The 136,183-nt window shown below is 46.2% G+C and overlaps 1 protein-coding gene across 2 annotated transcripts; it reads right to left on the reverse strand.

The window, feature by feature from the left end:
- Positions 1-12,753: 12,753 nt before the first annotated feature.
- On the reverse strand, positions 12,754-106,780 carry LOC143927207 (ecto-ADP-ribosyltransferase 5-like). 2 transcript variants are annotated; one of them, XM_077451198.1, is made up of 7 exons: positions 106,687-106,780; positions 100,007-100,069; positions 59,504-60,188; positions 34,301-34,333; positions 25,118-25,150; positions 18,940-18,999; positions 12,754-13,991 (listed from the first exon to the last, which is right to left on the reverse strand). In XM_077451198.1, exons 2-7 carry the CDS (start codon positions 100,061-100,063, stop codon positions 13,897-13,899), a joined length of 963 nt encoding a protein of 320 aa, XP_077307324.1. In that variant the 5' UTR covers positions 100,064-100,069; positions 106,687-106,780; the 3' UTR covers positions 12,754-13,896. The 2 variants fall into 2 exon arrangements, with proteins under 2 accessions (XP_077307324.1, XP_077307325.1); XM_077451199.1 differs by lacking the exon at positions 18,940-18,999 and having other exon boundaries at positions 106,687-106,778.
- Between the last annotated feature and the right edge of the window lie 29,403 nt (positions 106,781-136,183).

Raw genomic sequence — 136,183 nt, forward strand, 5'->3', positions numbered from 1 at the left:
TTGCCAGGTATTGTGCTCAGCTTACCACCCCAAACTGATGTTCCTCCCTCAGCTCACCTCTCTCCCTGCATGTCCTGTGAGCAGAATAGCTGTGCTCCTCCTCTGGGTTCTCTCATCATATGGCACTGAAGATAGAGGAGGGGGGGATTCAGCGGGACACACAGAGCAAGTATGAAGGAGACTGGGGGGGGGGGGTGAGGAGACAGAAAATCAGGAGGGGCCGGCAAGGAGGAGCGCATCACAAGAGGTCTGACTAATTACAATCTCTTAGCAGCAGGGACCTGATCTACCCATCAGCTAACTGTGATTGACAGGTAGATCAAAGAGGAAGCTGTCATGGGGCCCCCTACTGGCAATGCCTGAATGGTCAGGTGTGTGGCACTTACTATTGCGAGCTGTGTCGGCGGCTGCTGGTGTAGCACCTGCCACACAGCTCCTATACTTCAAAGTCTTGCAGGACGCGGCTGCTAATGGGAACCGAGTTCCTGTTGTGGAAAAAGTACAGGAACTCCGTTCCCATGCGTTCCCGCAGGACTTGAGCCCTGATGAGCAGGGTTAGCACTATGCAAGGTCGGACCCCACTACTACTCTGAGGGCCTCTAGTGGTGTCAGGGCAGCAATATTAGCAGCTCACTTCTCCGTGCTCAGGCTTCTCAGCTGCCAGATAATTGTTAGCTATCATTGATCCTCCAGTGGCTCACCTGGTTGTCATTACTTGTTCATCAGTCCCATCTACAGCCAGCCCCTTCTGGCTATTTAAACTGCCTTGTTCATTCCTTTCCTGCCATTGCCATGGTCAAACATATCTGGAGATTCTTTGCTGCATTTCTGTTGAAGACTTTGCCCCTCTGATGTCCCTTTTGGTTCCTTATCCTGTTCTGCTGCCTCTGACTATGCTGATCTCTGGTTTCCTGATTTACTGGCTTGTCTGACTATCCACTTTGGGTTCCGATCCCTGGCTATGTTTTGACTACGTTTACGATTCTGTAACATTTTTACCATTTTACCATTTATCTATCTATTTATCTATCTATCTATCTATCTATCTATCTATCTATCTATCTATCTATCTATCTATCTATCTATCTATCTATCTATCTATCTATCTCACAACAGTGAGTACATATTTTCTTCTAACTTTTCATGTGACAACACTGAAGAAATTACACTTTGCTACAATGTAAAGTAGTGAGTGTACAGCTTGTATAACAGTGTAAATTTTCTGTCCCCTCAAAATAACTCAACACACAGCTATTAATGTCTAAACCACTGGCAACAAAAGTGAGTACACCCCTAAGTGAAAATGTCCAAATTGGGCCCAATTATCCATTTTCCCTCCCCGGTGTCATGTGACTCATTAGTGTTACAAGGTCTCAGGTGTGAATGGGGAGCAGGTGTGTTAAATTTGGTGTTATCGCTCTCACTCTCTCATACTGGTCACTGGAAGTTCAACATGGCACCTCATGGCAAAAAACTATCTGAGGATCTGAAAAAAAGAATTGTTGCTCTACATAAAGATGACCTAGGCTATAAGAAGATTGCTAAGACCCTGAAACTGAGCTGCAGCATGGTGGCCAAGACCATACAGTGGTTTAACAGGTCAGGTTCCACTCAGAACAGGCCTCGCCGTGGTCAACCAAAGAAGTTGAGTGCACGTGTTCAGCGTCATATCCAAAGGCTGTCTTTGGGATATAGACGTATGAGTGCTGCCAGCATTGCTGCAGAGGTTGAAGGGGTGAGGGGGGTCAGCCTGTTAGTGCTCAGACCATACATCACACACTGCATCAAATTGGTCTGCTTGGCTGCCATCCCAGAAGGAAGCCTCTTATAAAGATGATGCACAAGAAAGCCCACAAACAGTTTGCTAAAGACAAGCAAACTAAGGACAGGGATTACTGGAATCATGTCCTTTGACATGATTCTGTCTGGTGACCTGTGTGGCGGAAACCAGGTGAGGAGTACAAATTTGCCTACAGTCATGCATGGTGGTGGGAGTGTCATGAGTGTTTCCGGCACTGGGGAGCTCCAGTTCATTGAGGGGACCATGAATACCAACACGTACTGTGACATAATAAAGCAGAGCATGATCCCCTCCCTTGGGAGACTGGCCCGCAGGGCAGTATTCCAACATGATAACGACCCCAAACACACCTCCAAGAAGACCACTGCCTTGCTAAAGAAGCTGAGGGTAAAGGTGATGGACTGGCCAAGCATGTCTCCAGATCTAAACCCTATTGAGCATCTGTGGCAGTGGCATTGTGGGCGCATGGGCGCCGATCCCCCCCGTCCCTGCTGCCGCCTCCTTGTCCATGCACCCGACCCCTTCCAGGATGCATGGACTCCTATGGCATGAGGCTCTAATAGGCTTCAAAAAAGGCTTAAAAAAAGGATGGGCTTGGGCCACAGAGAGTGCGCCCTGATCCCACCCAATTGTGTGACCACAGCGAATGAATATTCGCTATTTTCATACCTCATTGCCTCCCCGCCAATCTGGAGGCAGGTCATTGAGACCTGTTTCCTGATTGGCCAAAGCGTGAGGTGTCCCTATTGGATGCTCAGTGCTTTGGTGGAGTGGGGCAGAGAGGAGGAAGCTTACTGGAAAGGAGACGTCAGAGAAGAGGACATCCGGTAAGCACTGGTCCTCCTGCGGGGGGGGGGGGGGGGACTGTGAGCAGGGTGTCCTGCGATTCATCCGTGGGGGGAGTGTGGTGTCAGGGGTGTCCTGCGATCCATCCTCGGGTGGTGGGGTGTAAGCGTGCACACTGGCATCATATGATGAGCAAACTGGCCGCGTTTGATGCACAGTGGCAACATTTAACCTCTTCCCACCCGCCGGCCATCATATGACATCCTTGAATTTGAACAGGGATATCTGAATGATGGGTGAAGCTACAGGCATCATTCAGATATTGGCTTTTCCATCCGGCGATTCCCGTTACCATAAGAATGATCAAAGTGGCTGTTCCACCACTTGATTGTTCTTATAGGCGGTGAATGCTTCTACCGACCGACACCTCTTCCATCGGTAAGTCGGAGACAGGATCCGCCAGCCCTGTATGTTTACCATAGAGATTTCTGGGGGATCAGATAGTCGCCGGACTCTCTATGATCGTTCAGAGGCCGGGCGCGATGTTATGACTTCACGCCTCTGCATTCAAACAAATGGCGCTGGGGAGCCAAGATTTTTTTTTTTTTTTTAGTTCAGGCTTCCCAGCCTAGAGGTGAGATGTGGGATCTTATTGACCTCCATATCTCACTAAAAAGAGGACCAATTGTGCCATATTTATATTACAAGGGATGTTTGCATTCCTTGTAATGGAAATAAAATTGATAAAAAAAAAAAATAAAAAAATATATATATATATATATATATATATATATATATATATATATATGCACACACAGATTCCCAGCCTAGAGGTGAGATGTGGGATCTTATTGACCCCATATCTCACTATAAAGAGGACCAATTGTGCCATATTTATATTACAAGGGATGTTTGCATTCCTTGTAATGGAAATAAAAGTGATAAAAAATAAATAAATAAAAAAAAAATATATATATATATATATATATATATATATATATATATATATATATAGAAATAAAAGTGATAAAAAAAAAAAAATATATATATATATATATATATATATATATATATATATATATATATATAATATTTTATTTTTATTTTTTATCACTTTTATTTCCATTACAAGGAATGCAAACATCCCTTGTAATATAAATATGGCACAATTGGTCCTCTTTATAGTGAGATATGGGGTCAATAAGATCCCACATCTCACCTCTAGGCTGGGAATCTGTGTGTGTGTGTATATATATATATATATATTTATGGTCTAGAGCCCTCTGACCGATACGTATAAGGATGACAAACAAGGTTAACATAAACTCCCTTCCTAGAAATGGACCTGAAAGTGTGCCCTGGTCCAACGTAGGGTATACCAAAATAAGGGGGCATACCCTAGATAGAGAAATGGGTATAAATGAGATGAATATGAAATGGAGTGAAATGAGTACTCTCATGAGGAGTATAATGCCTGAGAAATGCCCTAAAAAGGGGATGGGTGGGTGGGTATCGCGCACCGGAACCGACGAGGAAGGCAGGCGAACGGGCTAGTTATATACCCCACCGGGCTCCTCCCATAATTCCAGGCCACCATACTGGCCTTTCTATTTATGGTCTAGAGCCCTCTGACCGATACGTATAAGGATGACAAACAAGGTTAACATAAACTCCCTTCCTAGAAATGGACCTGAAAGTGTGCCCTGGTCCAACGTACGGTATACCAAAATAAGGGGGCAAAAACATTCAGGTAGGGGTTGTATTTTATTGTTTCCAGTTTGACACCATCGGTTGTTGGTCTTATAGAAATGTATGTCAGTACCCGAGCCAAGCTGCTGCGTCTTGGAGACTGCTAAGTGTAGAATATAATGATCTTCGTATCGGACCAGGTGGTGCTTGCACGGCATGCGTGCTGAGGGGCCATTACAAGTAAACTCGCCTGGCCGTAAGAAGCCGTAGAAGGCCATGTGTATGGCTGCTTGCAAGACGATACTTATGCGGAGACCAAAAGGTGAAGTGGCCAGAATATCTGACTGAATATCTCTAAAAACGTCTCCTGTAATAGGCAGCCGTTTGGTGCGGGCCACTGGCTGGCGCTTCTGGATGCCGCGCATAAGAGCCCGTACGGCGTGATAAGAAAATAAGGAAGGTTCGGTAGGGTCCTGGAGGGACGAGAAATGTTGTACACCGGCCAGATATAGCCGGATTGTATTAAAGGACAACGCCAACTCCGAGTGGCAGTGGGAAATGAAGCCTAGGACTTGCTTGACACGGGACGTCTCTGTGCTGTGACACGTCATGAAGCGGTTAAAGGCCCTCCAGGCCGATTGATAGGCCTTGAGGGTATTGCGTGAGAGGGAGTGCTCGATGAGTTGGGTCGCCGCTAGGAGGTGTGGTGCTAATCCAGGGTCAGCTGAGACCAGTCCGGGATAGCTGCTGATGTTGGTCCAGCTCCGGGTACCTGATCAAAAAAGAGACAAAGTTAAAGCGGGAGAGGGCGTCCGCTGCCTGATTGAATTTACCGGGGATGAAGGAACAATGGATATTGAACTGAAATGATAAAGAAAGCTGGACCAGTCGACGAAGGAAGGACATAATTGCTAGAGAGTTGGATCTGCCTTTATTAATGATCTCCGCAGTGGCTAAATTATCTGTAGAAAAGGTCACCGTTTGCCCCGACCAACTGCGGCCCCATGTGTGAGCTGCAGCTACGATGGGGTACAACTCAAAGAGGGAGGACGTCTCGGCGAAGCCAGGAATAGCCAGTATCTGGGGAGGCCAGGGAGCTGCGAGCCACAGATGGCCAAAAATAGCCGCAAAGCCTGTGGAGGCCGCTGCGTCGGTCACCACCTGGGGTGAAAGGGAAGACACAGAGGGAATGAACAGGGACACGCCATTCCAAGAGGATAGGAACTCCTCCCACATAGCAAGGTCTGCTATCGCCGCGGGATCCAGGCTGAGGACTTGCTCCGGGTCCTGTGAGAGGGACAGTAAGACTAATAGGCGTGACACGAATGCGCGACCCTGAGGGGTGATGCGCATGGCGAAATTCAGCATGCCGAGTAGGGACTGTAGCTGTCTCTTGGTGCAAGTTCTGGCACGGGTGAAGTCCCTCAGGACCGTCCTGATGCGGGCCAGTTTGTCCAGGGGGAGGCTAGCCTGCATGGTGTTGGTGTCTAGGTTGACCCCGAGAAAGGTGATGGTCTGCGTTGGACCATCCACCTTGTGCTCGGCAATGGGGACGTTGAGGTTACTGAAGACCGCCCTTAACTTATCCAGATCTCCTGGAGGTGAGCCGGGTGGCTCGATCAGCAGGAAGTCATCCAGATAATGTATGACTCCCCGACACTGGGCTATGTGCAGCAGGATCCACGTGAGAGTCTGTGCGAAAGTATCGAAGAGCCAGGGGCTGCTCTTGGACCCGAATGTTAGTTTGGTGGCAAAATAGTACCGCTCCTTCCACTTGATGCCATGCCAGCACCAGAGAGATGGGTGGATGGGAAGGAGCTTGAAGGCGTCCGAGATGTCGGCCTTGGAGAGCCAGGTTCCTGTGCCTGTTTTGAGAATGGCCTGGATGGCCGTGTCTACAGATGTATGCTTGAGGGAGAACCCCTCTGAGGGGATAAGGGAATTAAGACTGGGGACAGATCTGACTGTAGTAGTTGGTCAATGGCTCGTTCATCCATAGCTGCTGACCGCAGGTTCTGGCATTCGTGCGTGAGGTGAGGGAGAGAAATAAGTCCAGTGTGAAAGCCCTGAGTGAAAGCCCTGGACAAGGTAGACGGATAGTGAGGGGGTAGGATGATTGGTAAGGTAGATGCTGAGCCACGAGACGTTGACCCGGCTTAGTCAAGATTCTTAATCTGTTTGACCTCACACATAATCCTGGGATGAGCCCTATGACACTGCGTGCATACGTGGAGCAGCCTGCACTGACTGAAATTGCATGAGTCGCTATTATAATTGTTGCAGATTGCTGCACCCCCCATGGTCTTGACCTGGCGCCCAAATTTATCCGTCTGCGGCAGGCGTGCCGGCGCCTGTGGGCCCTGAGCGGTACCTGAGGTAGAAGGGCCGTCTGAGGGCGGGGCTGCCACTGAGCTAGCGCACCAAGTCGTGGTGTGAGTAGCCGATTGGAAAATCGCATAAAGAGGAGACCGTAGCCCCGCGAAGTGGCGGCAGAATAGCTCTGTATCCATGACGCTCCAATCAGTAGGCGTCTGGAACTGGGCGAGCCTGGCGGCCGCCTTAGCGGTGAAGGAGCGGTGGAAGTCGTAAAATGAAAAACCGCCGTATTTATAACCTAGATCTACTACCACATGGAGGTAGCGATCCAGCTCCTCCCTCCTGCCAGGGGAGACTGAGCAGATGATGTCCCTCATCATGCCGAAGGCCAATGTAAATTCGGTGACAGAAAGCTTCCTGTCCAGCCTGGGGTCTTTGGTCTTGAGGACCACCGACACGTCCCCCCATGTATAAGCCTTGTTTTCTGCCAGTTCATGAATGGAGATGAGAAGCGAAGCCAGATTGACGTCCTTGCCCTCTAGGATGTCCTTCCTGATGCTAGCTGATACCAGATGAGAAGGGTACACCACCGATGTACACCCGGTGGTACCTGCGAGAGGGTTAGTCACTGCCTGGGATGCTGGTACTGGTGGAGACACGGGCGGGCGGGTCTCGAGGAGGGCTACCCGATACTGGACCTCTGACATTGAGGTCGACAGGGAAGACACCAAGGTATGGAGCTGTGAAATAGAAGAAGCGATAGAGCCCAGTGAGGCCTGCTGGGTACTAGCCTCAGCCGCTGCTGGGGGAGGAAAGAGGAGCCTGAAAAGCTCGGCCTTTCTGGCTGTTGCCGGAAAGGGTACGCCTCTGCGCCTAAGCTCAGCTGTCAGCTTAGGAATAGTCCATGCTCTGGGAGACCGTTGGCTGCCACTCTCTGAGACTAGAGACGGAGATAATGGGGCAGTGAGGTCCTCGCTGCCAGCCTGAGACATGGTGGCGTAATCCAGACCTGGCGAGCCTATTAGTCCTTGGGTTCGGGTTTTCTCCTACGCGGAACCTAAGGAGGGACCGTCCCACCAGGTGCAGGGTGGACCTACTGAAAACTCGACTGATCTGAGGAGATGAAGGTGAAGTTTGAGAGTTCTATACCTGAACAGAAATGCTAGCCAAAATAGTGACTTCATGGAGGTGAGATTTTAGAAATGAAATGAAACAAAATAAAAGAAATAAAACAAACAACAAAATGAAATGTAGCTTCCTTTTTTTTTATTTTTTTTTTTTTTTTTTTAGCAGGTATGAAACTTAGAAGCAACTTATAGTGAAATGTGGTCGATGAGCCAAGCCCCCGGTAGGAATCCAAAGTTTGAAAAATCAACTGGACTTGAACCGGGAAGCGATATGACAGTGAAATGAGTGAATCCGCCATGACAGATGTCCGGATCGCCATGTCACCATCTTGCGACCGAGTACGAAACGGATTCTGGAGCATGTACTGAAAATGAGGCCTGTCCTAGGGCACGCCGAGACGAATTTGGTGCACGGATGTGACTATTCGTACCGGAGCGTGATAGGTGAGATGAAATGATACCCATGACAAAGACAAGAATCAGAGGATGTGCCCATGAATGAAACAAACGAATCCTGTCTTTGGAGCATGTACTGAAATGAGGCGTGACAGCTGGGCACACCGGAACAAATCGGTGCATCAATAAATGCAACAGGATTCGAATCGGAGCGTGATAAGTGACAGAAAATGATATGCCATGACAGAGACAAGAATCAACGACTGGACAGATGGTTACCACAAAGAATCCTTCTCTGGAGCATGTACTGAAATGAGGCGTAACAGCTGGGCACACCGGAACGAATCGGTGCATTTAATGCATGCGACGGGATTCGAATCGGAGCGTAATAAGTGACAGAAAATGATATGCCATGACAGAGACAAGAATCAACGACTGGACAGATGGTTACCACAAAGAATCCTTCTCTGGAGCATGTACTGAAATGAGGCGTAACAGCTGGGCACACCGGAACGAATCGGTGCATTTAATGCATGCGACGGGATTCGAATCGGAGCGTAATAAGTGACAGAAATGGTATGCCATGACAAAGACTAGAATCAGGGATTGTGCCTGAACCTGCGAGTGACTCAGTCTCTGGAGCATGTACAGAAATGAGGCCGAAGAACTAGGGCACTCCGAAGTGAATCGGTGCATGGGGGATGCGACAGGATTCGCACCGGAGCGCGGTGAGTGACAGAAATGAAATGATTCGATCTGATATAAAAAGATTGAAATGGTGCGAAGTGACATGAAATGATCGAAATAATTTGAACGGAATGAAATGACCGAAATGACTCAAATATATGAAATGAATCGTATTTGGAACGGTCGGACTGGTTTACCGTTTGAAAGGACACGACATTCAAAATGATCCGGACTGCTAGCATTAACGTAACGAGCAGTCGGCTGTGGTATCGAAGTGATTCGACCGATTCGAATATTTAAGAAATGATTGGGGAGTCGTTCGGCTCGACCTGACGTGCCTACGAAATGAAGTGCCCGATGTGGCACGACCGACGCGTCTCGAAAGGAAATAACAACTTTCCTTCGCAAGAAAAAGGAGTAGTGACATGAAGTAACGAGTACGAGTGACACGGTTTAAAACGTCCGTGAAATGAAAGGTGAGAGGTTCGTGAGTTCAGGATATCGTGTTTAAGTGACATTGTAACACATGAAATGAAAATGGGTGCCGAAGCCCTACCTGCGACAGCCGGCCCAGACGCGTTGTACGACAACGGCAATTTCGTTGAGTATTGCGACACTCGGACGGAAAACACACGAACGCCAACGACGACAAGACAACTGACAACACGGACACGATCAAGACAAACACGGGGACTCACGAACACAACTCGCTACGTTTGGTCTCAAACAGTCGGCCCTTGATTTCTGACGTATCAGATATCGCGCACCGGAACCGACGAGGAAGGCAGGCGAACGGGCTAGTTATATACCCCACCGGGCTCCTTACATAATTCCAGGCCACCATACTGGCCTTTCTATATATATATATATATATATATATATATATATATATATATATATATATACTCATAAGTTTACATACCCTGGCAGGATTTATGATTTTTTTGGCCATTTTTCAGAGAGTATGAATGATAACACAAAAGCTATTCTTCCACTCATGATCAGTGTTTGGCTGAAGCCATTTATTATCAATCAACTGTGTTTACTCTTTTTAAATCATAATGACAACAGAAACTACCCAAATGACCCCGATCAAAGGAAATTAAAGGGTAATTTCCCACATTTACATAACTCCTCCCCAAAACAAGCCCCCTGCTTTCATCAGCACTGAGGGCTCCCGAGTGCAGAACTGAGGCCAGGAGCTGTGATGATGTACAGCACCCTGCTGGCCCCTCCCACCAGCCATGATTTGTCGCCATTGCAGATAGAAGCACAGAAACCCAGTAAGGATGTCATTGGGTGTAAAAATAAACTATGTAATGAAAAGAGAAAAGTTTTAGGCCCCTTTCACACCGACGTCCCGTTCAGGCCCGCCTGTCAGTTTTTTAGGCGGACCTGAACGGGTGCTCCATAGAGGTCTATGGAGCGTCGGATGTCAGCGGTGACATGTCCGCTGACATCCGACCCGCTCTGATCCGAAAAAGTGTAACGGAGGAAAAAGCTATTTTTCCATCCGTCTGCAGATCGGATCGGGTGACGACGGGCACTGCGGTCCGTCGTCATCCGATCTCCCATAGGGGAGAGCGGCGCTGTGACAGGTCCGTCCCTGCGCAGTGTGCAGAGACGGACCTGTCATCTCCCTGCTCAGCGGGGATCGGCGGAGTGATCCCCGCTGAGCAAACGGACATCCACGGGGCGGATCAGAACTGATCCGCCCCGTGTGAAAGGACCCTTATTTAAAAACGTCATGAGAATTTTGGTGAGGGGAGGGAGTAACCAGCAAAAGCAAAATTTTTAAACTTTAGCTTTAATATGCCCCCTCCTTTATAATTACACTAAAGCACTTCCAATGATTCCAAACAAAAACAGCAATATTATAATACAAATAAATTCTAAAACAAATAAATATCTCACCCGGGTCCTGTGCTCCCGATCTCTATCTGTCGATACAAATGTATTCTTCCTGCTAGGGAAATGTTATTCTGGACACAATGTATGCATAGCAATGTTACCATCAAACGCTCCATTGTTTTATGAAGGTTAAATAAAATGGGAGATTGTCAGACACAGATTGTCTCTGTCCGCTCACAGCTATGTGAAAAATGTGATACAATACACTCATTCTCCGACACCAAAATTGTGCGTTCATTTGATGCAATATTTCAGCTGCTGCCATAAGGGGGCGCAATTTACAAGCCATTAAAAATCTACCTAAAGACAAACATGTATTTTTGTTTCGGATGGGGTAGAGATGGGTTAGTACGCAACAGATTTTTCTTTCATTAAAACCCTTTCTATTTGTCCTGGTGGTCACTGTCACTGGGAGGACAGGAAGTAATGGAAAATTCAAAATGTCACCAGAATAGGAGGTGAGGTTGAATCATTCAATGTGGGCACCTGTTCTGTTCTCACTTTGGAGAGATTTCCTCTAACTTCCTGTTGTATTTGCTAGGCAAGAGGTGAAGGGAAACCTTCTCAAGGGGACACTAAATATAAACTGAGAGGTTTTACAGTTCCTTACTCTACCCAAAAAAACAAGGTTTTGGAGTATTGGCTTTATATATATACCGCATTTATCAGCGTATAACACACACCCCAAGTTTAGAATACCCCAATAGAACCTTCAGGGCCTCGATGCAAGAAACCATGAAGGGCCCCCCTGAACCCCAGCCAGGGCCCTTCCCTCCAAGTCCGGCGGTGGAACTCCAGGGCGTGGTCACAGGTATGACATTTGTGAGCCCTGTAGTTCCACCACTGGTATCAGTAGTTTTTTTTTATTATTTTTTTTTTAATTTTTAGGTGCCCCATTGGGGGACTGTCCCTAGGCAGGATGGGGTCCCCGTCCCCAGAAGAAATGGGGTCCTTTTCTCCAGGGCAGATGAAGTTACTGCCCCAGGTGAGAAGGGGTCCCTGTCCCCAGGGGAGGTGGGGGTCCCTGTCCCCACGTGAGAAGGGGTCCCTGTCCCCAGGGGGAGATGGAGGGGGTATGTAATGGTGTGTGGGGGATGGGGTCCTCTCACTCACCATGACCAAGCTGTATGCCGTGCACTCATCCATGTTGGCCTGGGCTCCATCCAGTGTGCTGGACGGGTGATCAGCATATCTCCCAGAAAGACCTTTCATCATCTGTGTATGACGGGGGTGGAGGGGGGCTGGCAGACAAGCCTGCAGTGTCCTCCGGGGGGCTCTCATAGGGCTGCACTGCATCTGTGTGCTTAAAGTTTGTTTACCCAGGAGAAGAATGCAGTGCAGTTTGGGCCGGACTCGGGGGGGGGGGGGCGGGACTCTGGCTGGGGAGAACAGACATCGGACTGAGTGGCAATGCATGGAGCAGGAGAGGGGTACTCTGAGGAGCCGGCCGAGGACACAGGTCATGCGGGGAATGCACAACTAAAGAGCAGCCAGTGCGATAGTCGAGCATGGAGCTCTGCTAGTCACCCTCCAGCCACCCGTGTGCATGATGCACTGATACCCCTAGCTGCCTATGCTGCTGCTGGCCATATGTAGAAGGGGCTGCATGGGCCCCCTGCATCCCAGGGCCCGGTTGCGGTCGCAACTGCTGCACCCCCTATAGTTACGCCCCTGGTGAAGGGTGTTTGGTTTGGCTCACGCTCCAACCTGGTTTATCTTTAACTTGGGACTCTTTATTAATTATTCCCTTTTGACTTTTTGCGTTATTAATTTTACACTTTGGACTCTGCTTATATTTTGATAGTTATATCTAGCACAACACATTGATTATTACTTCTGTATTTATGGCAACTTTATGGTGAACGTCATTGGGGGATTTTCTCAAAATCTTCCTGAAAGGTGAAGTTACACTGTATAGCCCAAATCAAATTCAATCAAAATTTGTATTTGTTTATTTATTTGGTAGAGTGTGATAAGTTCAAACCTCTACTGGCGGTTTTATTGCTGAACAAACCTTGGAATGATGACCACACCATAGTATTCAAGTCCAGGTACAAGTTTATTCCAAAGATAGATTTACAAAGTCAATGCCTTTTGGAGGCCGTAGCTCTGCCCCCTTCATGAAGGCTAGTATACTACACAAAAAAATAGATAACAGGAAAAAAAAAGTAAAAATTCTCACATACTTTAATAAAAAATTATAAAAATGAAGGAACAAAATCAAATACCAGTAGGGTCATATTAGCAATAAAAATATATTACATTGGAAATATTATTGATGGTAAAAATGGAAAGCATTATGTTAATAATCATATCCAATGACACTGTTGATAACAATTAAACTGATCATACAATAATGATAAGGTTAGTAATGAGGATAGAGTATAAAATTTATGTTAGTGACAATAATATTGGCCATTAAGGTAAAATAATGTTAACAGGTATAATGTACGAAATAATGAATAATAAGCATACAATAATAATAAATTTAATGTTTTAAATGTAATTAAATGTATTTTTTTATTGAGTTAATAATGTATGAAATGGAAAGTATAAAATCACATTTCTAATAATATAATATAGACTATGGATGAATATAAATGACAAGTAAAAACTTTGTATGCTGGTCATGATCACAAGTAATTAAGATTAAATAATACAAAATAAAATCACTGTATAAGAGAAGTGTGGGGGTTGGGGGGGGGGGGGGGGGGGAGTCACAGGGAGGGGAAGACATACAATCCACAATCTAATAACAAAGGGGTTGATTTAAACCCGTAGAGTGCAAAATCTGGTGCAGCTGTGAATAAAATTCAATCAGCTTGTTCAATTAAGCTTTGACAAAAAAAAAAAAAAAAAAAAAAGAACTGGTAGCTGATTGGTTTCTGCACCAGATTTTGCACCTTCCAGTTTTTGTAAATCAATTCCAAAGTGTTTTTTTTTTTTTTCCCCTCTTGTATTTGTCTGATTCCTATACCTCTGACCCCCTGTTGCCAAAGTAGAAAGTTTGGGAAAACATCAACAAAAACCCAACAGAGGTCATAACCCTTCCCAGCTCCATACAAAACCAGAACTGAGATTTTGAATGGAGTTTTACAATGGCACCATATGAGCGTATTTATCAAGATGGGACGATGAGAGTGGAGTTCACACAGTACTGAGACACATTAGCACGAGGTGATCTTAGAAAAAGATGACAAACTTTAGATAAAGTATAATAGGCAATCCGGTAATGACGAGGGGATTCCCGGGCCCGGAATACAGAAATCCTGATGAACCTGAAGGAGAGATATGATAATTCCAGAGATCAGTATTCCACCTGTTTATTTAGTTAAAGTGTATATATATATAAAATACATTGCAGCTAACTGAATAACCTGCCTGCTCAATCTAAATGACACTCACTCTCTTTCTATATATATATATATATATATATATATATATCATAATAATTAATTAATTTATATGAAGGTGTTCATTTAGTTAAACACTATTATTATTAAAATACTGTGATATAGCTCTGACATATACTGCAGTGCTGTACAGAGAACACTGGGCCAGTAACATCAGTCTCTGTACCAGAGGAGCTTACACTCTAATGTCCCCCCACAGTCACACATGTAGCAGGATTCCAGGCCTCCTTTAGTCTAATGAGAACCTCCAGAGCTAGGGGCAGCTGACATCCTTCTCTATAGAGTGGGTTGCAAGGCATAGTGGGTGTAATGCAAGATAGATTCATGGGTGGCAGACACTTCTTGAATGCAAAGAGATTTATTTTCTCTTTGAACAGAACTGTGGGTGAGAGGGTTTAGGGCCAAGACACCCTTAGGCGGTTGCAATGCTAATTAGCCGACTCTGAGACTTCTATAGGTAGACAGCCATGCAGTGAAAGGCATCCAGCAGGATGCCACATCTGCTTGTGTAGGAGCGCTGTCTCCTATGGCAACAATCTTATAACAGTTTCTAACACAAGTTAGGACGAACTCCTTTGGTTCTTTGACTTTTACTCCTTGTGGGTCTTCACTCCACTGAGCTCCCTCCCAGTATCTCTCTAGACTGACTGATTCACTGCCACTGGATCTCCCGAGCTCCTCCAAACTTCACTCTTGGTATCTTCCTCAAGTGTCACCCTTGCTTCTCTGCTGGGTCCCTGGTTTGGCACTCCAGATACTTCTCAAGCTTCCCCCCACTGACCTGCCCTGGCTTGGCACACAAGGATGCTCTGCAAGGGTCACATCCACTGACTGGGTCCCTGGCTTAAAGAGGAGTACCACCCAAAAGTGGACCTTCCGCTCGTTGTACTCCCCCCCCCCCCCTCCAGTGCTACATTTGGCACCTTTCATGGGGAGGGGGAATAGGATATCTGTCTTTCACAGGTATAGTGTCACCACTTTCAGGTATTTGCGTCATCGCTTGGGGCTCCCTCCTCCTTCCTCCTCCTTCCCTGGCTGCCAGGCCAGTAGGAGAGAGGACCAGAGCCTTGCACATGAGCAGTAGGGTTCCTGCCGTGAAACTGTAAGGCTACACTGCCAGGTTCCCTTACTCGCAATGGAGGTGACATGAAGGCACCTACAGCTGATGGAAACATCAGCTGTGGTGCCAAAATCAATGGACTCCAGGACAGGTAAGTGTCCGATTATTAAAAGTCAGCAGCTGCAGTATGAGCAGTATGTGGCTTTTCATTTTTGCAGCGGTGGGCGGACCTCCGCTTTAACATGTGCTGAAGTTTCCCAATTCTTCATTGTCCCCGGTTGGTGAGAATACTGCTCTGGTACTTGCTTCAGCCACTCACAATGGTCCCTGGTATTAAGGTAGATGGTCCCTTAGTGGCGACAGCTTCCCCTCCACCTCCGACTATGACAGGTTCTCAGGCTGACAGAACCGTCACTTCTGGTTGGACTGCAAGCCACAATCCCAACCCTGCACTGCTCTCTTGCTTCTGGATAGGCCCTCACACCAGGGGTGGATCCAGAGTCTAGTCTCCGTAGGGGCACTGCCAGAAAATACCTGTACGCAATTTCGTGCAATGGCCAGCAAAAGTACGCATGCTGATTGGCCAGAGGGGGAGCCAATCAGCGTGTCCGACGGAAGCAATGTCCACCGACCACCCGTCATCGCTCCCCACAGAGATAGAATATCGGTCTGCCGATGTACACAAGGCAGGCCGCCATCTGTCAGAGATGAACGGAGTGATATTGTGTTCCTGTTAACCAGAACCAGAACCAGAACAGAAGTTCTCTTTGTGTCAGGAACTGGGGTATCTGGCAAGGGACTATAACATCATTAAATGTAACCTATGTGATAAGGTTGGTCTTCCTTATAGCAAGTGCCCTGAGGCTTTGCACAATAAGCCAGAGTTACATAGTTAGTGGAGGAATTCTTCTGTCTGAATAGAGAAGAGTCTGAGTTGGCAGAGGTTGTACCAGGGAATCCTAGAGTCTCTGTCCCGTCAGAATCTGTGTCTGTGAGGTCAGTTGGGTGTCAGTGTCCCCCCAGTCTGTGGTTACCCAGTCAGTGTCAAAAAGTGTGGTTGTCAAGTCTGTGTCTGCATCTATTGTTTCTTCTAGTGTAGTGAAGGCAGTAGAGGGTGTTTGACCAGCATGTATGTTGGTGCCAACCCCTCCTCCTTGGCATGGCAGAAGTGCAGCTGGAGGTTGGCAGACATCGAGGGGTGGAGTGAGTGATGGATTGGATGATGGTGTGGGGGTGGGGGGGGGTGGTAAGGGAATGAGAGTGGCTGGTGCAGAATGCAAGGTGAATGATGTGGAAGCCCAGGTGAATTATGTGGAAGTTGGGGTGAATAATGAGAGGAGAGGGGTTAATGGGGGGGGGGGGGGTTGGAATCGGTGAGGGTGGAGGCATCAAATAAGTTTGAGGTGTTTTCTGGGGTAGAGGGTGAGGGTTCATCTGTGGTGACTTCTATGGAGGAGAAATTGCAGAGAATATTAAAAAGTGTAGGCTAGGGGTGCTGAAATGAATCGCAGCATCAATGCATCATGATTTGGGTGTCCCCGATCGCGGCATCAATGCTGTGACCGACAAAATCGATTGGCGAGTGACATCATCCTGACTTTCTCCACCCCTTCTGGGAGAGTGATCCGAGCGTACGCTATAGGTGTTAAAATAATTTTGTCTTAATAAATCCCGTCTTATAGTACATTGGGTGCTTTACTGTATGTGCTTTTTAAAAATATATGTATCTACATACTTCATTTTTCAGAGTGACCACGCCGCTCATGTGACTACCCGGCCTTCCTCTCTCCTCTCACGTCTCTTGTCCCGGCTGGCTTCAGGAGGCATTCTCAGCCCCACTCGCTGACTGTAGCTATCAGATCAGAAGAGAGGTGGGCCGGGCAGTCACATGAGAGGCGTGGACAATCTGAAATGCGATATATAGCAATATATTCTTTAAAAAGCACATACAGTAAAGCACCCAATGTACAGTGGGGCACTTAATGGATTGTAACCCAGGAATTATTTAGACAAAGTTATTTTAACAGCAGTAAATAGAGTACATATGAGTTTGTACTCTACATACACCTCGTACACGCTCCGTGCGGACAGTTTCCCTGCGCTTCCCCTTTGTGCATTCCACTGTGTTATCTCCTAGTGTACTGGAAGCCCAGGGGAGCTCTCAGCATAGGGCCAGCAAAATTAACTTCACAGGGCTGTTTGTCAGCTGTGATTCTATCCCTCCAGATCTCCCAGCAGCAGTGAGTGTGTTTTCCTCCTATGTGAAGCCTGTACCCTGTAGTGCACTGGATTTTTAATTCAAGGTGGAGTTCCACTTGTTTTTTTGTTTATTATGGGCACTTTCACACTGAGCCGTGGGCAGGATTAGTGGTAAAGCATTGCTAGCTTTAGTGGTGCTTTACCTCTGTTTTAGTTGTGCTGCTCGGCCGCTAGAGGAGCGCTTTTAACTTTGCAAGTGCTTCGGCAGTGGTGCCCATTCATTTCAATGGACAGGAGCGGTGGAGGGAAGATGCTGCTTGCAGGATGTTTTTTTTTTTAACATTCTGCCAGCACAGCACCCCAGTATGAAAGCATGTGGGCTTTCACATTAGGGTGGCAGGGAAGGCATTTTTCAGGCGCTTTACAGGTGCTATTTTTAGCCCTCTAGCTCCTGAAAAACGCCTCAGTGAGAAAGGGGTCTAAAAGTCAGCAGGTACAAAAAAGTGTAACTGCTGACTTTTAATAAAAAGACACTCACCTGTTCCAGGATCCAGAGATGTGGTCGCCCACACCCTACATTCTGTCCCCTGCCACAGCTGCAACCCTGCCATGTACCCTGCAGGACTCCATGATGACCATCTTAACATTCCGCCCTTTGATACTTCCATTCTTCAGTCACCCTCTCGCACACCACCATTTGTATCTTTGAACTCTTCCATCCTTCTGTTTTTATCCATGGATTCCTCCATCTCCATTCCCAGACTTTTCCATCCTTCCGTTCCTATCCATGGATTCCTCCATTTCCATCCCCAGACTCTTCCATCCTTCTGTTCCTATCTATGGATTCATCTCCATCCCCAATCTCTTCCATCCTTCTGTTCCTATCCATGGATTCCATCTCCATCCCCATCCTTTTCCATCCTCCAGTTCCTATCTCCAGATGCCTCCAGCCTTCAATTCTCTATTCATGGATTCCTCCACCTTCATCCCCAGTCTCTTCCATCCTTCTGTTCCTATCTATGGATTCCATCTCCATCCCCATCTTTTTCCATCCTCCAGTTCCTATCTCCAGACGCCTCCAGCCTTCAATTCTCTATCCATGGATTCCTCCCTCCCCAAACTCTTCCATCCTTTCTTATTCATGGATTCTTTCATCCTTCAGTTCCTACCCCTACCTCCTATCCTGGACTCTTCTATGTTCTTGCCCTGCTATATGCAGGGAGTGTCTTTTTTTAATTATTATTTTAAAGCAGATAAAATAATACAAATGGAGTTCTTCTAAATGCTTGAATTTTTTTTTGATGGAAACCATTGTCAGTAATCGTGATGCATTGCGGAATCAAATCGTATCAAATAATTGACCAGATAGTCGTAATCAAATCATGAGACCAGTGAAGATGCGGACCTCTAGTGTAGGGTCACTGAGTAGAGAGGGGGTGAGCAAGCTAAGAATCATGTATCTTAAAATATTTCTTAGCCTGGATTGTGTTTAAGTTGAGGTTTGGGGTTTGTAGTCTCTTTTTTGTTGTCATTAAAATGACCTGTTACACTTACCAGTAAAGGTGTTTATGGGAAGCCTTCCAAGACGGCACCCTGAGAGATGACTGATCCCACCTGACAGGAAACACAATCAACAAAGAGGTTAAAACTCCCTCCCCTCCCTGTGCTCCTCAGTTCTGAAAAAATTATTGACCCACACCAGTGCACGAAAGTGAAACACCTTAAATCTCTATACAAAACCAACATACCAAAAGAACGGGCGGGAAGTAGGCCTGCCGTCCTGGAAGACTTCCCAGAAACACCGTTACTGGTAAGTGTAACTGGTCATTTTGTCAAGTCGTCTACCAGGGCGGCACCCTGAGAGAAGAGCAAGTAGATCAGGCCTACCTTAGGGCGGGACAGCAAGTTGTAGGACCTTCCTATCAAAACGCCAGATCCTGAGGTGACGGCAACTCCACCCTGTAGTGTCTCAGGAAGGTGCTCTGGCTTGTCCATGTGGCTGCTCTGCATATCTGCTCCACCGATACTCCGGCCCTTTCTTCCCAAAAGGTTGCCAGAGAACGAGTGGAATGTGACTTAAGATTATTCAGGACTGCCCTATCAGCTTGCTTATAGGCTAAGGTAATGGTCTGTTTGAACCATCTTGCTATGGCTGCTTTAGATGCTTGCTGGCCAGAAAAAATAACTAATAAGTGAGTGGACCTTCTAAACTCCTTTACTCTATCCAAATAAGCCAACAGACATTGTCTGACATCGAAAAAATGAAAGGAACTTTCTCTCTCGATCTGAGGATCGGTAACAAATGAAGTAAGGACAATTTCTTGAGTTCTCTGGTACCTTGAGGCTACCTTTGGGAGGTAGAGGGGATCCTGCCCGAGTACAACCCTGTCATCAAATAATAGAAAAAAGGGCTCTTTTTTTGACAGAGCCAGGATGTCGCTTATCTACCTGGCCGTTGTAACTGCCAACAGGAAGGCTGTCTTTAGGGTGAGTAACTTAAGAGGGATATGAGCTAACGGCTCAAATGGTGCCCTGGTTAGGGCTTCCAAGACTAGCGTTAGGTCCTAGGGCAGAAATTGGCTCATCTGCACCGGGACAACCTATCTCTGGCTAACAAAAACCTTTTAATCAGGGGGTCCACAGCCAACCTCCTATCCAAAAAACAGGACAAGGCTGCGACCTGGACCCTAAGGGACTTAGTTGCTAACCCCTGATCTGGGCCATCCTGGAGAAAGTCCAGGATCGAAAGGATCTCTTGTTGGGAAGTCCCCTTCACCTGGCACCAGTGCAAGAAGACTCCCCAGACCTTGGCGTAAATACGCCTGGTAACCGGCTTCCTACTCAAAAGAAGGGTGTCCATTACTCTCTCAGAACACCCCCTTTTTCTCAGGCTCTCCCTTTCAAGAGCCAAGCCGTCAGCCTGAATAATCCAGGATCTGAGTGGCAGACTGGGCCCTGAAGGAGAAAGTCCTGTTGCTCTAGGAGGCGCTGAGGAGGAGATACGGACCAATATCCCAGGGAAGGGAACCAGGTCCTCTTTGGCCACCATGGGGCAATCAGAATCAGTCTGCCCTCTGAGAGACTCAGCTTCTGCAGTATCCTCGGGATCAGATATAAGGGGAGAAAGGCATATGCCAAGTGGAAGTCCCAAAGTCCCAAACTTGGCCAGAGCGTCCACCCCCTCTGAACCCTAAGAGAGAGAGAGTGAGAATAATCTTTTCAATATTCTGTTCCCTCTGTGGGCAAAGAGATTGATCTCTGGCCTGCCAAAGTGCTGGCATATGAGGGTTTTTAAAGACGATCCTGTCAGGGGCGGATCCAGGGGGGGGGGGCAACGGGTCAATTGCCCCCTCCGAGAATACCGCCAGCTTGGCCGGTTCCGCGGGTCCAATCGCGGCCGGTTCCGCGGGTACCCGCGGGCCGGTTCCGCGGGTCCAATCGCGGCCGGTTCCGCGGGTACCCGCGGGCCGGTTCCGCGGGTCCAATCGCGGGCGGTTCCGCGGGTACCCGCGGCCGGTTCCGCGGGTCCAATCGCGGTCGGTTCCGCGGGTACCCGCGCGGCCGGTTCCGCGGGTACCCGCGCTTAGTGGACGAGTGAGGGGGGGGCAGCTGGGCGGCTTAGGAGGGCTGCTGGCCAATCAGGAAGCCAGCAGGCAGGGGAGCAGGGAGATGACATCATCTCTCACTGCCCTGCATCCCTCCAGTTCCACCCTCACTGTGTAGGAAGCTGTGTGCAGCAGAGAGATTGCATCATCTCTCTGCTGCCTATCTTCACTCTGGGACCCAACAAAAGACCACCAGTAGGTGACAATCCACAATGTGTGGCAGGCTACGTGGCAAGTGGCAATCCGCAATGTGTGGCAGGCTACGTGGCAAGTGGCAATCCGCAATGTGTGGCAGACTACGTGGCAAGTGGCAATCCACAATGTGTGGCAGACTACGTGGCAAGTGGCAATCCGCAATGTGTGGCAGGTGACGTGGCAAGTGACAATCCGCAATGTGTGGCAGGTGACGTGGCAAGTGACAATCCGCAATGTGTGGCAGGTGACGTGGCAAGTGACAATCCGCAATGTGTGGCAGACTACGTGGCAAGTGGCAATCCACAATGTGTGGCAGACTACGTGGCAAGTGGCAATCCGCAATGTGTGGCAGGTGACGTGGCAAGTGACAATCCGCAATGTGTGGCAGGCTACGTGGCAAGTGGCAATCCGCAATGTGTGGCAGGCAACGTGGCAAGTGACAATCCGCAATGTGTGGCAGGTGACGTGGCAAGTGACAATCCCCAATGTGTGGCAGGTGACGTGGCAAGTGGCAATCCGCAATGTGGGTCAGGCAACGTGGCAAGTGACAATCCGCAATGTGTGGCAGGTGACGTGGCAAGTGGCAATCCGCAATGTGAGGCAGGCTACGTTGCAATCCGCATCTGGTGGCAGGCGACGTGGCAAGTGACAATCCGCAATATGTGGCAGGTGACGTGGCAAGTCACAATCCGCAATGTGTGGCAGGTGACGTGGCAAGTGACAATCCGCAATGTGTGGCAGGTGACGTGGCAAGTAACAATCCGCATTTGGTGACAAGTGACAATCCACATTTGGTGGCAGGCGACATGGCAAGTGACATCCTCAGGGCTCCCACTGATTCTGCAATATGGTGAGTTGAACCATTTAATTTTATATTACAATGTATTAATAGAAATAATGCGCTTCAATCATCCTGACACCATAACAACCATGGTGCCGTAATGATTGAAGCGCCAATACCAGCCATTTCCCATATAAATTGCCCCCCAAAAAACATATTTTATAGCAGTGCCCCTCCCGAGATTAGACTCTGGATCCGCCCCTGGATCCTGTTTGCCCTGTTAGAGAAGGGGCCCTCCTGGGAAGAATAACCCTCTCTGCTAGTATGGGGTTCAGGGTCTCCAGCTTTAAGGGTTGCTTGGAAAGCTTTAAGGGTTAACAACATCTCTGTACGAAGAGAAAGTCTTTTATAAATTGAGAGGTTTCTTTCCCCCCTAGTTTGTGGATACACTTATAACAAAAAAGGGTGAGTGATCCTGTGGCAATTTCTCATTACAATATCCACATCTCTTAGAGCAGGAAGGAGCTTTAGGAAGGCTGGCGACCACCTGGTCAGTAACATCCTCCCCTATAAGAGACAAATATGCAAGTTAGCAAAGTAATGCCCCTTGCTATGTCCCGCAGGAGTAAGAGTCCTGGTGACCCCCCCCCCCCCCACCATTACCCCTGCCAGCAAGGCCGACTCACACCCTGTGGTCTCCTCGAATGCTGTGGCCACTAAGGGCCTGTCCTCTCTTTCCATCTTGTCACCCTGCCACCATTTTACTGGAGCCTCGCGACCGGAAGTGACCCAGGGAGGCGTGGCGACGTCATTTCTGGCGCTAGGGAGAAAGCCGTGTCATTCCTCTTCCTATCACCGGCAAGATGGTGCTGAGTCCTCTCAGCTTAGCCGATCGGCAGGGAAATGGTCTTTTGGGTACCCCACTGTACCCAGGGTCCTTCAGCTCTCAGGGGGCTCTTCCAGAATCTGCTGCCCCCCTGAGACAATGGGGAGACCCCCCCAGGAAGGGCAAGGCCCTACCGGACCCAAGAGACTTCACAAGCATGCGGTCTGGCTCCCAGGGGGAGACCATCAGCCCATGGCTTCAGGTCTTTAAGAAAAAAAAAACGGTTTTGCTGTGGGGAAACACAATCAAAACACTGAAAAGCACAGGGAGGGGCGGGGGTTTTTAACCTCTTTGTTTATTGTGTTTCCTGTCAGGTGGGACCAGTCATCTCTTAGGGTGCCGTCCTGGAAGATGACTTGAGAAAATATGTTATTTTGTCAGAAAGCTGCTGATGTAAGCACCATACCTCCCAACATTTTGAGATGGGAATGAGGGACACCTACTTGCAAACGTATGTAGGCATAAGACACGCCCCCTGTCACACCCCCTTAAAGGAGAGTTAACCAAAAAAGGTTAATTAAATCCACAAGGACTTATTTTTATCACTCCTATTCCTTTATATTGGCTTTTAAATTTACAAATGCAGCAATTTAGAAATTGGATAAAAGGTTTAGCATTGGTAAACAATTCTGAAAGATAAAAAGTGCATTTTAGATACAACTATATGGATCAGACCAAAATGAGAGGCAAAGAGGGACAGAGAGACATTGCTCCAAATCAGGGACAGCACGCTTGTTTTTGTTTAGTTGTTTATTTTTATGTATTTTTTTTTTAAATATTATTAATAAGCTGTATGTTTGTATGTTTTTTTTTTTTTTTTTTTTTTTAATAAGCAAACTTTACACTCTAACATCCCCCCACAGTCACACACTATTATTATTTTACAATTTTACATTTATATAGCTCTGACATATTCCGCAGTGCTGTACACTGAGCTATTTCCATATGCAAAGTTCATATAGAACACTTTTAGAACACCTCTCTGCTTGCTGTAACAATGATCATGATAATAATACATTCATCTCTAGTACGTTCTCATATTGTATATAATTGTGTGGGGAAAGAAAAGTGCAATATTCAGAGTTTTTGGATGTATGGCTCAGCAAGTCTTATGCCTAATGCCGCGTACACACGACCGGACTTTTCGAAGGACTAGGTCCGACTGACTTTCGGCGGAGTTCCGACAGAGTTCTGACGGACTTTCCGAATGAACGGACTTGGCCACACACAATCACACCAAAGTCCGACGGATTCGAACGTGATGACGTACGACCGGACTAGAATAAGGAAGTTCATAGCCAGTAGCCAATAGCTGCCCTCGCGTCGGTTTTTGTCCGTCGGACTAGCACACACACGAGCGGATTTCTCGGTAGGAACTGGGTCCGGCGGAGTTCCGGCGGAAAAATTTGAAACATGTTCCATTTCTAAAGTCTGTCAGATTTTTGCAAATCAAAAGTCAGCTGCAGCCCACACACGATCGAATGGTCCGCCGGAATCGTTCCGTCGGACCTTTGATGTCGAAAAGTCCGGTCGTGTGTACGCGGCATTACACACAACCGGACTTTCCGTCAGAATAAACTCTGATGGTCTTTCCGAAGGAGTCTCCAGTGGAGTTCCGACCGAATGGACTTGCCTACACACGATCACACCAAATTCCGTTCATTTCGAACACGATGATGTACAACGAGACTAGAAAAGGAAGTTCAATGGCCAGTAGCCAATAGCTGCCCTTGCGTTGTATTTGGTCCATCGGACCAGCATGCAGAGGAACGGTTTTCCCAATAGGAATTAATTCCGTCGGAAAGATTTAAAACATGTTCTATTTCTAGGTTTGTCAGACTTTTTGAAAAAAAAGTTTGCTGAAGCCCACACACGATCGGAATATCCAATGAAATGATTCCATCTGACCTTTTCTGCTGGTAAGTCCAGTCGTGTGTATGCGGCATTATTCATGCTGGTTGGTATCCTCGAGGTCCACTCAAAACAGTGGAGTTGATTTATTAAAACTGGAGAATGCAAAATCTGGTGCAGCTCTGCATAGAAACCAATCAGCTTCCATTTTTTTTTTTTCGTCAAAGCTTAATTGAACAAACTGAAGTTTTAGTAAACCAACCCCACAGTGTCCTAATGTGAATGTGCCCTTAATGCCTAGGCATCTGGTCACATGATCCTTTCTGAAGGGAAGGATTGGCCAGCCTGGACACAGATTTTCCTCCTAAGCACATAACCCTATATATCTCAATGAATACATTTCAGTTCTCTTACCAGCATTGGGCACAGGGCTGTCAATGTTCTCACCTGTATAAATATGAAATAGGAAACAAATTAAACAGAATAATAAAAAAAAACACCATAACCAAACCCACACATTGTAGTTTTTAAACCCTCCAAAATGTAAAACTGGGTTGACTTAGAACCCTGCCCCCCATGTACTGAAATCCCACCCTCAGACAAAAAAAAAAAATCACCCTTGTATGTTTGCAGATTCCTGACCATTTTGTACAAGTGTAACTCCTGCCGACCCAAACTCCTTCCCGATATATGCAAAAACATCTACATGCTGTTAAATTACAAGGATAAATACAGCATAATACAACCATGCCACAGTTTGGTGAAATTGTCAGTGGCATCACTAGGCTTGGTGTCGCCTGGTGCTGTCACCCCCCAATATTTTTTTCCCCATATAACAGTGCATATAATGTCAATATTAGTGACGTTAACAACTACCAAGCAACTAGCATATTTGAATAACAATATAATATACAAATAACAGAACTCAAATGTTAAATTTGCTTATTTTCCATACCCATCCTGCATTGCTGGTCAAGGCATTGGCATCTTAACCCACCAACCTCCTCATCTGCATTTGTGATCATACAGTGAAAGTTAACCCACCTCCCGCCAGCCATGGTGGTCATGGGGGGGAGGGGGGTTCAATTTTAATGCCATTCAATCCTAGCCTCCTCCACTGCCCAGTTGTTGATCACTTACCTGATCAGAGGTTCCCATGCTGCTCTCTCTCCCTCCAGGCTGCAACTTTGCTTGTGCTGTGGGCAAAGATATCTCCTCTCACAGTACAGTGTTCCTTTCACTGCTGTGCGCTGGAATGCAGAGATCGTTCCAGTGCCCGGCATCTGGCTGCATGCTCGGCATGTTCTGGGCACAAGAGATGTTGGTAGACATGGTAGGCTGCTGTCTCCATGGCTCAGATCCAAGGACGTAGCTGCGGGACAGCTGGCAAAGTGGAAGGTATGCTCTCTCACTGCAGTGCATATCAGTGCATGGAGGAGACAGACTGCAGCACTGTGGATTGTCGTACTGGAGGTATTTGAACCCTCCTGACCACCCATTATCTACGCCCCTGTACGGGATGTTGTCACCCGTCTGGCGGGTGTAATCTGGGTGCGCACTCCCATAGCCACGCCACTGAAATTTGTTCAATATTCAAATGCGGTCTTTCTTAACGCTAGGGTTCCACCAGAGGTTGCTAGGGGATCCTTGAACATGAAACAACTTCTGGCACCAATTATCTTTTTAGCTATATATAAGGGGGATTCTTTCCAATGCCTGAAAACTGTAATGCTGCATACGCACAACCGTTTTTTCCATCAGAATAAACTCTGGCGGTCTTTCTGACGGATTTCCGCTGAAACGGATTCGCCTACACATGATCACACCAAAGTTTGTTCGTTTAGAACGTGATGACGTATGATGGGACTAGGAAAAGGAAGTTCAATAGCCAGTAGCCAATAGCTGCCCTTGCATCATTTTTGGTCCGTCAGAATACCATATAGACAAACAGTTTTCCCGATAGGAATTGATTCCGTCGGAGAGATTTAAAACATATTCTATTTCTAGGTCCGTCAGAATTTTTGAAAAAAAAAAGTCAGATGAAGCCCACACATGATCCTAATATCCGATGAAATGATTCTGTCTGACCTTTTCTGCCAGAAGGTCCAGTCGTGTATACGCGGCATAAGAAGCGGTATTCACGCTGACCATCACATTAACATACTGTGAGCTATATTCATTATTAATAGGGATGGCCTTGCGGTTCACCCGGTGGTCGGTTCGTGGCAAATTTTGCGTGTTTGCGATTCGCCAAACCGGCGGACTTCTGGCAGACTTCTGGCGCTGTTCGGGCGCTGTTCGCGCGGCGGACATATGCGTTTACATTGTGAAAGAACTTTGACTCACGATGACACATCCATCATGGGGTACAGGACAGCCAATTGAAACATTTCAGCACATGGACAATTGGACATTCCCCCTACCTTATAAATAGACCTGATCTGGCGGCCATTTTACATTCTGTCTTTTGTCAGTGTAGGGAGAGGTTGCTGTTTGGAGCAGGGACAGACTGTAGTGACAAAAATCATTAGCTATTAGGTCCACAAAAGTCCTTTTAAGGACTGGTATAGGTGTACACTAGTATATAGGGTTCTCGTGCACTGCTGCTGACTGCTGTGCTGGTGATTGCTGAGTGCACTGCTGACCGATTCTGCAGCTGTCTTTTGTCAGTGTAGGGACAGGATGCTGTGTGGAGCAGAGACAGTCAGTTTAATCACTAGCTATTACTATTAGGTCCACAAAGGTCCTTTTAAGGACTGGTATAGGTGTACAGTATATAGGGTTATACACGTATAATATACTTTCTTTCAAATATAGAAAGCCTATTATACTTGACTGCTGAGCTGAGTGCTGACTGATTCTGCAGCTGTCTTTTATCAGTGTAGGGAATGAGGGACAGTCTGCAAATCACTAGCTACTAGGTCCACAAAGGTCCTTTTAAGGACTGGTATAGGTGTACTATTTGGTGTGCAGTATATAGGGGTGTAATACACGTATAAAATACTTGCACATAAAGAAAGCATAGTATAGTGCATTTCCACTGTAAAGCATTGTGACTGCTGAGCGGTTCTGCAGCAATACTACAAAGAGTGACAAACGCAATTTAAAAAAAAGTATTATAACTGGTGTGATAGACCAGTGGCCCCCAAAAACGACAGATTGAAGCGGGGTGTTATATACCTTCTTCCACATACATACTGCACTTCTCTAGAGACTTTTGTCACAGGGTCATTTAAAAAATGACAGGTAGAGAAAGAGGCAGGCCCTTCCTCAGGGGTGGTAGAGGTAGGGCAGGAGCAACAGACTTGAGCCAAAGTGGCAAATTGCAGAAGGTGCGTGCAATTACGTCAAAGGATGCACCATACTTGGTTGAGTGGCTCACTCAGCCTTACTCTTCTGTACCCTCCTCATGCTCTCAATCTGCACCCTCTTCACTCTCTGCTGTGTGCACCCCCAAAGACACTACCACCAACACCACCACCTCCACCATATACCTTCCACTTGAGTCACAGGAATTATTTTCCGATCCATCACAAGACTTTTCCGATGCACAGCCACTCTTGGTATTGGATCAGGAAGAGGAAGTAGCAACAACCGCCACTCAGCAGTCTGTCGACAGTACCCAGATTAGCCCAAGGAGTTTGGTCCCCGCTGTTGCCGCCTACTCCAAGATCTCTAATTATAGCAGTGGGGAAGGTGACATCGATGATGACGTGTCTAGTGATGTCACGTGGGTGCCCACAAGAGAGGAAGAGGAGGGGAGTTCAGAGGGAGATATGGACCAGAAGATATGGAGGAGAAGCAGGCGGAACTTAGATTGCACAGGCGGGACAAAGCAGACTGCTAATGTATCAAGAGCGAGGCATCAACCATGTACGGTCACATCTGGCGCTCCCAGGACGCCGACACATGGCTCCGCAGTGTGGGCTTTTTTTAACGTGTCCGCTAATGACAATAGTGTTGCCATCTGCAATCTTTGCAGTCAACGCATAAGTCGCGGTAAGCCCAACACTCACCTAGGGACGACCGCCTTAAGAAGGCACATGAGCTGCCATCACCGAGCCCAGTGGGAGCAACGGAACCCACAAAGCCACACTCCAGGCTCTCACCGTCCAGCCTCATCTTCTACTTCTCCTCTCTCCTCACAATTGTCCTCCACTCCACCTTCCATCATGCCATCCTCACATTTTTCTGCAAAAAGGCAGGCTTCCGTGGGCCAAATGTTCGAGCGTAAAAAAATGATGACGCCGGATAACCCTCTTGCCCAACAGTTGATGGCTGGCTTGTCAGAACTGATAGCCCGCCAACTACTGCCATATAAACTGGTGGACTCGGAGGCCTTTCGAAAATTTGTGGCCATTGGAACACCACAATGGAAGGTCCCAGGAAGGAAGTATTTCTCACAGAAGGGCATCCCAGAGCTATATGGCCATGTTCAGCGGCAAGTGAATGTATCTCTGGCACACAGTGTCGGTGCCAAGATACATCTGACCACAGACACGTGGTCTAGCAAACACGGGCAGGGAAGGTATATAACTTTTACTGCCCACTGGGTGAACCTTCTGACGGCCATCAAGCATGTAACCTGTGGCACCCGTGTAGATTTGGTTTTGCCGCCACAGATTGCATGCAGGCCTGCCTCTTCTTCTCCTCCTCCTCCTACTCCATCCTCCTCCCTCTCCTCCTCGGCTGACTCCTCCTTTTCCGCTGCTAGCGTCTCTTACGCTGCGCCGCCCAAGATCCCCAGAACCTATTCGACATGCCAGGTGTGACATTGCCATGCTGTGCTGCGTCTTTTGTGCCTGGAAGCCAAGAGCCACACTGGCCCTGCACTCCTTTCAGCTTTGCGTTCACAGGCAGATCAGTGGCTAACACTGCTCAATTTGACAGTTGGTAAAGTGGTGTGTGACAACGGTGCCAATCTGCTTAGCACATTGAAACAGGGCAAAATTACACACGTGCCATGCATGGCACACGTCTTAAAACTTGGTCGTGTAGCGATTCGTTGTCCAATACCCTGGGGTCCAGGACATCTTGCGGCAGGCAAGGAATATCTCGGCCCATTTCAGAAGATCTTACACGGCTCGCCTTGCTGACATTCAGCGGCGACACAATCTGCCGGTCAGGCGTCTTATTTGCGATTGCCCGACGCGATGGAACTCAACCTTCTATATGCTTGATAGGCTGCTCCAGCAGAAACGTGCATTTAACGACTACCTGTACGAACTCTGTGGCAGAACAGGTTCTGGGGAGCTTGTTTTTTTTTTTCACCACGCCAGTGGCTGCTCATGCGCGACGCATGCAGACTTCTGCGGCCATTTTATGAGATCACCAAACTGGTCAGTCGCAGCCATGGCACCATCAGTGACATCGTACCTTATGCCTTCTTTATGGAGCGTGCATTACGTCGTGTCATTGATCAAGCCATGGAGGAGCAGGAAGATGAGGAAGTCGCAATGCTGGAGGAATTCCCAGGGGGGCTACTCTATCTGAGACAAGTCAACAACAGGAGTCTGAAGAGGAGTCAGAGGAGGATTGTGCTGGGGCAGATAAGGAGGAGCAAGAAGAGCTTGCTTTAAACTTTTCTGGGATCCCTGTTGTTGTGCATGGATGGGGAGAGGAGAACGAGGAGGATGACATTATCCTGGATAATGAGCAGGAGCTAGGTGACCACACCGCTTCCAGTTTAGTGCAAAATGGGGCCTTCATGCTCCAGTGTTTTAACAGGGACCCCTGTATAAAAAGCATAAAGGTCAAGGACCAGTACTGGATGGCAACGTACTTATACCCCCGGTACAAACACAAAATGGTGGAAATGTTACCACCGTCACAGAGTGCTGTCAGAATGGAGCACTTCCAGACCTTGCTTCGAGAAATGCTGCATTCTGCTTTTGCGTGCGCTGGCAGAGGAGGAATTCCCACTCCCAGAGAAAGAGTTGTGGGTACCAATCCAACAGCACCTGCAAGAAGAGGGCGGTTTGAAGATGTGTTGGCGACTTCTGATATGAGGTCATTCTTTCAGCCGACCCAACAACAGGTCTCATCCAGATCCAGCATCAGGGAACGCCTAGACCAACAGGTGTCCGACTACATCGGGTTAACGGCCGATGTGGACGCTCTGAGGAGTGATGAACCCCTTGACTACTGGGTGGGCAGGCTTGACCTCTGGCCAGAGCTTGCCCAATTTGCAATGGAACTGTTGGCTTGCCCCTCGACAAGTGTCCTGTCCAAAAGGACGTTCAGTGCAGCAGGGAGGATCGTGACCGATAAGCGCACTCGCCTAGCTCACGACAGTGTTGACTACCTCACATTTATAAAAATGAATGAGGCATGGATCTCGGAGGAATTCAGCACATGTGACCACTAGACCATGTATATGCATAACTCTATAAACAATTTATTTAATCGAGCACACAGACCTTTTTTCTACCTTTGGCTCACTTCCTTGTACAAAAAAAGCACACCGTACTATATGCCCGTACCCTCCTGTTTGAAGAGGTTGAGCGGTGTCATATTTTTGGGTCCCGCAGCGAGTTGCTGGTATCAGTGCTGGTGTCAGTGCTCTCTATCTCGGTGCTGGTGTCAGCGCTCTCTATCTCGGTGCTGGTGTCAGTGCTCTCTCTCTATCTCGGTGCTGGTGTGGTCTCAGTGCTCTCTATCTCGGTGCTGGTGTGGTCTTAGTGCTCTCTATCTTGGTGCTGGTGTGGTCTCAGTGCTCTCTATCACGGTGCTGGTGTCAGTGTCTCTATCACGGTGCTGGTGTGGTGTCAGTGCTCTCTATCTCGGTGCTGGTGTCAGTGCTCTCTATCACGGTGCTGGTGTCAGTGCGCTCTATCACGGTGCTGGTGTCAGTGCTCTCTATTACGGTGCTAGTGTCAGTGCTCTCTATCTCGGTGCTGGTGTCAGTGCTCTCTATCTCGGTGCTGGTGTCAGTGCTCTCTCTCTATCTCAGTGCTGGTGTGGTGTCTTTGCTCTCTATCTTGGTGCTGGTGTCAGTGCTCTCTATCTCAGTGCTGGTGTCAGTGCTCTCTATCACGGTTCTGGTGTCAGTGCTCTCTATCACGGTGCTGGTGTCAGTGCTCTCTCTCTCGGTGCTGGTGTCAGTGCTCTCTATCATGGTGCTGGTGTGAGTGCTCTCTATATCGCTGCTGGTGTCAGTGCTCAGTCTCTATCACAGTGCTGGTGTCAATGCTCAGTCTCTATCGCAGGGCTGGTTTCAGACATTGAGTGAGATAGCAGCAGAGAAGCCAATCAGCAGGCAGTGCCAGCACCATGGCTGAGGATCAGCACTGGACTGGCACCTCCGGACCACCACAGTGGAGCCCTGCCCTGCCCTGGAGACCTGGGGGTAAGGGCCGGGCAGAGAGAGGGGCTCAAGCACAGGTTGGCACACTGGGACACTGGCACAGGACTGTGCTGCCCTGACTGTGGCACTGATAATCTCTTGCACCCCCTTCATATCCTGCCCTGACCTTGCCTCTCCTCCATGGCCTTCATGCGCTCCTGAATTGTCAAAATTTCACAGATAAAAAAAGAATGCTTTTCGTTGTCGTTCCCAGATTCACTTAATACTTTTGTTATGTCAGTGTCCATGTTGTGGGACTATGTGTGCACAGCTAGTAAGTATTTTGTGGCTGAAAATATGACCTGGAGGTTTTTAAGATTTGCCTGCCTTTAAGTCAATGGGGTCCGCCGCAAACTTTGCGGTTCGCAAACTTTTGGCCGCGTTTGCGGTTCGCGTACGCGAAACATCCCGTTGGAAGTTCATCCATCACTAATTATTAACAAGGGTTCCATTAAACCAAAATGTTATTTCAAGAGTTACTTTATGTTAAAAGGGTTGAGAAAGGCTGTTCTAATGGAAATGCATTTAAAGCTAAACACAACGGGATAAGAGGACTGACAGGAAATCTCCCAAAAATGATGCGAAATACAGATTTTTACAGGTATCCCCACTGGAAGATGTTCACTATTTTCCTTCCCTGGTGATATAGGCCAAGGTGGCTGTCTTGGGCACTTCAACAGGAGAGGGGGTGCAAAAAAGGCAGGGCCTTCAACCTGTGGTGTGGAGGATGTTCTCAGTCCATGGGGGGGAGTGCATTTTGGCATTTTTGCGTTGGGTGCTACAGGACCTTGTCCTAGCATTGCTGGTGAAAATTTCCCATCACTTTCTGTCTTGGTGACAATGATCACTAAAACAGATAAGCTGAATCTTGTCTTTGTAGAGATACACCAATAAAAAACTTGGCAGGGGTAGGGCAAAGGATGATCCAAACACAATTTAGTTTGGCAGTGTGGAGTAAAATCGATGATGTAGAGTGCAATGACCTTGCTTTGGCAAACCTCATACAGTACATGAAAGGACATCAAAAGGGTAACTTGAAGTTGAGGTTAGGGGATGTAGGAGAAGAACACACAAATGGTGCACAAACCAGCTAAAGCATTTTTATGAATATGAAAAAATGCTAGCAGCACATTACAATGCAGCATAGGTCACTTTACTTTTTCTGAGAAACATAAAGCTCTATAAATAAAACAAAAGGGTGTAGAGGCCTAGTGCATTGCCGACAACATTTTATTAAAGAATGAAAACCAGGCAAGTGCATACTCACAATAGCTGCAGGCTAGAACAGCAATGCCCCTAACTGTATCCCGCAGGTGTAAGAGTCGGGGCCCCCCTCCCCCATCATTACCCCTGCCAGCAAGGCCGACTCACCCCCTGTGGTCTCCTTAAATGATGTGATCACTGTGGGCCTGTCCTTTTCTTTTCATCTTGTCACCCCGCCGCCATTTTACTGGAGCCTCTTGCCCGGAGGCGACCCAGTGAGACCCGGCAACGTCATTCCCGGCGCTAGGGAGGAAGCCGTGTCATTCCTCTTCCTGTCACATGCAAGAAGGCGCGGAGTCCTCTAAACTTAGCCAATTGAATGCTAATCAAAATATGTATCTCACACAGAGTGGTGCTGTGGATACATTGAGGTGTATCACGTGCCACGTCCCAAATTAGTATACACAGAAAAAACAAAAAGTGGGGCTTCTGGACTTTTAGGCACCATATGCAAAATAATAATCATGGAATAAAGATAAAAATCAACATTTTATTAAGAACATATTTTCCATTGTACTAAACAACAGAGATTCTAAAAAAAATCCATCTAATCACAACAGAACTCGTATACTCCATAATATACAATCTAAACCGCCATTCTACATTTTCACTTTTGAAAATAGATAATAAACATTTAATACATAATTTTCAAAATATAATTATTTATTAATTAATTTATTATTATTTATTATTAATATGTTCTTAATAAAATGTTGATTTTTATCTTTATTCCATGATTATTCTTTTGCATATGGTGCCTAAAAAGTCCAGAAGCCCCACTTTTTGTTTTTTCTGTGTAAACTTAGCCGATTGGTGCCATCTCTCACTGCTAGCCTCCACAGTGTCATAATGTGAATGTGCCCTTAATGCCTAGGCATCTGGTCACATGATCCCTTCTGAAGGGAAGGATTGGCCAGCCTGGACACTGATCTGCCTCCTAAGCACATATTCCTATATACCTCAATGAATACATTTTTCAGTTCTCTTACCAGAATTGCACACGGGGTAGGCTCTCTTCTCAGCTGTATAAATATGAAATAGGAAACTGATTAGACAGAATAATAAAAAAAACACCATAAACAAACCCACACACTGTAGTTTTTAAACCCTCCAAAATGTAAAACTGGGTTAACTTAGAACCCTGCCCCCCATGTACTAAATTCCCACCCTCAGACAAAAAAAATCACCTTTGTATGTTTGCAGATTCCTGACCATTTTGTACAAGTGTAACTCCTGCCGACCCAAACTCCTTCCCAATATATGCAAAAACATCTACATGCTGTTAAATTACAAAGATAAATACAGCATAATACAACCATGCCATAGTTTGGTGGAATTGTCAGTGACGTCACTAGGCTTGGTGTCACCTGGTGCTGTCACCCCCCAATATTTTTCCCCCATATAACAGTGCATATAATGTCAATAGAAGCGCCGTTAACAACTACCAAGCAACTAGTATATTTGAATAACAATATCATATACAAATAAGAGAATTCAAAGTTTAAACTCGCTTATTTCCCATCCCGCATTGCTGGTCAAGGCATTGGCATCTTAACCCACCAACCTCCCCATCTGCATTTGTGATCATACAGTGAAAGTTAACCCACCTCCCGCCAGCCTTGGTGGTCATGGGGGGGAGGGGGGGTTCAATTTTAATGCCATTCAATCCTAGCCTCCTCCACTGCCCAGTTGTTGATCACTTACCTGATCAGAGGTTCCTGTGCTGCTCTCTCTCCTTCCAGACTGCAACTTTGCTTGTACTGTGGGCAGAGATATCTCCTCTCACAGTACAGTGTTCCTTTCATTGCTGTGAGCTGGAATGCAGAGATCGTTCCAGTGCCCAGCATCTGGCGGCATTGTTCGGCATATTCTGGGCACAAGAGATGTTGGTAGACATCACTGCTGCTGTCCCCACAGCTCAGATCCAAGGACATAGCTGTGGGACAGCTGGCAAAGTGGAAGGTATGCTCTCTCACTGCAGTGCATATCAGTGCATGGAGGAGACAGACTGCGGCACTGTGGATGGTTGCACTGGAGGGGTTTGAACCCTCCTGACCACCCATTATCTACGTCCCTGTACATGATGGTGTCACCCCTCTGGCGGGTGTCACCTGGGTGCGCACCTCCATAGCTGCACCACTGAAATTTGTTCAATATTCTAATGCGGTCTTTCTTAACCCTAGGGTTACACCAGAGGTTGCTAGGGGATCCTTGAACATGAAACAACTTCTGGCACCAATTATCTTTTTAGCTATATATAAGGGGGATTCTTTCCAATGCCTGAAAACTGTAATTCCGCATACACACGACCGTTTTTTCCGCCAGAATAAACTCTGACAGTCTTTCTGAGTTCTGACGGAGTTCCGCTGAAATGGACTTGCCTACACATGATCACACCAAAGTCTGTTTGTTTAGAACATGATGACGTACAACGGGACTAGAAAAGGAAGTTCAATAGCAAATAGCCAATAGCTGCCCTTGCATCGTTTTTGGTCCGTCGGAATACAGACGAAGGGTTTTTCCAATAGAAATTGATTCCATCTGAGAGATTTAAAACATGTTCTATTTCTAGGTCCATCAGAATTTTTGAAAAAAAAAAAAAATGTCTGATGAAGCCCACACACGATCGGAATATCTGATGAAATTATTCCGTCTGACCTTTTCTGCCAGAAAGTCCGGTCGTGAGTACGCGGCATAAGAAGCAGTATTCCCACTGACCATCACACTAATATACTGTGAGCTATATTGACTATTAACAAGGGTTCCATTAAACCAAAATTTTACTTCAAGAGTTACTTTATGTTAAAGGGTTGAGAAAGGCTGTTCTAATGGAAATTCATTTAAAACTAAACACAACAGGACAACAGGACTGACAGGAAATCTCCCAAAAATGATGTGAAATACAGATTTTTACAGGTATCCCCACTGGAAGATGTTCACTATTTTCCTTCCCTGGTGATATAGGCCAGGGCGAGGGGATGACACAAAAGGTGGCTTCCTTGGGCACTTCAACAGGAGAGGGGGTGCAAAAAAGGCAGGACTTTCAACCTGCGGTGTTGAGGATGATTTCAGTCCATGACATTTTTGCGTTGGGTGCTAAAGGACCTTGTCCTAGCAGTGCTGGTAAAAACTGTAAAGTGTTGGATTTCCCATCACTTTCTGTCTTGGTGACAATGGTCACTAAAACAGATAAGCTGAATCTTTCTTTGTAGAGATACACCAATAAAAACCTTGGGAGGAGTAGGGCAAAGGTAGATCCAAACACAATTAAGTGTGGCAGTGTGGAGTAAAATCGGTGCTGTAGAGTGCAATGAAGTTGCTTTGGCAAACCTCATACAGTACATGAAAAGGCATCAAAAGGGTCACTTTAAGTTGAGATTGGGTGATGTAGGAGAAGAACACACTAATTGTAAGCCATGCTGAGACCACTGTCTAAGCACTTTTTTACTGCATAAACATGAGTGTATTTCCTCTGTTTTTATACATTAAATTGTCTCAAACAGAATTACGCTATATGCCTTCCTTCTTCTTTTAAAGGTGGGGCTGATTGCCCGATTCCACTGAAACTACCTGAATCCCATATTTATCTGGAGGTCATATCTGGATTGTGAATCTGATACTTATTGGGTAAGGATGAGCCGAACACCCCCCTGTTCGGTTCGCACCAGAACCTAGGAACAGACCTAAACTTCGTGTGAACTTTAGAACCCTATTAAAGTCTATGGGACTCGAACGTTTAAAATCTAAAGTGCTAATTTTAAAGGCTAATATGCAAGTTATTGTCCTAAAAAGTGTTTGGGGACCTGGGTCCTGCCCCAGGGGACATGTATCAATGCAAAAAAAAGTTTTAAAAACGTCTGTTTTTTCGGGAGCAGTCATTTTAATAATGATTAAAGTGAAACAATAAAAGTGTAATATTCCTTTAAATTTCATACCTGGGGGGTGTCTATAGTATGCCTGTGAAGGGGCGCATGTTTCCCGTGCTTAGAACTGTCCCTGCACAAAGTGTCATTTCTGCAGAAAAAAAATTCATTTAAAATCACTCGCGACTATAATGAATTGTCGGCTCCCGTAATACAGAGAACATTCAATGAGTGTTCTCTGTATTACGGGAGCCAACAATTCATTCATTGATAAAAAAAAAATAAAAAATAAAAAAAAAGCGTGGGGTCCCCCAAATTCAATTACCAGGCCCTTCAGGTCTGGTATGTATATTAAAGGGAACCCCGGGTCAAATGAAAAAAAAATATTGACATGGGGTTCCCCCTAAATATCCATACCAGACCTGAACCCTGCATCAAATTTTAAAAAAAATTGACGTGGGGGTCCCCCTAAAAATCCATACCAGACTCTTTATCCGAGCACGCAACCTGACAGGCCGCAGGAAAAGATGGGGGGGGGGGGCGAGAGAGCGCCCCTCCTGAACCGTACCAGGCCACATGCCCTCAACATTGGGAGGATGCTTTGGGGGTCTGTGACCCCTCAAAGCACCATGTCCCCATGTTGATGGGGACAAGGGCCTCATCCCCACAACCCTGACCGGTGGTTGCGGGGGTCTGCGGGCGGGGGGCTTATCAGAATCTGGAAGCCCCCTTTAACAAGGGGACCCCCAGATCCAAGCCCCCCCCTGCTTGAAATGGTAAGGGGGTACACACGTACCCCTACCATTTCACAAAGAAAGTGTAAAAAGTAGTTAAATAAGACAAACACACTTTTGAAAAATTCCTTTATTAAAAAAAAGATTCCAGCGGTGGTAATCCACTCTTGCTATCCAGCGACGGATGATCATCTCTCTGGGGTCCAGTGATGGCTGATCTGATCTAGTGACGGGTGATTTCTCAGTCCAGCGCAGGGAATCCATCCATCCATCTTCTGTCTCCACTGAGGAGACACTGCGGGATGCCGGTGCCTGACGTTTCTTATATTAGGAGGGTGGGGCCACCCATCACCTGACCCCGCCCCCTCTGAAGCTAGTGAGGAAAGCCAGGGCTTCCCCAATAACGTATGGGTGACCCCGCCCCCCTCTGATGTAATGCAGGTTTCCGTTACATCAGAGGGGCGGGTCACCCATACGTTATTGGGGAAGCCCGGCTTTCCTCACTAGCGTCAGAGGGGGGCGGGTCAGGTGACGGGTGGCCCCAACCTCCGCATATAACAAACATCAGGCCGCCGGGATCCCCGCAGTGTCTCCTCCGTGGAGACAGAAGATGGATGGATGCGCTGCGCTGGATAAGATCAGCCATCGATGGACCCCGGAGAGATGATCATCCGTCGCTGGATAGCAAGAGTGGATTAGCACCGCTGGAATCTTTTTTTTATTTTTTTTATTTTTAATAAAGGAATTTTTCAAAAGTGTGTTTGTCTTATTTAACTATTTTTTACACTTTCTTTGTGAAATTGTAGGGGTACTTTTGTACCCCCTTACCATTTCAAACAGGGGGGGGCCCAGGATCTGGGGGTCCCCTTGTTAAAGGGGGATTTCAAGATTCGGATAAGCCCCCGCCCGCAGACCCCCACAACCATCAACGTGGGGACATGGTGCTTTGAGGGGTCACAGACCCCCAAAGCATCCTCCCAATGTTGAGGGCATGTGGCCTGGTACGGTTCATGAGGGGGGCCGAGTGCTCTCTCGTCCCCCCCTCTTTTCCTGCGGCCTGCCAGGTCGCATGCTCGGATAAAGGGTCTGGTATGGATTTTTAGGGGGACCCCCACGTAAAAAAAATTTTTAATTTGACGTAGGGTTCCCCTTAATATCCATACCAGACCCTAGGCAAAGAGAAAAGAAGAACAGCAGTGCACAATCTGAGTGTAGTATGTTAACAGATTTATTGTGATGAAAAGCCAAATGGCAACTCACATTGAGACAGTTAAAATCAGGCTCATCACATAGTAAGGGACAGTCTCACAACAGCAGGGAACCTCAGAAGAATATAATAGGAGAATAGGAATACTCAGACGTTAGGCTGCATGACAGTTTAGATGAATAAGTGGATTAGCTTGAGAAAGAGGCTTTGGTGCCCTTGAAATACATAGCTACTCTCCCGACATCCAGATGGCATCACTTCTGGTCTACTTTGCATCCCACAAGAAGCTCTCTGCCATCTTGTTGGTTTCCAATTCCCCTTCCCCATCACAGAGGCTCCCCAAATGTATGAGCTGACTGCTCATGGTTTGCATACAAAAAGTGCCATTTCTTCTTTCCATGTGAGTTGTTAATTTACAAGTATTTCTCAGTACTATTAATGCTGCACTTATTTTGATCCCCCCCAGTATGTTCCCTTGTTCCTGCAGGTGTGAGACTGTCTATCAGAAGCCCTTACTATGTGATGAGCCTGATTTTAACTGTCACAATGTGAGTTGCCATTTGTCTTTTCACCACAATAACTCTGTTAACACACTACAGTCAGATTGTGAACTGCTGTTCTTCTTATCTATCTTTTTGGATTAAGGTCCCTTTCACACTTGTGTGACTTTTCTTGCAACGTTAGGCATCAGAGTAACATGACAAAGTCATACCCCATGATTCCCAATGATATCCATTCATATTTGTGCGACTTCAAGTCGCACCAACTTCAAGTAGTCCCTGTACTACTTTGGTCTGACTTTGATGCGAGTTGAGGTCCATGACCTCAAGTTTACACAGGCATTCCCTGAAATCGTGGCAAAAATCGCAGCAAAATTACGGCTGCAAAATCGGGGCAAAATTAGGGCAAAACTTTCAAGTCACGGCAATGTGAAAGGGGTCTAACCGCCTAGTGCTACAGTGTCAAGTTTGTTTACTTTGGTGTGTGAAAACATGAAGGTCTGCCTGGGACCTCGTTTTTTTGACACATGTCACCCAAAGATTGAGCTTCATCGTAAAGATCTCTACTATACTTCAGGTTCCGGCGCCGTGCAAGGATGGAGCGAGTCGCCTCAGCTCCCGCAATCCTCGGCTCATCTGCCCAGTCGCACCGCGCCACAGCCACAGACCCAGCCGGAGACAGGCATCGCGGACAGCCGGAGGGCTGAATGGACCACTTTGTGGAGCGATCACCTTCCCGCACGACACAGGCTCCCAGCAGCCCACCGAATCAGCGGTGAACACAGCGGCCAAGATGGCGGGCGCTATCCCGGCAGAGAATGCCACAGCGCATCCTCTCCCCTCACAGGCCACTCATCTCCCGGCGGAGTTGGAGGAGGCACATGTGAAAATAACATTGGCGGTGGTGGCCCAGCTTCTTAACCCCATGATATCTGAGGCAGTAGATAGGGCAGTTCAGCATGGCATGGAACAACTTAGCCCCCGTACACACGGTGGGACATTCCGACAGAAAATTTCAGATTGGACCGTGTTGTCGGATAATCCTACTGTACGTGGGCTCCATTTTCCATTAGAAATGTCTGACCAACAATGTTTGAGAGCTGGATATAAAATTTTCTGACAACATGATCCGATCAGACTTTGTCCAATCGTTTGTAGAGAATTCCGATCGGACAAAGTGCCACGCATGCTCAGATCAAATTAGGAGGCCAAAGCTGTTGGCTACTAGCCCGAACATAGTCCCTTCGTAACGAACTAACATCATCATGTTCCGAACGATCGGATTTTCCGACAACTTTGTCCGACCGTGTATATGCAACACCAGTTTCGGACAAAATCCGTCAGAAAAAAACCGACGGATTTTGTGGTCGGAATGTCCGACCGTGTGTACAGGGGCTTAGACAGGACATCCATAGCCAGACACAAAGGCTGCAGGAGGCAGAACAGTGCATAGCCTTAGTGGAGGAGCGATTGCACCAGGTGACATCCTCTATGACGCTTCCTGACAACGCCATTACGACGAAACGTATGTCGAGGCACATTCCGGTCACATAGTTTTGGTCCGAACTTTTGGTTCCCGAGATCCAGGGGGTGGAACGGACGCCAATTCAAGCAGTGGAAGCGGCACAGCTAGGTTCCAACTTACCCGGTCTGATACGTTCGTTCCCTCTAGTGCCGTGGTTATGACACTTTTAAAGTAAGAGGCCATTTGGCTATTTTTGTTTTTATGTTATTTTAAATAAAACGTTATTATGCCATGGTCTGGTTCTCCCTATATTTTTTCTTGAGCAAACGTGGATTGAAACAATATCACTGGTGCACCTAAGCAGAGTCTCTCCATCAAGGTTGGCAGTTACTTAAACCTGCTAAAGCTTCACCTGACCTTTCTTTTTAAATAAAGGGGTCAAGGTGAGTTGGTGAGTAGGCTACTTACCATAATTCACTGGGTGATGTGTTTGTCCATTCCTCCGAAGCGGTGACGGGACACAGGATTTATTCCTACTTCATTTTCACTATTTTCTATGCATATGGACAATTTGTTTACTTTATATATATATATATGTTCACTTTTTTGAGTTGATTAATTTTATGTATTTAATGTATATTGCAGTATGTATTGAATAGTAAGATACCTGCGGTATTAAGCACTAGAGCACTTTATTGTTATTATTTTATTTAGCGCCCCCTTTATCATTCACAACCCACGACATCCTCTATATCCACAAACACAGGAGTGCCCCAGTTTCTGCTGGATAAGCTTGAGGACCTCGAGAACAGGTCCCACAGGAACAACCTGCGTGTCATAGACCTTCCTGAGACCTACAAATTGACCAGCCTCATGGAGCTCTGTAGCCATCAAATTCCTGAAGAGTTGGGGCTTCGCTAACCATGTATAGCGATACCCTCACTTAAGAGGGCCGCAAGTTTGGTTTGGGTCCTGAGCAAAGCTCCGCCAACCCCCCGGCAATCTGCACTACCCACTTTGGCACAGTTAGTATCTAGCAATACACATTAAATCGCTTATACTCTAAATATGTGTGTGTGCGTGGGTGGATAACTCAAGCTCATAGACAATCCTTGAAAGTATATAACTGACTTTACTTATTGTTTTTATAAAAGGAATAACATGAATCAAACATTTGGATTGCAACACATAATCAGGTCCCTGCAGTAACCAGTAATAAAGATAAACAGAGTAATCAGCATAATAAAGTATTGCTATGCAACTCTAGCGCTGCCCTTTTTCAGCTACTTCCCCAAATGGGTAAACTAACACCCAGCACTGTCTACCTATGCAGTCAGGCCTGACTGATCTAAATGGAAGTCCAGTAAAACAATATTCGCTAGCAATCTTTCGGTGGTGCACTTGAAGAACAACTTTGTAATCCAAACGTATAATAAAGATAAAGCATCTGTCTTTAAACAGCTCTCACCACCCGGAGAAGTCCAAATCCGGTTTCTCTGCCTTTTCGTCTAGGAACAGGAATCCACCGACCTCCCAGTCTTCAATCCTTCTGGTGTACTGCAGCAAGGAATGAGAAAATGTCTCTCAGGTGCAACTAGGCTGGCAGAGAGCTCTTTGGAAAATAGCACAAGGCCCAGGCTTCAGGCCTTGTGCCTCAGCAGTTCAGCACAGATCTCCTCTTGCTAGGAGAGAGGGGGGTGTCCAAAGAGGAAGAACTAGGCCTCTCCCCCTCCTTATATTTCCTCCCCCATAAGTCTCTGGGGCATAACTCAAAGCATCCTGGGAACCAGCGGGGTTCTGGGAACAGTAGTTTTACAGTTCTTAAAGAGACCCCGCTACACACTCCCCCCACTTAAACTCTTTGGTCCCCAAAGATAAACTTTTAACACATATCCTGTACCAATTTTGAAAGTGCTGAGTATGATGTTGGTACAGGGAATTTCCACCAGAACTCAGAGGTGGGATTCCCTGTCCCACAGGTCACACTGACATGAGTGGCCTGCCTAACTGTGCCAGAGAGTGAGCTGGGGTTGCCCTCCACCAAATGGTCAGTGGAAGGATTAGAGCGTTCAGCACTTCTTCTAGCAGTCACAACAGAGTCCTCAGAGCTCTCTCCCATTTGAGAGTAGGTTAGCTTCTTGGGGGGTCTCACAACTCGGCGAGCTCTCTGTTCTCTTGGGACTTCAGGCTCTGGTGCCACAGGCTCTACTTCAGGAACACATTCTGACAGCATCACTGGTTCTGGAACATCGGTTCCTTCCTCTTCTGAGTAAATGCTAGGGATATCTTCCCAGCCTTCAGGCACACCACTAGATGATATGAACTCTGTAGCTTCTGGGTTCAGTGTCCCATCCTGTGTATCCTCAGTAGGTGGGAGATCTATGGCAGAATTTCCTGGAGTTGATGAAGGCCACAGCCACTCAAGCTCTCCTCTTCCACCTTCACCTTGTTGGGAATCTTGTCCATCTCTAACCCGGGAGGTCTGAGACCGAGTGCTAGGTCCCGGGGTATCCAGAATGGAAACAGATTCAGGTGGATTTCTCACTGGAGGTATTCTGACTGCTTCAGTAAGCGGGAGCAAATGATTCCTGTGCCAAGTTTTCAAGGGCCCCACTTTCCCCTTTTAGCTTATACACAGGCAATCCAGGTAGCTTTCTGCAAATGACATAAGGCTCCGATCTCCATCTATCAGCAAGCTTGTGCTTCCCAGGGATCCCCAGATTGCGTAGCAGTACACGGTCCCCAGGCTGCAGGTCTTGCACTCAAACCTTCAGATCGAAGTTCCTCTTGTTGCGGGCTCCCCTTTGGTCCGAGGCCGCCTGAGCTCGTTCATGGGCCACTTTCAAATTGTGTCTAAGTCGGTCCACATATCCCTTGTGGGAGGTAGCAGAGGCATGGTCTAGGGAAATGCCAAAGGCCAGATCCACCGGCAATCTTGCTTCTCTCCCAAACATGAGCCGGTAGGGGGAGTAACCCGTCACATCACTTGTGGTGCAGTTGTAAGCGTGCACCAGAGCTGATATGTGTTGGCTCCAGTGTTGCTTCTTCTCTGTCTCTAGAGTTCCAAGCATGTTTAGTAAGGTCCGATTAAACCTCTCAGGTTGGACATCTCCTTGTGGATGATAAGGTGTAGTCCTAGTCTTTTCTACTCCCAATGAGTCCAGTAGGTTCCGGATCAGAAGACTCTCAAAGTCCCTTCCTTGGTCTGAGTGGATTCTCTGTGGTAATCCATAGTGGACAAAGTATTTTTCCATGAGCACCTTGGCCACAGTGGAGGCCTTTTGGTCTTTGGTGGGGAAAGCCTGGGCATAACGGGTGAAATGATCGGTTACCACCAGAACATTTCCCAATCCACTCAAATCGGGTTTGAGGCAGAGAAAGTCAATGCACACCAGATCCATTGGACCCTGACTCTGTAGGTGGCCCATTGGGGCAGCTTGATGGGGTAGAGTCTTCCTCTGGATGCATCGTGCACAAGAACGGCAATATTCCTCCACTTCTGCCCTCATACAGGGCCAATAGAACCGGCTTCTGACAAGCTGGAAAGTTCTCTCCGCCCCTAGATGGCCATGTTGGTCATGTAAGGCAATTAGTACCGTCTCTCGGTGCTTCTCTGGGAGAAACAACTGCCACTTATCTTCTGAGTTATCAGAGGGGCCCCTTCGGTAGACCACTCCCTGATGTACTTGTAGCTTATCCAACTCTTTCCTCAGCAGGCGAGCCTCCTTGAAAGGGTGATGTCGAAGTCCCTCTGGATTCTCGTTCTCCAAAGCTTCAAGGACCAATCTCCCCATGGGGTCTTCCAATTGGTCATAGCTCAGCTCCTTTCTGGACAGCTTTGGCAGGAGTTCCTCTGCTAGTTGAATTACCCCACAGTAGGGTTGAGGGACTCCCACTGCGGTGACTCCTATCTCCTCTGCTCTGGAGCCCCCTCTTGCTTGAAACTCAGCACCCTGACAGAGTGCTCACACTCCTTCCGGTGCTACCTGAGTCCAGTCTTCCCAGTCATCGACCATGACATGAGATCTTCGGGACAGGGCATCTGCATCCCTATTTCCAGCCCCTGGTCTGTATTTTAGACTGAAGTTGAATCCAGGTAATGCAGCCAACCATCTGTGTCCGGTTGCATCTAACTTTGCAGTAGTGAAGAGGTAGGTCAGAGGATTGTTATCTGTCTTTACGGTAAACTCCGCCCCATAGAGATAGTCCTTCAGTTTGTCTACTACTGCCCATTTGAGGGCCAAGAACTCCAATTTATGAGTGGGGTAGTTCTTCTCCGAGGGAGTCAGGCTCCGGCTCACATAGGCCACTGGTCGCAGCTGCTCTTCATACTCTTGATAGAGCACTCCGCCTAGGCCCTCATGACTGGCATCGACATGTAGCTCATATGGTCTGGTGGGGTCGGCATAGGCCAGGACTGGGGCCGTGGTCAGGCTCCTCTTCAAGGTTCGGAAAGCCTCTTCACACCTTGGGTTCCACTGATCTTGAACCGACTCACCAGCCCTCCTAGGTCCCAAGCCATCCTCTTCTCCTTCAGTCTTGAGCAATTCGTTCAGTGGCTTGGCAATCCGGGCAAACCCATTCACAAATCTTCTATAATAGGAGCATAACCCCAGGAAAGATCTGAGCTCTGTGACTGTTGTCGGTCTTGGCCAAGAGGTAACTGCCTCCAACTTCTCAGGGTCTGTAGCCACTCCCTTTTCAGACACTATGTGTCCCAGATAGTTCACAGAGGATTGGTAAAACCGGCACTTCTGGGGAGAAAGCTTGAGTCCCTCTTCGCTGAGTCTTCTCAACACCTTCTCCAACCTGGCCTCATGTTCTTCCAAAGTCTTCCCGAAGACAATGACATCGTCCAAGTACACAAGGACTTCTATGAGGTTCATGTCTCCAACGGTCTTCTCCATGAGGCGTTGAAAGGTAGCAGGGGCTCCAGACAGGCCCTGAGGCATTCTGTTGAATTCAAAGAATCCCACTGGGGTTATGAAAGCTGTCTTCTCTCGGTCTTCCTGGTGCATGGGGATTTGGTAGTACCCACTCTTGAGGTCCATTACACTGAACCACTTGGCACCAGCCAAACTCTGTAGGGCATCCTCTATTCTCGGTGTGGTATACTGGTCAGGGATGGTCCTCCTGTTGAGAGTCCTGTAGTCAATACAAAGCCTCAACGACCCATTCTTTTTCCTGACCACCACTATGGGGGAGGCATAGGGACTTCTAGACTCCCGAATCACACCAGTCTTCTTCAACTCCGCAAGCTGCTCCCTCAGATCCTTCAGGTCAGCTAGAGGGACCCGCCTAACCCTTTCCCTGAAGGGTTTGTCTTCTTGGAGGCGGATTCGGTGGGTGGCACTCCTGGCACATCCCACATCAAACTCATCCTTTGAGAAAATCCTCTCCCATCTAGTCAGCTGGGCCTTGGCTCTCTCCTTCCAGGCTCCAGGTAGGTCCGGGTTCTCCATGGAAAGTTTTTCCCAAACATCTCCTCCTGCACCCGTTCCTTTTACTTCTGACCAGCTGACTGGGGCCGCGGGACTCACCTGCCCCAACAGCATTCTGGCAGGGATCTCTATGGGTCTCTCCGTAGGGTTTCTCACACTCACTGGGACTCTTCCTCAAGCCTTCTTCAGGGCCTTGATTGAAATCACTTCCGGTATCACTTCCAGGCCGGAGTGATCCTCCCTTGGATCGGATTCCAGCATGACAAAGGGGCCAGGCTGCTCCCAGGTAAGCTTCACCGTGGCCCTGAGGCAGGCTACCTCTCCGGGCTGCAGCACCACTCCCTCTCTCCCAAGTCTCCACACCTTCCCTATCCCCTCTCCTGGGGTCTTCTGCTCTAGGACCAACCGTTGGTAGGCTGTCTTCAGCATGGGATGGATATTGGGATCTTGATGGTTACTCGTCTCCACTAGAGGGGTCAGAAGTCTTCGCACCAGATCCGTATTGGTCCCTATGATGAGGGACATCTTGCTGGCCCCGGGCGGTCTAGGACACACAACTGCCAGGGTGTCAAACACCTCTGTTTTCCCCGCCACAGATGGATCGAAGGTCAGCTTTATGGGCAGGTAACCATCGTAGGGGAAACTCTGAGTTCCCAGGCCCCATATCTCCAGCTCTTCTATCTTCTGTATAGGCAAATGGCTCAAGTGCCTATCATAGAAGTCTCTGTACAACAAAGTCACTTGAGCTCCAGTGTCCAGGAGGGCCTTCGTGTAGACTCCTTCCACCTGGATGGAGACAGTGGGGGACGGGCCGACCAATTCTTCTGGGTAGGGCCGGGTTGAGGCCACCCTCTTCTGGGGACCCGTCTTCATCCAGTTGGTTTTAGACTTTATTCTTTTTCGAACCTGGTATGCATTGACCCTCCCCACAGTAATGGGAGTACAAACCCGCTGAGGGATGTTATTGTCTCTTATTTGTAGGCATTCCTTCTGAGGGGTCTGGTTTTCTCTCTCTCTCTTCCTTCTATTCAGTTTGGAGTTCACTGAAAGACATGGGCACCCGGTTAACTCCCTCACCGGGGCCCTCTGAAGTTTCCCGCCGGCTGGCGGTTATCTATCTTCTTCTTCTTGGGACTGGAACATCTACTGGCGAAGTGGCCACTGCCCCCGCAGTTGTAGCATAGCATCTCTTCTCGGTCTCGAGTGGGGCTTGGTGTTGGTGTATCTGGAAACAACTCCTTTCTAGGACTTGGTTTCTCGGCTCCCCCTTGACCTTTCGCCATCATAGCAGTCAACATCTCCATCACCTGGGACATCTGTAACTTCAAAGTGTCCAGCTCCTTATCTCTAGCGGGAGTCATGGCCGGTGTAACTATTGCTACTGGTTGGTTGACGGGCTCGGTGAGATCTTCTTCCCTTTTCTCTTCCAGTAGGGCCTCTTCCTCTCTGATCATTCGGATGAGGTCAGTGTACTCCAGACTCTTCCCATCCTGTCGGGCACGCAGTGTCCATGCAATAGGATCCATGGGTTGAGCTCCCCTCAGTACCTGTCGAGTACGGGCCTCATCTACTTTTCCTGGGCTGATCCCCTTCTTTAGGATCATCTTATGCAAGATTTTATCTAAACGTCCCATGTAGTCTGATAGTTTTTCACCTTTCTTCTGGTAGCAATGCTCTAACTGATAAGCAAGCTCAGAGATTTTCTCTGTCCCACCAAACACAGTCTGTAGTACATCTAGGTACTCCTGCGCATTACAGTCTGTCCTGCTCATCTTCAGGTTGCGTATGGCCTCTAGAGCAGGCCCCTTTAGACTTTCCACAATCCTCTGCTTCTTTCTGCGCTCTGGAACTTCCCATTCCTCTAGTGCCTGAGTTGCGCTATCTAACCAATCTTCAAATCCCTCTTCTTCCGAAGGTACAGGTTTCCTCCCTGAAAACATCCGGAGTTTCCTGTACCCCGACATCGGGTAATCTGTGGGATCCTTCTTGCACTGGGCCACAATCTCCCCCAGGACAGCACACAGTTCTGCGCTAAGGGTGGCCGGTGCTGATCTGGGACTCTCGGGTGAGGTACGGGCCGCAGCCTGCGGTGATCCCGTTGGCGATGGCTCCTCCCCTGGGAGGCTAATGACCACTGACTGACTTGGGTCGGCCTTAGCCGCTTCACACCACGCTCTGACTCCCTGTGGGTCCATGCCGGTACCTCTGGAGTGTTCACCGCTGTCTCAGAAATCCCGGATTTACGAGCCCCCACGTATAGCGATACCCTCACTTAAGAGGGCCGCAAGTTTGGTTTGGGTCCTGAGCACAGCTCCGCCAACCCCCCGGCAATCTGCACTACCCACTTTGGCACAGTTAGTATCTAGCAATACACATTAAATCGCTTATACTCTAAATATGTGTGTGTGCGTGGGTGGATAACTCAAGCTCATAGACAATCCTTGAAAGTATATAACTGACTTTACTTATTGTTTTTATAAAAGGAATAACATGAATCAAACATTTGGATTGCAACACATAATCAGGTCCCTGCAGTAACCAGTAATAAAGATAAACAGAGTAATCAGCATAATAAAGTATTGCTATGCAACTCTAGCGCTGCCCTTTTTCAGCTACTTCCCCAAATGGGTAAACTAACACCCAGCACTGTCTACCTATGCAGTCAGGCCTGACTGATCTAGATGGAAGTCCAGTGAAACAATATTCGCTAGCAATCTTTCGGTGGTGCACTTGAAGAACAACTTTGTAATCCAAACGAATAATAAAGATAAAGCATCTGTCTTTAAACAGCTCTCACCACCCGGACAAGTCCAAATCCGGTTTCTCTGCCTTTTCATCTAGGAACAGGAATCCACCGACCTCCCAGTCTTCAATCCTTCTGGTGTACTGCAGCAAGGAATGAGAAAATGTCTCTCAGGTGCAACTAGGCTGGCAGAGAGCTCTTTGGAAAAGAGCACAAGGCCCAGGCTTCAGGCCTTGTGCCTCAGCAGTTCAGCACAGATCTCCTCTTGCTAGGAGAGAGGGGGGTGTCCAAAGAGGAAGAACTAGGCCTCTCCCCCTCCTTATATTTCCTCCCCCATAAGTCTCTGGGGCATAACTCAAAGCATCCTGGGAACCAGCGGGGTTCTGGGAACAGTAGTTTTATAGTTCTTAAAGAGACCCCGCTACACATGCGTTGTGGAACATGCACACACGCATAGGCCCCCTCCAAGACCAGCAGCCTAACCCGTGACTGGTGATTGTACAGTATCTAAACGATGCCGAGAAACACTCTCTCCTACAGCACTATCGCAAAACGAAGGGTCTCTTCATAGATGGCCACAGGCTGTTACTCTTTGCTGATTACTTGATTACTCGGTGGAGGTCGTCAAACAGCGAAAATCTTTTGCTCCTTTATGTTCACAACTACACCAGCATAATCTGAAATTCTCCTATGGCATATCCGGCCATTCTGCACCTGCAATCGCCACAGATGCCCAGCAATATGTTGAAACCTTACTAGCAGGGGATATGGCTTCAGTCACCAATATGGATGACACCCCCCCCCCCCCCGCTCCTTCTTCTCTGGCTCCGAACTCATCTTAACACCAAAGTAGCCCAGGTTAAATTTCCATCTAAGCGAGGCCGATACAAACCTCTTCCCCAAAGGTCAGGAGTACGTTGACCCAGGAATTACCTTACTATTTGCCGCATAGGACATGCTTGAGTCTGTTACGCTCAGGATGGTAATATATATGAGTATTTGATAATGTTCACTCTTTGCAGGTTCATAAGTCGGAGAGATATGTTTGTTTGTATGATTATAACATGTTTGCACTCTGTTATTTAGGAGGCGCCGACTTCCCTGCCAAAACGCAGTTTGGGTGGAAATGTATGGGCAAGGGTCAAAACTACCCGCAGAGCCACCACCATGCCTGGGTATCTCTCTAGTCTATGGTGTCTGGTACGAGAGCAAACCATATTTTGGCGTGACATTAAAGCCCTTCTGACAGGGGCAGGGAAGCTGGACTCTCATGTGAATGTTCTTTGATTTCTTCTCTCGCACGGAAGACAGTCAAGTCAATAGATACAGTTGGTTGTTGTTTTTCTTGTATAGTTTTGGTTGTTGCCGAATCCACTGGTTCTCTACAACTGCACGGGTACAATAATTAATCAGATTTGTTGCCCTCAAATTAGGTGAGCTTAGTTGACCTGTACATTATTTACCTAGCAACTGTCCATACCTATCGAGGGTTAACGTTCATTGGTGGTAAAGGGTACGTACTTCCCCCCTCCCCCTTTGTTCTGTATAGTTGTCTTTAGTTTCTTTTCGGTTTTCACCCCGCTTGTTCGGTGGTGGCATCACTTGCAGAGCCTAAGAGTCTCAGTATCCATCATGCGGATAGTGTTGTGGAATATCAAGGGGCTCCGGTCACTGAACAAGCGGATGAAAATACTTTGCCACGTAAAACGCATGCATGCAGACATCACCCTTTTACAAGAAACCCACTTAGATGAACAAGATTTCCAACGTCTCAAGAAATTATGGGTGGGGGAGGTCCTTGGTTCCTCAGCAACAGGGCGCAAAGCAGGGGTGATCATCCTTCTACATAAAAATCTGCCGTACTCCATTCGATCAATTGACAAAGAAGAACGCAAATTAACGGTCCACCTGACAATTGCCTCGAAAGACCTAACCATTTCCAACATCTATGCGGTCAACTCCCTGAGCACTACATTCTTCCAAGACATCTCCTCGTGGATACTTCAGTCCCCAGCCACACAACACCTGGTAGGGGGGGATTTTAATAGTGTAATGAACAAATGTGAGGATAAATCATCACCACGCTCAGCACCGGAGTCCCCCTCCTCAACCATCCAACAGCCCGCTACACTACTAGCCAACACAATGTCCCTATTACATTTGTCTGATATCTGGTGTCTAACTCACCCCACCGATAGGGAATACACTTTTTACTCTCCACCCCATGACACTTTTTCACGCATAGACTATTTCTTTTGTTCCTCTGCCCTAATCCCAAAGGTACAAGACTCTGCAATCTCGGAAATAGCAATTTCTGACCACAGCCCAATAGAGGTGGTACTGGGTGACTTCAAACCCCACAATACACCCCCCCCCCAGTGGAGGTTTTCAGCGTATCTAGCAAAAAATTTGGATTGTCAGCAGGTAATACACAAGATGTGGAGCGAGTATACACTCAACAATGCTGAGCATATATCTGACCCCAACTTATACTGGGAGACAGGTAAAGCCGTCCTAAGGGGCACAATTATCTCTTAGCCTTTGTACACATGGTTGGACATTCCGACAACAAAATCTGTCGGATTTTGTCTGACGGATTTTGTCCGAAACTGGTGTTGCATACACAGGGTCGGACAAAGTTGTCGGAAAATGTGATCGTTCGGAATGTGATGATGTAATTTCGTTATGACGGGACTACGTTATGGCTAGTAGCCAATAGCTTTGGTCTAGGAATCTGATCTGAGCATGCGTGGCACTTTGTCCGATCGGAATTCTCTACAAACGATCGGACAAAGTCCGATCGGACCATGTTGTCGGAAAATTTTATAGCCCAGTTCTAAAACTTTGTCGGTCGGATATTCCGACGGAAACAGTCCGATGGAGCCCACACATGGTCGGATCATCCGACAACGCGGTCCGATCAGACATTTTCCGTCGGAATGTCCGACCGTGTGTACAAGGGCTTACACACTGTCCAATACAAAAAACACTCTTTAGAACAATATTGCCAGGTGAATGCTGCTCTGAGGAAAGCTGATTTGACCCTACATAAGTCCCCGGAAAATAGACAGAAATGGCTAGCTGCTAAGCAATGCTTTGACCTTTGGGCAGAAAAAAAGGAACAGATCAAGACCTCCTATCGGTCACTGCAATTTCACAAATATGGCAATAAGGCTGGTAAACTTCTCGCCAATCTTTGCAGTGTGGCATATACACCTATCCACATTACAGCATTAACCACTTAAGCCCCGGACCATTTTCCAGCTAAAGGACCAGGCCCCTTTTTGCGATTCGGCACTGCGTCGCTTTAACTGACAATTGAGCGGTCGTGCGACGTGGCTCCCAAACAAAATTGGTGTCCTTTGTTTCCCACAAATAGAGCTTTCTTTTGGTGGTATTTGATCACCTCTGCGTTTTTTATTTTTTGCGCTATAAACAAAAATAGAGCGACAATTTTGAAAAAAACGCATTATTTTTTACTTTTTGCTATAATAAATATCCCCAAAAAATATATAAAAAAAAACATTTTTTTTCCTCAGTTTAGGCCGATAAGTATTCTTCTAAATATTTTTGGTAAAAAAAAAAATGCAATAAGCGTTTATTGATTGGTTTGCGCAAAAGTTATAGCGTCTACAAAATAGGGGATAGTTTTATGGCATTTTTATTATTATTTTTTTTTTTACTAGTAATGGCGGCGATCAGCGATTTTTATTGTGACTGCGACATTATGGCGGAAACGTCGGACAATTTTGACAAATTTTTGGGACCATTGGCATTAATACAGCGATCAGTGCAATTAAAAATGCACTGATTACTGTAAAAATTTCACTGGCAGTGAAGGGGTTAACCACTAGGGGGAAGTGTAGGAGTTAAGTGTGAGTGCGTGTGTTTTTTTTTCTGTAGGGGGGGCGTGGCTTGGCATGTGATGTCACTGATCGTCTTTCCCAATAACAGGGAACAGACGATCAGTGACAGCCTCACTAGGAAGCACGGGGAGAGGTTTGTTTACACTTACCTCTCACCGTTCTTCAGCTCTGTGACCCGATCGCGGGACACCGGCGGCGATCAGGTCCGCGGGCCCCACGACCACGGTCACGGAGCTCAGGGCTGGGTCGTGAGATGGGCTCTTAAAGGGCAACGTACCTGTACGTGCCTGTGCCCAGCCGTGCCATTCTGCCGACGTACATCGGCGTGAGGCGGTCCTTAAGTGGTTAAGGGATAGTGTAGGGACCCTTAAGACATCTCAATCGGATATAACTGCCCTGCTGACTGAATTTTACCAACAACTATATGCTGTGGACCCAATCGACGTAGAGAAAGCCCAATCCCTCCTTGCGTCAATCCCAATGCCTACATTGAACGATGCCCAACTATTCTCCCTGAATGCCCCTATCTCCATGACTGAAATTCTTGACACCATTCAGCACTTTTCAAACAATAAAGTGCCCAGTCCTGATGGATATACAGCAGAGTTTTACAAATTAACCAGGGAATATATTCCAAAAATGCACCAACAAGTCTTTTTGGGCATATTTCCCTACGGGGTCTATGGCTTTCATAAAACTACTGGCAAAAAAGGGTAAAGACTTGACGCTCCCAGGATCCTACCGCCCCATTTCCCTCATTAATGTTGATTCCAAAATTTTGTCCAAAATAGTCGCTTCATGCTTAGCATCTATACTCCCCAACCTTCTCCACCCAGTGCAGGCGGGGTTTGTCACAGGCAGGTCAGCAGTGCTCAATATCTTCAAGGTCATACTAGCCCTGGAACAAGCCAAACGCCACCCAGACAAAGACATGGCCATTCTTTCTCTCGACACAGATAAGGCGTTTGATAATATCAGCTTCCAATGGTTATTTCTGGTACTGAAGAAGTTTGGGATCTTGGGCCCAGTAGCAAATTTTATAAGAACCATGTACTCCACCCCCACAGCCTGTCTAGTGACATCAGGCCACCTATCAGACCCAATCCATTTGTCAAAAGGAACGCGCCAGGAACTCCCCTGTTATTTAACCTAGCCATAGAACCACTGTCCCGACTGCTTAATGACCATCCACTTCTCCAAATCGGAGATGTTAAGATGAAGTCTACGTTCTTTGCAGACAACATATTTATCTTCTACTCAGTCATGTCCACTGACCTCCCTATCATTCAAGATATTTTTTTCCATTTTTAGACACTGCTCAGGACTACGCATTAATTTCACGAAGAGTGAGGTACTTCCGCTACACCCGACACACACTCCCATCGTTGGACCCAATCTTCCCCACTACATGTAGCGAACCACCACATAACATATCTAGGCATCAGAATAGGCAGAGATCCCTCCTCTTTATACCACCTTAATTACCCACCCATTTTTGATAGGTTCAAAAGGGAGCTGGGGGCCTGGGGGTCTCTCCCATTATCGTTTTTCGGAAGATGTCATTTATATAAAATGGTCTCTTTTGCCAGACTGCTATATCCACTACAAACTCTTCCATTACTACTTAAACATAAAGATATCCAAAACCTTAACAAAGTATCAAGGACTTTTCGGTGGCAATCCAAGAGGTCGCGCATCGCTTGGTACAAATTACATCTTCCGAGGCGCGAGGGAGGGGTGGGGCTTCCTGACCTCCACCTATATAACATTTCCTGTCCACTCAGACCGGGTATGGATTGGTTGACACATAGATCCAGCTATTCCAACCATGTTTTAGAGACGGCCTTGGTCTCCCCCCTCTCTCTGTCGGCAGTACTCCACTCTCCCCTCAGGGCCTTGCCACCTCATCTGCACAGTAACTCCTTGATAAGAGATACGGGGATAATGTGGAGAGAGGTCTGCAAGCATATGAAGGCGCCCCACACTATCTCAAATCACCTGCCAATACAAGGTACAGTAACCCATTGTTCCCTGCAGGTCTGGTCCATGAAGCATTCATAATATGGTCTACACTGGGCTTAACCCAGACAGCCTCACTGCTACACCCAGGTACCTGTAACATCCGCTTTTTTCAGGAACTTGCCAAACACTACGACCTACCCCCTCACCACTATTACCATTACCTCCAGTTGGTGGCCTATGTCAAATCACAATTGGGCTGGAAGAGAACTCATCTCTCTCATCCAGTGGTTGATAAGGCAGTACAACAGAAAAGCTACTCTATCTTGACCCTATATTCTCAAATCCTGCAGCACACTATGACCCTCACAGGCCATTCCATTGGGAAAGAGTGGTCAAAGCACTTCCCAGAGTTGGAGGACACCACACAACTTATACAAGGATACAAGGCAGTCTGCAAAGTTATTATCAATGAACAATGGAGGGAGACTCAGTTCAAAATCTTTCATAGGGCGTTCATACCTGCCTACATGGACTGTACAAACCCACTTCTTGCAATTTGTCCATGGTGCAGCGCCAGCAGGCCAACACTCCTACATCGTTTTTGGTCTTGCATCCCAATCCAAACTTATTGGGATCAAATAATCCAATATATACAGGGCATTGCATCTACAAAATTACCCAAAGACCCGATGATTTGTCTTATCAGTCACTCTCCTCAGGTGACCTCGGACGCCTCACATAAAGGGACAGCAATCACCCTGACACCTTGGATACATCTGTGTCTGCTGACATCCAGGAGGGTCCTCATACTTGCCTGGACTTCTAACCAAAGCCCACCCCTTTCTACGGTAAAGTCAGATCTGAAATTGCTTCTATACCTTGAACAGTTGGACCCTATGGCGCAAAACCTTGGAAATATAAAGCGCTTCTTTACACGCTGGAAAGAATTCATAGAACATACTTTCGGGATGCCAGAAATTCACCAACTCATGTCCACCTTTCAGTATACCACCTGGTATGCCAAAGCAAATCTTACGAACTCTCTGGGCAAACTAAAGCTGCCCAAATCTAGCCTCAAGGCGGGCAATGGAATCTCCCGAGTCCCAACCCAACGAAGGGCAATGTACATCTACCCCTTAAGGTTTCCCCTCTCACCCCCTACTTTAAAGTCTCCACCCTGGACCACTCTTCACCAAATATAGAATGAATAATCTGCATATCCATAGGATTAGCACAATGGTATACCAATACTTGTTAGAACCACCTATATCCCCACCCAAGAATGTATTCTACTCTAAGCAACCTACAAAAATGTCAGCATGCATTGTATATGATCTGTTTATTTTTCTGAACACTGTTGTAATATCGAAATTAGAATAAACGAAAAAAAAAAAAAAAAAAGATCTCTACTATGAAGCCCAGTTTATACCTTAATTTATTTCACCTCTGAATCCAATCATCTTGCAGCATCCATTTGTTCCTACCATGTTTCCCTGGAAAATAAGCCCAGGTCTTATATTCATTTTGGCAACAAAAGACACAGTAGGGCTTATTTTCAGGGTAGGTCCCCGTAATGTGCTGTCTTCTCTCCCTCTCTCCCTTTCTGCCTGTCAGGAATTCCCTGTGTAAACCAAGTTAAATCGCCTGAGCACCAAGCGACACTGTACCAAAGGTATTAATAATATTACAGAAACACACACATTGTGGCAGCACAGTGGTGTAGTGGTTAGCACTCTCACCTAGCAGTAAAAAGGGTCACTGGTTCAAATCCCAACCACAACACTACCTGCCTGGAGTTTGCATGTTCTCCCTGTGCCGGTTTCCTCCCACACTCCAAAGACTTGCAGGTAGATTAATTGGCTTCTGTCCAAAATTGGCCCTAGTATATGAATGGGGACCTTGGAATATGGGCTCCTTGAGGGTAGGGACCAATGTGAGTGTGCAATGTACAGCTGGCCCTGCTGTACCAGGCCAGAGCAACATCAGCAAGACAGGGGGGTGTTTGGGGACCTGGGTCCTGCCCCAGAGGACATGTATCAATGCAAAAAAAAAGTTTTAAAAACTACATTTTTTTCAGGAGCAGTGATTTTAATAATGCTTAAGGTGAAACAATAACTGCTCCCGAAAAAAAGTCAGTTTTTAAAACTTTTTTTGCATTGATACATGTCCCCTGGGGCAGGAGCCGGGTCCCCATACACTTTTTATGACAATACCATGCATATAAGCCTTTAAAATGAGCACTTTTGATTATTCATGTTCATGTCCCATAAACTTTAACGATGTTCAAACACATTTTTTGCCTGTTCGCATGTTCTGGTGCGAACTCAACGGGGGGTGTTTGGTTCATCCCGACCCACGGTGTATTCAGTTAACACGGGTTAAGGCCGCGTACACACGCGGGGACTGTTCGGCCAACTTTGTCCACTGAACAGTGTTTCGCCCGTGTGTGGGCTTTCAGCGGACAGTTTCAGCGAACAGTCCGCTGAACAAGGTTTTTCGGAATTTCCGAAAAACTGTCCGCTGAAACTTTGTTTCAGCGAACAGTTCCCTCGTGTGTAGGCTTGTTCGACAAACTAAGTTCCGCGCATGCTCAGAAAGGATTTACACGCCAAAAGTTATAATGCAGTGTATAGGACGTCGTATTTTTCGTCCCGTCGTACGTGCCGTTCACGTCATCGCGCACGGTTTCAGCAAACTGTTCGTTCGTCGTGTGTGGCCATGTCCGTCCATGCTAATTTTGAGCGGACTGTTTGCCGAAACTGTTTGACGGACAAAGTTGGGCGAACAGTCCCCGCGTGTGTACGCGGCCTCAACTGGATGATGGTAATGGTGGCACTGCAGGAATGGGATTGCCTCTGGGCTGGTGTGACACAGCTGGAGGCCTAGTATGAAAAAGCCCCCAGTGTGGAAGTGGAATGGAATTATGTTGGAAAGTGCCGTCAAAGACCACAAGGGGGGGAGCAACTGAAATTATGGAATTTTCTGTTATGGTTAAAATGTTTATATATTTTTGAATATTTATGAATAAAAAGGCTGCTATGGTCTGTTATACTCCAGTTCAAGGTAATGATAAGTGGGACGGGTTTTGGGGTATGATAATGGTGGCAGTCTTAAAGTGGAAGTAAACCCTTCTATCATTTTCAGTCAAGGAAGCTGCCATCTTGGCCTCTAATGATTCTTCAACTGCCATAATGCTGCACATGTGATCAGTTATGAAACCAGCCATTGGATGGTTTGAAAGTTTGGTTGAGAGCACAACCAATGTGAAAGTAAGCATTTCCGGCATGCCGGGAACGTAAGTGTTTTTTGAAACTGGGTTTACTCCCGCTTTAAGAAGGTGGACATCTTATCAACACTGGCCAAGACTGGGTGGGAGCAGCGGTAGACCGGGGGGTGTCAATGTGTAGGTAAGAATTTGGGGATAGGGCCCCAGCAGGAAGACTGTAATGGCCCTGTGATCTCTAAAAGCCCTTGTACACACTGTCGGACATTCTGCCAACCAAATCCGTTGGATTTTGTCCAACGGATTTTGTCTGACGGATTGTGTCCGAAAGTGTTGCATACACACGGTCGGACAAAGTTGTCGTGAAAATCTGATCGTTCAGAACGTGATGACGTTATTTCGTTACGACGGGACAACGTTCAGGCTAGTAGCCAATAGCTTTGGTCTAGGAATTTGATCTGACCATGCGTGGCACTTTGTCCGTCGGAGTAGGCTACACATGATCGGAGTATGTCCGATAGGAGCATTTTGTCGGAAAATATTTCCGTCAAGTTGGAAAAGTTGGTCCGTCGGATATTCCGACGGCAACAGTCCGATGGAGACCACACACAGCCGGAATATCCAACAAAACGCTCCGATAGGAAACATTCCGACGGAATCTCCGACCGTGTGTACAAGGGCTAAGAAGGTGGACATCTTATCTACACTGGCCAAGACTGGGTGGGAGCAGCAGTAGACCAGGGGGTGCCAATGTGTAGGTAAGAATTTGGGGATAGGGCCCCAGCAGGAAGACTGTACGGGGCCCCGTGATCTCTAACAGCAATCCTGTCCAGATCTTTATATTTTACAGCCCCCCAAAATGTTTTTTTTTTTTTTTATACTTGAATGTTTATGATGTAATAAATACACTTGGACTCTGAAACGAATAATCTGGCTGTGATACTTCTCCTACAAGCCCAGCAAATAAAACCTGGAGGTGGTTCTAGCCTTTCCCCGCTCCATCCAAAACCAGAAAAAAAAATTGTTATCCTTAGCTTCACCTTCAAAGCAAACAAGTATTGTCCTAGTTTACTCCACCACACCCATTTCTATTTTTATTCTGCCGCTCAGCAGCCACAGATTTGGAACCATTTAGAAAAATAGAAGGCACATGAATAGACATGGCGTACGGTGGAATGTGGTCCTCACCTCCTAAGTAAGCACAGTTGAAATAGCTGCAGAGTTTTCCGGTGCTTTCCAACTCGTACGTGTTTTTATTCTGGTTTATCATGTTAAATGTTTCGGCAACGGGAATGAGATATTCTTGTTCCTCATAAAGTGATAAGTCAGCTATGTCCACACCGTAGCAAGTTAATATGTTGAAAAAGGGGTTTTTCCCAAACCGTTCAGCAGTCGATATTTTTATGGAGGAAGATGTAAACCGACCGAAACGCATTTCTTTAGCTACATCTACTTTACCGATCTCTGTCCCTCTGTAGACACGAGACTTCTTGGCACAGCCTGTTCTCAGCACCTGTAAGGCTCGGGTCAGGTAAAAGTGTAGAACTTTAAAATGGAAATTCTTCATGTACAAATCTCTAGATCCTCCCATGATTGAGACATTTCCATTCAGCTGTCTGTATATAGGGTATGGATTTTCCATTGTGTACAATACAACTGCTATGCCATACTTGTCATCAAAGTTACTTGGAAGGGATAAACCTTTCCTAGTCCAGGCCTGACTTGCTTTTTCCCACATTACAGCAAACTGGTTGTATTTCAGTTCCTCCGCGAGAATTTTCGGCATCTCGCGCTCCATTTCTTCTGCACAGCCGATGTACTGGTCATCAAATGTATTCAGCATCATGTTCAAAACTTCCACTTGATGGCTCATCTGTGAAAAAAAATTGTTTGGAAAAACACTTATTAAGATTCAGCTGGTTTAGCCTGAGAGGTAGTCAAAACTCAGAGACCCCCTAGTAGTGGGCAACTCAGATTATCTTCATAGTAGACAATGGCGGTTTGTTTCGTTCTGAATTCGTTTTAGTACCAAATTTAAACAAATCCGAAAAAAAATAAAATAATAATCTGATGAAATTTGAATTTGAAAAGTTTTCGAATTCTAATAGTTTTCAAATTTGAATCGTGTTCAAATTCGAATAGTGTTTATTTTCTATTCTATACTAATTTGAAGGAATAGAATAGAAAGAAAAATAATAGAATAAAAAATAAAAGAATATAATATAACAGAGTACAACAGAAGAAAATAAAATAGAAAGTAAAAGAACAGAATAGACTAGAATATCATATAATACAAACAAATAGACTACAATAGAATAGCATAGAAATAATATAACCATCTTCTGAAATTCAAATTCCAAATAGAATAAATTTGAATACATAAGAAAAAAAAAAGAAGAAGAATAGAATAGAAAGAAAATAATAGAATAAAAAATAAAAGAATATAATATAACAGAGTACAACAGAACAATGCCCCACAAGTATCAGCCCGCAAAAATTGACCTTCCCCAGCCTCTTCTCGCCATTCCTGTGTGACCACAAACTGTCTATAGATGGGCAGCCCAGTGAAATGGTTTCCTGGCTGGTCCCTAGCAAAGCTAGCTTTTCCGTCCAAGACATAAAGCTCTCCTGGCCTCCTAGGAACACGGTACTCGCCTATCTTGTTGAACATAACCTACCACTTTCCCCCACGGCGGATTCTGGTAATCACCGCTAACCTACATCTGTACCCCCTGAGTGGTTAGTGGGATTGCAGGCCGATACCCACTTCCGATCCACCCCCAGCATTCCCCCCCCGTTGGGAAAGCCACATACCCCTACCCTCACTCCTCCACCCCTTCATTCCCACTCGCAACCCACTACAACCTTTCCCCTCTTAACCCCCATCCCCTTCACCCTTGGGTGTCTCTCCCAGCTATCTTATTGTCTCTGGCTCCCTCAGATTCGCTCAATCACACCAATGGTAATTCTCCGCAACCAAATAGGGCTTCACAAAAACCAGTAACCCACGATCACTCTTTGAAAATAGTTTCCCTCAACGCCAAAGGGCTAAACACTCTGGAGAAGCGTTCCCAACTTCTCTCCCTTATGCGTAACAAGAAAGCAGATGTGATTTTCTTGCAGGAGACTCACTTCTGTTCAAAGAAAATACCTAACATTACCAACAGCTCGTATTCGCACGTATACCATGCAACCTCCCCCATATCTAAGTCCAAAGGGATGTCCATTCTCCTTTCCAAAAGACTTCCTATCCAAATATCAGCCACGCAGAGTGATGAACAGGGAAGATTTATCTTCCTCAAGGATACCTTTGGGAATAAAATGATCACATTAGCAAATGTATACAGCCCAAACTCAGGGCAAATCCCCTTCATCCGCTCTGTCACGAGTCAACTGATGGCCTTCCAGGAGGGAATACTGATCCTGGGAGGAGACCTTAACGTCCCCTTAGACCCACTTCTCGACACCTCTTCTTAAGGGAGTGGCCTTACCATACAGGGCCCTAAACAAATAAAAAAATGCCTTTGGAACCTACTACTTCATGACACATGGAGAACTCTCCACCCAGCTGACAGAGATTATACCTTCTTCTCCACTCCACACAATAAATACTCGAGACTGGACTACCTATTTATCACGCAACAAGATTTATCGACCCTGTCAAAGGCGACCATAGAACCGATGACTTTCTCAAACCACCACCCGATCACTATGACGCTTACCTTCCCTGATAAACAGGAACACACACATATCTGGCGAATGGACTCAACCATCCTAACTGTCTCCTCCTGCGAGCAACAGCTTTGTGAATGCCTTACAAACTATTTTAAAGAAAACGATACTCCTGATACCTCCAAACTTACACAGTGGGAAGCCCACAAATGTGTAATACGCGGTAAAATGATTTCCCTAGCAGCAGCACTCAGAAAGGAGAAGAAAGCCAGACTCAAAGCCTTATTCGCGAAATTAGGGAGCCTGGAAACATTACACAAGCGCACCCTAGCTCAACAGACCCACCTAGACCTAATAGAAACCCATAAACAAATACAGGAAGAAATAGGCCGCTCCCTTAAGAAAAAATATGCCCTTTCCCAAAAACTCTTTTATGAATTTGGGAACAAAAGTAGCCACCTCCTAGCACAGGCTCTGCGCAAAAAAACAGCTAACAATACCGTCCATCACCTCCATTCCCCCAAAGGTAACCAAATCACGAACAACAAAGACATTGCGGAGGAGTTTGAAAGATATTACTCCACACTGTATGATCTTAACAAATCCGAGCCCGATAAGACCTCACAGCCAAAAAGACACCACGACATAACCTCATTCCTAGAGCACTATGCCCCAGGGAAGGTCCCGGCAGACATAGCTATCACCCTGGAATCCCAAATTACAGAGAAGGAATGGAGAGACTCACTGAAGCAACTAAAAGCGGGCAAGAGCCCTGGCCCAGGCGGCCTCCCCGCAACCTATTACAAGACGTTTACAGATACCCTACAAGCGCCGTTCCTCCACGCCTTCAACTCCCTCTCTCACTCTAACCACTTAACTTGAGGAATGCTAGAAGCCCATACAGCGGTCATTCCCAAAGAGGGAAAAGACCCAACTCTACCATGCAACTATAGACCAATCTCTCTACTGAATGTAGATATCAATTTATTTTCTAAGATATTGGCCAATAGATTGCTACCGCTCCTCCCCTCTCTGATCTCACAAGATCAAGTGGGCTTTGTCTCTGGCCGAGAGTTCTCCGAGCAATAGGCTTGGGCCCACACATGTCAGAACTAATACTTTCGCTGTACAGTAACCCTACGGCCAAGGTTAGGGTCAACCGTACCCTGTCGAATGCCTTCTCCATTAGAAATGGAACATGACGAGGGTGCCCCCTTTCCCCCTTTCTTTTCGTACTCACGCTTGAATCTTGCCTCCGAAAGTTAACGGCCAATCCCGATATCAAGGGTATTGAAACGCCCGCAAAGGAGTATAAGTATGCCGCTTTTGCAGACGACGTACTGCTATTCCTGACAAACCCCGTCACGTCCCTGCCTATAAAATTTAAAGAGTTCCAACACTTTCAAGTCCTATCCAACCTTAAAATTAACTTCTCGAAGTCCTTCGCCCTCAACATATCCCTGCCCCAATATCTAGTGGATCAATGTAAAGAAAACTTTCCATTCCAATGGAAACATGACGCAATAACTTACCTGGGAATTTAGCTCCCCTCACAACTCTCTGATCTATACGTTAAAAACCACCTTTCACTACTCTCCAAGATAGAGGCAGATCTAAAATCGTGGAACAATCCAACATTTTCCTGGTTTGGCAGGGCAGCAGTCCTCAAAATGAACACCCTACCCAGATTATTGTACATCCTACAAACAATCCCTATATGTGTCCCGCCAACCTTCTTTCGGACATACCAAAGTATATTCTCTAAGTTCATTTGGGGTGGACTCAAACCCAGGATAAAATACACACTGCTCACTCGCCCGAAACACCTAGGTGGCATCAGCCTTCCTCACCTCTCCAACTACAACACGGCTGTACACCTCACCAGAATAGTGGACTGGAATATCCACTCATCCCACAAAGAGTGGGTATCCTTGGAAGCGTCCTTCATGGACCTGCAACTGAATACCCTTCCCTGGATATCCCCGACTCACATCCCGCAAGACATTCGCCATCACCCCCTGATTGGTCCAACCCTTGAATGCTTTTACCACACATGTAGAAAAACACAAATCTCCTCCACAACAGGTCCATTGACCCCACTTAGATTAAATCCCGACTTCCCCCCGGTAATGAACGCAAGCTACCTATCTGAGAACCTACCAGGTGAACAGATTAGAGAACACCAACTATTTCACCACAGTAAACTCCTCACACCACAAAAATTATCACTTAGGACGGAAAGGCCACCGATATCCCCATGGAACTACCTGATCCTAGCCCACTACCTAAAATCTATAGATAAAGGTTTACAGTGTTTGAGACAGCTTACGCCTTTTGAAAAACTTTGTATACAACAGACTCCACAATCCCACCTTATCTCCATAACGCACAACCTTATTTTTGCTAACGTTAAAGCAGGTGACAGTCTAGCGTGCAAAAAATGGGAGAGGGATCTTTCAATCTCAATCTCGGAAGAGAATTGGGAACTAATATGTTTAAACATACATAAAGGATCGATTAAAGTAAACACCCAAGAGAATATATACAAAATCCAATCCAGATGGTATCGCACACTGGCTCTCCTGCATAATTTTAACCTGAATGTCCCAGATGAATGCTGGAGATGCCATGAGGCAAGAGGCACCTTGCTCCACATCTGGTGGAAGTGTTCTTCCTTACAACCATTCTGGAGGGATGTTCATCGCATCACCTCCAGAGTCACCTCCCTAGACCTGCCATTTTCCCCGGCTCAATTCCTCCTTCACCACTCGCCATTACCGCACAAAACATACCATAAATCACTAGCAATGCATATGATTAATGCCGCTAAACAGAGCATCCCAATCCATTGGAAGTAGTCGCGTACACCCTCACTTACAGAATGGTTCACCAAGATTTGTAAAATTGCTGACATGGAAAAACTTATATATACGGCACATGACGCGCCAACCAAGTTCATTAAAAAAAGGGCGGGCTGGATGCATTTTCAGACAACGCCTGAATACGGCACGACCATAAATTCCTCCATCCAAACTACCTAGGAAGATGGAGAGAGAGTGGGGGGAAGAGAGGATAATTTGTATAAACGTTCACAACTACATCCCACCCAAACCACTGAAGACCACTTCTCCCGCCGGAGGGATACTATGCCGTTACTACGACGTCTTACAATTGCAGCATATGCCTCCCACCAGTTAGTCATACTGGTCGTCAGCCCAAGAGCTGACATAGGGGAGCCAGATACAATACCCCCTCCCCCCACCCCTTCCCATCCCCTCTCTTCTCCCTTTTTCATCCTTACCCAGGTCCCCCTCATCCCCCAATACCCCACCCGCATAGAAGTGTGGCCTACTCATCAATATCATTAACTTACCTTACACACGGCTACACACTCATCGCCCCCAGTACAGGATATGGACTCTGAGACAGTCAGTGTACTATCACTATACAATTCTTACTGTCAATCTTCCCCAAGTGTCTGTACCTGGTGTCTATAGCTCGATCCCCTAGTATATACAACCCTCGCTCTCGACTTCAATCTAAACATGTGATTTCCTAGGTAGATAGCGGAGATGTTACTATAGATCAGCTAGGGTAGATTAAGTATATATGTAATGTTAAAAAAATAACAGTACAGCGCAAATATATAGTATAAATAATTAAATAACACTCAATAAAATGAAGTGCATGAAACACAAAAGTCCATAAGTGAGAAAAAAGGTGTAGTAATCAGGAAGAGTCCGCTTGTGCAGTGTGTCTTCAATCAATGTAACAAGTGATGATGTGATCCCTTCACCATTGAGCAAGATGGACTCTCACCTCAAATAATGGACCCCTGATATATCAGACAGGTCAGAAAACGCATGTTCCCATCAAGGGTAAATCATAAAATTCAGCAGACAAAACGGGAGTACTCCAAGAAGAAATCCTTCTCCATGTCATCAAATCAGTGTGATTCCATATATAAACATAAAGAACAAACAAAATCTAGTGCTCTCCGTTGATACGAATTTATTAAAAGACAATATTAAAAAGAAGTTACACTCACATTCAGAAGCACTGATCTCCAGTGCCGAGTGCTGAGCATGAAAAACAAATGCAGCCCAAAATCCATGCGCAGATCAGTGTGATAGCTTGCGGGTGACGTCACGGCTTAGGTCACGTGGTCCGTACGCGTTGCGTCCCAAAAGTAGGCGGGACTTCATCAGCGACAACGGCGTGACGTCGGACAGCCGCTTTTAAGCCAATACACTGATAGTAAACCAATAGGAAACAAGATTATGCGCAAGACAGGTGCACGGGGACACACGCATCAAGCGTGACCCCGAAAGACAAATTCTAAGCACAATGATGTTATAAGAGAAAGAGGAAATATATTTAAAAACACAATATGAGGGAGAAAACAGAGGGATTAGTGCAAATCATGCCATTTAAATGGCAATATACACTACGCCTCTAGTTCCCCTAAACAGAGCATATAAAGAGCCTAAAAAAATATATTAAATTGCCAAAGTAGGTAATGCAGTATTTCGCACTGAAGTGGGGACACATATGTGTCTCTCACCTCATCAGTGAAACGCTGCTGGCAGTAAATAAAATAAGATATAAACCACATAGCCGCTGACACCATCAGCAAGCAACACTGATCCGCGCATGGGGAAAGAAAACCAAAAAATAATAAAATAAAATGAAAATAAAAATAAAAAAATAAAAATAAAAAATAAAAATAACCTTTAAAAATTAGAACAACCAATTAAAAATAAAGAAAAAATATATAGATATGTAGCATAAGCAAGATTAGCTGTCCGAAATGAAGCAATTTAAATCAAAATTAACGTTCAAGCCACTCGGGGTGAGAACCCTTGTTTCATGGATCCAATAAGACTCACGTCTACTTAATTGGCGTATGAAGTTACCTCCACGCCAATGCTTCGTTACCTTCTCAATCCCCCAGAAACTCAAACTCTTGGGATTCTGGGAATGTACCAATTTGAAATGACGAGACACATTGTGAGTCTTAAGACCCTTCTTAATGTTATTCACATGTTCACCTAACCTTACATGTAGGGGCCTGGATGTCCTACCGATGTATTGGAGGCCACATCCACATTGTAACATATATACCACCCCTACAGTGGAGCAGGTGATAATTTGATCAATCTTGTACTCCCTATTGTTACTGGTGGCGATGAAAGATTTTCTCTTTTTTATGTTACATCTGGAATGCTTGCATGCTGTACACCTACCACACGCATAGAAACCAGATAGAAAAGAAAAAAGCCTGCTTTCAGTTTGCACAGGAGGATCAATAACACTAGGTGCTATCTGATCACGTAACAAAGGAGCCTTTTTATATATAAAAGAGGGACGTGCGGGTAGGAGAGGTCCTAACACCCGATCTTGTTTCAATATGAACCAGTTTTTAGCGACCACTTTTTCAAATTTCTTATGCTGTACATTATAGTCCAAAACCATTCTGAAATTAACCCCTTCACCTATTGGTTCTTTTACTTTATCTCCAACTAGAAGAGATCTATCCAACTGTTGGACTAGAGTTACTTCATGATCAAGGACAGATCTGTCATATCCTTTTTCCTGAAATTTAGAGGATAGAGTTTGGGCCTGAAGCGTAAAGTCATCCACATGCGAACAATTCCGCCTCAGTCTTACATACTGTCCTCTGGGGATGTTGCACAACCAAGACTTATGGTGGCAACTCCCCAGAGGAATGTATGAATTACGATCGGTTGGTTTGAAATAATTTTTCAATAACAACCCATCATTATCTTTAGTGATCTCCAGGTCCAAAAACACCATCCGTTCCTGACTGATATTCCAGGACAGCTGGATATTCTTATCATTGGCATTCATGGTCCCAATAAATTTATCCAAACCAGCTCGGTCACCTTCCCATATCATGATCAAGTCATCAATGAATCTTTTGTAGCAGATTAATTCATGGGGGCGGTTACGAAAAACAACATCCTCCTCCCAGTGGGCCAAAAATAAATTGGCCACACTGGGAGCGAACCTAGCCCCCATGGCAACCCCCCTTGTTTGTAAATAAAACTGATGGTTGAACCAAAAATAATTTCTGGTCAAACAAAAGTTTAAACATTTACGGAGAAACTTTTTATGGCACTCAGAAAGATCGGAAAATGTGGACATGGCCCACTGGACTGAAGCCTGCGCATCATTGTGCCCAATGATAGTATAAAGAGAGCCAACGTCAGCAGTCACAAGAAAGCAAGATGCCGAACATTCTAATGATTCCAAAATTTGAATAATGTGTTTGGTGTCTTTAAGGAATGCCTTAGTTTTCAACACCAGGGGCTGTAAAAAAGTGTCAATGTATTTACCCACCCTCGATGAGATGGAGTCAATACCATTAACTATAGGCCTGCCGGGAGGGTTAACACAATCCTTATGTATTTTCGGCAAGCTATATATAATGGGGGTTCTACAAAACAACGGATCAAGATAAAGTCCCTCTTTTTTGTTAAGAATATTCTTATTTTTTCCTTCTTCTATTAACCAATGTAATTCATCCTTGTACTGCAACATAGGGTCTTTATTCAAAATTTGATATGTGTCAGTGTCACTGACAAGTCTGTTCATTTCGGACATATAATAGGTCTTATTTAAAATAACCAACCCCCCCGCCCTTATCAGCAGGGCGTATAATGATGTCATCCCTACTCTTTAGGGACTCCACTCCCAATTTAATATACTGGGGGACCTTCACTTTACGTACTTTAAGAGTGTCTAAATCATTTATTACAACATTTTTAAAAACCTCCAGAAACTTGTTATCAGTGTTTAAGGGGTTGAACGTAGATTTGTTACGGAGATTAGAATGTTGATTTTCAAATGTTTTTACCTGTTTGGCCGGATTAGATAGAAAATATTTCTTCATATTCTTCAAGATGAACTTCTGAATATTAACATAGGTATGAAATTTATTTAAATTCCTAACAGGAGCAAATTTTAAACCCCTATCTAAAACCTTTAGTTCGTTGTCACTTAATGAGCATCCACTTAGATTATAGATACCAGCTCCTACTGGGGTTTTTGTCTTTTGAATTCTCCTACCCCCCTCTCCTTCCTCTCACTCTTTTCTTTTTCGAACCTGACTGCCTGACCGAGGAGTTCCATAGGGTTGTTGTTTCCACCACTCCTGATGGATTGGTGGTGGTACATAAGGTGAGTTGATGGGTTGGTGGATGGGTGGTTGCACGTAGGGGCCCTTCCCGGGTCCACTCTGTGCGCCCGAAAAATCCCCTCCCTCACCAGCTCCACCATATTGTAATGGCGCAAATCTATTCGACACAGGTAAGGAGTACCTAGATGGACCGCCATAAGGAGCCCCCTGGTGGAAGCCATGTTCGTACTGATAAACTCCCTGTCTACTTGGGGAGTGGTAGCCATAATAGTACTGGGAATCATTCCCAGGGACTTCCCTAGGACCCCAATTCATATTATAATTACCATTACCTCTGCCCCTATTTTTCCCATAATTGTTACGGGATCCCCTCCCATGCGCACCTCCCCTAGGGGCATCACTCCTATGCAACATCCCCAGAGGACAGTATGTAAGACTGAGGCGGAATTGTTCGCATGTGGATGACTTTACGCTTCAGGCCCAAACTCTATCCTCTAAATTTCAGGAAAAAGGATATGACAGATCTGTCCTTGATCATGAAGTAACTCTAGTCCAACAGTTGGATAGATCTCTTCTAGTTGGAGATAAAGTAAAAGAACCAATAGGTGAAGGGGTTAATTTCAGAATGGTTTTGGACTATAATGTACAGCATAAGAAATTTGAAAAAGTGGTCGCTAAAAACTGGTTCATATTGAAACAAGATCGGGTGTTAGGACCTCTCCTACCCACACGTCCCTCTTTTATATATAAAAAGGCTCCTTCGTTACGTGATCAGATAGCACCTAGTGTTATTGATCCTCCTGTGCAAACTGAAAGCAGGCTTTTTTCTTTTCTATCTGGTTTCTATGCGTGTGGTAGGTGTACAGCATGCAAGCATTCCAGATGTAACATAAAAAAGAGAAAATCTTTCATCGCCACCAGTAACAATAGGGAGTACAAGATTGATCAAATTATCACCTGCTCCACTGTAGGGGTGGTATATATGTTACAATGTGGATGTGGCCTCCAATACATCGGTAGGACATCCAGGCCCCTACATGTAAGGTTAGGTGAACATGTGAATAACATTAAGAATGGTCTTAAGACTCACAATGTGTCTCGTCATTTCAAATTGGTACATTCCCAGAATCCCAAGAGTTTGAGTTTCTGGGGGATTGAGAAGGTAACGAAGCATTGGCGTGGAGGTAACTTCATACGCCAATTAAGTAGACGTGAGTCTTATTGGATCCATGAAACAAGGGTTCTCACCCCGAGTGGCCTTATGTACCACCACCAATCCATCAGGAGTGGTGGAAACAACAACCCTATGGAACTCCTCGGTCAGGCAGTTAGGTTCGAAAAAGAAAAGAGAGAGAGGAAGGAGAGGGGGTAGGAGAATTCAAAAGACAAAAACCCCAGTAGGAGCTGGTATCTATAATCTAAGTGGATGCTCATTAAGTGACAACGAACTAAAGGTTTTAGATAGGGGTTTAAAATTTGCTCCTGTTAGGAATTTAAATAAATTTCATACCTATGTTAATATTCAGAAGTTCATCTTGAAGAATATGAAGAAATATTTTCTATCTAATCCGGCCAAACAGGTAAAAACATTTGAAAATCAACATTCTAATCTCCGTAACAAATCTACGTTCAACCCCTTAAACACTGATAACAAGTTTCTGGAGGTTTTTAAAAATGTTGTAATAAATGATTTAGACACTCTTTAAGTACGTAAAGTGAAGGTCCCCCAGTATATTAAATTGGGAGTGGAGTCCCTAAAGAGTAGGGATGACATCATTATACGCCCTGCTGATAAGGGCGGGGGGGTTGGTTATTTTAAATAAGACCTATTATATGTCTGAAATGAACAGACTTGTCAGTGACACTGACACATATCAAATTTTGAATAAAGACCCTATTTTGCAGTACAAGGATGAATTACATTGGTTAATAGAAGAAGGAAAAAATAAGAATATTCTTAACAAAAAAGAGGGACTTTATCTTGATCCGTTGTTTTGTAGAACCCCCATTATATATAGCTTGCCGAAAATACATAAGGATTGTGTTAACCCTCCCGGCAGGCCTATAGTTAATGGTATTGACTCCATCTCATCGAGGGTGGGTAAATACATTGACACTTTTTTACAGCCCCTGGTGTTGAAAACTAAGGCATTCCTTAAAGACACCAAACACATTATTCAAATTTTGGAATCATTAGAATGTTCGGCATCTTGCTTTCTTGTGACTGCTGACGCTGGCTCTCTTTATACTATCATTGGGCACAATGATGCGCAGGCTTCAGTCCAGTGGGCCATGTCCACATTTTCCGATCTTTCTGAGTGCCATAAAAAGTTTCTCCATAAATGTTTAAACTTTTGTTTGACCAGAAATTATTTTTGGTTCAACCATCAGTTTTATTTACAAACAAGGGGGGTTGCCATGGGGGCTAGGTTCGCTCCCAGTGTGGCCAATTTATTTTTGGCCCACTGGGAGGAGGATGTTGTTTTTCGTAACCGCCCCCATGAATTAATCTGCTACAAAAGATTCATTGATGACTTGATCATGATATGGGAAGGTGACCGAGCTGGTTTGGATAAATTTATTGGGACCATGAATGCCAATGATAAGAATATCCAGCTGTCCTGGAATATCAGTCAGGAACGGATGGTGTTTTTGGACCTGGAGATCACTAAAGATAATGATGGGTTGTTATTGAAAAATTATTTCAAACCAACCGATCGTAATTCATACATTCCTCTGGGGAGTTGCCACCATAAGTCTTGGTTGTGCAACATCCCCAGAGGACAGTATGTAAGACTGAGGCGGAATTGTTCGCATGTGGATGACTTTACGCTTCAGGCCCAAACTCTATCCTCTAAATTTCAGGAAAAAGGATATGACAGATCTGTCCTTGATCATGAAGTAACTCTAGTCCAACAGTTGGATAGATCTCTTCTAGTTGGAGAGATAAAGTAAAAGAACCAATAGGTGAAGGGGTTAATTTCAGAATGGTTTTGGACTATAATGTACAGCATAAGAAATTTGAAAAAGTGGTCGCTAAAAACTGGTTCATATTGAAACAAGATCGGGTGTTAGGACCTCTCCTACCCGCACGTCCCTCTTTTATATATAAAAAGGCTCCTTTGTTACGTGATCAGATAGCACCTAGTGTTATTGATCCTCCTGTGCAAACTGAAAGCAGGCTTTTTTCTTTTCTATCTGGTTTCTATGCGTGTGGTAGGTGTACAGCATGCAAGCATTCCAGATGTAACATAAAAAAGAGAAAATCTTTCATCGCCACCAGTAACAATAGGGAGTACAAGATTGATCAACTTATCACCTGCTCCACTGTAGGGGTGGTATATATGTTACAATGTGGATGTGGCCTCCAATACATCGGTAGGACATCCAGGCCCCTACATGTAAGGTTAGGTGAACATGTGAATAACATTAAGAAGGGTCTTAAGACTCACAATGTGTCTCGTCATTTCAAATTGGTACATTCCCAGAATCCCAAGAGTTTGAGTTTCTGGGGGATTGAGAAGGTAACAAAGCATTGGCGTGGAGGTAACTTCATACGCCAATTAAGTAGACGTGAGTCTTATTGGATCCATGAAACAAGGGTTCTCACCCCGAGTGGCTTGAACGATGATTTTGATTTAAATTGCTTCCTTTCGGACAGATAATCTTGCTTATGCTACATATCTATATATTTTTTCTTTATTTTGAATTGGTTGTTCTAATTTTTAAAGGTTATTTTTATTTTATTTTTATTTTTTATTTTTATTTTTTATTTTTATTTTCATTTTATTTTATTATTTTTTGGTTTTCTTTCCCCATGCGCGGATCAGTGTTGCTTGCTGATGGTGTCAGCGGCTATGTGGTTTATATCTTATTTTATTTACTGCCATCAGCGTTTCACTGATGAGGTGAGAGACACATATGTGTCCCCACTTCAGTGCTAAATACTGCATTACCTTCTTTGGCAATTTAATATATTTTTTTAGGCTCTTTATATGCTCTGTTTAAGGGCAACTAGAGGCGTAGTGTATATTGCCATTTAAATGGCATGATTTGCGCACATCCCTCTGTTTTCTCCCTCATATTGTGTTTTTAAATATATTTCCTCTTTCTCTTATAACATCATTGTGCTTAGAATTTGTCTTTCGTGGTCACGCTTGATGCGTGTGTCCCCGTGCACCTGTCTTGCGCATAATCTTGTTTCCTATTGGTTTACTATCAGTGTATTGGCTTAAAAGCGGCTGTCCGACGTCACGCCGTCGCCGCTGATGAAGTCCTGCCTACTTTTGGGACGCAACGCGTACGGACCACGTGACCTAAGCCGTGACGTCACCCGCAAGCTATCACACTGATCCGCGCATGGATTTTGGGCTGCATTTGTTTTTCATGCTCAGCACTCGGCACTGGAGATCAGTGCATCTGAATGTGAGTGTAACTTCTTTTTAATATTGTCTTTTAATAAATTCGTATCAACGGAGAGCACTAGATTTTGTTTGTTCTTTATGTTTATATATGGAATCACACTGATTTGATGACATGGAGAAGGATTTCTTCTTGGAGTACTCCCGTTTTGTCTGCTGAATTTTATGATTTACCCTTGATGGGAACATGCGTTTTCTGACCTGTCTGATATATCAGGGGTCCATTATTTGAGGTGAGAGTCCATCTTGCTCAATGGTGAAGGGATCACATCATCACTTGTTACATTGATTGAAGACACACTGCACAAGCAGACTCTTCCTGATTACTACACCTTTTTTCTCACTTATGGACTTTTGTGTTTCATGCACTTCATTTTATTGAGTGTTATTTAATTATTTATACTATATATTTGCGCTGTACTGTTATTTTTTTACTTTGTAATGTGGGATTTGGTATTTTGACCTATAGTATTCAAGCTGCAATTTTTTCACTTTTTCACTTATTTTATTGTGTTTAGCGCTGGTTGATTTTCCGTTTTATATATGTAATGTTCACTTGCTGTTCATGTTTCCTGTACCTATGTTGGCTTTGTATTCTCCCTTTCTCAAATAAAAGAAATTTTGTGAAAAAAAAAAAAAAAGAGTATCCGAATACCTATCTGTAGCCCATCAGATTACCTTAGTACCTGTCACCAGGCCATCAGAGTACCCGAGTACCTGTCACCAGGCCATCGGCGTGCCCAAGTACCTGTCACCAGGTCATCAGAGCACCCGAGTATCTATCTCCAGCCGATCAGAGTACCCAAGTACCTGTCACCAGCCCATCAGAGTACCCGATTACCTACCTGCAGCCCATGCCTTATAGAATATATGTTGGAGTGTTTGCTTTCCAAAATGGGGTCATGTTGTGGGTAATTCCATTGTCCTGGTGCTCCTAGACCTTCAAAAATGTGATAGGTAGGAATGAAATGAGATGTGTAATTTATGCTCCTAGAACGCCTGAAGGTACTACTTCAATGTTGGTCCTCTGTATGTGGACTGGCTGTGTAAAAGTCTCACACATGTGGTATCGCCATACTCAGGACGAGTACCAGAATCTGTTTTGGGGTGTCATTTTTGCTATATACATGCTATGTGTTAGAAATATCTTATAAATTGACAACTTTGTGTAAAAAGACAAAAAAAAAAAAAAAAGATTCATTTTCTTTCCACGTTTTCTGAAGACTTGTGTAAAAAAAATGAACTGTTCAAAAGACTCATTATACCTCATAGAATAGACGTTGGGGTGTTTTCTTTCCAAAATGGGGTCATTTTGTGGGTAATTCCACTGTCCTGGTGCTCCAGGGCCCTCAAAAGTGTAATAGGTCGTTAGGAAATTAGAGGTGTAATTTATGCTCCTAGAACACCCGATGGTGCTCCCTGCATGTTGGGCCTCTGTATGTGGTTAGGCTGTGTAAAACAAGTCACACACATGTGGTATCGCCATACTCGGGAGGAGTAGCAAAATGTATTTTGGAGTGTCATTTTTGCTATGTACATGCTTTGAGTTAGAAATATCATATAAACTGACCACTTTGTGTAAAAAAAAAAATATGTTTTAATTTTCTTTCTACATTTTCCGAAGACTTTTGCTTACACTGTACACTACATCAACTAGGATGGGCGAGAAGGGAGGAGGGGCCAGCGGGGAGCAGAGCGCTGTTAGCGGTATTATTACAGGGATGACCAGGGTGAGTGGAACTTTTTTTTTTACTGGAGGGCTGCCAGCGGAGGGAGGGGGTGACTGCAGTACAAATGTATGGGGCCCTGGCCAGACTTCAGTGTGCTCTCCCCTCTCCACACTACCTCCCTGTATGCTCTCCCCCACCAGTGTTCCCCTGTATGTCCCCCTCCCCAGTGTCCCCCCAGTGCCCCCCTGTGTGTCCCCCCAGTGTGTGTCCCCCAGTGTCCCCCCTGTGTGTCCCCCCCAACGTTCCCCTGTGTGTCCCCCCAGCGTTCCCCTGTGTGTCCCCCCCAGCGTTCCCCTGTGTGTCCCCCCCAGCATTCCCCTGTGTGTCCCCCCCCAGCGTTCCCCCTGTGTGTCCCCCCTCAGTGTTCCCTTGTGTGTCCCCTCCTCAGTGTTCCCTTGTGTGTGTCCCTGTGTGTGTCCCCCCCTCAGTGTTCCCTTGTGTGTGTCCCCCTCAGTGTTCCCTTGTGTGTCCCCCCCAGTGTTCCCCTGTGTGTCCCCCAGTGTCCCCCTGTGTACTTTCTTCCCCCACCCAGTGTCCCCCTGTGTACTTTCTCCCCCCACCCAGTGTCCCCCTGTGTACTTTCTCCCCCCACCCAGTGTTCCCATGTGTGCTCCCCCCTAGTGTTCCCCTGTGTGCTCCCCCCAGTGTTCCCTTGTGTGCCCCCCAGTGTTCCCCTGTGTGCTCCCCCCCTAGTGTTCCCCTGTGTGCTCCCCCTAGTGTTCCCCTGTGTGCTCCCCCCCTAGTGTCCACCCTGTGTGCTCCCCACAGTGTCCACCCTGTGTGCTCCCCACAGTGCTCCACACCCCCACACAGTGTCTTCCTGTGTGCTCCCCACCCCCCACAGCATCTTCCTGTGTGCTCCCCACCCCCCCACAGTGTCTTCCTGTGTGCTCCCCACCCCCCACAGCGTCTTCCTGTGTGCTCCCCCCAGTGTCCCCCTGTGTGCTTCCCCCCCTCCCCAGTGTCCCCCTGTGCCCTCTCCACCTCCCAAGGTCCCCTTGTGTGCTCCCCAACCCCCACAGTGTCCCCCTGTGTGCTCCCCACCCCCCACAGTGTCTCCCTGTGTGCTTCCCCCTCCCAGGGTCTCCCTGTGTGCTCCCCAAGGGTCCCCCTGTGTGCTTCCCACCCCCCACAGTGTCCCCCTGTGTGCTCCCCCCCACAGTGTCTTGCTGTGTGCTCCCCACCCCCCACAGTGTCTTGCCGTGTGCTCCCCCAGTGTCCCCCTGTGTGCTCCCCCCCCCCACAGTGTCCCCCTGTGTGCTCCCCACCCCCCACAGTGTCCACCCTGTGTGCTCCCCCCCCCCCCCCCACAGTGTCCCCCTGTGTGCTTTCCCCTCCCTGGATCTCCCTCTGTGCTTCCCCCTCCCCAGTGTCCCCCTGTGCCCTCTCTCCCTTCCCAGTGTCCCCCTGTGCCCTCTCCCCCTTCCCAGTGTCCCCCTGTGCCCTCTCCCCCTCCCAGGATCCCCCACAGTGTCTTCCTGTGTGCTACCCACCCCCCCCCCACAGTGTCTTCCTGTGTGCTCCCCACCCCCCCCCCCACAGTGTCTTCCTGTGTGCACCCCACCCCCCACATTGTCTTCCTGTGTGCTCCCCACCCCCACAGTGTCTTCCTGTGTGTTCCCCACCCCCACAGTGTCTTCCTGTGTGTTCCCCACCCCCCACAGTGTCTTCCGGTGTGTTCCCCACCCCCAACAGTCTCTTCCTGTGTGTTCCCCACCCCCCACAGTGTCCCCCTGTGTGCTACCCCCCCTCCCCAGTGTCCCCCTGTGCCCTCTCCCCAGGGTCTCCCTGTGTGCTCTCCCCCCCAGTGTTCCCCTGTGTGCTCTCCCCTGGTTCCCCCCTCCAGTGACCCCCAGTGCCCCCTCCAGTGACCCCCTGTTTGCCCCCCCAGTGTCCCCCTGTGTGCTCTCCAACCCCACAGTGTCCCCCGTGTGCTTTCACCCTCCGCCAGTGTCCCCCTGTGCCCTCTCCCCCTCCCAGGGTCTCCCTGTGTGCTGCCCCCAGTGTCCCCCTGTGTACTCTCCCCCCCACAGTGTCCACCTGTGTGCTGTGCTCCCACCCCCCAATGTCCCCCTGTGCAGGTGTGGCTTGGGACTCAGGGGGCCCCGTGATCTTATATTGCCTGGGGGCCCCATCAGTTGTCAGTCCGCCCCTGCATAATGGTAATAAATGAATGACATGATAAATCTTATCCTTAGGTGAAGAAGTATAGGTGTAACCTAAAAAAATAAAAAATTACATAAGTAAAAACATTTTTCATTTTGTATGTAAAAAAAATATATATTTTCACACGCATCGGCAGACACACAAAAAAAGAGAAAAAGAAACAAACTCTCAATGTGTGAGCATGCTGATGCATGGGGCTCATTGAATGTCAAAACCACCAGAGAAAAACACACAAAAAATATTCTCTAAAAATATTCCCTAAAAATGACACATCCCAAAAAAGGTTTTATAATAGAAAGATTGCAAATATCTCATTATTGTATGTGTCTACTTAGTTCTTCTCCTATGATACAATGCATAGATACAAAAAATAAAAGTAAATATAGGAATAGACCAAATAAGCGATCGATATCGAATGTTCTAAAACCAAGGGCAAATTCAATGCGAATATCATTATACCGACAGATATGAGGAGCTGATGCAAAAACCCAGTTGATTGATCACACACCCAATATAATATATCAGCTGTGTGATCATCAAAGAATGACAAACATTTTTAATAGGATATTAATTAACATAAAAAATACTGATATTCATAATCACTGCAGAGAAAAATGCAGCAATATATGCATACAGCCCTATTCAAAAAACAGTCTCAATCGAATAATTGGCCTGTCCTCAATGTAAAGCAATTATAATAAATGGAAAATAGTGAATAAATTCTGGCAGAAACATAATAAAATGAGCCAAGCAGAACCAGATGAAAAAACCTGTCAGCACCAGACCGACAACCAGTGAAATGGGAGCCATACACATTAGCTTAGTAAATACTGGGCAATCAATGTGTGGAAAATTCACTCATAAAAGAATGAAATGTCCCACTCAAAGTTAAGGCCCATAGGCTGCCTCGTATGGAGATGGAATATCCAATAAAACTCCCTCTTGCATAACAGACTAAACCTATCACCCCCTCTTTTAGATAAAGTGACTTTTTCCACCCCCTGAATGCGTAAGCCACTGACATCCTTATCATGGCAAAGATTCCAATGCTTCGCCACATTAGTGGGGTGGTTTTTGGAAATGTCATAGAGGTGGTCATATAATTTGTCTCTCAGTCTTCGTGTTGTGCATCCAACGTACTGTATGCAACATTGTTCACACGTAATCACGTAAATAACAAATTTAGTGTTACAGTTAATGAAGGCCATGGCTTTAAAATCCTTATTCAGAGACCTAGAAAGGATAGGTGTGCCTGTCCACCAACTCAGTTGATCGACTGACCTTCATAAAGATGAATCAGTCTTGGATCACCACCAGCTACCAAGCACCAGAAGACGAATATTTTTTTTTTTTAAATGTCACATCCCTTCAAGACTGCCTTTGCTGATGCTGAGTGATTGTCCTGTTATGTTGTTGACTGACTATCCTCTTCCTCCTCATTGATCCTTCTGATATCTTGGAAGAACATTTTTGGTTCTTGGTGACGCCACCAGCCCAATTTTTCAGCCCCTGTTTAACAGGGGCATGTAATACAATTTTTGATGCAATGCTTTGCAGCAGGGCCCATTCCTGCACTCCAACTAGAGTATATGGGAGAGGTTGCTGTGTCGTGGCACCAACACCAGTGCCTAAGGCCCAATTTTTCAGCCCCTGTTTAACAGGGGCATGTAATTACAATTCTTGATATAATATTTCACAGCAGGGACCGTTTCTGCACCCACCAAGAGTAACTGTGAGGACTTATAGTGTTGTGGCACCAGCACCACCACCACAACCACCAAAGGCCCAATTTTTTTTACCACTGTTAAACAATGGCATGTAATTACAATTCTTGATATGATCGTTTCACAGAAGGTCACTCCAGCACCCACCAAGAGTCACTTTGAGGGCTTACAGTGTTGTGGCAACAGCAACACCTTAGGCCCCCATTTCTGCAGAGCATATAGGGCAGGCCCCTACTTTCAAACATCCAACTTACAAACGTCTCCTACTTGCAAATGGAAGGAGACAACAGCAAGTGAGATGAAAAAAGATGGACGACAAAACAAATTATACAGGGGTGATAACCCTTCCCTATGTTTTCCAAAAAGCTGAAAAAAAAGATTTTTTGACTGGAGCTACACTTTAAAAATTGACCAGTTCAAAATTACAAACAGATTCTACTTAACACAACAAACCTACACAGTCCCTGTCTTGTTTGCAACGACTGTATACTGCTGTTCTTAGTATATAGGACCCTGGGGCCCCACACCTTTCCTTTTTTTAATTTGGGTACAGGGTTCCCCTTAATATCCGTACAAGACCCAAAGGGGCTGGTAATGGGCAAGGAGGGCTACCCATGCCATTTTTTTCTCAATGATTTTCATCCGTATTGCCGGAACCAGACATGACATTAAAACCGCAAGCAGTTTTAAATGACTTTTTTCCATTAAAAGTCATTTTGTGCAGGGACTGTTCTTAACACGGGAAACACGTGGCACTTCACAGGCATACTACAGACACCCCCCAGGCATGATATTTAAAGGAATATTTCACTTTTTTTTTTTTCACTTTAATCCTCATTAAAATGAAAAAAACGGCTGTTTTAAAAAAAAAAAATAGCATTGACCCATGTTCCCTGGGGCAGGAGCTGGGTCCCCAAACCCTTTTTAGGACAATATCTTGCTTAATCGGCATTAAAATTAGCACTATTTTTTTGAAACGTTCGAGTTCCATAGACTTCAATGGGGTTCTAAAGTTCGCACAAATTTTCAGTCCGTTCAAAAGTTCTGTTGCGAACCGAACCGGGGGGTGTTCGGCTCATCCCTAGTTGCTAATAAATTTAGTTTGCCAGGCAGTAGTTGTCCTGGTTAATTGTTAGTAGATCCACTGATCCCTCTCTAGTTGTGGACTTGCTGCTCCTTCTCTCTTCTGTCGCTAGGTGGCATTATGCTGGTGACATTAGATAGACAAGGGCTTAGCAAGGTCAGGTTATGAATGGATGGAATATATCAGCCAGGGGTTTATTTAAGGCCCTTGGCCTGCTGGGAAAGCCTATTTATTTGGGTGGAGTCAGGTGATCGGGGTTCTGTGCCACTTGAATGGCTGTCTGGGTGGACATGTGTTATGCTGCCCCGGGTGTTAGGCCGGAATCCTGAGGCCTATCTCGGGGACATCTGGCTGCTTGGCTGTCTGAGGGCCTATACAGAAGCAAGAGAAGCAGCACAGGGTTGGGACTGCAGGATTGAAGTAACAGCAGAGTAACAGCCTAACAGTTCAGCCAGACGGGGAACCAGTTGAGGTTGGAGGTAGAGGGGAAGCTGTCGCCACTAAGTGGTCATCCACCTTTTTACCGGAGACCACTGTGAGTAATCTGGAGCAAGTACCAGGAGCAGTCTTCTCACCAGCCAGGGACGGTGTAGAAGTGGGAAAACTTCAGCAAGTGCCAAGCTAGGGACCCAGCGGGAAAGCAAAGGTGATGCCTAAGGAGCATCAGTGGGGAACCAGCGACCTACAGAAGAGGCAGAGAGCTCAGCCTGCACCTGCCTCACTCTCTTCTCCTCTTTGTACTCGGCTTTCTTTTTTGCCGATTAGAATACAGAGAGGAGCAGAGAGTGGGGCAGATGCAGGCTGAGCTCTCGGGCCTCTTCTGTACACAAGACTTTACAGTGTTCTCTGCCTCATGTAGCACAGGAGCTAACAGAATATCAAGGATCGCTCAGATCGGGTTGTTGCCACGGCACCCCTGAGGACTTCTCCCGGCACAGCCAATGAGGACACTGTCACGTACCTGGTGGTGAGAGCCCGGAGTGCAGGGAGCGGCCTCTCGTAAGCCTCTGGCTCGAGACCCCCTGGGAGTGAGAACAGGGGTTCTGGAGGGCAGAGGGCACAAGTGCCAAGTCCGTGTAGGTGGGCCTGGTCCAGGAACTGGCGTCAGACAGCAGTGGAAGAAGACAGGTGACTCTGGAACGGCTGGAGGTCAGCAGCTGGCAGCAAGCAGGTGGGCACACCGGAAGGGCTGACAGGCAGGCGGCAGACAGCGGTGGTCACAGAACACGGACTGGAACAGCAGGCAGAAGCGGGGTAAACACAGGCCGGGTCGTCAACGGGCTGGCAGCAGAGGTACCGAAGGAGAAGGCAGAAGAATAGTCAGGAGGTCCGAAGGTCAGGGCTGGCAGCAGGCAGGATAATCAGGAACAAGCCGAAGTAGATCAGAGACAGGAACAATCAGGTAATCAGAGGCAACTCTCAGGAACGCTGTAGACAGGACAGCAACGGGCCACTAGAATGAATCACTTAAGAAGCCTTCTGGGCGCCAAGGGCGGTCGCACGGCACGTCCGTTCGCGCCCACGTCAAACCGTGCAACCGACCGTGACCCCGCGCACCCACGTGCGCACGTTTGCAACCCTGCGCACCCGCGTGCGCCCGATCGTACCTGCTCGCACCCGCGTGCGTCCGTTCGCGCTAACGCGCGCCCGGGAAGACCTATCAGCGCTCAACGGACCAACATTGTGGGTAAGTCTTCCACGGGCTGCTGGGACTCGGGACCGACCATGACATTGCCCCCCCCCCAAGGGGCAGCCTCCGGATGCCCAATTGGGCCATTTTACCAGGATGGGCCCTTCTGAAGGCGAGAATCAATCTTCTGGCATGAAGGTTGGATTCAGGTTCCCAAGAATTCTCTTCAGGTCCGTACCCTTTCCACTTCACCAGGAATTGGACTTGATTCCGTCTACGCCTGCAGTCCAAGATAGCCTCCACCTCGTACTCGACTTCACCGTCGACGACCACAGGTTCAGGTGGGACAATCCTCCGACTGACGAAGGGGTCCGGGACGGCTGGCTTGAGTAACGCCACATGGAATACGGGGTGAATCCGGAATGACTCAGGCAATTTCAGTTCAAAAGCTACGTCGTTAATCTTTTTTACAATAGGGAAGGGACCCACAAACCTTGGCCCCAACTTCTTAGTAGGGCAGGCCATCTTCAGGTTCAATGTGGAGAGCCACACCTGGTCCCCAACCTTAAGTTCAAGCTCCCCCCTTCTCTTCCTGTCAAAAATCTCTTTATTACGTCTTTGGGTCTTTGCCATGGTCTCCTGCAGAAGCTTGTTATTGGCACTAAAGAAGTCGATATTCTCCTGGACTGCTGGTACCGGGCTTTCAGGCAGGTCTTGGGACAAGAATGAGGGGTGGAAGCCGTAATTGGCGAAGAATGGAGACTGACTAGTGGCAGAGTGGATGGAGTTGTTATAGGCGAACTCCGCTAACGGGAGCAAGGAAGTCCAGTTGTCCTGAGAAAAGGACGAGAAACAGCGTAAGTATTGCTCCAGCGTCTGGTTCGTCCGTTCTGTTTGCCCATTGGTCTGTGGGTGGTAGGCCGACGAAAGACAGAGATCAATCTTCAAAGCCCTGCAGAGCGCTCTCCAAAACTTGGACGTGAACTGCACACCCCGATCCGAGATAATGTTTGCGGGGACACCGTGCAGCCTCGCGATCTCTTTAATAAAAACCTCAGCGGTCTCTGCAGCAGACGGGGTGCCCTTCATCGGCAGGAAGTGGGCCATCTTGGTTAGCCTATCCACCACCACGAAGATTGTGGAGTGGCCTTCTGATGGAGGAAGCTCTACGATGAAATCCATCGAAATCATTCGCCAAGGCCTCTCTGGAACAGGTAATGGTTTCATCAGACCCCAGGCCCTGGACTTGCTGCTTTTATTACGGATGCAAATGGCACAAGCCTCCACATACCTCTTGCAGTCGGATCTCAGCTGGGGCCACCAAAAGGTGCGCTGGACCAACTCGGTGGTCTTGAGGGCGCCGAAATGGCCGGCCAACGGGTGGTCATGACATGCACTGAGGACTGGCACCCGAGCCTCCTGGGGGACAAAAATTTTGTCTTCATGCCAGAGAAGTTCATCTTGGGTCAAGAGTGTGACATTAGGTGGAGGAGTGGCACCAACGGAGACTTGCTTAATCAGGGACAACAAATCGGCCTGAAGAAGAAGAAAGTTCCCTGAGGCCAGGATGGTATCCGGATGTGGAGAGGTCTCTGGCTCATTGTACATTCGGGACAGGGCGTCCGGTTTGGTGTTCTTGGAACCCGGACGATAAGTTATGTGGAACAGAAACCTGGAAAAGAAAAGAGCCCATCTGGCCTGGCGTGGCTTCAACCTCTTGGCGGACTTCAAGTATTCCAGGTTTCTGTGATCCGTGTAGATGAGGATTGGATGCGTAGCTCCCTCCAGTAGGTAACGCCATTCCTCGAGGGCCGCTTTAATGGCCAATAGCTCTCGATCTCCGACATCATAATTTGCCTCAGCTTCAGTTAGCTTGCGGGAGAAGAATGCTACTGGGTGCAAGCGGGCCCTAGGCCCATGTCTCTGGGAGAGAATCGCCCCAACCGCGATCTCAGAGGCATCAACCTCTAAGATATAGGGCCGGGTTGGATCAGGGTGTTTGAGGATGGAAGCCGACACAAACAAGTCCTTCAGGGTAGAGAAGGCTTCCTGAGCCTCTGGAGACCATTGAAATTTCAGACTCTGCCTGGTCAGTCTGGTGATGGGGGCTATAATAGTAGAAAACCCCTTAATAAATTTTCTATAGAAATTTGCGAATCCCACGAAACGCTGGACCCCTTTTCTGTCAGTGGGAGCGGGCCAATCCCGGATAGCGGAGACCTTCTGAGGGTCCATCTCGATGCCATCTACAGAAATTATCAGCCCCAGGAATTGAATACTTGATTGCTCAAAGGTACATTTCTCCGGCTTGGCGTATAACCCATGCAGACGAAGTCGGGATAGTACCTTCCTGACATGCTCCCGGTGTTCTGCCAGAGAAGAGGAGAAGATCAGGATGTCGTCCAAGTAGGTAATGACGAACAGGTCTAGATAGTCCCTGAAAATATCATTGATAAAGTGCTGGAACGTGGCGGGAGCGTTACATAAACCGAAGGGCATAACAAGGTACTCGAAGTGCCCGAAGCGAGTACGAAAGGCAGTCTTCCACTCGTCGCCATCACGGATGCGGACCAGATTGTAAGCCCCCCGGAGATCTAATTTTGAAAATACTGCCGCTGACCCCAGTCTCTGAAAAAGCTCCGGCACGAGTGGGAGGGGATAACGGTTCTTGATTGTTATTTTATTAAGGGCCCGGTAGTCAACGCAGGGGCGCAGGGTCTGGTCCTTTTTTTCTACGAAAAAGATCCCTGCTCCCGCCGGTGAAGTGGAGGGACGAATAAATCCCTTCCTGAGATTATCGTCCAGGTAGGACTTCAAGGTCACCAACTCAGTCTCTGATAGCGGAAAGATCCTCCCAAAGGGAATTTCTGATCCAGGAAGTAATTCAATGGGACAGTCGTATGGCCTGTGAGGGGGTAAGGTCTCTGCACCCTTTTTTGCTAAATACGTCTAGGTAATCATGGTAGGCAGCAGGTACAACTTGGCGGGTTTCTTCGTCAACTTCCAGACAGAGCAAAGAAGAAGCAGAGGCCTGGTCGGTTCCCGACAGACAGTGTTGGAGGCAGTAAGGTGATGGAAATCTCAGCTCCCCGGTGGTCCAGTCAACAAGGGGGTTATGTGCCCTCAGCCAGGGCATGCCGAGAATGATAGGGAAGAGAGGAGAAGTGATAATGTCCAGACAGAGTAATTCTTGATGGGTTCCGGCAATAGTGGTTAACAGGGGCTGAGTCTGCTGGGTGACAGGTCCGGACTTGAGGGCGGAACCATCGGCCAGATGTATAGAAAGTCCCCTTGCCCTGGGCCGAAGTGGGATGTTATGTTTAGAGGCAAAGGTTAAGTCCATAAAGCCACTGCAAGCACCCGAGTCAATAATGGCGTTGGTCTGGACGTTCCCTCCTGGTAGCTGCAAGGAAATGGACACAGTCAAATGGGAGGCAGCTCTAGGACAGTCTAATGTAAGGGCAGGAGAAACGAAGAGGGACTTACGGAGCTTAGCAGGGCAATTGCGCACGAAGTGTCCAGACCCACCACAGTAGAGGCAGAGATTTCCTTCCCGGCGGCGCTGGCGTTCTTCAGGCGTTAAGGAAGGCCGGAGTAAACCCAGCTGCATGGGCTCAGGGAGGTCTTGACTGGTCGTGGTGACAGCAGGAGGGGTGAGATGAGGAGAACTGGGGACTCGAGGAAGCATCCATACCGGACGAGAAGTGGTTGAAGACCGCTCCAGGCGGCGTTCTCTCAGCCGTCTGTCTATTTGGATTGCCAGCTCCACTAAAGCTTCTAGAGTCTCTGGAATGCCCACTCGGGCGAGCTCATCCTTCAACGGTTCCGATAGGCCCATCCGGAACTGATAACGTAATGCCGCGTTATTCCAGTCCGTGTCAGAGCTCCAGCGTCGGAACTCCGACACGTAGTCCTCTACAGGCCGGCGACCTTGCTGCAGCGAATGCAGGGCTGCTTCAGCGGTGGCGGTTAGCTGTGGGTCTTCGTATAACCGCGACATGGCCTGGAAGAAGATGTCCAAGGTTTCAAGGGAATGATCCTTCTTTTCAAGTAGACGGTGGGCCCAAGACTGAGGTTCACCGGTTAGCAAAGAGATCACATAGCCCACCTTGGTGGCCTCGAGGGAGAAGGTCCTCGGCTGTAGAGCAAAGAACAGTTCACATGAGTTCCGAAAAGACCGGAATTTCCCTCGATCTCCTGAAAATCTCTCGGGTGTAGGCACCCTGGGTTCGGGTGGCAGCATAACTACAGCAGGAGTAGCAGAAGATCCGGAAGAAGCAGGAGAGGAGGCGGACAGGGCCTGGACCCGTTCCTCCAGTTGACTGTAGCCCTCCTGTAAACTCTTCACTGCTTGAGTGAGGCCTGCGAGATGGTGGCAAAGTTCGTCCATTGGAGATGCTCCCTGCGTGGGCTCGGACATGGCTGTCCTGTACTGTCACGTACCTGGTGGTGAGAGCCCGGAGTGCAGGGAGCGGCCTCTCGTAAGCCTCTGGCTCGAGACCCCCTAGGAGTGAGAACAGGGGTTCTGGAGGGCAGAGGGCACAAGTGCCAAGTCCGTGTAGGTGGGCCTGGTCCAGGAACTGGCGTCAGACAGCAGTGGAAGAAGACAGGTGACTCTGGAACGGCTGGAGGTCAGCAGCTGGCAGCAAGCAGGTGGGCACACCGGAAGGGCTGACAGGCAGGCGGCAGACAGCGGTGGTCACAGAACACGGACTGGAACAGCAGGCAGAAGCGGGGTAAACACAGGCCGGGTCGTCAACGGGCTGGCAGCAGAGGTACCGAAGGAGAAGGCAGAAGAATAGTCAGGAGGTCCGAAGGTCAGGGCTGGCAGCAGGCAGGATAATCAGGAACAAGCCGAAGTAGATCAGAGACAGGAACAATCAGGTAATCAGAGGCAACTCTCAGGAACGCTGTAGACAGGACAGCAACGGGCCACTAGAATGAATCACTTAAGAAGCCTTCTGGGCGCCAAGGGCGGTCGCACGGCACGTCCGTTCGCGCCCACGTCAAACCGTGCAACCGACCGTGACCCCGCGCACCCGCGTGCGCACGTTTGCAACCCTGCGCACCCGCGTGCGCCCGATCGTACCTGCTCGCACCCGCGTGCGTCCGTTCGCGCTAACGCGCGCCCGGGAAGACCTATCAGCGCTCAACGGACCAACATTGTGGGTAAGTCTTCCACGGGCTGCTGGGACTCGGGACTGACCATGACAGACACTTATTCTGGTGGCAATTTAGTCAGTGTTATCTGGCGCTCCAAATGGAGTAATCCTAAAGCCCCGTACACACGAGAGAACTTATGTCCGACAGACTTCCGAAGGAGTTCTGCCGGAGTTCTGCCGGAGTTCCGACAGAGTTCTGACGGACTTTTCGACTGAGCGGACTTGGCCACACACAATCACACTAAACTCTGACGGATTTGAACGTGATGACGTACGACTGGACTCGAATAAGGAAGTTCATAGCCAGTAGCCAATAGCTGCCCTAGCGTCGGTTTTAGTCCGTCGGAATAGCATACACACGAGCAAATTTTTCGGAGGGACCGGGTCCGGCAGAGTTCCGTTGGAAAAATTTGAAGCATGTTCCATATTCTAAAGTCCGTCAGACTTTTGCGAATCAAAAGTCCGTTGCAGCCCACACACGATCGAATAGTCTGACGGAATCATTCCGTCTGACTTTGGATGTTCAAAAGTCCGCTCGTGTGTACGCGGCATTAGTGGTATAGTCTGTGGCTGTAATAGCTGGATGGTGATGTATCCATAGGTTGGGTGGTTGGAAATAAAAGGGGTATTAAGGGTTAAAAGGGAAGACAGCCATCCTTCAGAGTGTGTCCAGAACTCTGCAAGACATGTAAGGAAAAAAACAGGGAGGGGGAGACGCCGACCTGAGTGTAGTATTAAAATGATGACTTTAATAGGATAAGATTAAAAACATTTAGAAGATGGTAGAAGATGCATGCTCTTCAAAGTAAAGTGCAGCCCTGGCATTCCACATGGCTCTGCGGGTATCCACCGCTGTTCTGGATAGCTGGAAAGGATTGGGCAGCTGACTGGAATGAATCACAATGTTTATCCAGGAACCCGGAGCTCCATCCGCAAATCCATGTGGAATGCCAGGACTGCACTTTACTTTGACGGGCATTCATCTTCTATCATCTTGTGTTTTTAATCTTATCCTATTAAAGTCATCATTCTGGTGGCAATTGTCTGAGAGGACATTTCTTTGGAGACATTTTCTTTCACTTCCTGTTATGTCTAAAAGAAAGAAAATGAAAGGAAATCTCCCAAGTGGAACTAGGGTTGCCACTTTTTCTTCAAATCAAACCCGAACACTTTAGCGGCACATAGCAATTTAGCATTTTTTTTTATAATATAAACTATACATATAACATTTCTAATCACATGGCGTTAATAACAAGAGCCCCCCTTTACATCAGAGTCTATAGAGTTCCTCTTTTACATCTGAACTCGCAGAGTTCCATTTCACTGTAAGGGGGAACTCTGCAGACTCTGGTGTAAAGGAGAACTCTGGGGACTCTAATGCCCCGTACACACGAGCGGACTTTTCGACATCCAAACTCCGACGGACCGAGTCCGTCAGACTATCCGATCGTGTGTGGGCTGCAACTGACTTTAGCTTCGCTAAAGTCTGACGGACTTTAGAAATGAAGCATGCTTTAAATTTTCCCGACGGAACTCCGCCGGACCCGGTCCCCTTCGAAAAATTCGCTCGTGTGTGTGCTACTTCGACGGACTAAAACCGACGCTAGGGCAGCTACTGGCTACTGTCTATGAACTTCCTACGTCGAATCCAGTCGTACGTCATCACGTTCGACTCCGTCGGAGTTTAGTGTGATGGTGTGTGGTCAAGTCCGTTCGGTCGAAAAGTCCGCCAGAACTCCGTCGGAACTCTGGCGGAACTCCTTTGGAGGTCTGTCAGACTTAATCCCTCTCGTGTGTACGGGGCATTAGGGATGCTCTGAGAACCCTGATTTAAGGGGTCGGGGGAACATTGGGCACTCTGATGTATGGAGAAGACTCTGATGTAAAGGGGGAGCACTGCGGCTTCTGGTGTAAAGGGGAAATCTGATGTAAGGGGTGCTCTGAGAACCCTGATTTACCTTAGTGTACTCACTAAGAAGCAGGAGGGATAAGGGGGGAAACGTCAGTCACAGACAGGGATGGATGGTGAGCTCACTCACCCCTTGGCAGTCAGCACCTCTCATTCAGATGTATTTGAGGCTGCTAGACTTCGAATTTCTGGCCCCCCCACGTTCCTTTTCTGAGACACAGGACTGGGGATTGGAGTGTGGGCAGACACAGAGGTTTAGGGGTGGGAGAAAGATGTGCAGTTCGAGCCCTGTCTCCTCTCCCGTCTGTGTGTTTTTTTTTTTTGGGGGGGGGCACATTAGCTTAGCTAACTGCAGCCAGCAAACCTGCTGGGAAGCCATAGTCCAGTCTGAATCATGTGTCCGGGTTTCAGGCAGTCTGAAACCCGGACACATGATTCCAAACCCGAACTGTCCGGGTGAATCCTGGACAGGTGGCAACCCTAAGTGGAACCCGAATGGGAAAAGAAAAAGCTGTCTACTCCTTACTCTATCCAAAATGAAAGACATAAATTAACTTTACTTGTGCTAGTGACTCACTGCCACCCATTTTGACGAACAAGCTGGAGAAGGACCACACCCGAGATCAAATGAGTCCTTATCTCTGTGTACTTTGGACATTCATACTGTAATGTGGTTTATTGTTTAGCTGAGGTCAATATTTACTGAAAGGCAGCAATGATGGCAATACAGAGGTAGAGAATGCAGATATCGCAGCTACACAATGCCTGTAACCAGGGCCAGATTAAGAACATCATGGGCCTGGTGCTGAGGATTTTGGTGGGGCCTTTTATAAACAATAAATAAATAAAAATGCAAACTATTTTGTTGTGATAACAAATTAAATTAAAGAGAGATAGAGGGAGGATGAGAGAGAGAGAGAGAGAGAGAGAGAAAGGGGGTGAAAGAGGGGTAAGGGAGGGAAGATGTGAGAGAAAGGGGGGATGAGAGAAGGAGGATGCACATGAGCATGTGTGGGAATGACATCAACACAGCCTGGCCAAGGCAAGTGACCGAAGGCACAGAACTCAGAAGGAAGTCCGGGTGAAGATGGAAGTGCCCTGGCCCCGCTGGTTGATCACAGCACAGCACTGGAGGGCTCAGTCTGACAATTTAAGTGTACCCTAATGTGCTAATATGCTGGGCATACTTGTACATTATGGCATAACCTACCCCAGGGCCTCTAAAAAGTAGTAATGTTAGAAGAGTTTACTACCGCTTTAAAATCACGAGCCTCTCATGGGGCCCCCTACTGACCCTGTGGCCCTTGGGCAGTGCCTAAGTGCATAGTTGTCAACATTTCAAAAATATTTTCAGGGACGCTTTTCTTTACAAGTGCTATATTTATAGTAGCTGACATCCCCCGTGTTCCTCTATACATCACAATAGTAATTACAAAATGAAATAAGTACTAATAATGGGGCAGAACAAATATGAGGACTGTGAGGTTTCCTTTAGTTGAACTGACAAAAGTGCCCATTCTAGAGCTGGTAACATTGAGGATATTCAGTATAATTTTAAAGAACAGTTTTTGTGGGTAAGAGGCATAGGGGAGGAGTATGGATGGTATACAAGTGGGAAGTATGTGCAGGTGAGGGAGAGGAATGTGGAGGGTCTAACAGTGGGCACTATGTACACGAGAGGAGTGCAGAGGGTATAGAAGAAGGCACTTTATACAGGAGAGGAGTGTGAAGGGTATGACAGTGGGCAGTATGCACAGCAGAGGAGTGTAGAGGGTATGACATTGGGCACTATGTATAAGAGAAGAGTGTGGAGGGTATGACAGTGGGCACTATGTACAGGAGAGAAGTGTGGAGAGTAGGACAGTAAGCAGTAATTACAGGAGAAGAGTGTGGAGGGAGGGTATGACGTGGGCACTATGTATAGAAGAGGAGTATGGAGGGTATGACAATGAGTAGTATGTACAGGAGAGGAGTGTGGAGAGTATGACAGTGGGTAGTATGTATAGGAGAGAAGTGTTGGAGGTATGACAGTGGGCACTATGTATAGGAGAGAAGTATGGAGGGTATGACAGTGAGTAGTATGTACAGGAGAGGAGTGCGGAGGGTATGACAGTGGGTAGTATGTACAGGAGAGGAGTGCGGAGGGTATGACAGTGGATGGTATGCATAGGAGAGAAGTGTTGGAGGTATGACAGTGGGCACTATGTATAGGAGAGGAGTATGGAGGGTATTACAGTGAGTAGTATGTATAGGAGAGGAGTATGGAGGGTATGACAGTGGGCAATATGTACAGGAGAGAAGTGTATGACAGTGGGCACTATTTACAAGAGAGGAGGAGTGTGTAGGATATGACAGCGGCGTTATGTATAGGAGAGGAGTGTGTAGGATATGACAGTGACCAGTATGTACAGGAGAGAAGTGTGGAGAGTATGACAGCGGGCACTATGTATAGGAGAGAAGTGTAGAGAGTATGACAGCGGGCACTATGTATAGGAGAGAAGTGTGGAGAGTATGACAGCGGGCACTATGTATAGGAGAGAAGTGTGGAGAGTATGACAGTGGGCACTATGTATAGGAGAGGAGGATGAAGTAATCTGGGAAGGAAAAATGTAAAGGTTTGTGGAAGGATGTTTAGGGACTGCGTAGTGGTTAAGTGGGCCAGACATGGATTGAAATTACACCAATTAAGCAGAGACCAGCCATAGTCGATCTATGTATGGGCTAGTTGGTTTTACACAAGTCAACCTATTAACCAACTTGAGTACAACCAGCCTGTCAGGTTTTCCCCAAAACAATCAGTGCTGCCAGCTATAGATAGCAACACTAATCATTGTATTGACTGGCAGAACACAATAACATTGCGGGAGTGATTGCCCCATTCACAGGTCAGCAGGTGAGAGGGTGTGTGGGGACAGGCTGGGGAGAGATACTAGTCAGTCCCTGGGTAGGCTCTGGTTAGTATCAGAGCCAGATACACACAGGTTCCATATGCCACGATTGTTAGAGCGAGAACAATAATTCTAGCACTAGACCTCCTCTGTAACTCTAAACATGTAACCTGTAAAAAATGTAAAGCAAAATCGTGCTAACTTTAGTGTTTTTTTTTATGAATGAAACAGTTTCTTTCCAAAAAAAAGTTTGAAAAATTGCTGCGCAAATATCGTATAACATAAAAAGTTGCAAAGACCACCATTTTATTCCATAGGGTGTCTGCTAAAACAATATATAATGTTTGAGGGTTCTGAGTAATTTTCTAGCATAAAAAAAATGATGAATTTTACATGTAGGAGAGAAGTCTCAGAATGGGCCTGGGTGGCAAGGGGTTAATTATCATAAGTTATCTACAAATAATTATTATAAGCTCTGTGAGTTCATCCTCTCGGTCTGCTGCAGAGTGTTCCAGCTCGTATTTATACTGTCGCTCTGTATGTAGCTTCTGACAGGCGGCGCAAGGAGCCCCGTATCTCCGGAACCATAGATGATAACAGCCCCATATTTGAACCAGTGCTGGAGTGGGTCTTTAGCTACATACCTCCTAAATATGGGGTGTGAAATCTGTGACTCCTGATCGCCGAGCTACAATCCTCGAAGTTGATCTTTTTTTTTTTTTTTTTTTTTTGGCAAATGGGCCTATCTTGAGAAAGGGGCCTGGAGCTGCAGCTCCAATAGCCCCTATGTTAATCCGGCCCTGCCTGTAACACAAGGAATGTTCACATAATAACTGGAGACAGTAGGGCAGCTTACTTAGCACATACTTTTTCCACCTGCACTGTGAATGTTTACATGGTGTGTTCAATTAAAACATGGTAACATTTAATTCTTTGTGTGTTATTAGGTTAAGCAGACTGTGATTGTCTATTGTTGTGACTTAGATGAAGATCAGATCACATTGTATGACCAATTTGTGCAGAAATCCATATCATTCCAAAAGGGTTCACATACTTTGTATTGCAACTGTAACTCTTGCGCATGTGCAATTGTGCATGGGAGCTAATTTATCTTGTCACTGAGACATGCCAAGGTTGTACACTAAACTCGATGTTCGTAGATTAGTGTACTTTCTAAAGAAGTTTGGGAACATATGGGCAAGAAAGTTTTATTGCAGTAGAGACATCATGGGATTTTTTTTGTACTCACCATAAAATCCCTTTCTTTGAGTTCATTGAAGAACACAGTGGAGATCTTAAACGCTGACCATTAGAAGGCACTATAACCCAATGGTCAGAGATGAAGATCACCGCTGTGTTAGGGTGACCACATTTCCAGACTTCCATTCAGGGACAACCCCCCCCCCCCAAAAAAAAATTTTTGATACTTTTTTTTTGCCCAATTTTTAATTATTGATTTTTTTTTTATAGATTTTGATTGATTTTTTTCATATTATTAAATCAGTGGGCCTGTGTGCAAGATCATAAGTGGGTGCTAGGATCACTTTTCATAGGGACTACCGCAGGGAGTACAGCGGTCTATCCCCCCCTTACATCCTCCTCCAGGGTGCCCCCTTAGTACTACTGTACTAAGTGGCACTCCCAGGGTTGTAAGGGGGCTCTCTGGAGGATGTAAGGGGGCACATTAGTGTGCCCCGCTTCTTACATTAGTGTGCCCCCCTCCTTACATAAAAGCACCCCTCCTTACATTAGTGTGCCCCCTTTCTTACATAAAAGCACCCCCTCCTTACATAAAAGTGCCCTTCCTTACATAAGAGCGCCCCCTCCTTACATTAATGTGCCCCCTTCTTACATAAAAGCACCCCCTCCGTACATTAGTGTACACTGTCCTTACATAAAAGCACCCCCTCCTTGCATTAGTGTGCCCCGTCCTTACATAAGAGCACCCCCTCTTTACATTAGTGTGCCCCGCTTCTTACATTAGTGTGCCCCCTCTTTATATAAAAGCACCCCCTCTTTATATAAGAGCGCCCCCTCCTTACATTAGTTTGCCCCCCTCCTTCCCCTTTACATTAGTGTGCCCTCTACCTTAAGCACCATGGCTGTAGCTCACAGTGGGAGATTGGATGAGGACCAAGTGTATAACATGGGAAGTTCTGTCCTCCTCTGGGAGCTGGGGGTTAGGACCCCAGTGGACCTGAGGGAGAAGGGGGAGCACAGAGGTGTTCAGAATTTCAGAGCCCTCTCTTAGGCAGTGCAGTAGTGATTACAGAGAACAGATTTTTCAGCTGTTCTTATATCTGTCGGCTGCTGCTAAAAGATTGGTTCTCTGTAATCACTATTCACTGCTCAGGACTCCAGGAGAGCTCAGCTAGGGTGGCATTCCTCTGTGTGTGCAGTGTAGAAGCACACAGTGGGCATGGCACAGGCTACAGGAGACAGATTTATAACTGAACAGATAAGAGACTGAGAGATAAGACAGTGTGAGGATCGCTACAGTGCTGAGAATAAGGGAGAACAACAGTCACTCCTGTCAATGAGGCAGGAGAACCATGGAATCTCCGAATGCACCCCCCTCACTGCATATTGGAAAACCACCCAGGACAGGGGCCCCTTCCACCCACTCCTTGTACCAGCCCTGCCTGTGTGGCTTACTGCAGCTCCTTGTCGTGCCACTTGCCCTCCGTCTTTGCAGTGAAGTTCAGGGAGGAGGAGATCCGGGACTGGAGTCTGAATACTCTGTGCTCCTCTGGGGTCAGCCTGGCAGCCTCTGCCACTCTTGCTTCCTGGCACTGTCATCACTGGTAACCAGACCCACCACCTGCCATCCCATCAGGAGCAGCAGTGGGGCAGGCTGACACACAGCAGGTGGGCTGGTCAGGGACTCGGGAGACACTGTTCTGACTCCCTGCTGCATGCCGCCGGGTGCCAGAGAAGGAAGAAGTGCTGACTGCTGAGGTGGGTGGAAAGAGCAGGGCAGCATTATGCTTTGCTCCCGGCCTCACTGTGCTGACGTCACTGGTTACTAGACGCAAGGCGGGGCCAGCCCTAGCAACCAGTTCCACAAATGAAGTTAATAGGGTGTCTGCACTGGCTGTGTTCACTATTTCATTCCGGGACAATGTATTGTCCCGGAATGAAGGTGCCTGGGACCAGGGACAGAGATGTCCATTGCGGGACAATCCCGGGCAATCCGGGACACGTGGGCACCCTACGCTGTGTCCTTCAATGAATGTAAAAGAAAGTACAGTATGTCTCTTATGCAAAATTGGCCCTAGTATATGAATGGGGACCTTAGATTGTGGGCTCCTTGAGGGTAGGGACCGATGTGAGTGTGCAATGGACAGGGATAGGGACAATTGTAGACACTCACTCAGGTTGAACTGGATGGACTTGTTTCTTTATTCAACCTTACTAACTATGTAACTATGTAACACACCAGGGTACAGAGCCCAGCACATGAGGGTACAGGACATCAGGGCACAGGTCACAGTACATCAGGGTACAACACATCAGGGCACGTCAGGGCACAGTACATCAGGGCACAGGACATCAAGGGACAGGACATCGGGGCACATCAGGGCATGGGGCATATCAGGTCATGGGGCATGGGGCACATAGAACATCAAGGCATGGGGCACATGGCATATCAGGGCACGGGGCACATGGCACATCAGAGCTCGGGGCACATCAGGGCACATTATGGCACATTATGGGATACATGGCACATCGGGGCTCAGGGCACATTATGGGGTACATCAGGGCATATAGCACAACAGGGCACAGTAAACATCAGGTCACGGGGCCCATCAGGGCATAGGAAATCAGGGCACATAACACATCAGGGTATGGGGCACATGGCACATAGCACATCAGGGTACATGGCACATCGGGGCACATTATGGCTCATGACACATTATGGGGCACATAGCACATCAGGGCACGGGCACATCAGGCCACACGGCACATCAGGCCACATGGCACATCAGGACACATGGCACATTATGGGGGCACATCAGGGCACATTATGGGGCACATAGCACATCAGGGCACGGGGCACATTAGGGCATGGGGCACATAGCACATCAGGGCAAGGGGCACATGATGGGCCCATTATAGGGCACATCAGGGGGCACATTATAGGGCACATCATCAGGGCACATCAGGGGGCACATCATGGGATCTTACTAGCCAGCATGCAGAGTAGCGCAGGAAGCATCTGTCTGTAATAATTTCTCTCTCATGTCACGCAGCGCTGCTCACTCCCCGGCAGCCCCTCCTCTCTTCTCATCTATTCCAGATGATCTTACAAGCCAATGGGGATAGACGACAAGAGAGGAGGGGCCGCCGGGGAGCGAACAGCGCTGACATGAGAGAGAAATTATTACAGACAGACGCTTCCTGCGCTACTCTGCATGCATCTCGATCTACCCGTCAGGCGCCAGCTGTCGGCGGTTGACAGGCAGATCATCACGCACCGCAGATGCGCCTGAAACCGGCCCACACTGGCCATCGGCCCACTGGGAATCTCCCGGTAGTCCCGATGGCCAGTCCATCCCTGTTGCTTGCAAGTTTTTTTGTTTTTTTTGACATGGTAAAGTTTAGGTTAAAAGGCACCATCATTTGTATGTCAGTGTAGGTATGTAGTATTTACCCAAATATTCTTTTGGTATTTTTGTAATTTTGTAGAAGGCACAAAGCTTTAGTCAGCTTAGCTTTGTGTCTGTAATGCCCCATACACACGATCGGACATTCATACAACAAAATCCATGTTTTTTTTTCAGACGGATGTTGGCTCAAACTTGTCTTGCATACACACGGTCACACAAAGTTGGTTGGAAATTGCGAACGTCAAGAACGTGGTGACGTACAAAGCGTACGCCGAGCCGAGAAAAATGAAGTTCAATAGCCAGTGCTGCTCTTCTGCTTGATTCCGAGCACGCGTGGCAGTTTGTGAATCGGAATTGTGTACACACGATCGGAATTTACGCAAACGGATTTTGTTGTCGCAAAATTTGAGAACCAGATTTTGTGTGACGGAAATTCCAATGGAAAATGTGTGATGGAGCCTACACACGGTCAGAATTTCCAACAAGCTCCTATCAAACATTTTCCGTCAGAAAATCCAACCATGTGTACGGGACATTAGTGTTCTATAAGCATGCAGTGTATTATCTTAGTCACTTGCTGCATTGAGCTGGCTCCCACAGGGTATGCTATCATTTGTGTTCTGTGTAAGCCCTTGTACACACGGGTCGGACATTCCGACAACAAAATCCGTCGGATTTTGTCCGAAACTTGTGTTGCATACACACGGTCGGACAAAGTTGTCGGAAAATCCAATTGTACGTAACGTGACAACGTTATTTCCTTACGACGGGACTACGTTCAGGCTAGTAGCCAAAAGCTTTGGTCTAGGAATTTGATCTGAGCATGCGTGGCATTTTGTCCGATCTGAATTCTTTACACACAAAGTCCGATCGGATCATGTTGTGGGAAAATTTTATAGCCCAGCTCTAAAACTTTGTCCGTCGGATATTCCGAGGGAAACAGTCCGATGGAGCCCACACACAGTCGGATTATCCGACAACACGGTCCGATCGGACTTTCCGTCGGAATGCCCGACCGTGTGTACAAGGGCTTAGGGATATTTTATACATAGGATAAGGTGACCAGATTTTTAAAATGAAATCGGGCGCATTTATTTATTTATTTATTTTATTGGCAAATAGTAAACTATTTTTATAAGCTTATTTTCCTCAAATGATATATGCAGTGTATGTGTTTATGGAATGATTGTATGATATATATATATATACGTTATTTCTGGAAATAATTCCATACAAGCCCCATAGCATTATTAAACAATACATTTTAAAGCACATTTGAAGAGTGTATTATACTCACCAGTGCCCATCAGCACAGCCTCACCAGTGGCCAGCAGCCCAGCCTGTTTAGTGCCCATAAATGCAGCCTGTTTAGTGCCCATCAGCTCAGCCTTACCTAGAGGAGAGCAGACGGATGATACAGAGCGGGGGATTTCTTGTATACCCCCACACGGCTGGTGTCCTCAAATGAAGTCCTGCCTCCTATGATAGACGTTACCAATGTGCTGCCTATCATAGGAGCTGGCCCAGGAGGTGGGATTTCGTTTGACAGCTGGGTAAGCAGGAGATCCCCGCTCTGTATAATCCAGCGGCGCTCGCCCAGCGGGACTTAATGGAGGATAGGAGGAGGGGACTGCGCCTCCACATTGGATCAACATTTCACAGCCCAGGCAAATATAGATTAGGGTGACCAGATGTCCGACCCCTTTTTTTTTTTTTTTTCCTGACCTGCAAAGGAAAAGGCATAATGAGCTAGTATGTACCGCATACTAGCTCATTATGAAATACTTACCTTAGAAAGAGGCCCCCGACATCTGGCCCGATCCACGCCGAGGGAGCTCACATGTTCCCTCTGAGTTTCTTCCGGGTATCGCGGCTCCGGCGCTGTGAGTGGCCGGAGCCGCGATATCGTCACTCCCGCGCGTGTGCGCGCGGGAGATTTCTTTCCGGCAGCGTCCGGCGTCTGCCGGATTTTCAGCCGAGAATCCCCTCGTGCGCATGCGCCGCTGCAGTCAGCGGCGTATTGCGTGGGGAATATCTCCTAAACCGCACAGGTTTAGGAGATATTTTTTTTACCTACAGGTAAGCCTTATTATAGGCCTTATTATAGGCTTTCATGTAGGTTAAAGTAAAAAATTTGACTATACAACCGCTTTAAATAAAGTTACTGGTGCCGATAATGAAGAACATCCAGAGACCAGAATCACTCCCTGTGATGTGTGCTCTGTGATCTGTAATGTGCCTGGAACTCTACCAAGTACGTGTGCCTTATTCATGCCCAATATAGTTGCTGGTGAGGCTGAAGATTAGTATAGTGGTAATTAGAAGAGTTTCTGCCTCCTCTGAACTCCTCTCTTAGGCCGCGTACACACGGGCGGACTGTTCGCCCAACTTTGTCCGCTGAACAGTGTTTCAGCGGACAGTCCGCTCGTGTGTGGGCTTCAGCGGACAGTTTCAGCGGACAGTCTGACGAACAAAGTTTTTCGGAATTCCCGTAAGACGGTCCGCTGAAACTTGGTTTGAGCGGACAGTCCGCTCGTGTGTAGGCTTGTTCGATAAACTGTTTCGCGCATGCTCAGAAAGAATTTACACGCCGAAGGTTGCATTGCAGTGTATTGGACGTCGTATTTTTCGTCCCGTCGTACGTGCCGTTCACGTCATCGCGCACGCTTTCAGCGGACTGTTCGTTCATCGTGTGTGGTCAAGTCCGTTCATGCAAATTTTGAGCGGACTGTTTGTCGGATTGTTTGACGAACAAAGTTGGGCGAACAGTCCGCCCGTGTGTACGCGGCCTTACTCAAACTTCAAACTTCTGCTTTACTGTAGTCCAATGAACTGTGGACTGGGTCACTTGTTGACCCGCAACTCATTTGTGTACAAAAACTGCAAGTTTGGAGTTGTGAGTTTGGTTAGAGATGGGCTTAGAGGATACCCAAGCTCTTCTCTAGTGATTATTGAAGGTCATCACGCTAGCATTAGATCATGGAAAGCTGTTTTTTTTTTTTTTTTAGTTGGTGGTTCAGTGTTATGTAATATTCCTTCACCCTCCGGCCACCAGGCCTCCAATCTCTGTGACCTGACCCATACCTCCCAACTTTTTGAGATGGGAATGAGGGACACCTATCAGCAAAAGTATGCAGGCATAGGACACACCCCTTGCCACGCCCTCTTAAAGGAGAATTGTATAAAAAAAATAAGATTGGTTAAACCCACAAGTGCTTTTTTTTTTTTTTTTACCACTACTATTCCTTTATATTGCCTTTTGAAATTTACAAATGTAGCAATTTAGAAATCAAATAAAAGGTTTAGCGCTGGAAAACACTTTTTGATAGATAAAAAGTGCATTTTATATACATCTATACAGATCGGACCAAAATGAGGGACATATGTGAAGGAATGAGGGACAGAGGGACATTGCTCCAAAACAGGGACAGTCCCTCGAAATCAGGGGCAGTTGGGAGAGCTATGCTGACCCCATGTGTTAAAATGCATACATTTATAAGAAAGGACTAAACATTTTAGGGTATAAGGTTTACCTGTATAGATATGAACAGGTGCAAAACACACAGTGTTTTTTCCCATGCCAACAGCATCTTTATCTGTAAATACAATAATGTAGATGTAAACCGAATCGCCAAAACCTCATATAAGTGTTGATATGTTAGGGTAATTTCAAAAAGTAATTTTCCATCTTTTAAAATCTGTATCTCTTATTAAAATATCTTTTTGATCCTGTCATGAAGGTCCTTGTTCAGCCACTTCCTTCTATGGGGTGACAACTGTCTCCCAAAATTACTCCTGCATTGCCACCCTGTGGCATGCACCCATGGTGGAGACTGGGGGGCGTGCCAAAACACATTGCTGAGGCATGGCCCATCTTTGTCACTACCAGGAATCCAGTCCAGAGCAATGCAGCTGATGTGGGAGCAGGTGCCTGTAGACAGAAAGCGTTTGAGAGAGCCCAGAGAAGATCAGCAGTAGGGATGGGTTAACTTTGGTTGTTCGGAACATTCGGCGAACACCGAACAATAGGCGGTGTTCAGGGCAAAATTCGAAAGCCGCCGGAACACCGTTAAAGTCACTAACATGAAAAGTGCTCATTTTAAAGGCTTATATGCAAGTTATTGTCATAAAACCTGTTGGGGACCCGGGTCCTGCCCCAGGGGACATGTATCAATGCAAAATAGTTTTAAAAACTGCTGTTTTTTTGGGAGCAGTGATTTTAATAATGCTTAAAGTGAAACAATAAAAATGAAATATTTCTTTAAATATCGTGCCTGGGGGGGGGGGGGGGGGGGTGTCTATAGTATGCCTGTAAAGTGGCACAGTTTTACCATGTTTAGAACAGTACCACAGCAAAATGAAATTTCTAAAGAAAAAAAAGTAATTTAAAACTGATCATGGCTGTAATGAATTGTCAGGTCTAGATAAAACTCATTGAAAAAAATGGCATGGGTTCCCCCCTCTTTTCCCGTTTTTTAATTTGGCGCAGGGTTTACCTTAATTTCCATACCAGACCTGAAGGCCTGGTATGTATTTTGGGGGAACCCCCACACAATTTTTATTTTTTTATTTTTGGTTCGGGGTTCCCTTTAATATTCATACCAGACCCAAAGGGCCTGGTAATGGAAAAAAAAAAAAAACATGCCTTTTTTTTCAATGAGTTTTATCTATATTGCCTGGACCCAGCAATTCATTACAGCCGCAGTCAGTTTTAAATGACTTTTTTTCCTTTAGAAATGTCATTTTGCTGTAGTATTGTTCTAAATACAGGAAAACTGCACCACTTTAAAGGCATATTATAGATGCCCCCAGGCACGATATTTAAAGGAATATTTCATTTTTATTGTTTCACTTTAAGAATTATTAAAATCACTGCTCCCAAAAAACTTCTGCTTTTAAAACTTTTTTTTTTTGCATTGATCCATGTCCCCTGGGGCAGGACCCGGGTCCCCAAACACTTTTTATGACAATAACTTGCATATAAGCCTTTAAAATTAGCACTTTTGATTATTCATGTTCGTGTCCCATAGACTAAAATTTTTTGCCTGTTTGGTATTTTCTGGTAGGAACCGAATCGGGGGAGTGTTCAGCTCATCCTTAATCAGCAGCACTTAGATGGGGGAAAAAATGCAAAAAATCCCAGTACTAACCCCTTTGATCCCTGGGCTTTCCTGCTCCCCCTGGAGCCTGAGACCACAAAAAAATAATGTCAGGATGACATTAGAAGTGTGAACTGGAAGTGTTCAGTATTTCCAGTTCAGCACTGGATAGAAATCTCCTGTGCATAAGTGTGCAAACAGGGAGTGTTAGGTGTGCCTTGGCACACCCTAATCACCCTGTGTGACATACAGCTGCAATAAAATATGTGAACCCTTTTGGAATGATATGTATTTCTACACAAATTGGTCATAAAATGTGATCTGATCTTCATCTAAGTCACAACAATAGACAATCACAGTCTGCTTAAACTAATGACACACAAAGAATGTTACCATGTTTTTATTGAACACACCATGTAAACATTCACAGCGCAGGTGGAAAAAGTATGTGAACCCCATGGACTAATGAGATCTCCAAGAGCTAATTGGAGTGAGGTGTCAGCCAACTGGAGACCAATCAATGAGATGAGATTGGAGGTGTTGGTTACAGCTGCTTTGCCCTATAGAAAACACACACCAGTTCTGGGTTTGCTTTTCACAAGAAGCATTGCCTGTTGTGAATGATGCTTTGCACAAAAGAGCTCTCAGAAGACCTACGATTAAGAATTGTTGACTTGCATGAAGCTGGAAAGGGTTATAAAAGTGTCTCCAAAAGCACCTCATACTAGCTCATTATGAAATACTTACCTTAGAACGAGGCCCCGACATCTGATCCGATCCACGCCGAGGGAGCTGACATGCTCCCTCTGCGTTTCTTCTGGGTATCGCGGCTCCAGCACTGTGAGTGGCCGGAGCCGCGATATCGTCACTCCCGCGCATGCGCGCGGGAGATTTCATCCCGGCCGGGTCCAGCCACTGCCGGGCTTTCAGCCGAGAATCCCCTTGTGCGCATGCGCCGCTGCAGTCACCAGCGCATTTTTTTTACCTACAGGTAAGCCTTATTATAGGCTTTCCTGTAGGTAAAAGTAAAAAAAATGAGTATACAACCACTTTAAATCCAAGGGTTCACATACTTTTTCCACCTGCACTGTGAATGATTACATGGTGTGTTCAATAAAAACATGGTAACATTTAATTCTTTGTGTGTTGTTAGTTTAAGCAGACTGTGATTGTCTATTGTTGTGACTTAGATGAAGATCACATCACATTTTATGACCAATTTGTGCAGAAATCCATATCATTCCAAAAGGGTTCACATACTTTGTATTGCAACTGTAGATTCCCCCTTTTTAAACCCCTATTATTTCACCAATGCCTCATAATAATATAAAAGTAAAAAAAAATAGTACAAGTAAAAACTACTAACACCATCCACTGTCCTACCGACACCGTCAGTATATATACAACATGCGCACACACAGATATACTATATTACCAAATGTATTGGGACACCCGCCTTTACACACACATGAACTTTAATGGCATCCCAGTCTTAGTCCGTAGGGTTCAATATTGAGTTAACATACCCTTTGAAGCTATAACGGCTTCAACTCTTCTGAGAAGGCTGTCCACAAGGTTTAGGAATGTGTCTACCAAAAGTGTTTGGACCAGTGCACAAAGCAAGGTCCATAAAGACATGGATGAGGGAGTTTGGGGTGGAGGAACTTGACAGGCCTGCACAGAGTCCTGACCTCAACCCGATAGAACACCTTGTGATGAATTAGAGCGGAGGCTGCGAGCCAAGCCTTCTCATCCAACATCAGTGCCTGACCTCACAAATGCGCTTCTGGAAGAATGGTCAAACATTCCCATAGACACATCTCCTAAACCTTGTGGACGGCCTTCCCAGAAGAGTTGAAGCTGTTATAGCTGCAAAGGGCGGAGCCAACTCAATATTGAACCCTCCGGACTAAGACTGGGATGTCATTAAAGTGCATGTAAAGGCAGGTGTCCCAATACTTTTGGCAATATAGTGTATGGGTTTGAGCTTTGAGGCGCACGCCCTAATGCAGTGACGGCGAACCTTGGCACCCCAGATGTTTTGAAACTACAATTCCCATGATGCTCATGCACTCTGCTGTGTAGTGGAGCATCATGGGAAATGTAGTTCCAAAACATCTGGAGTGCCAAGGTTCGCCGTCACTGCCCTAATGCAATAGGCTGTGCACTAGGGATAGACAGGTTATCGGTAAGGCAGAATATTGCAGGCCGATATCAGCATTTTCTGAAATATCAGTATCGCTCGCAACCTAGACCGATATCACCGATATTGCTTCAAGGGGGTTTACCGTTCTTTAGAGCGGACGGTCTGCTTTATTGTAATAAGAACCAATGCGGCTCAGCAGCTGCTCAGCTGTTATTACAAACAGCCGGGAGGGGACATCCCCCAGCCGCCTTCCGCTGTGCGCCCCCCGGGCTCACCCGTCCCACCGGGAGGCCCGAGCAACCAGCCGGCATGTCTGCCAGCTGGCCAAAGAGCCGATGCTTCGTTCGGGTCTCCGATCTACTAACCTGGAAGCAATGTCCTGACATCACTTCCCGGATTACTGGCATCTCAAAGGCGCCAGGTTTTAAAAAATGGAAAGTATTCAAAAAACGCCGATCTTGACGCTTTGAATACTGTCAAGTGCAGAGGAGGGGTTTTGGGGGTCTTATAGACCCCGATCCCTCCATAGAGAGGACCTGTCACTGCCTAGTACTGTCACAAGGGATGTTTATATTCCTCTGTAACTCTAAACAGATAACATGTAAAGGATCATAAAGCATTGCCTATGGTGATTTTTAAATACCGATGTTTGTCGCCTTTTCACAAGCGTGTGCACAATTTTAAAGTATGCCATATTTGGTATCTATTTACTGGGTGCAGCACCATATTTTATATTTTATCAAGAAATTTGGTATTATATTGTGTTTGTGTGCATTTAAGTTAATTAAAGTGTATTTTGACGTCAGTGTGCAAAATTGCATTTGAAAAAATTGCTGCTCAAATACCATGTGACATAAAAATGCACCCCTTTTGTAAAATGGCGCCTCACCGAACCACATCTGCTAAAGGCCAGCGCGTTTCTGTCAGGGCTGGACTGGGACAGAAATTTGGCCCTGGACTTCATCCAGACCGGCCCACTTACATTTTGAGTGTCCCATCAGCATCCCTTACATCAGAGTGTCCCATCACCAGCCCCCTTACATCAGAGTGTCCCATCACCAGCCCCCTTACATCAGAGTGTCCCATCACCAGCCTCCTTACATCAGAGTGTCCCATCACCACCCCCTTACATCAGAGTGTCCCATCACCAGCCTCCTTACATCAGAGTGTTCCATCACCAGCCCCCTTACATCAGAGTGTCCTATCACCAGCCCCCTTACATCACAGTGTCCCATCACCACCCCCTTACATCAGAGTGTCCCATCACCAGCCCCCTTACATCAGAGTGTCCCATCACCAGCCCCCTTACATCAGAGTGTCCCATCACCAGCCCCCTTACATCAGAGTGTCCCATCACCACCCCCTTACATCAGAGTGTCCCATCACCAGCCCCCTTACATCAGAGTGTCCCATCACCACCCCCTTACATCAGAGTGTCCCATCACCAGCCCCCTTACATCAGAGTGTCCCATCACCACCCCCTTACATCAGAGTGTCCCATCACCAGCCCCCTTACATCACAGTGTCCCATCACCACCCCCTTACATCAGAGTGTCCCATCACCAGCCCCCTTAAATCAGAGTGTCCCATCACCAGCCCCCTTACTTTAGAGTGTCCCATCACCAGCCCCCTTACATCAGAGTGTCCCATCACCAGCCCCCTTACATCAGAGTGTCCCATCACCAGTCCCCTTACATCAGAGTGTCCCATCACCAGCCCCCTTACATCAGAGTGTCCCATCACCACCCCCTTACATCAGAGTGTCCCATCAGCAGCCCCCTTACATCAGAGTGTCCCATCAGCAGCCCCCTTACATCAGAGTGTCCCATCACCAGCCCCCTTACTTTAGAGTGTCCCATCAGCACCCCCTTACATCAGAGTGTCCTATCACCAGGCCCCTTACATCAGAGTGTCCCATCACCAGCCCCCTTACATCAGAGTGTCCCATCACCAGCCCCCTTACATCAGAGTGTCCCATCACCAGCCCCCTTACATCAGAGTGTCCCATCACCAGTCCCCTTACATCAGAGTGTCCCATCACCAGCCCCCTTACATCAGAGTGTCCCATCACCACCCCCTTACATCAGAGTGTCCCATCAGCAGCCCCCTTACATCAGAGTGTCCCATCAGCAGCCCCCTTACATCAGAGTGTCCCATCACCAGCCCCCTTACTTTAGAGTGTCCCATCAGCACCCCCTTACATCAGAGTGTCCTATCACCAGGCCCCTTACATCAGAGTGTCCCATCACCAGCCCCCTTACATCAGAGTGTCCCATCACCAGCCCCCTTACATCAGAGTGTCCCATCAGCAGCCCCCTTACATCAGAGTGTCCCATCACCAGCCCCCTTACATCAGAGTGTCCCATCACCACCCCCTTACATCAGAGTGTCCCATCAGCAGCCCCCTTACATCAGAGTGTCCCATCACCAGCCCCCTTACATCAGAGTGTCCCATCACCAGCCCCCTTACATCAGAGTGTCCCATCACCACCCCCTTACATCAGAGTGTCCCATCAGCAGCCCCCTTACATCAGAGTGTCCCATCAGCAGCCCCCTTACATCAGAGTGTCCCATCACCAGCCCCCTTACTTTAGAGTGTCCCATCAGCACCCCCTTACATCAGAGTGTCCTATCACCAGGCCCCTTACATCAGAGTGTCCCATTACCAGCCCCCTTACATCAGAGTATCCCATCACCAGCCCCCTTACTTCAGAGTGTCCCATCACCAGCCCCCTTACATCAGAGTGGCCCACTGAGCCATTGGCCCACCGGGAAACTCCCGGTAGCCCCGATGGCCAGTACATGCCTGGTTTCTGTGCATGTTGATTTTAAGCCCATGCCTGACATGCAAAGAGTTTGAACCTAGCCTACAAGACAAAAAGGCTGACATTGCTGAGAACTAAACATTTCCATTGTAGATAAAGATTCTTTATAATGAGGAGAGGAATAAGGTGAAGTTGAATCTTACCTGTCTGCAGGTCTTGTGTGCCCAATATGCCTCCTGTAAGATATATATGTATACAGAATGGCAATACTTTCAGTTTCATTTACCATTATTAACAATGCATGGTTACCTTTTATCAGTTTGTCATTACACCTCTGTGACTTTATTCCTTTGTAGCACACAGTCACATTTCTCCGAGTGCATTAACCAGTGTGTGTAAATAGGGCATATAGTAATACCAGCCTTAGAGATATGTGGCAAGTGAAATCATATTTTAAATGTAACACTTTCCTGTATGTTTTATTTGTCGCAGTACTCCGTTGACAATGCCTTCATTAGCTTCTTTTTTTTTTTTACTCCAGCAGGATGGTGCCATCTTTGTTCCAGAATCAAAGTAGCCAATTACTTACTGGAATGGATGGTTGCTTAGAATTCTTAGAAATTTCACAATCGTGTAAATGCTGGACCCTCTAATGCTGCGTACACCTGACCGGACTTTCCGGCAGAAAAGGTCAGACAGAATCATTCCATCGGATATTACGCTCGTGTGTGGGGCTTCATCTGACTTTTTTCTTCAAAAATTTAGACGGACCTAGAAATAGAACATGTTTCAAATCTGTCCGACGTAATCAATTTCTATCGGGGAAAACCGTTCGTCTGTATGCTGGTCCGACAGACGCAAGGGTAGCTATTAACTACTGGCTATTGAACTTCCTTTTCTAGTCCTGACATATGTCATCATGGTTAAAATGAACAGACTTTGGTACGTTCGTGTGGGCAAGTCCGTTCGGTCGGAAGTCCATCGGAAATCTGTCCGAACTTCCGTCGGGAAGACCGTCGGACCTTTTCCGCCGGAAAGTCCAGTCGTGTGTACGCGGCATAAGGCAACCTTTCCTAACCTTTTATACTTAGAGAGACCCTTGAAACAATTTTTCTGGTCTCATGGAACCCCTGCAAGAATTCCCCTCATGGCGCGTACACACGATCGTAAATTCGGCCAGCAAAAGACCGATGAGAGCTTTTGGTTGGAAAATGTGATTGTCTGTATGCTCCATTGGACTTTTGCTGGCCGAATTTCGGCCAGGTCAGAAAAACCTTCCTATCTGAAAATGTGATCATGTGTATGCAATTCCGACGTGCAAAAATTCACGCATGCTCAAAATCAACTACGAGACAGAAGCTATTGGCTACTGGCTATTGAACTTCCCTTTTCTAGTCCCATCGTACGTGTTGTACATCACCGCGTTCTTTGACGGTCGGAATTTGGTGTGACCGTGTGTATGCAAGACAGCTTGAGCGAAATCCCATCGGAATTCTGTCGGGAAAAACATCAGAGCTTTTTCCAACCCAAGTTCTGATCGTGGGAACGCACTATTATAGTTTGGTCAATGGAAAGAATGCTTCCTTTACAGTTGTGGTCAGTGGGAAGAGTGCACCCCCCTTTACACTGGTGATCAATGGTACGATTATCTTCTTTACAGTTGTAGTCAGTGGGAAGAGTGCACCCCCCTTTACACTGGTGATCAATGGTAAGATTATCTTCTTTACAGTTGTGGTCAGTGGGAAGAGTGCACCCCCCTTTACACTGGTGATCAATGGTAAGATTATCTTCTTTACAGTTGTGGTCAGAAAGCCACTCTAATGCCGCGTACACACAATTGCACATTACGACAACAAAATCCATGGATTTTTTCAGATGGATGTTGGCTCAAACTTATCTTGCATACACACGGTCACACAATGTTGTCGTAAATTCCAAACGTCAAGAACGTGGTGATGTACAACGAGCCGAGAAAATTGAAGTGCAGCCAGTGTGGCTCTTCTGCTTGATTCCGAGCATGCGTGGAACTTGGTGCGTCGGAATTGTGTACACACGATCGGAAATTTCCGACAATGGATTTTGTCGTTTGGAAAATTTGAGATCCTGTTTGCAAATTTTGTTTGTCGGAAATTTCCGACGGAAATTGTCCGATGGAGCCTACACACGGTCGGAATTTCCGACAACAAGCTCCCATCAAACATTTCCCGACGGAAAATCTAACCGCGTGTACGCGGCATTACAGTAATGGTAAATGTGAAGAGTGCCCCCTTACATTGGTGGCCCATGGTAAGAATAACCTGTTCAGAATGCCACCCTAAACGACATATAAAAGATCATTGGTGTCAAGCTGCTGGCTCTGCAAAGTGGTGTTGAACATGAAAGGATGAAGGCACCACCAGATGGGAGGTTAATTAGCAACAGCTTAAGGAAAAACTTGCAATCTCTTGAGTCTTGAAAACCCCTTACGGAACCCTTCTCTAAAATAACCATTATCTTTTGGGCTGTTTGTATACACGTTGTCACACTGGTGAACCTGTTGCTGGTGGGAACTGGCCAGCAACAGAAGTGTTTTGGAGGAAAGAGCAGGGATAGAAAACACTCACCTGCTGATATGTGTTAATCTGTTCTATTTAAAGTGTATTGATCCCTCACTACATGTTTGGCACACTTTAAACAGAAGGAAGAGCGACTTATTATTGGCTGGTGGTAAAGTTTATGAGATCAGCCCCTTGGATACAAATAGCCAACTCCTGTAAGTAGGAATCTTCATCAGGGCATATAACCCCAGGCACCCTTGGGTGTAGCTATTATATTTATATTTTTTTTATATTTTTTTTAATTTTAATTATTTTTTTTTTTTTATCATAGTTTTTTTTTTTTCTCCTGCAACCTCCTATGTACTATTATTCAATTTTGTTTTATTGAGATATACATACTAAATTTTGTGTTATTTTGCTTCTAGATTTTCTGTTTGATGCAATTTTGTTATACCCCTGATGAAGAGAGTTTATCTAAGATCTCGAAACGCGTTGGGTTTGTTGCTTTCTGTCCACTGTAGGGTTTTGCCACACAGTTGGATTGAAGTAGTATACAGTCTAACAGGAAATGCACGTTGTATATATGTCATTGTATGTTTCTCAACATGTGTAATCTGTATTGTATTTAATATTGTTATGATAATTTTAATTATTATTATTAAATTTTGCATTATTATTTTGATATAATTTGATTTATTCTGTATGGCCACCTGCCCACGTTAAAGTCCTCTCCCTAGAGGAGCAAAATATTTTTCTATTTTATCTTGGGTGTAATCTAGGGCCACAGTAGACAGGGACAGTCTGTTTACCTACTGTGTGTCTTTAAGCCCTTGTACACACGGTCGGAGAATCCGTCGGAATGTGTCCTATCGGACCGTGTTGTCGGATAATCCGACTGTGTGTGGTCTGCATCGGACTGATTCCGTCGGAATATCCGTCGGACCCAATTTTCCAACTTGTTGGAAATATTTCCCGACCAACTGATCGCACATACTCCGATCATGTGTAGAGAATTTTGATCGAACCAAGTGCCACGCATGCTCAGATCAAATTCCTACATCAAAGCTATTGGCTACTAGCCTGAACGTAGTCCCATCGTAACGAAATTACGTCATCACGTTCTGAATGATCGGATTTTTCGACAACTTAGTCCGACCGTGTGTATGCAACAGTATCGGACAAGATCCGACGGATTTGGTTGTCGAAATCTCCGACCGTGTGTACAGGGTCTTAGAATCAGCCAGGAACACTTTTTCACAAAACATTAGAGGGTGTCTTTGTGTCTTTTACATAAAATAACAGTTTTTCTGTTCACACCTACTGTATTCTTCCCTAAATGCAAGAAGTAAGCATTCATACCCACCTTAAAGTGGTGTTGCCACCAAAAAATAAAAAATAGTTTAAAATTCTTAAAAAAAATAAAATAATAATAATTGAAAAAAAAATAAAAAATTACTCACTTCTAAATACCTGTTGCTAGGGGGTCCCTCGTAGTCTGCCTTTTTCATTGCCTGGGCTGGTGACATCACTTCCCCTCGCACCGCACAGTCATCTGGGATCTGTCACGTGTCCCAGGTGACTGTGCGGTGTATCACGGTGCCCTGCGCCGCTCGCGCATGCGCAGTGGGTGCCCGGCTGTGCCCACAGTACGAATGACGGCGCCGCGAGCAGAGCGGGGAACGAGGGGGGACTTCGTTCCCCTGCATCGCTGAACCCTGGGACAGGTAAGTGTCCGATTATTAAAAGTCAGCAGCTGCAGTATTTGTAGCTGCTGACTTTTATTTTATTTTTTTATTTTTTTTTAGGGGCACCCCACTTTAAGAAGTAGTGCCTGAGATCTGGGGCACTTGACTGACGATTGGAGTCTGAGTTTAAACACTCAACTGCTACCAATAGGAGCTCTGCTTCAAGTCCAGTCCAGGTCCTATCCCAGTCATTCTGGGTAACTGTCACAATGGCATTTGAAAGTGGGAGGGATATATTAGGAACAAAGTGAACATGTTGCCCCTGAAGTTGATGTGTTGAAAGCAAAAAAATAAATAAAAATGGGCAAGTGTTACTATATGAGCAGATGGAATCCCTCCAACAGGAAGAAGACCATGTAGCCCTAAAGCTCAGACTATTTATATGCCTTCTCAACCACCCACAAGGCACACTTCTCCAGGGATTGGCTGAATCTGAATAAATATTCAGACTGCTTGTTTGCCCAACCTCCTATGTTCCAGAAGCCTCTAGGAAGCAGGGGAGAACAATCAAACCTTCAGCCTGTGAAACACAGAACAGTCCAAAGCAATCAACACCTACTTCATTGATTACAGAGGAGCCAAAAAGAATTAAATGTGCATAACATCCTAGCAAACTAACTAGGAGGGTGCCACAAAGGTGTCAGCACACACAGTTCATTGTAGTTTGTTGTGTATGTTGTGCCCATGCTGACCCATGTCCACAGCCAAAGTCCCTACAATGGACAGAAGAACATCAGAACTGGACCACGGAGCAATGGAATAAGGTGATCTGATCTGATGAATCAAATCCAGCTCTCTGGACACAGAGATGATCATTCCCGAATGTTCTCTATGTCCTGTAATAACTGAGCAGAGTTACTCTGCTTCAGTTTATGAATTGACAGGAGCCACTATATATATATTGCAAAAAGTATTAAAAAAAAAATTGTAAAAAAAAAAAAATTGTAAAAAATATAATTGTAAAAAAAAAAAAAAAAAAAATGACACCACTCCCCTCCCCCCGTGACCTGTCCTACCTGCATTGTCCACTGCCCCAACCCCGCCCCAAAAAAATAAAATAAAATAAAAATGAAAAAAATTAAATTGTAAAAAACATAAAGATAATAAACTGACACCATCCACTGCACTACTGACACAAACCTATGCCCTACTGACCCCATCCACTGCCTCACCCCCCCCCCCCTTTCCTGCCCTACTGATACTGTCCAAACTCCCCAAATCATTGTGAAAAAAACAAAACAAAAATAAATTGTAAGAAATCATTTGAAAATAAAATTGTAAAAAAATTATAAAAATAAAAACAATTCTGACACTGCACATTGCTCTACTGACACCGTTCACTGCACTAGTGACACTACCCACTGGCCCAGGGCTGTCTTTAATATTGATTGGACCCCGGGCAAAAAAAATTTGGGGGCCCCCTCCCATGCAATTTCACACTCCACCTGCTCTGAGACATACAATAAATAGAAGCTGGACTTAAAATCAGTTTACTTTATCAGGTCAGGCAGCAATTGTGATTGGTTGCCAGAGGTTACAGCATATCATTACTGCTTACTGACTGGTTGCTAGAAGTTACAGCACACATTACGGCTCACTGATTAGTTGCTAGAGGTTACAGCAAATTATTTCTGCTTGTTAATTAGTTGCTAGAGATTACTGTACAGTAATACTGCTCACTGATTGCTAGAGGTTACAGCATATCATCTTCTCACTGCAGGGGAGCATGATATACATATGAATGCCACCTTTATTTACATATCAATGCAGATGGCCACAGCTATTTGCTTAGTAATGCTGCTGCTATTTACATGTGAATGCCAGTTATTTACATGTAAACACAGGGTCTGCAGGTGAGTCATCTGTACACAACAGGGCTAAAACTTCAAGGGACAAGGAAATTTAAACCAGGATAGTTGGCAAGTATGAGGCAGCTTCTTTGGGCCCCACAACAATGACAGGGCCCAGGGCAGCTGCTCCTTTTGCCCTGTCTTAAAGACGGCCCTGCACTGGCCGCCAAAAGGCATTTTGAAAAAAAAAAAACACAAAAAAATGTAATTGTAAAAAAATTATAAAAAAAATAAAAAACAACATCCACTGCCATTCTGACACAATCCTGAATGACAATTGCGCGGTCGTGCTACACTGTACCCAAATGAAATTTTTATAATTTTTTTCCTACAAATAGAGCTTTCTTTTGGTGGTATTTGATCACCTCTACCGTTTTTATTTTTTGCGCTACAAATAAAAAAATACCAAAAATTTTGAAAAAAAAATTTTTTTTTTGTTTCAGTTTCAAAACTTTGTAAATAAGTACGTTTTCTCCTTCACTGATGGGCACTGATGGGGCACTGATGGGGCTACACTGATGGGCACTGATAAGGCGGCACTGATGGGCACCAATGATGTGGCACCAATGAAGTGGCACTGATGAGGTGGCATTGATGGACACTGATATGTGGCACTGATAGGCGGCACTGATAGGCGGCACGGATGGGCGACACGGATGGGCAACACAGATGGGCAACACGGATGGACACTGATAGGTGGCACAAATTGGCACTGATAGCTGGCACGGATTGGCATGGATGGGCGGCACAGATGGGCATGGATAGGCGGCACAGATGGGCATGGGTGGGCACTGATAGGTGGCACAGGTGGGCACTGATAGGCGGCACAGGTGGGCACTAATAGGCGACACAGGTGGGCACTCATAGGCGGCACAGGTGGGCACTCATAGGCAGCATTGGTGTTATACTGTACTAATGGATGCCAATCAGTGCCAAACAATAATGCATGCCAATCAGTGATGCCCATTGTGGGCACTGATTGGCATCCATTATGGGCACTGATTAGCATCCATTGTGCTGACTGGCATCCCTGGTGGTCTAGGGAGGATTACCTTTTCCCTGGTGGTCTGGTGGCGTCCCTGGTGGTCCAGTGTGGGCATCCTCGGGGGGGGGCTGTGCTGATAATCGATCAGCACAGACCCCCCCTGTCAGAGGAGCAGCCGATCGGCTCTCCTCTACTCGCGTCTGACAGACGCGAGCGAGGAAAAGCCGATCACCGGCTCTTCCTATTTACACTGTGATCAGCCGTGATTGGACTCGGCTGATCCCGTGGTAAAGAGTCTCCGTCGGAGACTCTTTACCAAGATCGTAGTTGCCGGGTGTCAGACTGACACCCCGCAACAACGATCGCCGCGATGCGCGCCCTCGGGGGCGCGCAGCGGCTCATAATCCTGAGGACATCATATGACGTCCGATCAGGATTATGAAACCACTTTGCCACCGTCAATTGCCTATAGGGCGGGTGGCAAGTGGTTAATCAAAACATAGCTAAAGTTCAGTAACTGGAACAGATAGTCAGCCAAGCCAGAAGTCAGGTATGAATGTAGTGGAACAGCAAGCAGGATCTGGAGCCAGAAGGGATGTCAGACAAGCAAGTCTTTAACCACTTAAAGACCAGCCTCGTTTTGAGATTTTGGTGTTTACATGTTTAAAACTGTTTTTTTTACTATAAAATTACTTAGAACCCCCAAACATTATATATTGTTTTTTTGCTAACACCCTAGAGAATCAAAGGGCAGTCATTGCAATACTTTTTTTCACACCATATTTGCGCAGCAGTCTTACAAGCGCACTTTTTTGGGAAAAAAAAATGTTTGAATAAAAAAATAAGACAGCAGTAAAATTAGCTCAATTTATTTTTTATATTGTGAAAGATAATGTTACATCGAGTAAATTGATACCCAACATATCACACTTCAAAATTGCGGCCGCTCATGGAATTGCAACAAAATTTTACCCTTAAAAATCTCCATAGGCGATGTTTAAAAAATTCTACAGGTTGCATGTTTTGAGTTACAGAGAAGGTCTGGGGTAGAATTATTGCTCTCGCTCTACCGATCACGGCGATACCTCACATGTGTGGTTTGAACACCGTTTTTATATGCTGGCGTTACTCACGTATGCGTTCGCTTCTGCACAAGAGCTCGGCGGAACGGGGCGCATTTTATTATTATGATTTATTTTACCTTTTATTTTTTATTTTTACACTGTTTAAAAAAAAAATTGTCACTTTTTTTCCTATTACAAGGAATGTAAACATCCCTTGTAATAGAAAAAAGCATGACAGGTCCTCTTAGATATGAGATCTGGGGTCAAAAAGTCCTCAGGTCTCATATTTAGACTAAAATGCAATAATTTAAAAAAAAATAGTAATTTAAAAAAATCATTTAAAAAAATGGCCCTTTAAGAGCTGTGGGCAGAAGTGATGTTTTGAGGTCTCTTCCGCCCAGCAATTGTATGGAGACAATACCAAGCAGGAGACAACACGCGATCGCCTCCACCGCTGCCAACAGCTCCGGTAAGCGGCGGAGGGTACCGGATTGCGACGGGAGGGGGGCCTCTCCCGCCACTGATAAAAGTTATCTTGCGACGAATCCACCGCAGAGACCACTTTTATCTTGTAGCGGACCGCCCGCTGAAGAAGGGGATACCGGGGTTATGGCAGCTAGCTGCTCCTCCTTCAAACAGCCGCCGTAAAACTGCGGCTGGCGGTCCGTAAGTGGTTAACTGGTTGCCGCTCGCCCACTGTCATATGACGTTGTCCCAGAACGGCTGCACCGTGTTGCAAGGACACAGCGCAACCCTGATCTCTGTATACAGCCGCGTCCACAGCTCTTTAACTATGTGATCAGGTGTGTCCAATCACAGCCGGTCACATGTAAACAAGGAGGTGCCGGTAATCAGTGCTCCGTGCCTCACACTGACAGAGTGTGTGGAGAGGAGAGCTGATCAGCGGCATCTTCTCACAGGGGGACATGTAGGAATGTAATCAGAGCACTGATCATCAGTGCCCTGATTACTGTATAGTAAAACAGTGTCACCATACAGTACCCACCATTGCCCACCAATGCCAGCAATCAGTGCCCACCAGTGGCAGCAATCAGTACCCATAAGTGCCACCAATCAGTACCCATTAGCAATGCCAGTCAGTGATGGTAATCAGTGCTGCCTATCAGTGCTGCCCATCGATGCCCATCACTGCTGTTGAACAATGCCCATCAGTGTCACCCATCAGTGCCACCCATCAATGCACATCAGTACCACCTATCCATGCCGCCTATCAGTGCCCACCAGTGCCGCCTATCAGTGCCTGCCAGTGCTGCCTATTAGTGCCCATCAGTGCCCACCAGTACCGCCTATCAGTGCTCATCAGTGTCACATATCAGTGCCCATAAGTGCAACATATTAGTGCCTCCTCATCAGTGCCACCTCATCAGTCCCCATAAGTGCCACCTCATCAATGCCCACCAGTTTAGCCTATCAGTGCCCATCAGTGCTGCCTCATCAGCGCACATCAGTGAAGGCAAAAAATTACTTTGTTACAAAACTTACTGACAGAAAAAAAGTAAAAAACTTTTTTTTTTTCAAAATTTTTGGTCTTTTTTTGTAAAAAATAAAAAACCCAGCAGTGATTAAATACCACCAAAAGAAAGCTTGATTTGTGTGAAGAAAATGATAAAAAAAATTGTTTGGGTACAGTGTAGCATGACTGTGCAATTGTCATTCAAAGTGCGACAGCGCTGAAAGCTGAAAAATGGCTTGGGCAGCAAAGGGGTGTAAGTGCCTGGTAGGCAACTGGTTAAACAGGAACGCAAGAGATAGTCTCTGATGTTGACCAAGGGGAAGACAGAGATCATCTGGGCTGGACGGCTTAAGGCCCCTTTCACACGGGACGGATCAGTAATGATCCGCCCCGTGATGAGCCGCTTGCTCAGCGGGGATTGCTCCGTCTGTCCCTGCAGAGCCGGCGGATAACAGGGCGGTCCCGAACACTGTGCAGGGACCGCCCTGTCAGCTCTCCGCTCTTCTCTATGGGGAGAAAACTGGAAAAATAGGATTTTCCTCTGTCTGCAGAATCGGACAATAGCGGAGGCGGACAATAGCGGGTGTCTGCGGATGTTCATCCGCAGACACCTGCTATTCCATAGGAATGCATGTATGTCCGGATTTCATCCGTAAACGGATGGATGAAATACGGACATACTGTCCGCATGTGTGAAAGGGGCCTTAGTAGGCAGGACTGACGAGCAGGATCATCAACAGCTGAGTAACTGTGGAGAGAAAGGAGCTGGCAATTAGCCGACAGCTGAGCGGCCAGCTCAGAGAATGAAGGGCTGAGCCCAGCACTGACACAAACTTTCTAAACAAAGGGACAGTTTACTATCCTTCAGGCTTTAGAGGGGCTGGACTGTGGCCAGTGGGAATAGAATATGTCCTGGCTGGGGTTGATAACAACGCCCTTTTACTGGTGTTCATGAAAAGAATAGTACACCATTATACTTGTCAATAGGAGAAGTATCGGCACATCATTGGTATTAGTGGGTTGAATATTGCCCCATCATTGGTGTCAGTGGGAGGACTAGTGCCCCACTGTTGGTGTTAATGGGGGGAATAGTGCCCCACTGTTGGTGTCAGTGGTAGGAACTATGCTCCATTGTTAATGTCAGTTGAAGAAATAGTGCCCCAAGGGCTGGATCAAGGTAAGCAAAGCCCCTACTCTACCCCTACTGAGGAAGTCCACACCCAGGGACGTAATGCGTTTGGGCGGGCAGAGCCTTCTGATCTGATTTCATCCCATGGCCATCTTGTTGTATAGAAATCTAACTGACAGGTGTGTAATAGCTAGCACTGCTGAAGTGTCTTATATGTAAGTGTACCACTATTTTTGTTTTTTGGGATTAAAATATATAAATGGAGAACACTAGATGTTTTATTCCTCTGTTTAAACTGCCATACCCTGTGTGTACCTGAGACTTTGGGAGCTGACAGGAGGAAATTGGAGGCACAGAGGACTAGAACGCTACACAGACATCACATTATCCCCTGAGGGGAACAGCTGTTTGTGACTAGTGATGGACGAACGTTTCGCCCGGCGGTCGTTTCGCGGCGAATTTCCGACTTTCGCCGTCCGCGGGTTCGAACGCCTTTTTCCGTCGTTCGCCCCGGCGGACTTACGTGTTTAATGTATACAAGAACTTTAACCTTTCGTGACACGTTTATCATGTGTTACAGGACAACCAATTGAGACATGACAGCTCATGGACACTTGGACATTCCCCCTAACCTATAAATACACCCGATCCGGTGGCCATTTTACATTCTTTCTTCTGTCACTGTAGGGAAAGGATCCTGTGTGGAGTAGGGACAGAGAAAACGCTAGCTATTTGGTACACAAAAGTTCTTTTCAGGACTGGTATAGGTGTTAGGTCAGCAGCCTGAGTTTCTTTTGTCAGTTTAGATAAAGGGACAGAGCGCTGTATGCTGCTATTTTAGGGACAGCTCAGCCAGATTAGTCTTTCTTCATCATCATCATCATCATCATCATTAGCTGTTACTATCAGGTCCACAAAAGAGCTGTTCCAGCTAATCGTTCCAGCCTACTCTTTTTTGCCAATTTGTATAGGGACAGGCAGGAAGCAGTGTGTCAGGCAGTGAGGATAATTTTAAAGACTTGCTGTTACTATTAGTTCCACAAAGGTTCTTTTCAGGACTGGTATCAGTGGTACGGTAATAGGCTTGTACACGTATAATATTCTTTCTTCCAAATATAGAAAGAATATTATACTTGACTGCTGCCCTTCTGCTGCAGTCTGCTAATCATTCACAACTCACTTGTTCCACAAAGCTCTTTATCAGGACTGGTAACTTGGTCTGTCTAGGGTGCTACGGTACATAGGCTTGGGTGCGGTACAGTCTGCTGTTCTGTAAGGACCGCTATCGGTCCACAATACATAGGGTTGCCGTGCACTACTGCTGACCGCTGCCCTATACTGCAGCAGTCCTTCAGCGGTATAGGGACTGACGCACAGTCTGCTAAACACTAATACACAACCTGCTTGGTCCACAAAAGTTCTTATAAGGACTGGTAACTTGGTATAGGGTGCTACGGTACATAGGCCTGAGTGCGTTACAGTCTGCTGTTCTGTAAGGACCGCTATCGGTCCACAATACATAGGGTTGCCGTGCACTACTGCTGACCGCTGCCCTATACTGCAGCAGTCCTTCATTGGTATAGGGACTGACGTACAGTCTGCTAAACACTAACACACAACCTGCTTGGTCCACAAAAGTTCTTATAAGGACTGGTAACTTGGTATAGGGTGCTACGGTACATAGGCCTGAGTGCGTTACAGTCTGCTGTTCTGTAAGGACCGCTATCGGTCCACAATACATAGGGTTGCCGTGCACTACTGCTGACCGCTGCCCTATACTGCAGCAGTCCTTCATTGGTATAGGGACTGACGTACAGTCTGCTAATCACTAACACACAACCTGCTTGGTCCACAAAAGTTCTTATAAGGACTGGTAACTTGGTATAGGGTGCTACGGTACATAGGCCTGAGTGCGTTACAGTCTGCTGTTCTGTAAGGACCGCTATCGGTCCACAATACATAGGGTTGCCGTGCACTACTGCTGACCGCTGCCCTATACTGCAGCAGTCCTTCAGCGGTATAGGGACTGACGCACAGTCTGCTAAACACTAACACACAACCTGCTTGGTCCACAAAAGTTTTTATAAGGACTGGTAACTTGGTATAGGGTGCTACGGTACATAGGCCTGAGTGCGTTACAGTCTGCTGTTCTGTAAGGACCGCTATCGGTCCACAATACATAGGGTTGCCGTGCACTACTGCTGACCGCTGCCCTATACTGCAGCAGTCCTTCATTGGTATAGGGACTGACGTACAGTCTGCTAATCACTAACACACAACCTGCTTGGTCCACAAAAGTTCTTATAAGGACTGGTAACTTGGTATAGGGTGCTACGGTACATAGGCCTGAGTGCGTTACAGTCTGCTGTTCTGTAAGGACCGCTATCGGTCCACAATACATAGGGTTGCCGTGCACTACTGCTGACCGCTGCCCTATACTGCAGCAGTCCTTCAGCGGTATAGGGACTGACGCACAGTCTGCTAAACACTAACACACAACCTGCTTGGTCCACAAAAGTTTTTATAAGGACTGGTAACTTGGTATAGGGTGCTACGGTACATAGGCCTGAGTGCAGTACAGTCTGCTGTTCTGTAAGGACCGCTATCGGTCCACAATACATAGGGTTGACGTGCACTACTGCTGACCGCTGCCCTATACTGCAGCAGTCCTTCAGCGGTATAGGGACTAAGAGTTTTGTCACAGGGTGATTTAAAAAATGACAGGCAGAGGAAGAGGCAGGCCCTTCCGCAGGGGTGGTAGGGGTAGGGCAGGAGCAACAGCCTTGAGCCAAAGTGGGAAGTTGCAGAAGGTGCGTTCAATTACTTTAAAGGACGCACCAGACTTGGTTGAGTGGCTCACTCAGCCTTATTCTTCTGCACCCTCCTCATCCTCTCGATCTGCACCCTCTTCTTCACTCTCTGCTATGTGCACCCCCAAAGACACTACCACCAACAACACCACCACCACCACATACCTTCCGCTTGAGTGCAAATGGGGGCCTTCATGCTCCAGTGTTTTAATAGGGACCCCCGTATAAAAAGCATGAGGGTCAAGGACCAGTACTGGGTGGCAACGTACTTAGATCCCCGGTACAAACACAAAATGGCGGAAATGTTACCGCCGTCGCAGAGGGCTGTCAGAATGCAGCACTTCCAGGCCTTGCTTCGAGAAATGCTGCATTCTGCTTTTGCGTGCGCTGGCAGAGGAGCAATTCCCACTCCCAGAGAAGGATTTGCGGGTACCAATCCAACAGCGCCTGCAAGAAGAGGCCGGTTTGAAGATGTGTTGGTGACTTCGGATATGAGGTCATTCTTTCAGCCGACCCATCGACAGGTGTCATCCGGATCCAGCATCAGGGAACGCCTAGACCGTCAGGTGTCCGACTACATTGGGTTAACGGCCGATGTGGACGCTCTGAGGAGTGATGAACCCCTAGACTACTGGGTGGGCAGGCTTGACCTCTGGCCAGAGCTTGCCCAATTTGCAATCGAACTATTGGCTTGCCCCTCATCCAGTGTCCTGTCCGAAAGGACGTTCAGCGCAGCAGGGGGGATTGTGACCGATAAGCGTACTCGCCTAGCTCACGACAGTGTTAACTACCTCACATTTCTAAAAATGAATGAGGCATGGATCTCGGAGGAATTCAACACATGTGATCAGTAGACCATGTATATGTCTATAAACAATTTTTGGAATCAAGCACACAGACCTTCTTAATTCATTTGGCTCACTTCCCTGACCCAAAAAAGCACACCGTACTATATGCCCCTACCCTCCTCTTTGAAGAGGTTGAGCGGTGTCATATTTCTACTGGGGCTGCTTATTATGAGGGGTTCCCACCATCCCTGTGCTGTGCTGACTTCCTCCTGGGTGTTCTTATTATGAGGGGCTCCCACCATCCCTGTGCTGTGCTGACTTCCTCCTGGGGGTTCTTATTATGAGGGGATCACACCATCCCTGTGCTGTGCTGACTTCCTCCTGGGGCTGCTTACGGTGCTGCTGTCAGCGCTGTATGTCACGGAGCTGCTGTCAGCGCTGTATGTCACGGAGCTGCTGTCAGCGCTGTATGTCACGGAGCTGCTGTCAGCGCTGTATGTCACGGTGCTGCTGTCAGCGCTGTATGTCACGGAGCTGCTGTCAGCGCTGTATGTCACGGAGCTGCTGTCAGCGCTGTATGTCACGGAGCTGCTGTCAGCGCTGTATGTCACGGAGCTGCTGTCAGCGCTGTATGTCACGGAGCTGCTGTCAGCGCTGTATGTCACGGTGCTGATGTCAGTGCTCTGTATTACGGTGCTGCTGTCAGTGCTCTGTATCTCCTGCACCCTCTTGTTTGCCTACCCTGGTCCCTGACCTTCCCTCTCCTCCATTGCCTTCATTAGCTCCATAGTCCTGAATTGTCAGAACAATTTCCCAAATAAAAAAAAAATGCTTGTAGTTATCGATCCCAAATTCACCTCATACATGTATTATGCTATTGTCCAGGTGGTGGGACTACGTGCTACCCCCTAATAATTACCCCGTGGCCGCAAATTCGACCTAAAGGTTTGCGAAATTCGCCTCCCATTGAAGTCAATGGAGCCCGCGGCGAACGGTCGTTTTCGCGAACGTTTGTGTCCGTTCGCGTTTCGCGTTCGCGAAACGTCCCGTCGGAAGTTCGTCCATCACTATTTGTGACCCACTGGTGAAATAAGGGGTCATAACGTTAGGTGAGCAGTTGGAATACACTGGTGGAGGATAAGCACAGGAACTCTATGGATTTATTGTATTCACATTATGGTGGATCAGTACCTGATTGAAATCACTTATCAAGATTAAAGGATAATTTTATTGAAGTTGATCAATTTCTGGACACTTTGCACTTTATTCACTAACAGTTTAATTATAACATACAGTGGTGTGAAAAAGTGTTTGCCCCCTTCCTCATTTCCTGTTCCTTTGCATGTTTGTCACACTTAAGTGTTTCGGAACATCAAACCAATTTAAACAATAGTCAAGGACAACACAAGTAAACACAAAATGCAATTTGTAAATGAAGGTGTTTATTATTAAAGGTGAAAAAAAATCCAAACCATCATGGCCCTGTGTGAAGAAGTGATTGCCCCCTAAACCTAATAACTGGTTGGGCCACCCTTAGCAGCAACAACTGCAACCAAGCGTTTGCGATAACGTGCAATGAGGCTTTTACAGCGTCCTGGGGGAATTTTGGCCCACTCATCTTTGCAGAATTGTCCTAATTCAGTTACATTAGAGGGTTTTCGAGCATGAACGGCCTTTTTAAGGTCATACCACAACATCTCAATAGGATTCAGGTCAGGACTTTGGCTAGGCCACTCCAAAGTCTTCATTTTGTTTTTCTTCAGCCATTCGGTGGTGGACTTGCTGGTGTGTTTAGGATCATTGTCCTGCTGCAGAACCCAAGTTCGTTTCAGCTTGAGTACACGAACAGATGGTCGGACATTCTCCTTCAGGATCTCTTGGTAGACAGCAGAATTCATAGTTCCTTTTATCACGGCAAGTCTTCCAGGTCCTGAAGCAGCAAAACAGCCCCAGACCATCACACTACCACCACCATATTTTACTGTTGGTATAATGTTCTTTTTATGAAATGCAGTGTTCCTTCTACGCCAGATATACTTGGACACACACCTTCCAAAGAGTTCCACTTTTGTCTCATCGGTCCACAGAATGTTGTCCCAAAAGTCTTGGGGATCATCAAGATGTGTTGTGGAGAAATTGAGACGAGCTTTGATGTTCTTTTTGCTCAGCAGTGGTTTTCTCCTTGGAACTCTGCCATGCAGGCCATTTTTGCCCAGTCTTTTCCTGATGGTGGAGGCATGAACGCTGACCTTAACTGAGGCAAGTGAGGCCTGCAGTTCCTTGGACGTTGTTGTGGGGTCTTTTGTGACCTCTTGGATGAGTCGTCGCTGCGCTCTTGGGGTAATTTTGGGCGGCCGGCCACTCCTGGGAAGGTTCACCACTGTTCCATGTCTTCGCCATTTGTGGATAATGGCTCTCACTGTGGTTCTCTGGATTCCCAAAGCTTTGGAAATGGCTTTATAACCCTTTCCAGACTGATAGATCTCAATTACTTTCTTTCTCAATTGTTCCTGAATTTCTTTGAGTCTCGGCATGATGTGTAGCTTTTAAGGATCTTCTGGTGGACCTTACTGTGTCAAGCAGCTCCTATTTAAGTGATGCCTTGATTGTGAACAGGTGTGGCAATAATCAGGCCTGGGTGTGGCTAGAGAAATTGAACTCAGGTGTGGACAACCACAGTTATAGTATGTTTTAACAAGGGGGGCAATCACTTTTTCACACAGGGCCATGATGGTTTGGATTTTTTTTCACCTTTAATAATAAACACCTTCATTTACAAATTGCATTTTGTGTTTACTTGTGTTGTCCTTGACTATTGTTTAAATTGGTTTGATGTTCCGAAACACTTAAGTGTGACAAACATGCAAAGGAACAGGAAATGAGGAAGGGGGCAAACACTTTTTCACACCACTGTATGTGTTGTGTGTAATGTTGAACTTTATATAGTAGATGCAATTGTATATGGTTTGTATTTGATGCATTGTTGTAGGTTGGACAAATATTTGAAGTGCACTGGTATGCACTGAAGGATTACAGTAGCGCTGCACCCGTTTTGGATTTTATTTTTATTAAGTGTAGTGAAAGCGCTTTATGGTGTTAGATGCAGCTGGTGGTATCTTTATTTAGTATATTTTTGTAGTCTAAAGTGGTTGCAAACCCTCCCCCACAACTTTGTCCCATGTAAATCAGCATAAAAATCCCTAATCCCTAACACTGCTTGTAGATATTTCCTTACTTGCTTAGTATTGTTGTAATCCTTGTTGTTCTGTAGAATGAAGTCACTGAGCATGCCCAGATCTCCCCTGATTTATGGCACACTCTCTATGTCTTATCTATCTGTTATGAGGACTACCTACGGGACAACACTGAACTCTGCTAATCACTCAGAGCTTCCTCCTACACACCATGTGACCTCACATACAGTCTAAACTTGGCCATTACTGCAGTCTTATCAGCTGAAGCTGATAAGTCTGACAAAGGCAAACATTAGGCATCGGCACAAATAAATACTATGAAATAAACAAGTAAGCTATGAACAGGGAAGCAGGGTTGCCATAGAAATGTTGGATTGAGAAGGAGGCTTGGTTAACAGTACAGGAAGTGCTCAATGTAAGGGCAGAAATACACTCCACTGTGGACTCAGAAAACAATACTTAAGATGGTGCTGCCTAACCCCTGGAAACAAGTTTTTTTTAAAGTTTCTTTAAACAGTAAGTAATTTGCGATTTGGGTTGGATTACAGTGGCTATAGTCTGATAATTACTTATTATAATGGACTAAATGAAAAGAAGCATCAGAGTGGGAGAGTTTACTTCCTCTTTAGGTCGTGTTGCACTAATTGCATATTGATTATAAAAGCAAAGGGCCACATCTGGCCCCCGGGCCACGGTTTGCAGGCCACTGCTCTATATAATCAAGTGAAAATTGCCAAGGTTCTGGGCACCAGTCCTCAGGAAGGATGTACTGGAAATGGAGCGACTACAAAGAAGGGCAACAAAGCTTATAAAGGGGTCTGGAGGATATTAGTTATGAGGAAAGGTTGTGAGCACTGAGCTTATTCTCTCTGGAGAAGAGACGCTTGAGAGAGGATATGATTTCAATTTACAAATACCGGACTGGTGACCCCACAATAGGGAGAAAAACTTTTCCACAGAAGGGAGTTTAACAAGACTCGTGGCCACTCATTAAAATTAGAAGAAAAGAGGTTTAACCTTAAACTACTTAGAGGATTCTTTACTGTAAGAGCGGCAAGGATGTGGAATTCCCTTCCACAGGTGGTGGTCTCAGCGGGGAGCATCAATAGTTTCAAGAAACTGTTAGATAAGCACCTGAACGACCACAACATACAGGGATATACAATGTAATACTGACATATAATCACACACAGAGGTTGGATTTGATGGACTTGTGTCTTTTTTCAAGCTCAACTACTATGTAACTATATAAGGTTTCCCCAGAGTAGCAAATTCTCTCTGTGATTCTTTATGTTTTCTTTTTGTATTTACATTATTTGTATTTTTTAGTATTAGTCACATTTATAAATCCTCTGCTTTGTCAGCAAAATATTTTCTCCTCCCCAGCACGATGATGTAATTTTTTAAATTTCATTATATTATTATTTCCCCCTGCACTGGAGTGCCTTGCAGAGGGAAAACCTATGGCCATAGGCTACCCGACCTTCCACGATGCAATGGGAAGAGCAGACAGCACTAGCAAATAGAGGAGAGAAATTCTATGGCCAGGAGGAAGGGAAGGCGGCAAGATTTAGGTGTGGCTGAAAATTAAATATACAGAATAGCAATCCTTTCTGATTCAATTACGATTATGAGTAATGAGTTAGCACACTTTATCTTTCTCCCTTTTACCTCTATGACTTTCTTTGTTTGTGTAGCGCCCTGCTCCTGATGGGCAGACGCTATTTTTTTTTTTCAAACTTAGTTGTCTGAATCTGTAGTTTGGCTCAGACTAATTTTCTCTAAAAGTTCTGGTTTCTGTACCAGTCTACTGGGTTGCACTAGTTCCCCCTTGACAGTAGGTGTCGCTGTCACCGCCGGTAAGTGTGGAAATGCAGCAGGCTGGATGTATTAGATACTATCTCTTGCTCGGAAATTGTGCTTTCCCTGCTGTGCATTCTGGGAGAGGGTACTTAAGGTACCGACGCCATTTTTGGTGGTTTGTATTTCGGGGTCCGCTATCCCGACCTCATGGCCTGGGGTTGGTGTTGCATGGTCCTGTGCCTCGGGGCTGGCTAGCCTGAGGCTTCGCAATGGAGAGTGTAGGCCCAGAAATGTTCTGGGGCCTGCTGATCCAGGGGTGGTCCTGCCCTGTCTCGCCTGCGGGAAGAAGCCAAGAAAGCTGGAGGATCCAGGGGAGGACTGTTCCAGTGGAGGACTGAGCGAAATGCTGGTGTCTCTGGAGGAGCCTGGAAACTCAGTTTGAGGACACAACCCACATCAACACCCATACAGTATCAACAGCCGAAAAACAAGCTCTGGACTGCAGCACTCTTCAGAAAATCACCTTCCCCCATTGGAAAATCACACCACAGCTCAACAAACACAGCGAACAAGGAAAAATTGCTGATGTTTTCTGAAGAGTGCTGCAGTCCAGAGCTTGTTTTTCGGCTGTTGCTAGTGGTAATAGCCGGCACCTGTGGCTTCCCAGCCGAAGAGACAGTTTACAGCCTGCCTGTGTGCTCCTGGAGCGGTTAGATCCCTCTTCACCCATACAGTATCGCCGGGAGGATAGTACCATCTTTGTTTAGGAATCAAGGTCACGATCTACTTTCTAGACTTTAATGGTGGCTCAGAGATGCCACAATTATGTAAATGCTGGACTCTCTGAAGTAACCTTTATATTTTGGGCTGTTTGTATCCATGTTGCCTTAGTGGGTATTTCACCAGGACCAGACTGGCCTAACAGGAAAGACCCGAAAGGCCGCCTGCCCTGGGGCCGCTTTGAGGGCAGCGGCGCTGGTAAAAAATATAGCTGCAGGCCGGCATGTCAACTGCCCATGTCCCGCTTGGGAACTCCACTACACGCTCGGCCATTTTCAGGCAGGTGGGCACATGCGCAGTGACGTAATGGCACCATTTTTAAATGTAAGGCAGCAGAGCAGTAGCACTTGTCTCTGTGAGGTCTCGGCAGTGGCACGTGCCTCATCACAACCTGGTAAGACCCCCTCTGCAGCCTCTGACCATCTCCTGTTATTGCTCTCCATAGCCTCTGCTCCTCCTATACTATGTCTGCAGCCTCTGCACCTCCTGTACCATGTCCACAGCCTCTGCACCTCCTATACCATGTCTGCAGCCTCTGACTATCTCCTCTTGTACCATGTCCACAGCTTCTGACATGTCCTCCTGTACCATGTCCGCAGCCTCTGACATGACCTCCTGTAACATGTCCAGAGCCTGTTACATTTCCTTCTGTACCATGTTCGCAGCCTCTGACTTATCGTCCTCTACCATATCTGCCTCCCAATCTTAACACAGCATTTATTTGATTCAGTGCAGAGAGTTCTTTGCTCACTGCTGACAGCTGTCAACATTGTCAGCTAACTACAAACAAAGTATCTCTCGGTTATTTTAGGTCAAAGGGATGAACTTTGGTCTGTAAATGAGGTCAGTTTAACCAATTAAAGACTAAACATTTTTCTGACACTTGTTGCTTACAAGTTCAAACCAGTATATTTTTTTTAGCAGAGATCCTACAAGCCGACAGTTACCACTCTACTCTGTCTCCACTGAAATAGTTGTCAGGCAGGCAGTTCTGAGCTCAGTAACTCTTTTTTTTTTTTTTTTTTAAGTATAAGGAAGGTTTCTGAGGTTGCACAGGGCTGCATGATATTATTGAAAGCCACATATGTTCGGGGGGGCATGGGTTGCGTGGGCTCTGTGTGATCTGTGCCTGTACCACCATCTCTCCTCTGTCAGTCAGAGCTAATTACAGATTTGTCTCTTTCATCCAACATGGTCGGACAGGGGTAGGGGGAGATGAGGGGAGCTGGCCGTGCTGCTCAGCAACCACTACACATATTTGACTGGAACCAAGTGTCATGTGCGCTGGGTCTCCTGGGAGATTCTGGTGATACTTCGTAAGGCTTGATTCACACTAATGCATTTTTTGATGCATTTTGCAGAAATGCAGGGAAATTTATTAACATGGGTTCTTATGGAACATGTTCACATCAATGCATTTTTGTGCCTCTGCGTTTTTGGAAAGGGTTGGGGACTTTTTTTCATGCAAAATGCAGCGTGTAATAGAAGTCAATGGAGAAGTCAATGGACCGGCATCCAAAACGCAAGTACCGTGTTTTTACCGAGATTTTGCCGCGATTTGCGCTTTGCGATTTTTTTCCCCACACTGTATATAGCTGGTTGCTAAGCAACCACGCTGTAAAAAAAAATAAATAAAAAAAAAGCAAAACGTGGCAAAAACGCGGTAAAAACGCCTGTCCAAAAACACGGCAAAAAGCACTGCAGAAACGCTCAAAAGCAACATGCATAGATGTGAATCGAGCCTTAATGTGTGCTTTCACATACCACCCCCCCCCCCCAACTTTTTGAGATGGGAATGAGGGACACCAATCAGCAAAAGTATTCAGGCATAGGACACACCCCTTGACACACCCCCTTAAAGGAGAATTGTACAAAAAAACAAGATTGGGTAAACCCACATGTGTTTTTTTTTTTTTTTTACCACTACTCCTTTATATTGGCTTTTGGAATTTACAAATGCAGCAATTTAGAAATCAAATGAAAGGTTTAGGGCTGGGAAACATTTTCTGATAGATAAAAAGTGCATTTTATTATCAACTCTAAAGCTCAGACCAAAATGAGGGACAAACGAGGAGGAATGAACTCTAGATCCAATGAATAGTACATACCATACCTACTCCTATTGGAAATGGTGTAGGTCCAGCTGCTGGGCATCCTCTCAAGAAAAATTGCTGGCCTCTCAATCCTCTCTGCCCTGCCATTTGCTGGACGGGCTGAATTTCACAACAATGCGCCCCCTAGTGGCTGCTCCTGGTCCAACTTAGCTTAGCTGTAGCTGCTCTGGGCCATTAAAAATGTGTGCATGTACAGTACACAGAGCTAGACAAGACTGAAGCCACTACCATGCTAAGCAGGAGCAGGGAGAGGATGCACAGTGTACATGTCTATTTTGAATGGCCCAGGAGCGGCCTCTAAGGGGCAATTTTTTGTGAAATTCAACTTGTCCTGCAAATGGCAGAATGGAGAGGAATAAGGGGTCATCGTATTTTTGGAGGGACTGCATCTGTAAGGGGAAGACCTTCACCATTTCCAAGAGGAGAAGCTATCCCAGATAGCAAGGATAATTTGCCATAAATTCGTGGCAGTGTTTAATTGTAAAGCCTGGTACACACGAACGGATTGTTGGCCAACAAACCTGTGGACTTTTGTCTGAAGGGCTTTTGCTCAACCTTGTCTTGCATATACATGGCACACAATTGTTGGGCAACAATCACAAATGTAGTGACGTACTACGTGGTTTTTCAGCTCTTTAGCACCTCCCTTTGGGCTCCTTCTGCTAATTTAGTGTTAGTAGAAGTTTGGTGAGTGTTGATTTACACTTTTCATTTTGCGCTTTACATTTAGCGCTTTTCATTTCGCACTTTTCATTTAGTGCTTTTCAGTTTGTTTCTGAACGACCATTCCTCAACCAGACATGTTGCAGAATTGGAGGAGATAACATGTTATTTATTATTGGCCTCTGAGTTATTGCTTTGACCCAAGTCCAGTCCAGGAACAGGAGGATTTCTTGGACTGCTTTATTAATTTTTATCTGGACTGCAGTATTGCAGCAGATGAATTGGACACTTTTGACACATTTTTGGGACCATTGACAATTATACATCGATCAGGGCTATAAAAATGCACTGATTACTCTGTAAACACTCACCTCTCTCCATGACATCTTTATCGCCAACTCATTTAACCTACTCGCCATTACCGAAACATGGCTCCACAAATCCGACACTGCGTCTTCTGCTGCCCTATCCCATGGTGGTCTTCTCTGGACTCACTCCCCCAGATCCAATGGAAGTAAGGGAGGAGGTGTCGGAATCCTTCTAGCCCCACATAGCACCTTTCAACTTCAACATCCCTATTAATACTAACACTCCTGTCCCTTCCAAACTTCTCAGCCTAACCTCTTTGACCTGAAGCAGTGGATACATGTTCCTACTCACTCCGAAGGCAATATCCTTGACCTCGTTTTCTCTCACCTTTGCACTCCATGCAACCTCTCTAACCATCCATTCCCGCTCTCTGATCACCACCTTATTAGTTTCACTCTGTCCCTCTCCTTCACCTCCTCTCCCTCCAATCATGTAAAAGTTACCCGCAGAAACCTACGTCATCTCAACCCTTCTCTTCTCTACTCTGCTATCGACAACCTCTACGAAAAAATCTCACCCCTATCCTGCATCAACCTAGCCACTTCTGTCTACAACGCTTCACTTCTAGCCTCACTGGACTCACTGGACTCACTGGCCTCCCTCACTACACACAGAATCAAGCCCCAACTCCTTCAACCTTGGCAAACAGATTTTACTAGAAGTCTGAAAAAACATAGTCGTGTTCATGAATGCCTGTGGCGTAAGACCAAGTCTCAGAAAAATTTCAATCAATATAAATCTGCCCTCCAAAAATACAATTCCAGCCTCCTCTCTGCCAAGCAGACCTATTTTATCACTCTCATTAGCAACTTATCATCCCGTCCCCCTTCAACTCTTCTCTACCTTCAACTCTCTACTTCGTCCTCCACTGCCTCCACCCGCCAACTCACTCACTGCCCAGGAGATTGCCAATCACTTCAAACAGAAGATTGATACAATTCACGCAGAGATCTCTACTGTTCCGATACCCTCCACACTTTACACTTCATGCTCACAGGCACAATCATTACTTCCCTCTTTCAACCCCACCACTATAGATGAAGTTGCTAAACTACTTGGTAAAGTCCACCTTACCACCTGCCCTCTGGATCCTGTTCCCTCACAAATGCTGCGTTCACCCTCTGGCTCTATACTACACTCTCTAACTCACATCTTCAATCTCTCCCTCTCTTCTGGCATCTTCCCCAACTCTCTAAAACATGCACTTGTCAGACCTATACTTAAAAAGCCCTCACTGGACCCATCCAATCCTAACAACTTACGCCCCATCTCTTTGCTCCCCTTCTTATCCAAACTACTCGAACGTCTGGTCTACAACCGACTGAGCGTCCACCTCGCTGATAATAGCCTTCTTGATCCCCTTCAGTCTGGATTTCGTCCTCAACACTCCACATAATCTGCTCTCCTAAAACTAACAAACAATCTACTAACAGCCAAAACCAATCGACATTATTCTGTACTCCTACTCCTGGAGCTCTCTGCTGCCTTTGATACGGTTGACCACCCCCTCCTCCTCAAAAATCTCGACACCTTTGGTCTCCGTGACTGTATTCTTCGCTGGTTCTCTTCCTACTTATCCAACCGCACCTTTACAGTTTCTTACAACTCTACTTCCTCCTCTCCTCTTCCTTTCTCTGTTTCTCGGGTCCCCCAAGGTTCTGTTCTTGGACCGCTCCTATTCTCAATCTACACTTCCTCCCTGGGTGAACTGATAGCCTCCCATGGCTTCCAATACCACCTTTATGCTGACTACACCGAAATCTATTTCTCTACCCTTCAGCTCACTCCCTCTGTCTCCTCACGTATCACTAATTTACTATCAGATATATCAGTCTGGATGTCACACCACTTCCTCAAACTCAATCTATCCAAAACCAAACTTGTAAGTTTTCCTCCCCCCTATGCCCCTTCCCCTGATCTCACTGTCAAAATTGATGGCACAACCATAAGCCCATCCCCACATGCCAAGGTTCTAGGAGTAGTCCTGGACTCTGACCTCTGCTTCAAGCAACACATCCAATCACTGTCCAAATCCTGCCGCCTCAACCTCCGCAACATCTCCAAAATACGCCCCTTTCTAACCAATGACACAACAAAGCTCTTAATTCACTGGCTGCTCATCTCTCACCTCGACTACTGCAACTCCCTTCTCATTGGCTTACCTCTACATAGTCTATCACCTCTTCAATCTATCATGAATGCTGCTGCCAGACTTATCCACCTTACCAATCGCTCTGTGTCTGCTACTCCTCTCTGTCAATCCCTCCACTGGCTTCCGCTCGGCCAAAGAATTAAATTCAAAATACTAACAACTACATACAAAGCCATCCACAACTCTGCCCCCCCAGCTACATCACTAGCTTAGTCTCTAAATACCAACCTACCCGTTCTTTTCGTTCCTCTCAAGACCTCCTGCTCTCTAGCTCCCTCATCACCTCCTCCCATACTCGCCTCCAGGACTTTTCCAAAGCCTCTCCAATCCTATGGAATGCCCTACCCCAATCTGTCCGCCTATCTCCTACTTTATTAGCTTTTAGGCAATCCCTGAAAACCCTTCTATTCAGAGAAGCCTATCCTACCCACACCTAACTGTATTTTCATGTTCTCCATCAGCTCATCCCCCACGGTTATTTATTAATTTTTTTATTTCACAAAAGTTTTTATTGAGAGAGAACAAAGCATAAAATTCAACATGTAATCGTACAGTATCAGTATCATCTATGCAGATTATCACAAGTGGTTGACGGAGTACACAGAATGTCCAAAGATCTGACAGGGTATAGATAAATACAACATGCAATATCCGAATTCAAAGTAGGAAATCTATTTTATCGTTGATACCATTTTAACGAGCTAAGCAAATATAGAGTTAATTCGAGATATCATGAAAAGAAGGGGAGAGGGAAATGAAAAAAAAAAAAACACAGTTATTACCTTTTTGTTTTAACTTGACCCTCCCTTCTAGATTGTAAGCTCTAATGAGCAGGGACCTCTAGTCCCTCCTGTGTTGATTTGTATTGTAAGTGTACTGTCTGCCCTCATGTTGTAAAGCGCTGCGCAAACTGTTGGCGCTATATAAATCCTGTATAATAATAATAATAATAAATGTCACTGGCAGTGAAGAGGTTAACACTAGGGGGCGATCAAGGGGTTAAGTGTGTTCCCTAGGTGCGTTCTATCTGTAGGGGGATGGGACTGTCTAGGAGGATAGACAGATCAGTGTTCATACTTAGTATGAACACACAATCTGTCTCTACTCCCCTGAAAAAAGCAGGATCTGTGTGTTTACCCACACAGATCCCAGTTCTTGCTCTGTCACCAGCGATCACAGGAGCCCGGCGGTCATCGCGCCTGTCCGGCACTCGCAACGGCTCCGGGCACATGCTGCGGGCATGCGCGCACCCCTAGTGACCAAAAGACGAAGCAACGTAAGGTAACGTAGTTTTCGCCCAACCGTGCAATTCTGTTACAGTAAAACTGCGGCGGCTGGTCGGCAAGCGGTTAAAGGGGAAGTAAACCCATCCATTTAACAGTTTCAAAAAACACATTGACGGCACGTGCCGGGAATGTAACACTCAAACTAGTTGTGCTCTCAACCAAACTTTCAAACCATCCAATGGCTGGTGTCATAACTGATTGCATGTGCAGCATCATGGCAGTTGTAGATTAAACTGAGGCCAAGATGGCAGCTTCCTTGGCTGAAAACGATAGGAGGGCTTATTTCCTCTTTAATGTGGCTAAATCTCTAACACCATTACTGTGGGAACAAAAACAGGATCCTACCATTAAACAGTGGTTTAACCACTTAAGCCCCGGACCATTTTGCAGGCCAAAGACCAGAGCACTTTTTGCGATTCGGCACTGCGTCGCTTTAACTGACAATTGCACGGTCGTGCAATGTGGCTCCCAAACAAAATTGACACCCTTTTTTTCCCTTTTGGTGATATTTGATAACCCCTGCGGTTTTTAATTTTGCGCTATAAACAAAAAAAGAGCGACAATTTTGAAAAAAACACATCATTTTTTACATTTTGCTATAATAAATATCCCCCAAAAATATATAAAAGACGTTTTTTTTTCCTCAGTTTAGGCCGATATGCATTCTTCTGCATATTCTTGGTAAAAAAGAATTCCAATAAGCGTGTATTGATTTGTTTGCACAAAAGTTATAGCATTTACAAAATAGGGGATAGTTTTATGGCATTTTTATTAATATTTTTTTTTTACTAGTAATGGCGGCGATCAGCGATTTTTATCATGACTGCAATATTATGGTGGACACTTCGGACATTTTTGACACATTTTTGGGACCATTGTCATTTATACAGCAATCAGTGCTATACAAATGCACTGATTCCTGTGTAAATGACACTGGCAATGAAGAGTTAACACCTAGGGGGCAGTGTAGGGGCTAAGTGAGCCCTGGGGAGCATTTATAACTGTGGAAGGGGGGCGTGGCTATGTGTGACACATCACTGATCTCTGCTCCAATCACTGGGAACAGAGATCAGTGACACTGTCAATAGGCAGAACGGGGAGATGCTTGTGTACATTAGCATCTCCCTGTTCTTCCTCTCTGTGAGACGATCGTGGGTATCCCTGCGGCGATCGAACACGCGATACCCGCGATCTTACTCACGGAGGTCCCGACCGGTGCTCATGCGATGGCACGGCGGCAAATTTAAAGGGACGTACCTGTACGCCCATTTGCCTGTCCGTGCCATTCTGCCGGCGTACATTGGCGTGCACCGGTCGGCAAGTGGTTAAAAAATTTTTACTAACTCGGCCTCATGGAAGATATGGAAGAGCCCTGGGGCCATCAAAAAAAATAATAATTCAGAATTGAAAGTCAGAATTCTGAGATTGAAAGTCAGAATTCTGAGTTTTAAAGTCAGAATTCTGAGATTCAAAGTCGAGTACTGTCCGTGATACTTTTTTTATTTGCACTAACATACAATTTTTCAGGACAAGCTTTCGGGGTATGTCCCCTTCTTCAAGGTCCAAGCAGTACTCAAGTCAGAATTCTGAGTTTTAAAGTCAGAATTCTGAGATTCAAAGTCAGAATTCTGACTTTCAAACTCAGAATTCAGAATTTTTTATTTTTTTTTGATGGCCCCAGGGCTCTTCCATACTCTTCCATAGGAAGAACTTAAGCTTGGTACACGATCAGATTATCGGATGAATAATCAACCATTTTTTTTGTTGCATGCTAGTCTGATATCGAAAGTGGAGAAGTTACTCAATTTCCCAAAATTCTCGTACGACAGAATACAAATTCGGAAGTGATAACGTGTTGAATTATTTTGTAATGTAGTCTTTAATTTCCAAGCATGCATAGCCTTGCTTTTACATTTTTTTTTTTTTTTTTTAATAAAAATTATACTAATTAAAGAAAATCGTACGTTGTGTTCAATTTGATTTACCAATATTCGTTTAATGCCGGTACACCTAAATGTTGAGATATTTTGTGATGTCTTGCATTTACCACTCTGGAGTTATACCTTTTCAACCATAGGTAATGTCATTGTTGTTTACTCTTCTGTGTTGAACCAATTTATAACTGGTCATATATTCTTTATATGCAAAATTTCTTAATAAAAATGTATTAAACAACAAATAAATCAAGTACCAGTAATGGCATAATAGAAATTAATAGAATTAATAATAGGCATTAAAGGATAATCATAATGATAATGATCATGCCAAAGATAATGTTGATAACAATGAAATTGATCAGAAAAATAATACAAAAAGTTGTCAATGAAGGTAAAGCACATAATTGATATTAGTAATAATAATATTGATAAAACTGGTAATTATTATTAAATAATGAAATATAAAGAATAATGAAAGTACAACAAATAATAATGATATAATAAATGTACTACAGTATTAAATATGGTTACATTTCATTGTAATGATTTATTAATGTATGAAATGTGTTAAACAACAAATAAACAACAAATAAATCAAGTACCAGTAATGGCATAATAGAAATTAATAGAATTAATAATAGAAATTAAAGGATAATCATAATGATAATGATCATGCCAAAGATAATGTTGATAACAATGAAATTGATCAGAAAAATAATACAAAAAGTTGTCAATGAAGGTAAAGCACATAATTGATATTAGTAATAATAATATTGATAAAACTGGTAATTATTATTAAATAATGAAATATAAAGAATAATGAAAGTACAACAAATAATAATGATATAATAAATGTACTACAGTATTAAATATGGTTACATTTCATTGTAATGATTTATTAATGCATGAAATGTGTTAAACAACAAATAAATCAAGTACCAGTAATGGCATAATAGAAATTAATAGAATTAATAATAGAAATTAAAGCATAATGATAATGATAATGATTTATTAATGTAT

The sequence above is a fragment of the Lithobates pipiens genome, unplaced genomic scaffold, assembly GCF_037356315.1.
Source record: "Lithobates pipiens isolate NorthernLeopardFrog02 unplaced genomic scaffold, aLitPip1_a1.2 Scaffold_23, whole genome shotgun sequence".
Classification (NCBI taxonomy): Eukaryota; Metazoa; Chordata; class Amphibia; order Anura; family Ranidae; genus Lithobates; species Lithobates pipiens.

What these genes read in the sequence shown, in the direction of transcription:
- LOC143927207 (XM_077451198.1), bottom strand. Translation starts at nt 100,063, where the DNA reads ATGCTGTTGGCATGGGAAAAAACACTGTGTGTTTTGCACCTGTTCATA. An exon ending in CTACCCCGTGTGCAATTCTG is followed by an intron (nt 25,151 to 34,300) that starts GTAAGAGAACTG and finishes ATATTTATACAG; the next exon opens with GTGAGAACATTGACAGCCCT. An exon ending in CAGCCCTGTGCCCAATGCTG is followed by an intron (nt 19,000 to 25,117) that starts GTAAGAGAACTG and finishes GTTTCCTGTCAG; the next exon opens with GTGGGATCAGTCATCTCTCA.